The 112,998-nt window shown below is 45.3% G+C and overlaps 3 protein-coding genes across 4 annotated transcripts; 2 read left to right on the forward strand and 1 right to left on the reverse strand.

Annotated features, from left to right (window-relative positions):
* The first annotated feature begins 34,333 nt into the window (after positions 1–34,333).
* Positions 34,334–41,204, forward strand: CCL5 (C-C motif chemokine ligand 5). Its single transcript, XM_027518916.1, has 3 exons — positions 34,334–34,582; positions 36,089–36,200; positions 40,712–41,204. Exons 1-3 carry the CDS (start codon positions 34,507–34,509, stop codon positions 40,797–40,799), a joined length of 276 nt encoding a protein of 91 aa, XP_027374717.1. The 5' UTR covers positions 34,334–34,506; the 3' UTR covers positions 40,800–41,204.
* Positions 41,205–44,584: 3,380 nt separating this feature from the next.
* On the forward strand, positions 44,585–62,042 carry HEATR9 (HEAT repeat containing 9). Of its 2 annotated transcripts, none has more exons than XM_027519159.1 (15): positions 44,585–44,672; positions 45,833–45,882; positions 48,067–48,252; positions 48,428–48,442; positions 48,835–48,891; positions 49,091–49,147; positions 49,749–49,806; positions 50,182–50,312; positions 55,800–55,982; positions 56,354–56,446; positions 56,540–56,659; positions 59,487–59,560; positions 60,038–60,089; positions 60,525–60,611; positions 60,819–62,042. In XM_027519159.1, the coding sequence occupies exons 1-15, from the start codon at positions 44,585–44,587 to the stop codon at positions 61,185–61,187; spliced, it is 1,620 nt and encodes a 539-aa protein (XP_027374960.1). In that variant the 3' UTR covers positions 61,188–62,042. The 2 variants fall into 2 exon arrangements, with proteins under 2 accessions (XP_027374960.1, XP_027374959.1); XM_027519158.1 differs by lacking the exon at positions 48,428–48,442 and adding an exon at positions 48,497–48,623 and having other exon boundaries at positions 48,067–48,248.
* A 6,325-nt stretch (positions 62,043–68,367) lies between these two features.
* TAF15 (TATA-box binding protein associated factor 15) lies at positions 68,368–98,428 on the reverse strand. Its single transcript, XM_027519852.1, has 16 exons — positions 98,216–98,428; positions 91,205–91,244; positions 89,608–89,659; positions 89,441–89,525; positions 89,256–89,358; positions 86,939–87,132; positions 85,568–85,688; positions 77,199–77,233; positions 76,562–76,594; positions 75,164–75,273; positions 73,992–74,121; positions 71,755–71,847; positions 71,085–71,166; positions 70,880–70,968; positions 70,148–70,778; positions 68,368–68,697 (listed from the first exon to the last, which is right to left on the reverse strand). Exons 1-16 carry the CDS (start codon positions 98,220–98,222, stop codon positions 68,658–68,660), a joined length of 1,845 nt encoding a protein of 614 aa, XP_027375653.1. The 5' UTR covers positions 98,223–98,428; the 3' UTR covers positions 68,368–68,657.
* Between the last annotated feature and the right edge of the window lie 14,570 nt (positions 98,429–112,998).

Consider the following 112,998-nt stretch of genomic DNA (forward strand, 5'->3'; position numbering starts at 1 on the left):
ATGCTCCCTTGTCGTCCCTCCAGGCTGTGAGCTCCTACTTTTGGATCCAGGGATTTCTCTCCACAATTCCTGCAATCAAAGCTAACTGTGATCAAACATCCTCCAGGAGCTCACAGCCCAGGGATGACAGAACCACCGACAGATACAACATAGCCAGGCTGGACCTCTGCTTGCCGGAGCCAGAGTGAACACAGAGAGGTGGCAGGGCTTGGATTGACGCAGAAGCCAGACCACGATCGGTGTGCACAGCCAAGCAGGAGGTTTCAAAGTCCTTAGCCAGCACCAGGGTCATAATCAGGGAACTCGAGTTCAAAGGCCTGAAGGACAAGCTTCCTGAAAACAGGAAGCACAGGCGGGGCCGGGATTCCAGCAAGCTGGAATGGAAATGTCATCATGAGTCTTTTTTTTTTAATCTATCAAGAGTTCAGAGTTGAGATGTCAGTCCAAAAATCTAATTGAAAAATCTGTATACAAAGTCAAATTCTTATCCCGGCACATAATAATAAAACTTGTCAGAAACTCCCAGTGGTTCAGAACCAAAAGTAACTTATCTCAGGTGCAATCGACTGTTTTGTTGTTTTTGTTGGGGTTTTTTATTCGTTTTTTATTGAAGTATAATTGCTTTACAACATTATGTTAGTTTCTGCTGAACAATGAAGTGAATCAGCTGTATGGATACATATATCCCCTTCCTCTTGAGACTCCCTCCCACCCCAACCCCATCCCACCCTCTAGATCACCACAGAGCACCAAGCTGAGCTCCCTGCGTTACACAGGTTTCCACTAGCTAGCTATTTCATACATGGTCGTGTATTTATGTCAAACCTGAACTCCCAGTTCATCCCACCTTCCCTTTCCCCCTCTGTGTCCATCAGAGGGTTTTTCCTAATCTTTTCAAGGTAGATAAATGCCTGGCTTTTAACATAACACGCATGAACACAGAGGCACACACAGGAAAGACCTCCTCGTTCTGACCCATAGGTGTCTCCCAACCGTGATCAGCCTGATCAATCAAAGTGATTCATTCACATTACTGTATGCCTAGCCAGCTTATCAGAGAAGGCAATGGCACCCCTACTCCAGTACTCTTGCCTGGAAAATCCCATGGACGGAGGAGCCTGGTGGGCTGCAGTCCATGGGGTCGCTAGGAGTAGGACACAACTGAGAGACTTCACTTTCACTTTTCACTCTCATGCATTGGAGAAGGAAATGGCAAGCCACTCCGGTGTTCTTGCCTGGAGAATCCCAGGGACGGGGGAGCCTGGTGGGCTGCCGTCTCTGGGGTCGCACAGAGTCGGACACGACTGAAGTGACTTAGCAGCAGCAGCAGCCAGCTTATGTGACTGTCAGCCTTGTGGAACCAAGATGACTGGTAGCGGGTGGACAATAAGGCCTGGAATAGCGGGGTTTTCACTCATCTTTCAGAGAAAAGGGTAGAAAGGGGTGAAGGCCACACACAGCAACGTGAGGGGACCAGTGGGTGGGACAGGAAGGGAAAATAGGAAGGAAGCAGCCCTGGGCAGTACAAGGAGCATTCTACCTGGCATCTAGGAGCCTGGCCGGCACATCCCCTCTCATGGATCCCCTCTGCACCCCATCCCCACTGTGCACCATGAGAATTTAGACAAGATGACCAGATGTCCTGCGGCTAGCTCTGGCTGGCCTGTAAGAAATGCTATTTAGCCTTAGAGGCAACCTCCCAAGGCCAGCCAGAAGGGCAGGCACTTTCCCTCTGTAGGAAGAACACATGGGCATGCACCTGTGTTCAAGCAACCGCTGAGAGTCAGCAGCAGCCTGAATGAGGATCTGCGGGACACAGTGATGTGCTGGTTTAAAAGCTTTGTCTCGGGACTTCCCAGGTGATCCAGTAGCAAATTCTCCTCTCACAATGCAGGGGCCTGGGTGCGACCCCTGGTGGGGGTACTAGATCCCACACGCCACGACTAAAAGTCCGCAGGTCGAAATTTTAGATCCCCCAGGCCACAGATGCAGGGAGGTAAAAAGCTAAATTTAAAAAAATAAAAGCATTCTCCACACTCAGGCAAATCCAGGTTCAGATCCCAACTCTGTCTCTTAACTGTGATGCTAAAATGTCGCTATTCTGTTATCAGCTAGGACGAGAATCCCTCTCCTGGAGGGAAAAAATCATGTTTAGAAAATGTGTCTGCAACCTCAGTGAAGGCAAGAAATGCCCCCAGGACATGGACGTGTGTATGCATGTGTGTGTGTGCACGTGCACGCGTGTGTGTGAGCCGCTCAGTCATGTCCAACTCTTCGCGACCCCACGGAGCCCACCGGGCTCCTCTGTCCATGGAAATCTCCAGGCAAGAATAGACTGGGGTAAGATTTCAAGGGGAGGGATGAAATCACTCTGAGTAAGCCAAGAAAAGAGACCACTTGGTCTTTGAAAGCCAGAGATGGGACACAGGGCCCGCATCCCTGGACCGGAGACCAAAACCTGTGAAGTAAGTCATCAGGGATTCACAGAAGTCTTGTGGAAGCTTTGATCGTCTCTAGACTGGAGAACTGCAGAAGTGGAAAGACTTCCAGGCAGCTCTCAAGATCAGGGAGGTGACTCAATGTCTACTTTAGGTGGGTGGTGAGGAAAGGCATTACCGAGGAGGTGACATGCCCCTTGAGAGCTAAATGACCGGCGGGAATCAGCCACACAGGGAACCGGGGGAAGGAAACTTTGCAGGCAGGACTTCCGCAGTAGTCCAGCGGTTAACAACCCGCCCGCCAGTGCAGGGGACATGGGTTCGATCCCTGGTCCAGGAAGATCCCACGTGCCTCAGGGCAACTAAGCCGTGCTCAAAAGCAATGAAGAGTAGCCCTGGATCCCTATAACAAGAGAAAGCCCATGTGCAGCAACAAAGACCTAAAGAAAACACAAATAGATAAAACTTTTCAGGCAGAGGGCACAACCAGGGCAAAGCCCTAGGCTGGGGACAGTCCGGCTGGAGCACAGAGGTGAGGAGACCAGCACGAGCCGTGAGAAAGTCAAAGGCAGGGAGGGAGTGCTTTGTAAGCCCGGGCAAGGAGCATGCAGTTCATTTTAAGGGAGGTGGAAAGCCATCCAGGACATTTTTAAGCAGCTGAGGGAGAGCATCTAATTGACCTTTGAAAAATCACCTGCACAGACAGGGATTCCTGGGGGGCAAGGGAGACCCCCGCAGCAGTCCTGGCTCCAGGGGATGGTGACTTGGACCAGGAAGGAAGTGGTGGTGGCTGAGGAGATTAGGGACATCTCGGGGGACAGAATTGAAAAGACGTACTGAGAAAGATGGGCTTGAGCTGTTGGTGCAATTTATAGAAACGGGGATGTCTGGGAAAGAGTGAATTGAGGTGGGGGATCAAGAGTTCTGTTTGGCCTGTGTTTATTTTGAGGTGCTAATTAGGTGTCCATGAGGCCATGTGGAGAAGGAAGTTGGCTATGGGAGCTTGGAAGGCCAAGGAATGGTCAAGCTGGAGTATATAAAACCCTAGGGCCAGACAGAGTCAGCCGGGGAGAGTGTGGAACAGGTAATGAGTAATGGGCTCGGGGGCGTTCAAACATTTAGAGACCAGAGCGGGAGTGACATGTAGATGGGCTGGCACAGTGGCCAGGGAGATGGCAGGAAAACCCAGAGGGCGTGGTAACTGATAAGCCAAGAAAATCATTTAATCAAGAGAAAGTTATCAAATGTGCTCAGTGCTGCCAAGAGATAAAGGAAGAGCAGAGACGGGCTTCCCTGATGGTCCCGGAGCTAAGACTCCACACTCCCAACGCAGGCAGCCTGCGTTCGATCCCAGGTCAGGGAACTGGATCTCTCAGACTACAACTAAGACCTGGCATAGCCCAATAAATATTTTTTTTTTTAAAGAAGAATAGAGAAAAGCTCTTTGGAGTTGAACTTTGAAGGTCATGGGCTTCCCTGGTGACTCAGAGGGTAAAGAATCTGCCCGCAATGCAGGAGACCTGGGTTTGATCCCTGGGTGGGGAAGATCCCCTGGAGAAGCGGATGGCTACCCACTCCAGTATTCTTGCCTGGAGGATTCCATGGACAGAGGAGCCTGGCAGGCTACAGTCCAGGGGGTCGCAAAGAGTCAGAAACGACTGAGCGACTAACAGTTCCACGTTTTTCCTTTTGAAGGTCATCCGTGAGTCGATAAGTCTCAGTGGAAAATAGTGATAGAAGCCCAACCAAAGGGGTAGGGGGAGAACAGAGGTTGCGGAAGAGGGGCCCAGAACACTACAGAGGCAGCTCCAGTAAGAACTTTTCTATGAAGGGAAGCCAAACTTAGGTCAAGAGCAGAAGGTTCAAGGGAGGATTTTTAAAGATGTGAGCATCTGAAGCAGGTTTATATGTTGATGTGTGACGTAGTCAGCCTCTCGGAGATGCAGCTTTTCCTTGTTGTGAAATGACTGAAACACCAGCGATCACAGGTTACCAGGAGAGTCACACCAGTTAACATGTCAAGAGGACACAGCGCTAGGCCTGCCTCAGAGCTGGGATTCAGAGCTTGTGAGCTCCCCTCCCTGAGCGGGAAGGCACAAGGCCAGCCGGTTCTCGCTGGTGGGGCGAGAGGACAGCCCTCGGTTCCTACATTCCGATTATGACAGAGGAGGAGAAGCTGGTGGGTGGAAGGCAACCAGATTGTGAACGGCAGGATTGAGAAATTGCAGGGGCCCCGTTGTGTTCGCCCTAAACACACACTCGGGGCTTCCTCTTCTGTTGGCATTCTTCCCAGAAAGGAGCCTTCCACTCCAGACCCTACAATGGGGGTTTCTCGTCTGAACCACAGAACACGAGCAGCTTGAGTGGCTATTTGGTCAACTTTCCCAAGAGTGATGCCCAGGAGAGAGGCTCATCCTTTACCTCCAGTGCAGGTCTTTGAACCCAGCTCAAAGGGCTGCCTAGAGGGCGGGGACCACCTCTTCTAATTGACTCTGCTCCCACCGCCGGCCCCCCCACCCCCTGTGCCAGGGGAGGGGTTGGAGGTGTTTACTAAATGTCTATTCATGAAATTCACACTAAGGAGGGGGGCAAGGGGAGGGGAGGGAGTAACACTCGTGTTCAGAAGTCAGCGTGAGAGACCCCTTCTGATTGCCAGTCAGGGGGTCAGGGCAAGGATGTGTCACCATGGACATGGTATTTTAAATAAGGTTCCCAGAGGTTAAGGGTTTGCAGCCACTGAAAAGGGATTCTAGGCCGACTTGATCTTAGGAAAATTGGAGGGCAGCGCCACCCAGTGGTTAAAAATCACAGTGACTAGCTGCTGTGACGTATTTTCTTGGGCTCCAAAATCACTCTGGACAGTGACTGCAGCCACGAAATAAGACACTTGCTCCTTGGGGGAAAAGCCATGACAAACTTAGCGTATTAAAAGGTAGAGACATCACTTTACCAACAAAGGTCTGTATCACCAAAGCTATGGTTTCTCCAGTAGTCATGTATGGATATAAAAAGTTGGACCATCGAGAAGGCTAAGTGCCGAAGAACTAATACTTTTGAATTATGGTGTTGAAGAAGACTCTTGAGAGTCCCTTGGACTGCAAGGAGATCAAATCACACAATCCTAAAGGAAATCAACTCTGAATAGTCATTGGAAAAACTGATGCAGAAGCTGAAGCCCCAATATTTGGTCATCTGATGCAAAGAGCCAACTCATTAGAAAAGACCCTGATGCTGGGAAAGACTGAGGGCAAGAGAAGGGGGCAGCAGAGAATGAGATGGTTGGATGGCATCACTGACTCGATGGACATGAGTTTGAGCAAACTCTGGGATGTGGTAAAGGACAGAGAAGCCTGGAGTGCTGCAGTTCATGGGGTCACAAAGAGTTGGACACGACTTAGCAACTGAACTACAACAAGCCCCTGTGTATTCTTAAAGGGTTGTCACACGTGGCTGTGTCCAGGAAGACCCACCTGTGCGTTAGACCCGCTGCTCAGAGGCCCCTCATGTTGCCCACCTCTTCCAGATTTTTCTCTCCCCTTTTACAGGGAGCTGAGGCTTCTAGTTCATGTTGAGGCAGAACAGATAAAAGATCCTGCTCTCAGAGAACTTGCATTTTAGTGGGGAAAAAGTATCCAAATACACACAACGTCAAGCGGTGATAAGTTCTCTAAGAAGAATAAAGCACAGCAAAGGTGCTGGTAAGAGGCAGAAGACAGCGCCGTATGATTCGATAGGACCCCACCCCCCACCCAAAAGAACAGTTTAACATAAACTTGTCTCCCTAGAGAATCTTCGACTTCCAGCCTGGAGGACTGAGTATCTGACATATCCAACAAACTGATCCATCTGAAAACAGATGCTACAAACTCAGAAAATCTTTTTTTAAAAAACGCAGCTGTGAGCACGAGAGATTGTATAAAAAGAAGGTGGATTTTGGAGGGATGTTGAAAGTGGGAGCAAGCAACAAGCAGGCATGCAGTTCATAACGTTTGTGGCTTTGACCTGAAGTCAGCTGCAGTTGCTGCGGGGGATGCCACAGCGCTGGCTCAAACTCTGGTGAGAGAGTCTTTGGTCTTTCTGGTCAGATGAACCAGAGGAAGGAGCCTGAGACAAAAGTGAGGAGAACCCCAAAAAGAAAAAAGTCCGTGAAAGGGAATCCCAAACTCTTTATACAACCTTAGCCCACAGTTTTTAGCCCCGAGGGCATGGCAACCCACTCCAGTATTCTTGCCTGGAAAATCCCCATGGACAAAGGAGGCTGGTGGGTTACAGTCCATGGGGTTGCAAAGAGTCTGACACGAGTGAAGCAACTTAGTGTGCACACACCTGGACAGAACTTGCTTGAGGAAACCTGAAAGCTGCTCACAGCTGAAACTTCAAGAGCTGAACTAAGATCCTAGCCACCATCCTCTGCAGGCAGGAAGCTCACAGTTTGGTTTTGTTGTTATTGTAGTAGTTGTTGTTTTGATGGGAAGATGATTTAAATTTAGTGCGGAGCCCTTGCTTTTGTTTTTTTAAAGATGATCTGCATCGGCCAGTAAAACACTTCTGTTTTATATTATTCAGCCATGCTACTGCTAAGTCACTTCAGTTGTGTCCAACTCTGTGCGACCCCAGAGATGGCAGCCCACCAGACTCCCCCGTCCCTGGGATTCTCCAGGCAAGAACACTGGAGTGGGTTGCCATTTCCTTCTCCAATGCATGAAAGTGAAAAGTGAAAGTGAAGTCGCTCAGTCCTGTCCGACTCTTAGCGACCCCATGGACTACAGCCTACCAGTCTCCTCCATCCATGGGATTTTCCAGGCAAGAGTACTGGAGTGGGGTGCCATTGCCTTCTGCGTTATTCAGCCATAAAGAGGAACAAATGTGAGTCAGTTGAGCTGAAGTGAATGAAGCTAGGGCCTGTTATACAAAGTGAAGTAAGTTAGAATGTGTGAAAGTCGCTCAGTCGTGTCTGACTCTTTTCGACCCCATGGACTATACAGTCCACGGAATTCTCCAGGCCAGAATACTGGAGTGGGTAGCCTTTCCCTTCTCCAGGGGCTCTTCCCAACCCAGGGATTGAACCCAGGTCTCCCGCATTGCAGGTGGATTCTTTACCAGCTGAGCCACCAGGGAAGCCCAAGTTAGAAAGAGAAAAACAAATATCATATATTGTCGAATCTAGAAAAACAGTACTGATGAACCTGTTTGCAGGGCATGAATCAAATGCAAACATAGAAAAGACTTGTGGACATAGCCAGGGAAGGGGAGGGTGGGACAAATTGAGAGAGTAGCATTGAAGCATATACATTACTGTAGGTAAAGCAGAGAACTAACGGGAAGTTTCTGTATAAAACAGGGAGCTCAACACAGAGCTCTGTGACAACCTAGAGGGCTGGGACAGGGTGGAGGTGTGCGGAGGTTCTAGAGAGAAGGGACATATGTATACTTGTGGCTGGTTCACATTGTTGTATGGCAGAAACCAACACAACATTCTAAGGCAATTATCCTCCAATTAAAAATGTTTTAAATAATTTCTAAATGCTTCCATTTTAAATTTTGTTTTACTGTTTTTACTTTTTCCTCTTTTGTCCCTAATTCTCAAGTTGATACAGAAAATACATCTATCTCTTGGCTAAAATCAGCATTAGGATGATTTTTGACATTTATATTAAAAATATATTATTACAGAGAAAACTGGTTATACACTTTTTTCTGCTGATTTATCTACTTTGAAAATATCATTTTGTTTGATCCAAGACAGTAAAATGCAGAAATAAAGTTTAACACTATGTCTACTCAAAAAATTGAACAGATCTGGTAGCCATGGGTCAACACCCCACATAGTGATTGCCGCTTTTTGCATGAGGCTTGCATTCTCCAGCTGGCCTATTTCACTCTTTTAGATTACTGCCTGGACTCAATGGGCATTTGAGTTTGTGTGCCGTGTCCCTTGCTTTAATCCATCACATGTCCACAGCTAATGACTGAAGTTGAGTCTTTAACTCTCTCAAAGAGAGAGAGCTGTGTCCAGGCATTTCTGCATAATTTCTGACTATCCCGACTATTCTATATCTGCAGAAAAAGCAGAAATGAAAAGTGGAGGGCAAGAAACTCCTGATGACATTGTTTGAGCCTCTGGATCAAGCCAGACCTGAAGCTGGGAACTGCTTGCATTTTCCAGTTCCATGAACCATTATGTTTCCTTTTTGAGTAAGCTCATTTAAGCTAGATTTCTGCCACTTATGCCAAAAATTAGTACCTCCAAAAATTAGACCAGACCGGCCGCAGAGTGAATGTGGCCCCTCGTATTACCGAAAGGACAGAGATGTGGCTGCACTTGGAGGAGACACAAAAGCAGAGGTGGGAAAAGGCACTTTCTCCAAAACTAATTCTGGAGGGTTAACTTAGAAAGGGAAAAGGTTGTCTAGGAATTGGCAAGGCTGAGGCATTGCTCTGGCAAGTAGTGAGCTAGATTACACTGTAATGGGATAATCTGAGATGCAGTGAGATTGCGTGGGAGAAGAGGAACTTGCAGTCATGATGAGGAGCCTTGCCCTCCGCGAAGGTCATGTCCACTTGTCATGTCATCCTCCTAATTGGCACCTCAATTTAGAACCCAGAGATACTGCTTTCCCACGCTAGCACCTTTAGGAAACTAACACACCAGCTGGGGCTATCCATTCCCACCATCCTGAGAGATGGAAATTTTCGGAAAAGAGGAAGTGAGAGTATTATGGATTATGGGGAATTTCCTGGAGAGCCCAGGCTTGAAGTGGACACTTAAATGAGGGTTTCTAGAAACAGAAAGTCTTCAAGGGGCCTTCTGGCCCGTATCTGCCACAGTCCAGCTCTCATCCTGACCTCTGCAGACAAACTTCTCCCTCTGCAGTGTTGCCTGTCGGATATTAGTGGGGTGTGCCCTGCTCCTCAGTGGGGTCCAGAAACAGTCATCTACTCAGAAGCTCTCCAATGCCCCCAGAAGGCCATCCCAGCCTTTAGCTAAGGCCTCCTGGGGACAGGGGCCTCCCCGTGAAGGTCTGTCCTCCCGTCCAGCAGCCACAGCCTGCTTCCCCAGCTCAGTCCAGCCAGCCTTTTCCAAGTCCTTTCTGAATCAATCCAGCTTGCCCTGCTTTGCACGAGGCTAGGAACCAAGATGACCTCTGATCTTGGGCATCCTTGCATGAAACCAAGACTCCAGTTCGAGGTTCTCTGCCCTCAGGAGACCCGATTAAACTTGATGCAACCTGAACGCCACAGCCTTGTGGAAGTCCAGACCCCACCCCCAAGATTTCCTTCTATTCCTTTGGCCCGTTTTCTCCCTCTCCAACTGCCCTCCCCAGTGGGGAGTCCCACACAGGTTCAGCAGCAGGTATTGTCATACTGGATCTTCTCCTTGGCAAAACAGTTGCTCTCCCAGCTCAAGAAAGAAGGCAGGGCCAGTGTCTCCTTGGAAGGAGGAAGGCATAAAGTAGAGACAGCTGGAGAACCTGGAAATGCTGCCCCTTCTACTCTAAGAGTGGCAGAAGAGTAGAAGGCGGGACCTCAGGGTCAACAAGTGGAGAGCAGTTTGTCATACAGTTCTCCCTTCAGACCAGAGGTTGGGGGAAACCTGAATTCAGAGAAGCTTGTGTGCAGCCTTAGTCATTGTGGTACAATGGGACACACCACCAGCCAACCACTGATAGATGCAGTATGAATGGATTTCACAGACACGGTTTGGAGCGAAACAGTCAGACTCATGAGGGTAAATACTTTTGCCCATTTTTGTGAAATTCAAGAACAGTCAAAACAGTCATAGAGGGACTTCCTTGATGATTAAGTGGTTAAGACTTCACCTTCCAATGCAGGGGGTGCAGGTCTGATCCCTGGTAGGGGGACCTAAGATCCCACATGTCTCGAGGCCAGAAAACCAAAGCAGAAACAATGCTGTAACGAATTCAACAAAGACTTCTTAAAATGATCCACCCCAAAAAATCTTAAAAAAAAAAAAAAACAGTCATAGATATCAAATAGTAGTTACTTTTAGGGGATTCACTGCCAAAAAAAAAAAAAAAAATGTGAGGGAGGGAAATCCTGGTGGTCCAGTGGTTAGGACTCTGCACTTCCACTACCAGTGGCCAGGGTTCGATCCCTGTTCAAGGAATTAAGATTCCACAAGCCCTGTGGCGTGGTGAAAAAAGAGAGAGAGAGAACAAGAGAGAAACTTCTGAGGAGCTGAAAATGTTCTTTATCTGGGTTTGGGTGATGACTACACACGCATATCCATGTGCCAAAATTCATCAAGCTGTAAGATGTATACACTTAGCTGTATGCAAGCCACACCTCAATAATTCCTTTTAATTTTTTTATTTCATTCTTTGGCCATGCTGGGTCTCCGTCACTGCTCGGACTTTTCTCTAGCTGAGATGAGCAGGGGCCGCTCTCTCGTTGCAGTGCGCAGGCTTCTCGCTGCAGTGGCCTCTCTTGTTTCGCAGCACAGGCTATAACACGCATGGACTTCAGTAGCTGTGGTTCCCAGGCTCTGGGGCACAGGCTCAGGAGTTAGGGTGCACAGGCTTAGCTGCTCTGCAGCGTGTGGGATCTTCCCGAACCAGGGGCTGAACCTGTGTCTCCTGTACTGGCAGGCAGATTCCCCACCACTGAGCCACCAGGGAAGCTCCTCAATAATTTTTTTTAATAAGGAGCTGGGGGAACGGTAAAGCAGAGACAGCAGTTCTGTACTATGCTCTTGGGAACTACATATCTGCCAGGCACAGGGCAGCTGGGATTGCAGGGGGAGCTGACGTCACCAGACTGTCTGGCTCTACTCTACTGCTTCCTACCATATTCTATACTGTAATCTACATGGCATTTTTAAATGGGAAACTGGGAATGGGGAGGAGATGGGGAAATGCCCCTGGCTGTAGAGGGGCATGACCCTCTTAAGGACTAACCCAGGCTACTAAACCTAAAGTCACTTCAGTCGTGTCTGACTCTGTGTGACCCCAGAGACGGCAGCCTACCAGGCTCCACCGTCCCTGGGATTCTCCAAGCAAGAACACTGGAGTGGGTTGCCATTTCCTTCTCCAATGCATGAAAGTGACAAGTAAAAGAGAAGTCGCTCAGTCGTGTCCGACCCTCAGCGACCGCATGGACTGCAGCCTTCCAGGCTCCTCCATCCATGGGATTTTGCAGGCAAGAGTACTGGAGTGGGGTGCCATTGCCTTCTCCCACACACATGCAAATGCAGGAGACATCTCTCTAGGAGTGAACAGTGAGGAAGGGAGCGCTGTTGGAAAACAGACTGCCACATTTTACTCCCTGTTAGGATATTTAGTGATATTTTCCTATTTCTATCCCCTCTTCCCTTCCCTGAGTCAAGCAGCTAGTGTGCACCACACAGCTCCTGCAGCCCTCACAGGGGAGAGTTGATGCAGGGCAGAGAGCAAAATTGGGGGTCTCTGGCTTGTGTTCTAAAAGCCTATACCCTCTGCACAAAGAGGATTCAAAGTGCATTTCCTTCATGTCTTCACCAGAATTATTAAAGAGAGTGGATTTCTTCCAGGACAAAAAAAGAGAGTTCTGCTGAGAGTCTGGGGTTAGTAGGTGCAAACGATTACCTTTAGAATAGATAAACAGGGACTTCCCTGGTAGTCCAGTGGTTGAGATTTCCACTGCAGGGGGTGAGTGTTCAGTACCCTGTCAGGGAAAAGATCCCACATGCCCTGCAGCACAGCCAAAAAGAATAGGATAGATAAACAGCAAGGTCCTACTGGATAGCATAGGGAACTGTATCCAATCTCCTGGAATAAACCTTAAAGGAAAAGGGTATTTTTTAAATGTATGCATGTGTATAAAAGAGACACTTTGCTGTTCAGCAGAAATTAACACAACATTATAAATCAACTGCACCTCAATTTAAGAAAAAAAAGAAAAAAGAAAGATAATGAAACACTCATTTAGAAAAAAAAAGTGGGGGTGGAATTCTTTGCTGACCCGGTGGTTAGGATTCTGGGCTTTCATCACAAGGGCCCCCGGTTTGACCCCTGATCAGGGAACTAAGATCCCGCAAGCCATTTGGCATGGCCAAGAAAAGAAAGGGAGTCTTGGTTTGGGCTGGAGGGAGGCAGGTGCAACCTGGCATCCCAGCACCACTGCCGGGAAGCAGGTGTCAACACAGAGAAACAAGAGCATTGCTCACCACCGGGCTCTACAAAGATGAGGTCACAGCCTGCTGAAGAAGCTGCCCGACAGCACGCTCTGAGGGGAAACGAGGCCCACAGCAGGATGTACAGACATTTTCTAATTTTCCTTGTCGTGTCTTCTCAGACACACCCCTCATTTAAAAGTGGACATTTAATTTCAAAATACACGGGATTTTTAAGTATCGTTGATATTAATTTTCCACTTTGATATTAATTTCTCCTTTAAGGCTTTTCCTCTCTGCAATCACCCTCTGTGTTTCTTCAGTCTTTTAACTTTATTGAGGCTTTCAAAGGCTAAGTCCAAGATTTCTCTTGGTAAACATCACACTGCACTTGAAAACGTGGGTTATTTTCAGATATCTTTTGATACTGATTTCTAGCATAATTCCACAGTAATAAGAGGACAGACTCTATGATTTCTGTACCTTCAGGCCATGAAATTTTTGCATCTTGTATTATGTCCCTATATATGTTCCAGTGTCTCCTGGCTTATAGACTACGGAGACTTGAATAGAATTTGTGTCCTGTTATTGTGTGAAGATTGTATAAATCTTAACTATGTGAATTGGTTCATAGTGCTTCTCAGGTCTACCATATCCACCTTTCTATCTTTTCATTCTATGAATTTTTGAGAGTTTGACATTGAAGCTCCAACTTAAAAAGAAAACCGTAATTTATCTACTTTCAAAATAATTGTAATATATAGTAGAACTATATGTAACCTTGTTCTGTATTTTTCAAGTCTGCTGTAAATGTGTTATCAAATTTTCATAATTTAAACATAAAAATAAAGGAAGAAATTGTAATATATAGTGGAATTATGTGTAACCGTGCTCTGTATCTTCCAAGCCGCTGTAAATGTGTTATCATACTTTCATAATTTATAAAGGAAACAAAGAGAAGACCACAACAAGACGAGACACTCTGTGCCTCAGAGAAGCAGACCTCTCAGTTAGCTAGATGTTTATCTCAGGAAGAATTTGAATGAACTCGGATTCTCACCTCTTCCCATACACCGAACGTCACTAACGCCATTCACCAGAGATATCTGTTCTCTGTGACTAGCGGTACCCTTTCACCAAGCTGTCTGCCTGACTGCTCATAACCCTCAGCCGATAATCATACATACCCTGGCTTCCCCACCCCACACTTCTTTAGAGCAACTTCGCAGAGCGACTGGGAGGCTGGCTCCCAGGCTACAGTCCTCAGCCAGTCCCTGAATGAAACCTGAAGTCACAGCTCACACACTGTGTCTTTTTCTTTAGGCCAACACAGGGGAGACCCCAAAGAAGAAGGGCTGTGGAGAACATTCAGACAGACGGCCCAAGTCCTGGGGAAGGTCTCTGTGTCCTCAAGCGGACCCCAGACTATCGGAACACCATCACACCCGCCAGTCCACACTAACCCCAGGGAGGAGGGCTCAGCAGTAACTGGTGGTGACAGGTCACCATACAGGGCCCCAATGCCTGGAACACTCCCCCCAGAAAGGTGACATTAAAACTTCCAGCAACAGGGCAGGATAAAAATACATCTCAAACCAGGGTATAGTGGTAAAGTTCTCTTTCCTATAAACCTGAGTCTGTAACTTAGATTCCAGCCACAGCTCTAGGAGCTTCTGCATTACTTGAATTGGTTTTAATGATCTGCTTGTTTTCTTTGTGTTTTATTTGCATCATTTCCCTTCATTCCCGCATCATTTCCCTTCATTCCCTTCATTCTTGTTACCCTGTGTCTCCAGCATGGAAATCTACAAGGGAGGAGTCCTCTGGAGGTGCTCCCACCCTGGCTTCCCTGAGGCTTTGGTCTGCCCGCAGATGCCCTTGACCCTTCATCCTGAGGGTGGACCACAGTAGGACCCCTACCTGCCTCCCTCCTGGGCTCACAGAGCAGCCTGAGGCTCCCGGCTGTGTAACTGACAGGGTGCCTCCCCCACCTCCTTTCTTGCCTTACTACACAGCAGAGTTCCTGCCAGGATCACCATCCCGACCTCACTCCCCAGGGGAGAGAGGGAGAAGGAAGGGGCCCGAGCTCAGGAAACCCGCCAGTGTCTAGCCAGCGCTGGCCTCGCTCATTCTTGTCTGCTCAATCCTCCCAATCCTGCCTGGGAGCCTGAAATGGAAATTCTGAGTCATGAGCGTGCCTCCACTTCCCCTTTTCTAGCTGGAGTCCTCCTCAGCTCTTCCTAAGAAGCCTCCGTTCTCAAACCCATGTGTGACCCACAACCCTGTCACAGCCCAGCTCCAAGAAGCAAGGGGTGGGGCAGTAGGAAATGAAAAGGAAAATCACACTCAGAGACCATCTTGTTATGTGTCAGGCACCTTACAGTTCAGTTCAGTCGCTCAGTCGTGTCCGACTCTTTGTGACCCCAGGCCTCCCTGTCCATCATCAACTCCCGGAGTTTACTCAAACTCATGTCCATCGAGTTAGTGATGTCACCCAACCTTCTCATCCTCTGTCATCCCCTTTTCCTCCCACCCTCACTATTTCCCAGCATCAGGGTCTTTTCCAATGAGTCAGATCTTTGCATCAGGTGGCCAAAGTATTGGAGTTTCAGCTTCAGCATCAGTCCTTCCAATGAATATTCAGGACTGATTTCCTTTATGATTGACTGCTTTGATCTCCTTGCACTCCAAGAGACTCTCAAGAGTCTTCTCCAACACCACAGTTCAAAAGCATCAATTCTTCTGATGCTCAGTATCCTTTATGTCTCAAATATCTACCCTGCAGGGCAGGGATTTTAGCCAAAGGGCATACAAGAAAACCATGGAGAATTCAGAATTCAAGCAACTTGCTCCAACACACCCAGCTAGTCAGTGACCAAGCCAAAATTCAAATCTATGCCTGTCTGACGCCAAGGCTCCCAGAGGGACGGATCAATGCCTGATCCACCTTCCCTGTGGTCTCTATGGGCCATCGTCATAGCATCTACACGCCCAGCTCAATGTCCACACCTACTAGCTGAGGAAGGTCCTATGCCCCCGATCTTTCTCCATCTCCGCGGCCACAACAGAGAAATCTTTCTGGTCCAGCTCATCCTTTTAATCCAGGCCACAATTGGATTAAATGGACCATTGGCTGGCCCTCTATAGCAAGCCCCTGCCTCCTGCCTCAGGGCCCACCCCCAGCAAGATGGGAATGCTGGGGAATTCATCCTGAAGAGCCCTTGATCAATGATAGATCCACACTGGTGGGCAGATCACTCAGCTTCTCACTCCACACCATGTCCCAGAGGTCCCCAGGGGACTTTGAGTCCAAGGTGCCCATTATGATCATTTGTTGTTATTTAGTTGCTCAGTCATGTCCAACTCTGTGTGACCCCATGGATGGTAGCCCACCAGGCTCCTCTGTCCATGGGATTCTCCAGGCAAGAATACTGGAGTGGGTTGCCATTTCCTTCTCCAGGGGATCTTCCCAACTCAGGGATCAAACCCATAGTCTCTTGCCTTGGATGGCAGATTCTTTACCGCTGAGCTACCAGGGAAGCCCATTTACAATGGTGGTAATCTGTTCAGTAAAGAACCCTGCAGGAGCATTCTTACTTTTTATGCTCCATTTCTCTGTGTCCCTCCTAGAAATTCCTGGGATCACCTCCAAGGGAAGTTGCTGTTATTCAGTAGCCAAGTCATGTCTGACTCTTCCAAACCCCATGGACTGCAGCACGCCAGGCTTCCCTGTCCCTCATCACCTCCCAGAGTTTGCCTAAGCCCAGTGAAGCACTTGCACTCAAATCCATATCTTGTATTCTACTTCCAGGGGAGACCAACCTCAGAGACGTGTGTGAGAAAGAAAAGTCAAGGATGACAACTCCTAGGTTGTTGGCCTGAGTGGTAGAGCTTCATCATCTCAGCTGAAGCAGCTACTTATCCTGAGCACCTGCCTTATGCATTCAGCTGGGCCCATGACATGGAACATGCCAGTCAACTATCCCAGCCCCAATGTGTCCTGCACAGGATCAGCCCCACGTTACCAATAAGGAAACAGGCTCGATTAAGTTCACCCCTTTGCCCAGGGTCAAACAGCTATTAAGTGGTGAAACTGGCTTTCAAGGAGCTGAGGGAAGTAGCAAGTTCACACTGCTTTGGCAGGGGCCCAAAACCTGAGGTCCTGACGATCCCTAATTACCAGGAGCCAGATCCTCACTCCCAACAGGAAGGTTCCCCTTTCCTCACAATAGAAATTCTTTTTTTTTTATGATAAGCATTTGATGTTTAATGTAGGTATGCATTATGCCTTTTTTTTTCTCTTCTCATTTTTAATTCTTTTATTGGAGTATGCTGCTGCTGCTAAGTCGCTTCAGTCGTGTCCAACTCTGTGCGACCCCAGAGATGGCAGCCCACCAGGCTCCCCCGTCCCTGGGATTCTCCAGGCAAGAACACTGGAGTGGGTTGCCATTTCCTTCTCCAATGCATGAAAGTGAAAAGGGAAAGTGAAGTCGCTCAGTCATGTCCAACTCTTTGCGACCCCACGGACTACAGCCTACCAGGCTCCTCTGTCCATGGGATTTTCCAGGCAAGAGTACTGGAGTGGGGTGCCATTGCCTTCTCCCTATTGGAGTATAGATGCTTTACAGTGTTGAGTCATTTTCTGCTGTACAGCAAAGTGAATCAGCTGGACACATATATTCCCTCCCTCTTAAATGCCTCCCAGCGCCCCCATCTCACTCCTCCAGGTCATCAGCAGCGAGCTGAGCTCCCTGTGCTACACGGCAGCTTCCCACTTGCTATCTATTTCTCACATGGCAGTGTGTGTATGCCAGTCCTAATCTCTCAGTTCATCTCATCCTCTTCCCTCTGTGTCCATATGTCTGTTCTTCTGTTGAGATTCTGAATGGTGCTACCATTCACTTTTTCACTGATGGAAAAAGGAAGGCAAGAGAGAATGGAGAGACAGAGACCAAAAGTACAAAGGGGAGGCAAGAATAAACAAGATCATATCGGCTGGTCTGTAGTGAGTGCTTACAATGTGCTAAATCCTATTCAATCATTTATGTTATCTCAGAGAATCTTGCCAAAGCCGTAGGGGAAGAATTGTTTAACATTATTCCCTATTTAACAGGAGGGGGGAAAGGACGAGTTCAACAGAATAGTAAAGAGAAAATCCACCCACCTGACGTCCTGTGGCCTGGGTGTAGCCGCACTGCCCTGTGACTCAACCTCCATACTTTCCATTTCTCTTCTTTTCTTTCTTTCTAATTTTTTGACAAAACCATTCCATATCCTACTCTCTGAGCCTTTCCTACTTGGTCCCTGGGAAGGAAATTAAGCCACATAAAGAGGACTGAAGGGGACTTCCCTGGTAGTCCAATGGCTGAGACTCCACACTCCCAATGCAGGGGGCCCAGATTTAATCCCAGGTCAGGGAACTAGACCCCACGTGCCACAGCAAAGATCGAAGATTCCGTGTGCCCCAAGTAAGTCCTGGCACAGTCAAATAAAGAGTTTTGTTTTGTTTAAAAAAAAGGTGGGGGGTGGGGGACTGAAGCTACAAGTCACAGGACAGCTACATGACAGAAAAGGGAGGGTCCCTCGTGCTTTCAGCCGCACCAGCAGGGCTTTGCAGAGACAGATGCTCTGAGTATCTGCAGCACTGAGGCCAGAGAGCAGCCTATGTGTCTGCAACCCCAGGGGGTGGTTTTGTGGCTGGAAAGTGGTGCGCATCTGCGACAGTGGGGTAATCCTTCACCGTGCATCACGCGGCAGTGTCAAAAACGGACATGCCACCACTTAGCTACACCCCCAAAGACGGATGGATGTACTCTTTGTTCTGGGAACTGATCCCACACCGGTAGACCCATTCCCTCCAAGATGGACGATGGGAAACCCTTTCCAAGAGGGCCTGGGGATGCAGGGGGCACTGAAGCAACCTCGAGGCCCTGCTGCGGGTGGGGGGCGTGGCTCTCACCCTCCGGGTTCCTGCGGAGGTGTCATCTCACCTTGCTCTGAGCTCCAGAGACTCGCGGTCCGCTCACTGGGCGTGGTCGCCAGAGCCCCTGGTCCCTCACTTCCAGCCTCTGCCCCACCACGTGCTCCTGGACCTGAGTCTCAGCGTGTCCTCCTTCCTTTTTAAGCCACCCACCTGGCAGGTTCTGCTCTGGGGTCATCCGGGGCCCCACCAAAATATCCCCAAAACTGGTTCCCTCCGGCATCTCAGCGACTGCAAGCTGGCAGGAAGCTCAGCCCATCCGCATGCCCTCATAAGAACTGAAGGCTGGGGCTGGGTCCTGCCACCTCTCCCCTCCAGCTCCCAGCTTCCACTGAATTCTCTCTCCCTTCACAAGCAGGGCCCTCATCTCCCCAGAGTAACCCCTCTGCGAGTTATTGGGTGTGAACAGATGTTTACTGGAAATTTGGGCATATGATAGGTTCTGAATGTAGCACAGAATAATTTGGGTGAGAACCTAAAATTAGACATTAGGGACTTCCCTGGTGGTCCAGTGGCTAGGACTCTGTGCTCCCAATACAGGGTGTCTGATCCCAGTTCAATCCCTGGTCAGGAAACTAGATTCCATGTGCCACAACTAAGCGTTCATATGCTGCAGCTTGGAGTTTCATTGCAGCAACTACAGAGCCCATATGCTGCAATAAAGACTGAAGAGCCTGTGTGCTGTAACTAAGACTCAGCACAGCCAAATAAATTAATTAAAAATAAATAAAAAATAAAAGTAGATATTAGCCATAAAAATCCCTGCTTTAAAAATCCACTGGCCAGAGACTTCTCTGGTAGTCCACTGGTTAAGAATCTGCCTGCCAATATAAGGAACACGTGTTTGACCCCTGGTTCCAGAAGATGTCACATGCCACGGGCAGCTAAACACCACGGGGCAATTAAGCCCCAACTGCTGAAGCCCCCACACCGTAATGAGTGACCCCTGCTCACTGAAACTAGAGAAAGCCCGAGTGCAGCAATAAAGACCCAACACAGCCAAAAATAAATAGATAGCTAGATAGATAGATTAAAAAAAATTTTAATCCACTGGCCATTTCCTGACAGAAAAAAAATTAATCTCTTCCTGGCCTGACTTTCTTCCCAAAACCCGGGGCCCTTGGACATCTCCCCTCTACTCCCTCACAACCCCACACCAGCTCTCACACTGACCATGAAAAACTCTCAAACCTATTTCTTTCCTTTGCAGAAAAATTAGCCCTCTCTAGACAACAGAGGTAGGGAGAGATAAGGCAGGGAGTCTCCCCTTTTTTAATCAGATATGCCCATTATGCACCTTTTCCCCAAACCCAAAAGTAATTCCCTCCCTAAGAAGATTTTAGCCCTCATTTTAGACCAATCAGCTCAAGTTTAACCAGCTCTCCTGAGACAACATTTCTGTACTGCCTCATACATTTCTGTGAATCCTCACAGTGCAAAGTGGGCAGCATTATTATCCCCATTTCACAGACAAGGAAACTGAGGCTCAGCAAAGTTAAAGAACACAGCCAATGAGTGAATCAACATCCAGGCAAGAACTCAAACCCAGGCAGGCCTTACTCTAAACTCTGTGGCCTCCACCACTGGCCCCCCTTGGAGGAGTGGATGTTTTTGTAGCTGGGAGGAAAACCCCATTTTTAAAACAATTCCCAAGTGGCAGGAAAGGCCAGTGTGCTGCAGAGTCATGTGTGGAGCCAGGAGATAAGAACCCCATGCTGGGGTCATGGCAGCCTCACAGAGCAGGTTTCAGCACTCCTGTTTCTTCCTGAGTCAGGCTCTTCCTTGACCAGAGTCACCACGGCAAACACCAGGGCAAGTCCCATCCTGCAAACAGTCACCCTGGGGCCGACCACAGCATCTCCAGACGTCAGAGCTACAGAGAGGCGGCTGCAGACTTGAGGCTCTCCCAGACTACCTAATCACCATGCACCCTTGGCAGGCAGGCACTGTTCCCCCGTGGCTGCCAGGCACCATGCCCTTTCACCTCTACCCAGCAAGGGGCGAAGCCCAGGAGGCCATCAATTCCAACCACCACTGTTTCTTCCCTCCCTCGTGAGAAGAGGTCACCCTGACTTCAGTGACCATGTGCGCAGCTGCAGCTATTCACTGAGCGGCTGCTGTGTGCCAGGCACTGTATACAATGACCTCCTCTCGTCCTTCCAGTCCCAGGACTCAGTAGCAGTCAGCCCGTTTTACAGATGAGCAGACCATCTAGCAAGATGACGGCAGTTTCTTGAACTGTCACAACTTCAGCAGCAGAAGCTGGAATTTGAAACTAAGCTTGTGCAACTGCAAAGCCTGTGCAGTTTCCACTACGCAACACCTTCTCTCGGAGGAGATAGTAATCTCCCCCTCCTTTGCCAGGGTCCAGACATCAGTCTCCTTCTAGGGGAAAGCACAGAAGGCTGTGTTTTGGGGGTCAAAGCACGATTCTAAAAGCTGGTGGGATGAGGGGTTGGGTGAGAGACTGCAGCAAGGATGAGCCTCTGGGTGAGCCATCCCACCCCGGTGAGACCTGGGTCCCTCATTGGACTTAGAGATTAAAGAGACTCTAACACCGAGCCTGAAATGCCAAGGGACTCCCGGGCACTTCCTGCCAGATGACTCTTTATAAAGTGACAGAACATGCACATGATACTAAATTCTGAAGATACAAAAATAGTATCCCTCTGGTGGGGAGGAATAAATTGGGAGTTTAGGATTGACATATACACGCTATTACGTTTACAATAGATAATCAACAAGGACAGGGAACTCTGCTCTATATTCTGTAATAACCTAAATTGCAAACGATTTTGAAAAAGAACAGATACATGTATCTGTTTAACTGACTCACTTTGTTGAACACATGAAACAGAACATCGTTAATCAACTGTTGTTGTTCAGTCACTAAGTCGTGTCCTTCTCTTTGCAACTGCAGCACACTAGGCTTCCCTGTCCTTCACTCTCTCCTGGAGTCTGCTCAAACTCATGCCCATTGATGCCATCCAACCATCTCATCCTCTGTTGCCCCCTTCTCCTCCTGCCTTCAATCTGTCCCAGCATAAGAGTCTAACGAGTCAGCTCTTCGCATCAGGTGGCCAAAGTATTGGAGCTTCAGCATCAGTCCTTCCAGTGAATATTCAGGGCTGGTTTTGTTTAGAATGCTCTAGTTTGATCTTGCAGTCCAAGGGACTCTCAAGAGTCTTCTCCAACATCACAGTTCAAAAGCATCAATTCTTAGGCAGGCGCTCAGCCTTCTTTATGGTACAACTCTCACATCCATACATGACTGCTGGAAAAACCATCGCTTTGACTATACAGACATTTGTCAGCAAAATGGTACCCCAATATAAAATAAAAATTTTAAAAAGAAAAAAATCAACCAAGCTGGGTGAAGGAGTCATGTAAAAAAGGTAATTTTTTACCAGAAACTTAAAATAAATACTATAATAATTTTGAACGGTTGTATTGTTTAAAATGATACATGTTGGGGCTTCCCTGGCGCTCCAGTGGTTAATACTCGGCGCTTCCAATGCCAGGAGCCCAGGTTCAACCCCTGGTCAGGGAGTTAAGAGCCCACATGCTGTGCAGTGTGGCCAAAAAGTAAAAAATAATAACAATAATAATAAATTAAAAAAGAATGACTCATGTCAATTTTTCAAAATGTACTTTTGTCCTAAATAAACTCACATTTTTCCTTTGGGCTCTGCCATGCAGTATCTAGGGTCTTAGTTCCCCTACCATGGATTGAACCCCGTGCCCCCTGCATTAAGAGCTTGGAGTCTTAACCACTGGACTGCCAGGGAAGTCCCTAAACTCATGTTTTAAGTGTCTGAAAGATTAAAAAAAAAAAGCACTACCTCTTTTACCCCTACCCCCAGGCCTCCTTTGCATTGCCCTTTCTGATAGGAAGGGAAGGTAATTGATACCAGTTTCCCATGAGCCTTCAGAAGAGAACCTGTACATTTACAAGCATCGATGAGTTTTCTTTTTTCACACACATGCAGCAAACTTCAAAAACTACTCTGTTTCTTGTCTCTTGTATCTTAGAGATCATTTCATATCTGCACATAAAGAACCACATCATTCTTTTTAGTAGCTGCCTAAAATTTCATTATATGGAAGTACTGGATTAATCAGCCCCTTGCATGCTCAGGCCCTTCAGTTATTTTTGACTTTTTGCAAGCCTATGGACTGTAGCCCACCAGGCTCTTCTGTCCATGGAATTCTCCAGGCAAGAATACTGGAGTGGATTGCCATGCCCTCTTCCAGGGGATATTCTCCACCCAGAAATCAAACAAACATCTCTTGCAGCTCCTGCATTGCAGGCAGATTCTTTACCACTGAGTCATGGGGAAAGCCCCAGTCAGTCCCTTCCTGATGGACAGTGAGGCTGTCTGGAGCCTTCACTATTACAAACCATGACCATCTTGTATATATTAAGTTTGTGCACATGTGTGTATGAATGTAAGATAAATTCCTAGAAGTAGAATTGCTAGTGCTTATTAAATACAATATGTGCTTTTAAAATTCGAATGGGTTTTGCCAAGCAGCCCTCCAGAGAGGTGGAAGAGTGTGTAGACCATAAACAATGAAAGGCAGCGCAGAGAATGCTTTCCATATGAGGAATGACCATTAGCTGCAAGAGACAAGCTGGGGGCAGACAGGCAGGCCTGTGCCTGGCCAGACATTCATCCTAGGACAAGTGACAAAGATGAGGCAGGGGCACCAACAGGCAAGCCACCCATTTCACAGATGGCAAAACAGGCAATGGGAATTGACAAGCTTCACCCAGGGTCATGGCCTGGGTCCCTGTAAGCACGGGGCAATTTCCAGACAATATCTGTTTCACCTTCTGATCTCAGCTCCAATCTCTTGTGCTGACTTAGCAAAAACTTGGAGAACCAGCTCCTTTCTACTGTGAACTGAAAGTATCTGAGCCACCCACGTTGTTTAGGTTTTTCTGAGTCACTGTATTCCCCTCTACAAGAAACCAGGACCTGCTCACACACACACACACACACACACACACACACACACACACACTCACCCAGGGGCTGTTTCCAACCTGCATGGGGCCCACAGAGCCCTGACCATTCACAGCTCCAAGGTGAGTAGCAGTGATTATCCTGGACATTCATCCACCAGCCTAAAGAACCAAAAATCTCAACAGACCCTCTCCGGGGTGACCAGCTAGGTGGAGGGCAGTGAAGACTGGGAAGAAGTGAGAGGGACACGTGAGCCAGGAGTGTTCTCATCAGCCATTCTGGAGACAGAAGTAAGTATGGCAAAAACAGTTCTCCGTCTTTGCACTTGGAAAGTACCTCCCACCCACTAACTCACCCCCCCTTCACAGAAGTTCCCTGAGTTATACCGGGCAGGGATTCTTATATTCACAGTCCCCGTTTGAGAGATGTTAAAAAGGAACTATGACTTCCCTATTGCTGGAGAGGTAAAGAGACTAGAGGCAGAACCTAGGATTAAGAGGCTTAATCCTGGCCACATCCTGTTGTGCACTTGTGGTGAGCAATCTCCTGCAGTGCACGTCCACAAAAACCATCCCTTGTCTGCCCGCAGGCAAAACGAGTCACTCTGTCCCTGGAAACATTGCTAGAGGGCCTCCAGCGCGTGGATAGACATGAATTCCTCTCTCTGTGTAGTCGTCTTTGTTTCAGCGCCACAGATACATCCTTTGTATGAACACCCAAGAAGACTCTTGGGATATTTCTGACGGATGGGTTTGCACTCTAAGTGCCTGGTATGGCCTCTGGAACATGAAAGTGAAAGTGAAGTCGCTCAGTTGTGTCCGACTCTTTGCAATCCCATGGACTGTAGCCTACCAGGCTCCTCAGTCCATGGAGTTTTCCAGGCAAGAGTACTGGAGCAGGTTGCCATTTCCTTCTCCAGGGGATCTTCCCAGCCCAGGGATCGAAACCGGGTCTCCCGCATTGCGGGCAGACGCTTTACTGTCTGAGCCAGCGGTGCTGAATAAAAAATGTGTTTCTTCAGGGACTTCCCCGGTGATCCAGTAAGACTCCACTCTTCCAATGCAGAGGGCACAGATTCCATCCCTGGTCAGGGAACTAGGATCCTACATGCTACACAGACCAAAAAAAAAAAAAGGTTTTTTTACTGCGTTTCTTCTGCTGTATTTAAAATAGATAACCAACAATGACCTACTGCTGTAGCACAGGGAACTCGCTTAATGTTTTGTGGCAGCCTAGATGGGAGGGGAGTTTGAGGGAGAAGGGATACATGTTTATGTATGCCTAGTCCCTTCCCTGTTCACCAGAAACTATTACAACATTGTTAATCAGCTATACCCCAATACAAAATAAAAGGTTTTGGCTTTTTTTTTTTAAGTGTGTTTCTTGGATGGCCGAAGGATAGATAGGTAGATGGATAGATGAATGGGTGGACGGTTGGGTGGAGTATTGGTTTAATATGCTTCTGTGTTTGTTTTTTAAGTTCCTCACACAGCATCCATTCTCCCTTCCAAATATCATCTTGATATCCTTTTGTGGACTTATTTCTGCTCCAGGGTATACAGTCTCAGTGGTACTGCAAAGCCCAGAGTTCTGTCCTCTCCCAGCGAAGAAGCAAGCAAAGGACACCAGCTTGGCTGTTTACCCTCCCTCGCCTAGGACTATGAATCTTTAATAGATTGAGATGTGGATAGGAAAAAAATGGCTGGGGTGTGTTTATTTCAACAGTGGTACCCTGATGAGACTGTCCGGTAGTACTGCCGCCCAGATACCCTGGTGTCCCACTTGCCCTTTTTCCAAGTCAGGTTCTCCAATGCTCTATCCATTCTGTGAACTACTCAGCATTGCCCCCAGTACAATACCCTCCTGCTTAAGTTAGCCAGAGTTGTTTTCTACACTAAGAAACAAAGAATTTTATTTTTTATTATTTTAGTTGTTTTTGGCTGTGCTGGATCTTCACTGCGGTGAGGACTTTTTTTCTCTAGCTGCAGCAAGCGGGGGCTACCCTCAAGGTGCAGTGCACGGGCTTCTCATTGCGGTGGCTTCTCTTGTGGAGCACGGGCTCTAGGGCGCGCGGGCTTCAGTGGTTGTGGCACGTGGGCACAGTAGTTGTGGCACAAGGGCTTTGTTTTCACGCAGAGCATGGGATCTTCCTGGACCAGGGATCGAACCCGTGCTTCCTGCACTGGCAGGTGGATTCTTAACCACTGAGCCACCAGGGAAGCCTCAGAGAATTTTACATGTTACAGACATAGAAATGAATGGAAGGGTGGCGGGGATGTGGAGGAATGGAAGGAGTGGAAGAGGGAGTGAAGGGAAAGGATCGACCAGTACGGCCTACGCAAGGACTTCACGAGCTAAGTAATAAGGTGAGTCCCTTCCCTTGGACGGGAAGGAAGCAGAGATGATAAGATAACCCCTCAGCCTTACCTTCAGGAGAAGTAATGTGAATCAATTTTAGGAGCAATGGACACGTACCCCCAACTCTCCTCCAGGATACCACAAATCCTCTAGTTTTATATCTTTTAATCGAGAATAGCCTCAGAAACAATGTCAAACCTCCACTTCCTAGATGAGGAAACGGAGGGCCACAGAGGGCAGAGTTCTGCCAACATCTCACAAAGAGGTCTGGAGCTGAACTGGGGCCAGAGCCCAGATCTCCTAAATCCCTGTCCCCCCACCCCCCTTGTCACTGCCCAGAGCTGCCTCTGTCAGGAGTGACTCAGGTGCAGAATTTCCAAATCCCATTTTGAGAAAATTCCCCAAGGGGATTTCCTCGAGAATGCCTCAAGAAGTCCTAAGGTCCCTCTCTCTGTGGCCTGAATGCTCTGCGGCCGGGGGTGAGTGGGGGGCAGGTTGGAAAAGAAACAGGAGACTGCAGACCCCCAGCCCCAGGCCTGGCTGCGACAGGTAAGAGGTCGAGGGGCGTCTCAGAACCAGCTCTTAAAAGGGGGCAGAATCCAGGCCACAGCCACAGAGCCCTGTGAGATTCTGAAACTTGTGTTACTTCCTTTGTCAATCTGTCTGTGAAACTCTTTGAAAACGGGGTCTGTGTGCTGGCCTGCAGGGCCAACCAGGAAAGGGGAAGTGGGGACCAGGTCTCACCCAGCAGCCAGGCTCAGAGAGCGAGAAATCTAGGGCCTGAGTCTCTGAAATCTGCCACACAGAAGGCAGGAAAGGTCAAGGCAGGCCTGAGTCATTACCGTTTTTTTGTGTGCTTTCTGCCTAATAACGAAATAACACCTGAAATATCTAGCAATGCCTAATATATCCAGCACAGTGCCGAACAGCTAGTGGAAAATCACTGACAACTTCCCTCGCCTGCCCCATGTCTCCTGACGCTGAGCTGAGATGAATACCTCCCCTGAGCAGGGGTAGGGTGGGGGGCCGGGTACCATGAGGCAGGAAACTCTGGAGCCTGACATTTGGGAAAACAGAGAGAAGGCGTTGCTTTCTTTATGTGCTGGTGCCAGGATTGGTGATGGGCGGTCAACTGGTCGCCTCCTTTCATCCTCTGGGGTGTCCCAGGAGCTAGGAGTTTCTGCCCTGTTTCTAGAAAGGAAACTGAAGTGTAGACGAGTTAATAACTCCACCAAAGACACACAGAGAGTAAGTGATCTGTTTGATTTCAGCCCCAAGTTTGTCCTCGCCTTCGCCAGGCTTTCTCCCTAGAGTCTAGGGACAGTGGAAGGGGGCTCAGAAAGTGAGCACAGAGAAAGGGGAGCCTCCGACAAACACGCAGAGTAAAACAAAGAACAGACTCCCAAGTGTCAGGAGGAGGAGGCCCTGAAATTGCCCCATCCCCCATCCCCAGCAATTTTGGAAGAACTGATCCTTCTGCCCGGGCCTCGATGCCCCACCTCCAGGGCACCTTGCGGTGGGCTCCTCCAGTCCTGCCCCCCCAACCTGCCCCGAAGCGAAAGGGGTGAGCACACGAGCAAACACACCGCCTGTGGTCTTCAGCCGCAGTAAACAAGCAGAGCGCACAGCCCCTGTCCTGTGTGGTGAAGGTGCGAGCGGAGGGGAGGCTGAGAAGCTGCAGCCCTTCGACCTCACTGTGGTTGAACCTGGAGAATGGGTGTCATGTTCGGTGCCCTGACAGTGAAATGTACCAGGGGATGGGGAAGGGAAGGGCGGCCCAGAACAGGATGACAGGACGTGCAAACCGCAGCTGGGCCAAAAGGCGATACCATGCAGGGCCCCCTGGGCTCCTGAGCACAAGGCTTTCTGTGTCCCCCGTTTCTTTGATTAGAGGAAACTGCCTTCATTCAGCCTCCATGACCTTCCCTGAGTTCCACTGGGCAAATTCAGGCAGTTGTTAATTAGGGAAAGGAGAGGGTAAGAGACCAGAGAGAAACAGTCAAGAGCCCCCTTGGGGCAAGGTCCTGGTTCCCCATCAAGGGATACACACTGTATCTTTGAGCTGTTTTGCAGATACAGCAGCAGCAGATACTGAAACCCTCTGCAGGACGGAGAAGTATGGCCTGCTGCCGACCCCAGACCCATTGGACCTGAAGGTTGATGATGCTGACTGCTCCTTACCTCACCACCAACCCATCAGAAGAATGTCCAAGAGCTGATCATGCGCTCTTTCAAAAATTCCTATAAAACTTCTCACTATCTTCCCCAAGTGGTTTTGAAGGCATGAGCCTGCAATGACCCCATTTGCCTGGAAAAGTGATAAATCAATTCTTTTCTACTTCACGAAAAGCTCTGTCTCGGAGATTCAGAACCGGTATACAGAGAAGCTGAGCTTTTGGCATCAAAGGACAGGGCAGGATGGAGCAGGAAAACTCTTGAATAGGGGTTTGGATCCTGCTCCCACCTGGGCAAACTCCCCGCATCAGCTGGGAGGCCTCCCCTTCACCTTCACACAGCCGCCCCCTAGAGGCCTCCACCCTCACCAACTGAGCACGTACCCCAGGGGGCCCCAGCAGACACAGGGCGAGACAGCAGCGCACTGGCTTAAGCGGGAGATATTCACTCGTGTTAACGAGGGTGCAGAAGAAAAACACAGAGAGCAAATCTCCAATTTTTTGCCTTGCTGTTTGGTCGCTCAGTCGTGTCCAACTCTTTTGAGACCCCATAGACTGCAGCCTGCCAGGCTCCTCTGTCCAAGGAGTTTCCCAGGCAAGAATACTGGAGTGGGTTGCCATTCCCTTAACCAGGGGATCTTCCCGATTCAGAGATGGAACCTGTGTCTCCTGCCTTGGCAGGCGGACTGTTCACCACTGAGCCATCAGGGAAGCCCCGTCTCTAACTTGTGGATGGAGACAATTAAGGCTCATCCAGAGGAAATGACTTTGCTGCCAGCTTCTCTCAGGGCCCCTGACTGGGATTCTTACAGGATGGAGGGAATTTCCCTGCTCTGGACATTTTTTCTTTTTTCTTTTTTTTTAATATCCACCAGAAAAGCCAGAGCGGCTCCCCACACAGTCACGAGGGCGGGGAACTCCAGGTCAGAGCAAAGCTTCGGAATCCAGAGGAGATGGGGTTTCACTTTCTTTGCCTGCCTTTGGTTTCCTAACGTCACAGTGTTGGGTTGGGCAGGCGGCCAGTGTAACTAAAGAAAGAGAAAAGGAAAGATTGGGCCAGGAGGGCCGAGGAGAGGCCATACTCGGCTGGGGGCAGTGCGTCTGGTTTCCTTCAGGACAGAGAACCAGCTGTCTGAACTTGAGAGGCCCATCAAGGATCCTGCTGGGTCTATGAACCTCTTACATGCAAAATGTGTGCGTGTGTCTGGGTCGGTGTCCACGTGTTTGTGGAAAGTGTTCACAGCTTTCATCAGATTCTTAGCATAAATACCTCCCTTCGTCCCTCTGCGGGGCTCCGCCTCTCCGCCAGCGGCCCACCCTCGGCGGCCACCCCCCTCGTCCCCGCGATCGGGGGAGGCGCCCGTCCCGCCTAGACCGAGGGGCCAGGGTGGACGGCGCGGTCCGGACGGAAGGAGGGGCGTCTAGAGGGAAGGGGGCGCCCCTCGCGGGCCTCCTGGCCTCGGCGAGCCGCGCCTTCCTCTCCATACCTCGGTGGGCCTCGCCCGCGGGCTGGTACGGGCAAAGGGGAGGGGCAGGATGCGAACGAGAGGCCGGGGACATCGCAGTTCCCCTTGCGGGGGACGGGGGTGGAACACACGTGAGGTAGGGGGTCGACGCCTCGGTGCCCGTATCCTTCCCCATCCCCGGCGCCCGGGGTGGGGTGCGGACGCGGCGGGTCTCCGGGCAAAAAATAAAACAAAAAAAAGGATGCTGAAAGAGCTCGATTCCCCCAAAAAGGAAGCAACCAATCTCTCACCCTACAGATGAAGAAACTTAGTGCCAGAGAAAGTAAGCCGCTTGCTCCAAGCCAGGATTAATAACATAGCCGAGTTTTGAATGTGGGAGGCTACAGCGTCTTAATCAAGATGCTGTAAGAAGGTATCAAGAACAACCGAGCATTAATGTATTTATTTTTAATATTTTTATTATTAATTTATTTAGTTGGCTGCTCCAGGTCCTAGTTGTGGCAAGAAGGATCTTTAATTCCAGCCTGCCAACGCTTAGTTGGGGCATGTGGAATCTAGTTCCCTGACCAGGGATGGAACCCAGGCCCCCTCCTTGGAAGCACAGAGTCTTAGCCACTGCACCAGCAGGGAAGCCCCTAAACCAGCATTAATTTAGCATCAGTCATGTCCAAGACATTTGTTGGAACGCAGGGAAAGGATGCAATAAACAAATTGAAAAAAAAAGCATAAGACGTTTTTACTGTATCCAGGAAGTGAAAACAAGAGAAAAGATGACACCAAAAGGAGTCTGTTTTCCCTTGTTCTGGGTTGGCTCCCCCCGCCCCCCGCCACCCACAAACAGAAGCTCCAGAGGGCAGGCCTTTGACTGGCTCACTCCTGTCCCAAGAGAGGGTTGCCTGGCTCACAGCAATTATCAGTGACAGTCTGTGGAAGGAGCGGTGTTAGCTAAGCACACTGGCAGGACAGGGAAGGCAGAGGCATCTTCATGACGTTTGTACCTCCCCTGGTCGCTAAGCACATCTGCCATCATCACTTCCCTAGGTCCTCTCAACCACCGTGTGCTGGGTCAGCCGGGCAGGCAGTCCTGGTTTTCAGGAACATAAAATGCTGGGTGAGTCTTAATGATAGTTGCCATTCACTGGACACTCACCCTGCACCAGGTACCAAACTGTTCACACAGGTGTTTTGATTTCCTCCTGGAATCAGTACCTTTGAGCCACAGATACACTGACTCCATGAGTCCAGACTCTGATTTCGCATAGGAGAAAGGGCAGAAGTGAATTATAATTGGGTTCTTCTCTCTCCTCTGCAACCCCACAATCCACTGGAACAACCGAAAGGGAATAAAATATTCCTGACATGCCCACTGCTATTCCTGCTTAGCAACCAGCCCTGCAAACCACATCCCCATTTCCATGACCACTTATATACCGACAGGCACACACACACAGCAGAAAGGTTCACTTGGATTTAAAAACGGGGATGAATGTGGTCCATCTGTGGTTCCCACATCTCTGTCCTCAGCTCGTGTCCCAACTCAGCAGATTTGGCATCCGGGAAAGTACTTTCCTTTCTTCCTGAAAGAGGGAAGCTGAGATCGAGGAAAGGCAACAGAAATGGAGCTCATGTGGGAAACTGAGCCTTAGCAAAGGTTTCAGGATTTCTCCAGAAACAGTGCAGTGTGGTGGAAAGCTAGGAACCCAGACAAACTTGGGTTCCATGTTGAATTCTACCACTTTAGGCTATGTGACCTTAAGCAGGCCATTTAACCTCTCTAAGCCTCACTGACCCCTGCTTAAAATTAGTCTCTAATAAATTCAGGCTTCCCTGGTAGCTCAGCGGTAAAGAATCTACCTCCAGCTCAGGAGACACAGGTTCAATCCCTGGGTCGGGAAGACCCCTGGAGAAGGAAATGGCTTGGCAACTCATTCTAGTATTATTGCCTGGGACATCCCATGGTCAGAGGAGCCTATGGGCTACAGTCCACAGAGTCACAAAACAGGGGGACTCGACTTTAGTGACTAAACAGCTACAATAAAGTTCACTAATCCATATCAACGGTAGGAGTGGGGGGGTCTGGTTTAAATCAGTGAAGAACCTACAGTATAGAATATCCTTAAAGGGACTGTCATTTCCTTACTCTTAATAATAATATGATGATAATAGCTAATAACATTAGCTAATGTTATGAAGTACTTAATGGGAATTGTACTAAGACCCATACAAGCATGAGCACATTATGGGATCTTAATTGTCTCAACAGCTGTGGGAGGAGCCAGTATTATTATCCCTAATTTATAGATGAGGAAACTGAGACCAGGCAGATGAAGTAACTTGTAGGAAGCTACCTGGCTCATAAAGGAGAAAAACACCAAAGCACCTGCTCTTAACCACTAGGCCCCACAGCCTCCTATGTGTCTGGGGACTAAGGGGATTCTGTGAAGGGAGCAATTCAAACAGGCAGATCATTTTGTGTAGAAGGTTGGATGTTTCTTAAGTGCTTGCAACTTATTTCTTTAAATGACGTGGCCTATGCTTTCCAAAACTATGTTTTCTATTGCTAATTGATTAATAGGTCAGGTGGTAATAAGAGGATTCTTATAGGTTTAGAACAATAACACCTGGCACCTAGAGAGGATGAACAGCTTAACTTAATGTGGGTCAGTGGGAAGGGCTTGAGCATGGTCATCAGAAGTACTTGGGTTCATAAACTGGTGCCGTCACTAAAGAGAACACTATGGAGGTTCCTTATAAAACTGAAAATAGAGTTACCATACGATTCAGCAGTTCCACTCCTTGGCATATATCCAGAAAAGATGACAACTCTAATTTGAAAAGATACATGTACCCCAGTGTTCATAACCGCACCGTTTACTATAGCCAAGACAAGGAAGTAACCTAAATGTCCATGCTGCAGCTGCTGCTAAGTCGCTTCAGTCATGTCCGACTCTGTGCGACCCCATAGACGGCAGCCCACCAGGCTCCCCCGTCCCTGGGATTCTCCAGGCAAGAACATTGGAGCGGGTTGCCATTTCCTTCTCCAATGCATGGAAGTGAAAAGTGAAAGTGAAGTCACTCAGTCATGTCCAACTCTTAGTGACCCCATGGACTGCAGCCCACCAGGCTCCTCCGTCCATGGGATTTTCCAGGCAAGAGTACTGGAGTGGGGTGCCATTGCCTTCTCCGAAGTGTCCATAGACAGATGGATAAAGAAGATGTGGTACATATATGCAATGGAATATTGCTCAGCCGTAAAAGAAGAATGAATGCTATTCTGCTGGAATATGGATGGACTTAAAGATAATCATACTAAGTGAAGTAAGTCAGATATCTTAGATTATCATACTAAGTCAGAGAAAGACAAATATTATGTGATATAAATTATATGTGGAATCTAAAAAAAATGATACAAATTAACTTATTGACAAAACAGACTCACAGATATAGAAAACAAACTTATGGTTATCAAAGGGAAAGGGCAGAGGTAGGGATAAGTTAGGAGTTTGGAATTAGCAGATACACACTACTATATATAAAACAGAGAAACAACAACACTACAGTACGGTACAGGGAACTATGCTCAATAACTTACAATGACCTATAATGGAAAAGGATCTGAAAAAGAATATACAATGTGTGTGTGTGTGTGTGTGTGTGTGTGTGTGTGCTCAGTCCTGTCTGACTTCTTTGCGACCCCATGGACTGTAGCCCACCAGGCTCGTCTGCCCATGGGATTTCTCAGGCAAAAATACTGGAGTGGGAGTCATTTCCTCTTCCCAACCCAAGGGTCAAACCTGAGTCTTTTACATCCCCTGCATTGGCAGGCAGATTCTTTACCACTGTGCCGTCTGAGAAGCCGGTATGTATATACAGACAGATATAAATTTATCTATACATATATATTTGAATCAGTTTGCTGTACCCCTAAAATTAACACAATTTGTAAATCAACTATGGTTCATTTTTTAAGTCAGTCTGAAAAAAAAAATACTTGGGTTCAAGCCCCACTTCCTGCTGTGTGATCTGAGGACCTTAATGACCTCTTCTGAGGCTTAGTGTTCACTTCTATAAAAGGAGAATAATCACCATCCTGCCTCAAAGTCTTCAAAAGGAAGAAAAGAGACAAGTTCTCCCCATTCTGGGTGATTCAGTCCCCCTCAGCCGCCAAGTTACGTATGTGACAGTAGCTAGCAAGAAACCTCCTTGGTATAAGATCACATTTTTAAAATTACACTTTTTAGAATGTGTTTGCCTTTGTCACTGTCAACAGACTCTTTTAGATAACTCAGAAGTCAACTTCAACCCAGGCCAGACTGTCACTAATTCTGAATTACCCAAATAGGAATTGATGAACAGCGACTGTATCTAATGCTTTGAGACAGAAGGACCACCTCGGGTCTAATCCAGACCACCACTTGGGTTCAGTTTTGAGGATGCTCCAATGACACATCTCATCACCATGAGCAGTACTTCATGGACGGAGCACTGCACTGGGAACGAGGGCACCCGGGCTCCCATCTGGTCGTTCTGCCCCTCCTCCTGCCCCGGGAGAAGCAGCTTCCGGATCTCTGTGAGGACCAGGGAGCGCCCTGGCAGACAAAGCCCAGGCTGTGTGCGGTGGAAGAGATTTTCTGCCACGGAGGCTTGTGCTGGCTCTTGTCGAGGGCCAAGAGGGAAGTGATGAGCTCATTCTGGATGCGAAGGCCGTGAGAAGACAGAGAGAGACACACACACTCACTCACACACACACACACACACACACACACACACACACACTCCCATACACACATATATTTCCGGAGGCTATTTCAGTTTTCTTTTCCGTTTTGTGCAATTTCACTGATGATATCAGCAGCAGTGTGTGGCTGCTATTTGGAAACTCCCCGAGCGGGGGCGCCCCGTCCGCCAGCCTGCCTCCCTATAAAGGGCCGCCTGGCACCCTGTAAAGGGCCAGCCGGAGCTGCAGAGGATCAGCACGCGGATCGACCCAGCCTCTGCCCACAGCTACCATGAAGGTCTCTGCCACTGCCTTCGCTGTCCTCCTGATGGCGGCCGCCCTCTGCGCTCCTGCTTCTGCCTCCCCATGTAAGTTCAAGTCCACAGTCCCCAGGGCCAGCCCTTAAAGGACTCGCCCGGATCTCACCTTCTTTTCTTTCCTTTTTATATATTTTAAAAAAATATTTATTTTTATTTATTTATTTTGGCTGTGCTGGGTCTTCATTGCTGCATGGGCTCTTCTCCAGTTGCAGTAAGCATGGGGCTACTCTCTAGTTGCAGAGCTTTGCATTCCAGTGGCTTCTCTTGTTGCGGAGCGCAGGCTCTAGGGTGCCTGGGCTCAGTACTTGCGGCTCCTGGGCTCTAAAGCACAAACTCAGTAGTTGTGGTGCCCGGGTTTAGTTGCCCCATGGGTATGTGGGATCTTCCAAGACCAGGGGTTGAATATGTGTCTCTTGCATTAGCAGGGAGATTCGTTACCACTAAGGCACCAGGGAAGCCCTCGCCCTCTTTTCAACTGCAGCGTTTATACCATCTGACTCCTATGATTTATATTCTTCCACATTGCTTTACTCAGATGTCCAGTTGTCCAGGATAGATCTCTAAGCCACTGCATGGCAGGGACCCCTCTGATCAATTTGTCTGTGTCCTCAAGGTATACACCCCAAGCCCTGCAGGTGCTCACCGAATGTGGACTGGGGCTACTAACAGGCAAAGGCTGCTCGAGCTGACCTGCAAACACCACTAACTCATGTCTGTCATCACCAGCAGGGTTTCTAAGAAGGTTCTAAGTACTTGACTAAAATCCTCCTGGGACAGTCATACTTTCCCCATTTCATAGATTTAGAGAACAGATAACAAAATCTAATTAAATGTCCACTATGGATCAAGTATTGTGCTGATTGCCTTGCATATCTCATCTTACTCAATATTCTCATCTAATCTTTGAGTAGCTCTCTTTGACAGTCCAGAGAGGTTAAGTAACCTGTTCAGGGTCACGCAGCTAGGAAGTAAGAAAAGTAGTGTTCAAACCCAGTTCTTCTTGGCTCTGAAACACTACTACTCTGTTCAGAAATGGCAACTGACCCTTTCCGGGGGCATCCTGAAATCACTGACCAACAAAAAGTCCTCCTTCTCTCAGTAGCTTCAGTCAGAGGCTCCCACAATGCAGTATGCATCTTCAGGCCCCTCTTTGGTGTCCTGGCTGAGTCATGAAGTCTGAGTTTTAAAAAACCTCCCCACAACCCAACCTAGGTCTCAAAGAAACCAAGTTCCGAATCCACCGAGGATCCTAGGACGGCAAGAATAAGGGCGGAGGAACTAAGACCAGCCCAGAGGAGACCCAGCCTGCCCTGAGAGCCCAAGGCATGGGGTTGTGGTGTAGAAAGGAGGCGGCCAGCTGGCCTCAAGGGTTAGGTGAGAGAATCCCCACTCTGGCACTGTGTGTCCACGGCTAAGTGTCTTTACCTCTCTGAGCCTCAGTTTCAGCCAAAGGAGGAAAATAGTCTGCTGGAGATAAATCCTATAAAGCGCCCAGCGCAGTACCCACTGTGCACTGGCGATGGATCCAGGAGTCTCCTTCTTTCCTTCTCCCAGATGCCTCGGACACCACGCCCTGCTGCTTTGCCTATATCTCCCGCCCGCTGCCCCGCACCCACGTCCAGGAGTATTTCTACACCAGCAGCAAGTGCTCCATGGCAGCAGTTGTGTGAGTCGCAGCCCCGTGGAACCCTCGGGGTGGGGGGGTTGGAGGGAAAACTCCCACCCAGAATCAGTCTCCCCTGGCAGGAGCCCTCAGAGAGGGCATTCCCACCCACCCTCCAGCTGTTCAAATAGCTGTGTTCTGCCCTCTCTGGATTCAGATTCCCCAGCTATTGTGGAACAAGCTAGACAACGTGTTCCTGGAGGAGCCCCCCGATTCTGATAGGCTATGTTAGCTCTCTGATCTTTATGGATGTGACTGTTACTTGAACCTGGTCTGCAACATGCCTGGTTGGAGAAGATTGACTCATACATCCCTTTCCAGAAAAGGACCCCAGAGTCCCCCACATCCTGCCCCCAATCAAAGTCACCCACAACCTCAGAGGAACTAGACAGGGGAGGTCAGAGGTCAAGGCCCTAGTTGCAGCATGTTAAAAAGAAAAAAAAGTTATTGATTGATGAGGAAAAAATAATGAAATGAGATTCTCCTTTAAACGCGCAAGCTATGACATTTGGAAAAATTATAATTCTTGCTACCTAGGAAGTTCCTGCTGTGTGTCAAATGTCTTACATGCATTAGCTCTGCATTTATCATAGCATCCCTGACGGGTATGAAGAATTCTCTCCACGTTTCAGAGAGTGAAACTGAGACCCAGAGAGGTTCGGTGACTTGCTCAAGGTTGCGCAGTAAGTGAGAGAGGGAGCCTGTCTCTAGAGCCTCGTCTTTCTACACTAGTAAGATCATTAGCAGTAATTGCTTATGGAGTTTAAGACGACAGAGACTTAAAGAATGAAAACGGGGCAGTCGTGAAGTTTTCTGTATAATGAGGACTTTGTTGTTGTTGTTTGGGGTTTTTTTTTTTAATATTTACTCATTTGTTGGGCCGCACTGGGTCTTAGCTGCTGACCTGCAGAATCCTTTTAGTTGCAACATGCCAACTCTTAGTTGTGGCACGTGGGATCTAGTTCCCTAACTAAGGATGGAGCTGGGGCTCCTGCACTGGGAGCGTGGAGTCTTACCCACTGGACCACCCACGATGAAGTTTTTTAATCCAAAAATTCCTGCGGCACTGGCAGAGTTGTAGGATTCAGAGTTGTAGGTATTAAGAGTTGGCCTTTGGTCCTGATGAATTCTTCAAATTATTGCTATACTATATATTTGCTGTTTAGTACTACTAATTTTATTTCTGAAAGCAAGTATTTTTCGGACGGAAAAGCAAAACAGAAAAACCTTCTTTGAGCACCTACTATGGACAGGCAGAGAGGAGTAAACCACCACCCCTGCCCTTCCGGGACTCAGTTAGATGCTGCAATGACCAGGACATCCTACATGAGAACACAAGAGGAGAGAAGGAACACGCAGCGCCTCGGGGCGCAGCTAAGAGAGGGGATGTAGGGCAAGTCTGCGCTGCTTGACTTGGGATCGGACTGAGGGACGGGTGTATCGGGCAGCAGGGATGTTGCCAGAACTCTCTTTAGGTTTTTGTAGGGTCTCCGTGTAGAAAAGCACTGAGGGCCTCGAGGGTCAGCACAAAGAATCAAAAGTGTGAAGTGAGCTAGAACAGGGAAAGTCTAGACAAGAGGGGTCCAGTGGAGAGGCCGTCCACATGAGTGGTACTGAGGTTGAAGAGGACTTGAAGGGAAGGAGAGACAGGGGTGGGGAAACTTCCCAGGCAGAATCAGCAAGCCTGGGAGCTGATGTGAGGTCGGGAGCAAGGAAGAGAGAGGCCTTGAGGGTGACGCTGAGGTTTCAGCCCGCACCTGGAGAAGGGTGAAGCGTGGAGCCCCCTCAAGTCCCAAGGAAGAGCTGTTTTAAAAGGAAGGAATGGGACTTCCCTGGTGGTCCAGTGGTGAAGACTCTGTGCTTCCAATGCAGGGGGCCTGGGCTCCATCCTTGAGAGGGGAACTGAGATCCCAGCAAGGTGGGATGAATTAGATTAGGTTTGACATAAATATCCATGTGTAAAATAGAGAGCTAGGGGGAGCTGCTGTGTAGCCCAGGGAGCTCAGCTCGGTGCTCTGTGAGGACCTAGAGGGTGGGATGGTGGGGCGGGGAGAAGTCCAAGAGGGAGGGGATATATGTATACATATGATTCACTTGTAAAGCAATTATACTCCAATTAAAAAAGAAAAAGGAAAAGGACGAAGATGCCAGCACCATGAGCCTGTGGAAGTGCCAGCAGGGAGTGTGAGCTGAAGGGTTAGGAGCCGAGGAAACAGGGCTGGAGCTGGAGGTGTGACATTTTTTTAAGGGAGGAGGGGGTCTTCTGATGTCAGAGTGGCATTTCAACCATCTCGGCTGCTCCAGCCAGTCTGTCTTCCCTGGAACCCCAGCTCTTCCACTTAGTAGCTGTGTGAGCTCGGGCTCGTCACTTCACCTCTCTGAGCCTCAATTTCTTTGTCTGCAAAGTGGAAGAGAATAGAGGTATTTCCCTCCCTGGGTCAAAGTGAGAGTAATAAAAAGAAAAATGAAATTAGACTATCTCTTGGCACACAGGTAGGTGCCTGGTAGGTGTTAACTAATCATCTTTCTCCCCACAAATGTATCCTTAGATACATAGAAGTGAAACTTGATGAGCGAATGCAATTCATCCAATCACTAACTCTTTCGATAAACATTCATTAGGCACCCACGGTGTGCCACACCCAGGGCCAGAGACTTGAGGGAGCACATGGGAGGAAAGAGCAGCAATGCCGAGCACACTTGCTCCCCAGGAGGAGCAGGTGAAGGTGGAGGGTAGTCAGGCCAAGACAGGGTCCCCACGGAGGCTGGGGGCGCAGGGAGAGATGGCCTGGCAAGGGAGGCTGCCATCCAGTCTCACATTCATCAGGGAGGAGCAGGAGGCTGGGGCACCCTCCAGATGGTGGTTTCCTGGCCTTTAATTTCCTGGCCATAAGCCTTCGGGGCCGAGGAGAGAGGACAGTGAGCCGGCAGGATTTCCTGTATGACACCTGGCTGGCCCAGAGCAGGGTCTGCATCAGAAGCTCCCTCACCACCCCAAACAAGAAGACAACTCAGAACAGCCCTCTGCTCGATTTCTCTTCTCTGCACGCCGAGAAAGGGGGAGAAAGAGAAGTGATGGGGCGTTCAGAGCGCAGCTCAGAGAAGGCGAAGCAGCTCCCCTGAGAGCACATGCTCTCCATGACAGAGCAGGAAAAGGGGCCAAGAGATCTTCATCCTCATCAGACAACCCAAGCCTTCACTTTGTCTGAAAAAAATCCCAGAAAGACGCAGGAAAGCATCCTGCAGGAGAAGGCAAAGTAAGAGAGGTGCAGGGAGGCAGGGCGAGGTGGAGAGGAACCTGTGAATGAACTGGCGGCCCTGCCGGCCCCTTCCTGGCGCCTCAGTGGAAAAGAACCCGCCTGCCAAGCAGCAGATGCAGGTTCAATCCCTGGGTCTGGAAGATCCCCTGGAGGAGGGCATGGCAACCCACTCCAGTATTCTTGCCTGGAGAATCCCGTGGACAGAGGAGCCTGGTGGGCTACAGTCCGTGGGGTCGCAAAAGAGTCAGACACAACTTAGCTACTAAACAGTAATAACTCAAGAAGCACTGCTGGCCAGACCCGGGGCATCCCCCAGAGAGAACCAGGCTCCCAGCAAACTGGCAGGGCAGGCAGCTCGACGGAGCCCATGGTCCCCAGGCTGCGAGCCCTCCAACTGATACCATAAACACCTGTAGACTGGTCTCCACATCCTGGCCGGTTAATTGCTTTGACAAGTGTTCATATCTCAGGGCCCTCAACCTCTCCAAGCCACCACATCTACTACCAGAACCCCTGGTCTCATGTTGCTCTGATCCACCCTAAAACAGAGGCCCCACAGCACCCCAATAACAACACATATGTAGTATTTTCCAAAACTCATTCACTCACTTATCTCATCTGAGCTTCACAGCAATTGTGCAAAGTAGGGATTATTTCTCTCCATATTTTAGAGGTAAATGTAGACTCAGAGCCCCTAAGAGATTTGCCCAAGGTGATCTAACCAGTGAGTGGTGAACTCAAGACTCACTTGAGTCCTTCTTCCGTTCACCCACAGACGGGTTCCTTTGTGGAGTGGCTACGTGTGGCGGGCACTGTGTTACCTAAAACCACACTGGCGTGTTTGTTTTGCCACCTCGTCTCCCACTTAGTCAGCCGTGACTCAGTTCTGGAGGGTGCCTCTTTTTCTCTGCATCTTCAGCAGCCAGCACAGGTTCTGAAACAGGAAGTGCTGAGAAAGGCTAGTGGTTGACCCGCTCAACCCTGGGCTCCTTGAGCCCCGTATTCCCTGAGCTCTCCGGGGTACATGTGTTTGTACAGAGGCGTGGGGGTTACAGTGCACACATAGCTGCTTCTGGCTTGTAGCCCTTTGACCCAAAAGAAGAGAAAGCATCCTTTCCTTGAAAGCCACAAACACAATCGTGGAGCTCCGAAAATAACCCACCCGGTATCATTTCCTCCTGGCCTCAGTCCCCCTCATCCCCAAACCTGGCTGTCTCCACACTGACCAAGTCCCCCCCCTCTTCTCTCCCGCAGCTTTATCACCAGGAAGAACCGCCAGGTGTGCGCCAACCCAGAGAAGAAGTGGGTGCGAGAGTACATCAACGCTTTGGAGTTGAGCTAGGGTGGAGGACGCCTTGAACCTGAACTTGCGCCAACTTTGCTTCTCGCTCTTGTCCTAAGCAGCTTGGGAGGCTCCCCCGCAATGCCCTCCTCCCACCCTCTCCTGGGAAGGCACAGATTCCACCCCGCGCAGCAGCAGCTGCTGTGAAAGACCCTCAGTGCTCCTGGGGCTCTGCCCTTGTGCACAGGAGGTCTCTAAGCTCCGAGCTCCTGAGCCCCTGCCCACCCACCGCTCTGCAGTCAGAAAGGATGCCGGCGTCTCTGGAGGGGAAGGAGGGCAGGAGACTGGGCTCCTCTGGTCATGGCCCGTGACCAGAGCCCCCATCTCGGTCCCTCACTGGGGAGGGCTGGACTGGCAAATGAGAAGAAATCAGCTGTTCATTAAAATTCTCCAAGCGATTGCAAAGCTGACTCTTGGTTTGCTTTCCTCTCCAGAACCACCCCCTCCCTCGTGAGCCAAGCCTTGGATCCAGGGCTTGACCCGCTGGGTGTCCAGCCTGGATCTGGGGGCTGTGAGCAGAGCCGGGGGGGCAGGCTCTGTGAGAAGGCACGTGGGCAGGACAGGGCAGATAAAGTGACCAGTGGCTTTTCTACTCTGAGTGAAGACCACAGTCACTATCTCCCAGCCCCGGAGCCCCAAGAATTTCTGTCCCTCCCTGCCTCACCCGTCCCTGCTTCCCCAGACCATGGTTGGCCCTTCCGCCTACTCTGCTGGCTTCCACCCAAGCCCACCCGACCCCTTACCTGCAGTGGGTTTCTTTAAGCCCCTGGAATGGACTTTTATCCCATCCCTCCCAAATACCTCGGTTCTTTCACATAAAGAGAAGGGGGGATTTTGTGGTTTTCTGCAAGGGTACCAGCGCTTTGCAGGTGGGAGGATTCCAACTTTCCCATTGATGTGTTCCTTCCCGTGAACCTGTCTTAGCAAAATATATCTTCATAATTAGAGCAGGCGTTAACTGAGTGCTCACTCTCCACCAGGCACTGCCAGCCCCTTACATCCACCATCCTTCCTCCTCATAACCCTTTGGGACAGGTAGTATTACTAACCCTGTTTATAGTAGGGGAAAACCCTTGGCAGGAGATGGAAATAACTTGCCCAAGGCCCCAAAGCAAAAAAAAAAAAAAAGAGGGGGGTGGATAGGAGGAGGTACAATGAACATTTAGACCCACCAGGTCCAAGGTCCAGTGCCCAAGCTGATGTTTTTTTTCTCTTCCATCTTCAATCTGCAAAATTTCAAACCTACTGAAATTTGCAAGAATATACTTTCCATCTAGATTCAAATATTACTGTATCTATGTGCTTTATCTTTGCATATATGTGCATGTGTGACAAACATGTGTCATATGGATGGTTGGCATACACATTTTTTTCTGAAATAAATGTTGCAGATATCATTTCCCCCTTAACAGTTTGTGTACATCTCCTAGTAACAAGACATTCTACAGAACCACAGAATGAGTAGCATTTAACACTGGTATTAATTTCTCACCTACCATCCATGATCAAACCCTCACAACTGTTCAGTAATGCTCTTTATAGTCATTATTTTGTTTTAATCCAGGATCCAATTACTATTACATATTGAATTTAGCTAACATGTCCTTTAACAGACTTTGTCTTTAAGTATATTGTTATTTTCGTAGGAATTCAGATTGGATTTTTGTAGAATATTTTTTAGGGGGCTTTGTCTGTTTGCTTCTCCATAAGGAGATTCAGCTTGAATATTTTCGGCAGAAAGCCACAAGGTGACGCTGTCTTTCTCAATGCGGCCCATCAGGGCACGTGATGTCAGCTTACTGCAAGTGATGGCCCAGTCGGAGGACTTAGCGGCCGCGGTCTCTCAGAGCGAGCTGCCCACTGTGTGCCCACTGTGCCCACTCTGTGCCGAGCATTGGGGTACGGTATAGCAATCACTGCAAGCAATAAAAGGAATTCTCTGTGGTTCAAATGACACAGAACCTTCAACTGGAAGCAGTGGCTCAGCAAGCAGGACTCTACAGTCGGGGTGGCAATGCAAGCTGGTGGCAATGCAAGCTGCTGGTGGCAATGCAAGCTGATGTACAGCTGATAGACTTTGAGATAAAATCTGTAAGGGGTGACATTTCTCCTTATCAATGTTAATTGAGTGTCTATCCACATTTGCATTTTTATTATTGCTGTTCGTATAATTTTTTAATAGTTCAAGGGTTTCTTTTATTTTTTAATTTTTGGCAGCACCACACGGCATGTGGGATCTTAGTTTCCCAACCAGGGATCACATCTGTGTCCCCTGCAGAGCAAACATGGAAAATTTAAATGGAGGGCTTGTTCATGCTTCAGATTGCTGTCATTTGGGACTTCCCAGCGTTCAAGTCTGGATGCACGTTTTCAGTTCAAGTTGGTGATGTATATGCTATTACCTTTTCCTGTTGTTTTTATTTTTCTTTTAATGACTGCATATTGAAATTAAACCAAACAATTCTCTATTTAATTCTCTATTAAATATTGGAATTGCATATTGTGTGTTTGTATCAAGTGGTTTCTGTTAACAAAGCCTTCAAGCCTAAAACAAAAGTAAAACTTTTAGCAAAGCAGACCACCAGGGAAGTCCTCATATAGTTTTAAAAACTCACATTTTTTTTCTAAAATGAAATAAAATAAATGTGTTCGTGAACAACAACCCAAAGACTTCTATCTCTTGCTGCCAAAGAAGGAGGTATGTGTATGATTGGGAGAAGGGATAGTTAGGGAGTTTGGGATGGACATGTACACACTGCTATATTTAAAATGGATAATCAACAAGGACCTCCTGTATAGCACAGGGAACTCTGCTCAATGTTGTGTGGCAGCCTGGATGGCAGGGGAGTTTGGGGGAGAGGGATACATGTATATGTATGGCTGAGACACTTCACTGTTCACCTGAAACCATCACACCATTGTTTGTTTTTTAATTATATTTATTTTAATTGGAGGCTAATTACTTTACACTATTGTAGTGGTTTTTGCCATACATGGACATGAATCAGCCACGGGTGTACATGTGTTTCCCATCCTGAACCCCCCTCCCACCTCCCTCCCCATCCCATCCCTCAGGGTCGTCCCAGTGCACCAGCTCTGAGCACCCTGTCTCATGCATCGAACCTGGACTGGCGATCTATTTCACATATGATAATATACATGTTTCAATGCTATTCTCTCAAATCATCCTACCCTCGCCTTCTCCCACAGAGTCCAAAAGTCCGTTCTTTACATCTGTGTCTCTTTTGCTGTCTTGCAGATAGGGTCATCGTTACCATCTTTCTAAATTCCATATATATGCATTAATATACTATATTGGCATACCATTTTTTGTTAATCAGTTATACCCCAATACAAAATAAAAAGTTTTTGAAAATTTAAAAAACTTCAAAGGAGACAAAAAAATAACAAGGGATACGTGAGCTTGAGGCTCATTAAGTGCTTTGACTTTTTTTTCTAATTTATGCCTCACCACTGCCCCTTGAGCTCACCCGACAGGCATGGCTTTCCTCCTTTCAGATGAGGAAAGTGCACCTCCCAGAGGGAAAGCGACTGGCTCAAGCCACAGGCCAGTAGATGCCAGGGCTGGGGCTCCAGAGTAGAACCAGAGTGTTCCATGCACCTAGGTGATCTTTTCACTCAACACTCGGAGGCTTCTAGCTCTAGAAGCCCAGACACCTCACTAGTCCCTCTTGAGCCACAGACGACAGGTCTCCCCGAGCTCTGCCCCAACTCTCACAGAGGAGCAGTCCTTGTAGTCCCTGCCCGCCCCCCAGGAGAAGAGGATGGCCTACGAAAAATCAGTCAACATCTCTGACATCAACAGGGTGATGTTCAACTGCCCATGGCTGGAATATCCAGGAAGGATCAAAGGTGAGGTTAGAATGGACAAGAGTGGAGTCGGGGATAGGGACCTGAAAAGGAAAGCTCCCTGGCCCCCACTCCCAGGCAGGAGTCCGGGTGATGTCAGCAAATCTATGGGCAGAGTCAGGGCAGATCCTTGGGTACTTTCAAGGCTCTGTACACCCCTCAAGGTAAGTTTCCAGGGCCCTCTAAGGTGGGATGTCTCTGCGACTCCCCAGCTTCTGCTTCCTCACCTGCTCTGCACTCTCACAATGCCAAGGTTTCAAGGTGTTCCTCTTGCCCACTGTTCTTCTCATCTGTCTGGCTACTCTCCTACTTGCACTGAAGACTCGGCTTGTGGATAATCTCCTCTGAAAACCCTCCCTGCTCCTCCCCACCAGGTTAGGACCCCTCATCAAGACCACCTATGCCTTTATCCATCCTCACATTTATTTCCCTTTCTTAATCCCCAGAAAATGGTTCTATCTCACCAGTAGACCAGTGGTTCTGAAAATATGTTCCCAGGATCAGCAGCATCAGTATCTTGTTAGAAATGCAACTTCTCAGGATTTACCTGGCGATCCAGGGGTTGACTCTGTGCCACCAATGCAGAGGGCAGGGGTTCGATCTCTGGTCAGGGAACTAAGATCCCACATGCCACTCAGCATGGCCAAGACAAGCAAACAAAAAACAAGATCTCCAGTTTTTTCTAGTGCCACTCAAGTTTGAGAACCACCGACCATTTTTACATTAGAATCCTTTGGGAAGCTTTCTAAAATGCCTAGGTCCCTTCCTTGGACAATCTGATTCAATTAGTCTGATGCAGGACTGGGCCATGTTAAAAAATTCCCTCAAATAATTCTAATACGCAGCCAGGGATGAGAACCACTCTGCCAGACCAGTGTGTCTCCAATTTCAACATGCATAGGAATCTTACTCAAATAAAGATCCTGACTTAGTAGGCCTGAGAGATTCTGCATTTCTGAGAAGCTTCCAGGCTATGGCAATGCTGGTATTGCACAGACCAAGACACCAGAAATGTACGAGCCCCTTAAGGACAGGAATTATGGCTTCTTTACCTCCCCAGTGCCTGATATCGTGTTTGCTAAATGCTAATGCTCGATAAATGAATGCCCAGAAGGACAACTCTTCCACTCACCTTTGTCCGTGTGGTCTCCTTTGCACAACAGAACTCAGAAGAGCTGCAGCTCCTGTCCTACTTCCCTGGTCCTGTCACCAGGTAAGACCCCTGACTTCCGCCACCCTGGGAGCCTTGTTGGAGGAAGAAGGTCAGCAGACCATCCCTTCCCATTAAGACTAGTTCATAGAACCCTATGGGCTCCCTGGTGGCTCAGACGGTAAAGAATCCACCTGCCAATGCAGGAGACCTGGGTCCAATCCCTGGGTTGGGAAGATCCCCTGGAGAAAGGCATGGCTACCTCCTCCAGTATTGTTGCCTGGAGAATTCCATGGACAGGGGAGCACGGCGGGCTACAGTCCATGAGGCCGCAAGGAGTCGGACACGACTGAATGACTAACACAAACACATACTTAGAACTCTACTCTCACCCCTGGGAATGCCACTAACTCTGTGTGACCTTGGACAAGTGGCTTTCCCTCCCTGAACCGCAGGAGTAGCCTCTATCACAAGTCAACCTCTGTCCCGCTCCCTTTGTCGAGTGGCTATGAGATAACATCTGTAAGGCTTTGCCTGTGCAGGCAGTTGCTTAATAATGAGTTATTTTTGAATTTCAGATAAACAATGAATATTTTTCAACATGCCTATGTCCTAAATATTGCCTTCACTGCCTGGAATCAAAATTCAGTGGGACATCCTGGAGTGTTTTGTTTGTTTGTTCTTAATTGAAGTAGAGAAGTTTATTTATTTGGCTTCTCTGGGCCTTGGCTGTGGCATGTGGGATCTAGTTCCCTGACCAGGGATTGACCACCACCCACCACGGCCAGGTCCCCTGCAATGAAAGCTTGGAATCATAGCCACTGGGCCACCAGGGAAATCTCAATCCTGTTTTTTATTTGCTTGGTCCTTACAAAATCTGACAACCCTACTTAGAGTGAGTCAATGTCCCATTTTCTGAAGTCACGACAATCACCTGCGAACTCATTATGATGGCCTCTGTCACCCCACTGGGAACCACTAGCCCAAGCCCTTTTTCAGAGAGTTGTTGTAGAGACAGGAAGGCTTGAGAAGGGACAAGAATGAATCCTTGTCAAATCTTCAGAGAAAACCCCTGACCCCTCTAAAACCCTTGGCCACAAGCAGAGCTGCAGTTTCACAAGTGTCTAAGACAGATTATTTGAAGAAATCCTGTTTTTCCAATGAAACTATTAAGTTCCATGAGGACAGGAATGATAACTGTCTCCCCAGCACCGAGCACTTGGCACATAGTAGGTGCTCAATAAAAATCTGTCGAATGCCTGGGTGGATGAGCAGGAGCCCAAAATACCCCTCTCTTTACTCCACATGTCCCCTGTCCCTGGCCTTTTCATCTCCTTGCCCAGATGGCCTTTTTTTTTTCTTTTTGGTTGCACAAGGTCTTCAATGCTGCACATGGGCTTTCTCTAGTTATGGGAAGTGAGAGCTACTGTCCACTGTGGGCTTCTTACTGCGGTGGCTCCTCCTGTTGCAGTTCACGGGCTCTAGAGCGCAGGCTCTGTAGTTGTGGCAGACAGGCTTAGGTGCTCCTTGGTATGTGGGATCTGCCCGGACCAGGGATCAAGCCTGTGTCCCCTGCACTGGCAGGCAGATTCTTATCCACTGGACCACCAGGAAGTCCCCATATGACTTTCTCAAAGTCCCTTGAAATTCTAAACTAACTAAACTGTGGACAGTTGTCCCTTGGTATCCACAGGGGATACCAAATTCCACGGATACTCAAGTCTGTTGTATAAAATGGAGTGGTGTTTGCATGTAGCCTACATACATCCTCTCTAGATTATTTATAATACCTAATACAATGTAAATGGTATGTAAAGAGTTACCAGGTACATGGCAAATTCAAGTTTTGCTTTTGGGAACTTCTTAGAATTTTTTTCCCCCAAATATTTTGATCCCATGGTTGGTTGAATCCATGGATGTGGAACCTGTGGATACAGTGGGCCAACTGTACTCAGATCAACTTACAGACCAACAACGGTTTCCCAATCTTTATGTCATTAGTCCTTCACAACCACCTTGGGAGGGGTACAGAACAAGGATGATTAGCCCCATTTTGCAGATGAGAAGACTGAGACCTTGGTAGGGTAAAGTCACTTGCCCGAGTCACACAGTTGGTTAGGAGCTGGCTGTGTCTTCAGGACGAGAGGCTGAAGGGTATTTCCCTCGTCTATTCCCTTCTCACCATGGCCCTCTTGCTGGCTGAGAAATGTCCCCTGTGGCTGCTCTGCCATTCACACCCACCTCCAGGCACCAAAGGAAGAGTTTCCCCCAAGTCCGGAGTGCTGGAGAGAGCACCCGAGCAAGCCGAATGCCGTACCTTACTGCTACTACAAGAAGCCCGAGCTGTACACGCACTGGTATACCCTGTATGATCGCCGAAAGGAACGGGAGGCCCAGAAGACACTGCGGAAAATGAGAGATCACCCCAGGTGTGTTTTGTCCCTTCCTGTTCTCCACGCCCTCCCCATCTCCTAGGAAAGGACAGAAAGAGAAGAAAGGGGTGGAGTGGGGCTGGGGGGCTGGGGTGGGGCAAATCAGCCTACAGACCCCCGAGGAGACCCTGGGGTAGATGGAAGCTGATCTGAGCTGGGCTGAGGACCAGAGGCAGAGGAGAGTCCGTGAAGTAAGGAGGAAGGGAACGAGGGGACAAGGGCTACCTGTGTGATTTCTCCCACAGGTACCTCAAGGAGGGTACCCTCAGCCAAAAGCTCCGTCTCCCCATGAGCAAGCTGACTCGCAGGTCTCCGGTGGAGTCCAAGCCCTTAGACCCTGCTGGGGAGCCCCTAAAGTGGCAAAGGTTAAAGGTCAGGGGCCATGGCAGGGGCCGGGCAGAATGGGGAGACTCTGAGGATGCCTTTACCTCGGGCTCACACTATCCTTCCACCCTCAGAGCCTGCCGGCAAAATGGAGTGGGGGAGGAGAGTGGATTGGGTGAGCTCCTTCCACTTTGAAGGAAGCTTGGTAGAACTATATTTGTCCCTTTCTTCCCTTCCACTGGCTTCCCTGGATGGGCAGGAACTCACAGAAAGCCTGAAATCTCCCAGGGAGGATGAGCAGCTCTACGCAGCACAGGTGAGAAGTGGCAAGGGTGGAGGGGTGTGGTTACAGGCCAGTTAGGAGTTGGCTGAGCTGGTGAGGAGAAAGATGCTGGAGGTGGAGGGCAGGGAGGGAGTGATGTTCCAAGAACAACCTCCAGCAGTGTCCAGAAGGTGGCAGCTCGCGGCGGTGGTGTCCAAGCTCTCTCCCTTTTCCTCTCCCCCTGTTCCTGCAGGCTCTGGGGTGCCTGGGGGTCAGAGACAAGTTTGTCATGGATGCACTGTGTCAGGTGGTGAGTCTGGGGCTGCACAGAGTCCAGGAGAGGAGGACACAGGGCCCGCGGTCTGCAGAGCCTTGGGACCTGAGCACAGACAGGGCCCCCCAGGGTCAAGGACGATGGGTCAGATGCCGGAAGGAGGCAGCCGCCTTGTGCGACATATGCCCATCTCATGCCCTTGGCTTCTTTAAAGGGCAGCTTGATCTTAAAGGATGGGGAAGGGGGGATCTGAAGATCCCCTTTGTCTGACAGAGAAGTTGACTTTGGGGGTGGGGGTGGGCTGTGTTCTTACCCATAATCTCATTTAAATCTTCTGATACTAGAACTAGTTAGCAGGAGCTGTATTGTTCTAATGAGAAAATGAAAGCTCTGAGAGGCCAGGTGACCCGCCCTAGGCCTCATGGCTATCAGACACCAGATAGTGAGCTGAACAAAAGTCTTACTCCTAAGTTATGGTCCTTCCATCGCATCACCCTGCCTGTACCCATGTTTGAACATAAACAGGTCACTCGGTTTCCTCATCTGTAAAATGAAAAGTTAAGCTGAGCTGATCCTGAAAGCTCCTGATAGTCCACCACCTTAGGGCACGTTCCCACCCCCTACCCCCTTAAATCAGGCCCAAGCCGGTCCGGAGAAAGTGAAATATGAGGCCTGTCGAGCCCTGGCCATCCTGGGTGAGTGGGTCCTCCCCTGGGTGGGAGTAGGGGCAGGGGAGGAAGCAGGCAGTGTAGCCGCAATCCACCTTTAGGGAAGGACAGAAGACAGTGGACGGCGCCCCCACTGCAACCCAGTCATTGGCAGATCTGGGAGTGATCCGAGGGATTGTTGGGCAGAGCGAGGAAGGTGGGGTGAAGAGGGAGAAGAGGTGGGAGGGAGACAGAGAGCAGGCTCTGGGAACTTCGGTCACGCTCAGCCAGCTGCTCTGGTGTCCTGGGGGCACGGCCGACCGTGAGACCGAGGTTGTGAGGACGCAGAGGAGTCAGGTGGAATCTGGCAGAGAGGAGCCGCCCCGGAGGCTCCGCCCTGACCTGAGGCTCCTCCCTGTCCAGGATGCCTGAAAAAGCACGTGATCCAAACTCTCATCAAGAAGTTGAAGGGGCAAAATGAGGGGCAGAGGATGGATACTCTGATAGCACTTCGAACAGCTCTGAGTTCCTGGGCTACTGTCCCCAGAGATCAGGTGACTGTGGGGGAAGAGTCAGTCCCCGGGGCAAGTCGGACAGGTCATCAGTGGTGCTGGCTGGGGGTTAAGCTGGGGCGAGGGTACCTAGCTCCTAGCTCTGATAGCGGGGGACGATGTCCTTGTGGAGTCCCCTGTGGAATAGGTTGCCTGGACAGAATCACTGGCGTAGCTCCTGAACTGGTCATACCACCTCTGAAGAGCCAGCTTTCAGAGTTGTCATTTGTCCTGCTCTAAAATGGATATAGTAGTTATAGCATCGTTGAGAAGATTAAATGAGATAATATATGTAAAGCACCTACTTCAATGCCTAATTATTTTTTTATATATATTTATTTATTTGGCTGCACCAGGTCTTATTTGAGCCATGCAAACTCTTAGTTGTGGCACGTGGGATCTAGTTCCCCGTTCAGGGATCGAACCTGGACCCACTGCATCGGGAGTGTGGAGTCTTAGCCACTGGTCTCCATGGAAGTCCCAGTGCCTGTGCTCTTTCAGTGACCACGCCTCATTATTATTATCATCCTTAAAATAACCTGTTAAAGGAAAACCTCTGCCCAGAGGGGACAGGGACCAAGAAAGTCTGCTGACACTACTTGAGATTTTTCCCCTTTAGGGTCCTCTTATTTTGACCCCGTCACTGTTCCACATGAAATAGAATTCATTACATCCACTTATTCAACAAACATATTGAACAGCTATCATGGGCCAGACATCATCCTAGGCCCCTGGGATATGTCAGCAAACCAAAGCAGGCAGAGATCTCAGCTTTTGGTAGATCTTACATTCCAGTGGGGTGGGGGAAGGGGAGAGGGGAGACACGTGAAAGTGAAAGTCACTCAGTCGTGTCCGACTCTTTGTGACCCCATGGACTATACAGTCCATGGAATTCTCCAGGCCAGAATACTGGAGTGGGTAGCCTTTCCCTTCCCCAGGGGATCTTCCCAACCCAGGGATCGAACCTAGGTCTCCCTCATTGCTGGCAGATTCTTTACCAGCTGAGCCACAGGGGAAGCCCGGGGAGACACGTAATAACCAACAAATTTCATTATATAGTACGTTAGATACAGCAAGTGCAATGGAAGAATTATGTAGAGGGATGAGAATGATTAGGATGATCAGGGATGAGAGCGATCAGGAATGCTGAGTGCAGATGGAATGAGTTGCAATTTTAAACACGGAGGACAGGGGAGGCCTCATGCGGAAGTCGTCGTTTGAGCTCAAGCACGAAGGTGAGGGGTGAGCCTTGCAGATATCTGAGAGAAGGCATCCCCAGCAAAGGAAGAATCGAGGCAAAGTCCCGAAGGCAGGGGCAGGCTTGGTATGGGCAAGGAACAGCAAGGAGGCCATGTGACAGAAGTGGAGTGGGAACAGAGAAAGCAGGAGGAAATGAAGTCGGGTCAGAGGCGCTAACAGGAGACTGGCGCATATGTGGCCTTCTGGATGACTTTACGTACTTGAGCTTTTCTTCTGAGTGGAATAGGTTTTTGAACAAAGCAATGATGTGATCTAACTTATGTTTCAAAAGTTCACTCTGGGGGACTTCCCTGGTGGTCCAGTGGTTAAGACTCTGTGCTCCCAATGCAGGGGCCCTGGGTCCAATCCCTGGTTGATCCCTGGTCGGGGAACTAAGACCCCTTATGTGGCACAGTGGCCAAAAAAAAAAAAAAAAAAAAAAGGTTCACTCTGACTGCTATGTTGAAGAAAGATGGGCAGGGGATGAAAGGCAAAAGTGGAAGCAGAGAGACCAGTTGTGCTCAGTCACTTCAGTCGTGTCCGACTCTCTGCGACCCCATGGACCATGGCCCACCAGGCTCCTCTGTCCATGGGATTCTTCAGGCAAGAACACTGGAGTGGGTTGCCATTTCCTTCTCCAGCGATAAAGTATGAAGTGAGTGAAGGGAGTGAAGTGAAATCACTCAGTCGTGTCCGACTCTTTGCAACCCTATGGACTGTAACCTCCCAGGCTCCTCCATCCATGGGATTTTCCAGGCAAGAGTACTGGAGTGGGGTACCATTTCCTTCTCCAGAGAGACCAGTTAGGAGTTGTTAAAGCAATCCTCGTGAGACACAATGGTGGCTTGGACCACAGTGGTTGCAGTGGGGTTGGTAAGCAGTTTTAAGTTCTGAATATGTATATATGTATTAATATTTATTGGTTTGTTTTGGCGGTGTCGAGTCTTGGTTGCGGCATGCAGGATCTTGTAGTTGCGGTATGTGGGATCTAGTTCCCTGAACAGGGATCAAACCCAGGCCCCCTTCATTGGGAGTGTGGCGTCTCAGCCACTGGACCACAAGGGAAATCCCCTGCATATATTTTTAAAGTAAAACTCTGACAGGTTAAATGTGAGCTGTGAGAGAAAGTGAGGAAACAAGGAGGAAGCTGAGGCTTTTGACCTAGAAACGGAAAGGATGGAGTTGTCATCAACTAAGGAGGAGAATGAGTTTCCCTGATAGCTCAGTTGATAAAGAATCTACCTGCAATGCAGGAGACCCTGGTTCGATTCCTGGGTGGGGAAGATCACCTGGAGACAGGATAGGCTACCCACTCCAATATTCTCGGGATTCCTTTGAGGCTCAGCTGATAAAGAATCTGTCAGCAGTGTCAGAGACCTGGGTTCAGTCAAACCTGGGTTCAATCCCTGGGTTGGAAAGAAACCCTGGAGAAGGGAAAGGCTACCCACTCCAGTATTCTGGCCTGGAGAATTCCATGGACTGTATAGTCCATGGGGACAGGACTGAGCAACTTTCACTTCACTTCAAGATGGAGAAAGCTGCACATGCAACAGGCTTGGAGGTAATATCAGAAGTCCAGCTGTGGACAAGTTATGTTTGTGACGTCTTCTGGACATCCAAAGGAAACAAATAAGCAGCTGGATATACAACTTGGAGTTCAGAAGCCTGAACTAGTGGAAGAGATCTACAAGTTGCCAGCATATAGGTAGCATATCATGTCATTCAATAAGATGAGATCACTAAGAACCAAGAATCAAGACTTGGGGCACCCCAGTGTTAAGAGGTCAGAGATAAGAGGAAGAACCAGTAAATACTAAGAAGTAGCCAACAGGTAGGAAGACAACCAATAGAATGGTATACTGAAAATCAAGTAAAGAACATTTATGAAGGAAAAGGAGACAAATCAACCATATCAAACAATATAAGGACTGAGAATCCATACAATGGTTTTAACCATGTGGGGATCATTGATTATCTTAACAAGAACTATTCTGGTGGGGTGGTGAAAGTCTGAATGGAATAGGGTTAAGAGAAAATGGGAGGAAAGAAGGGCAAGATGGCAAGAATAGGCAACTGTCCAAGTTTTTCTGGATAGAGCTGTAGTCAGCAGCAGGGGTAAATTCTAGAAAGAGAAAAAATGGCAGCCTGTTTCAACGCTGAGGATTAATGATCCAGTCGTCAGGAAAATGATCGTTTTGAAGAGGGTGGGAAGAGTTGGGCAGCAATGTTCTTGAGAAGATGAGAAGGGATGAGAGCAAGCACGTAAGAGATTGGCTTTATCTTTTTTAATATTTTTATTTATTTGGCTGCACCAAGTCTTGGTTGTGGCATGTGGGATCTTTAGTCGCACGTGGACTCTTGGTGGCAGCATGTGGGCTCTAGTTTCCTGGCCAGAGATCGAACCTGGGCCCCCTACAATGGGAGTGTGCAATCCTAGCCACCAGATCCCCAGGAAAGTCCCCAAGACTGACGTTTTTAGATAGATGGTCATGGTCCACAGTAACGTGGAAAGGAAGGAATATGGGTGCAGGTGTTGAAAGTTGGACAGAAGTGGTGGTAAGTGTCTCTGGAACTTCTTTTCTAGTTGCTTTTATTTTGCTCAATACAGTACGAAGCAAGGTCATCAACTTAACAGAATAGAGAAAGAAGTGTTAGAGGGTCCAGAGGAAGGAATATGAATTAGGAAGGTGGGAAAGAGAACTGCCCAGGGAAAAGCAGTCTGACCATTAGGCATCATTAAGGGTCTACATAAGGTTTGTGTTCATATACTTCAAGCAAGATTAGTCATCGTAACTTTGATTTCCTCTGGGAAGTGCATGCATAGAGTTGGTGGAGAGTTTAGTACAATAAAGAGGGGCTAAAGGAGTTCAGGGACCATGGAATTGAAGCTGGGTAAAAAGGGAAGAAAGTGAGGAGGAGGGCAGAGTTGCTCAATGAATTGTTAGTCTTCATGCAGTCCAACTTTTTTAATAGAGTGATTTATTAGCATTAAATATACAAAAAAATTCACTTTCATTTTTATTTATAAGAATCTGAAAGTAAGGAATATAAAAGTTACAGATAAATTCTTTCACTAAGAAAAGTTTAAAAAATAAGCAACGGAGATAACACGATATGTCTAAGTGATAGATCTGACCATGTACTTTTATAAACCCTCACAATCCCCCGCATATACATCTATACTTACATAAAAGAACTCATCTTTTATGTAATAGCCAAGTAAAAACTCCCAATTCCTGTTTAGAAGAATTCAATTAACAACAGGAATAAATAAAAGCACTCTGACCACACTATACAAATGTAAGGAACTTTTATAGACAATTTACGATAGAAAAAATACATGAATAACTAACCCACATATATACTCACGTACAGGTAATGAAATAAGTTCAAAGTAAAGCTATTTAACATACTCCTTTTTAAAAAACTCATTGGCATATAGTTGCTTTACAAAGTTATGTAATGTTACAATGTTTTCACTGTACAGCAAAGTGAATCAGTCATTCGTACATATTGTTGCTATTTAGTCAACAAACTTGGACAAAACATGTCCAACTCTTTGGCAGCTCCATGGACTGCAGCCCACCAGGCTTCTCTGTCCGTTGGATTTTCCAGGCAAGAATACTGGAGTGGGTTGCCATTTCCCTTTCCAGGGGATCTTCCCCACCCAGGGACCGAACCCATGTATCCTGCACTGGCAGGCAAGTTCTTCACCACTGGGCCACCAGGGAAGCCCCGTACATACTTTTTTGGATTTCCTTCCCATTTAGGTCATCACACAGCACTGAGTAGAGTTCCCTATGCTATACAGTAGGTATAACAATAACTGCTGACATCAGAGGAGAACCAGAAAGACAGGAGGAGAGGGAGTCAGAGAAAAGCTGCAGTAACGGGTAACGATGAGTCCCTCTGTGGGAATTAACGGCTGACGTAGCACCAAGGACAAGGTTATGGGAGGAGAGGCGTCGGGTCAATGACCTGTGTATTTTTTTCAAATGTCAAGAGCTGAGACAGCAGAGGTATTAAAGAGAGTAACGCCAACCCATCCACAAGAAAAAGTCATAGAGAAGTGAAAGGCTGTGAGCTGGGAGCAAGTAGATGGGAGCAAGAAGGAGGGAAGTGGGTAAACTAAGCTCTTGATAGGAGATTCCTTCTAGGGAAGAGAGAGAAGGGGCTGGAAGCAGTCTTGAATTGCCCTCCTCACAAAGCCTGGCCAGAGACCTAGTCCAACCGGCCCGTCTCCCTCTCAAGAGGACTCAGGTGGAGGATGAAGAGAAGCTGGTGCTGGCGCTGCTGATGCTGATAAAGAAGTCAGGGAACAAGGCGGCGGCGGAGGCGGCCCTGTGCTTGGGGTTCCTGAGGCCCCACAGCAACGTGGCCCGAGAGTACTTGCTGCAGTGCCTGTGTCAAGGGCCGAAGACCCAGCAGATGAAGGTGTGAGGGGCGGGGGGCCGGGCTTCCCGGGGACCCCGGGGGAAACGGTGCTGACTCTGCTGGGCTCTGGGCCCTGTCATCCTCATCCCAGAGAAAAGGAGCTTCAGCAGGGAGCACCACAGGGTCCTCTGTGTGTTTGTGAATATGTATGTGGGTCACATGGGCATAAGTGGACACAGATCTGTGTATATTCCATTCATTCACGTATGGGCACATGTGCACACACGTGAACTTGCGCTGTCACTCATGAGGCCAAGGAGGAGGAGAAAGGACTCTGCCTGTTTCCTACAAGTTCTAGCCCTCAAGCGTGCTTGGCCATCCAAATGCCTCTTGGTCTGGTATACGCCACCCCGCCCTGCCCACCCCCACAGGCACTCACTGTGCTGGTCAAGATAATGGGTGTGCACTCAGCCACAGTTGTCAGGAGCATCCTGGACCAGCTGTCCTGTTCCAGCGTCCTGGAGGTAAGCTCTCAACTGCCTAGTACCCTTCCTGCTCCAGCACAAGGATGTGCTGGGGGATGAGGAAGGCGGTCTGTCCTTTGTGTCTGCCCTCAGCACCGTTTTGAAGCCACGCAGATGCTCAAGGCCATAGGGCTGGAATGGATCCAGGCACATGGTCTGGAAGAACTCACATTTGACCTACTCAGGAGAAAGACATATAATGAACCCTTCTTCGTAAGTGAGACCAACACTCCCAAGCCCAGGCAGCCCAAACCTGTCTCTTCACCTTTCTCTAAAGGACCCCCACCCTGCCTTGGCTCCCACCACACTGCCCCCCAAAGTTCAGTTCAGTTCAGTTCAGTTGCTCAGTTGTGTCCAACTTTTTGCAACCCAATGCACTGCAGCAAGCCAGGCTTCCCTGTCCATCACCAACTCCCGGAGCTTGCTCAAATTCATGTCCATCGAGTCAGTGATGCCATCCACCACCTCATCCTCTATCGTCCCCTTCTCCTCCTGCCTGCAATCTTTTCCAACATTAGGGTCTTTTCCAAGGAGTCACTTCTTCATATCAGGTGGCCAAAGTATTGGAGCTTCAGCTTCAGCATCAGTCCTTCCAATGAATATTCAGGACTGATTTCCTTTAGGATTGACTGGTTTGATCTCCTTGCAGTTCAAGGGACTCTCAAGAGTCTTCTCCAACACCACAGTTCAAAAGCATCAATTCTTCAGCACTCAGCTTTCTATATTGTCCAACTCTCACATTCATACATGACCACTGGAAAAACCATAGCTTTGACTATGTGACCCTTTGTCAGTGAAGTAATGTTTCTGCTTTTTAATATGCTGTCTAGGTTGGTCATAGCTTTTCTTCCAAGGAGCAATTATCTTTTGATTTTGTGACTGCAGTCACCATCTGCAGTGATTTTGGCACCCAAGAAAATGAAGTCCATCACTGTTCATTGTTTCCCCATCTATTTGCCATGAACTGATGGGACATGAACTGATGGGATGCCATGATCTTAGTTTTTTGAATGTTGAGTTTTAAGCCAGCTTTTTCACTCTCCTCTTTCACTTTCATCAAGAGGCTCTTCAGTTCCTCTTTGCTTTCTGTCATAAGGGTGGTGTCATCTGCATATCTGAGGTTATTGATATTTCTCCCACCAATCTTGATTCCAGCTTGTGCTTCATCCAGTCCAGCATTTCGCATGATGTACTCTGCATATAAATTAAATAAGCAAGGTAACAAAATACAGCCTTGCCATACTCCTTTCCCAATTTGGAACCAGTCCGTTGTTTCACGTCTGGTTCTAACTGTTGCTTCTTGACCTGAATACAGATTTCTTAGGAGGCAGGTCAGGTGGTCTGGTGTTGTCTAAGAATTTTCCACCAGTTTGTTGTGATCCACACAGTCAAAGGCTTTGGCATAGTCAGTGAAGCAGAAGTAAGTGTTTTTCTGGAATTCTTGCTTTTTCTATGATCCACCAGATGTTGGAAATTTGATCTCTGGTTCCTCTGCCTTTTCTAAATCCAGCCTGAACATCTGGAAGTTCTCGGTTCACATACTGTTGAACTTAGCTTGGAGAATTTTCAGCATTACTTTACTAGCATGTGAGATGAGTGCAATTGTGCAGTAGTTTGAACATTCTTTGGCATTGCCTTTCTTTGGGATTGGAATGAACCTTTTCCAGTCCTGTGGCCACTGCTGAGTTTTCCAAATTTGCTGGCATATTGAGTGCAGCACTTTAACATCATTATCTTTTGGGATTTGAAATCACTCAGCTGGAATTCCATCACCTATACTAACACTGTTAATAGTGATGCTTCCTAAGGCCCTCTTGACTTCACACTCCATGATGTCTGGCTCCAGACAACACCATCATGGTTCTCTGGGTCGTTCAGATCTTTTTTGTATGGTTCTTCTGTGTATGCATGCCCCCCAAAGCATGCATCACATTTCCCAGAACATAGCTCCTGTCTCCAAGCCGTCTGGCCTCTGTGTGGGCAGTCCTCTCAGTTTAAAGTGCCGTTATTCCTCCCTCCCCTGAAACGTGTAAAACTGCCTCTGCTTTCAGTCCCACTGGTAAGTAGCTGCTCTCTCCTACTGCCTATTAAAATACGATCACCCCTTCCAGACCAGCCCAGACAACACCTCCTATGGGAAGCTTTCCAATCACCACCAACAGAATCATCCTGCCTTCCTGTGCACTCCCTGGCTTTTACCTTTCTTAGAGCTTGCTACAAAGCCAGCCACAGCACTAAAGACATTTTTCTAAGCTGTGAATCAGATTGCAGCTCACCTCTGCAAAAAACTTGTTACTCCCCAAGCTCTCAGGAGGGCTTACATAGCCCTTCACCACCCAAGGCCTGCCTGACTCTTTACCCTCACCACACTCGTGCCAAGCCATGCACCAGCAGTGCTTAGGAGCAGCCTGTCCTGACTTATACCTGTGGTCCCAGTGTAATTGCTGTGTCCCACTCTGAAGACTCTGTATGGTCACCTAGCTAAACTGAACCATTTCCTGTTCCCTAACCTCTCTGTGCTCTCTCCTGCCTCCAGGCTTTTGTACCTGCTCTCCCTCTGCCCAGGGAAGTTGGCCCCCAGCCTCTTGGCCTGATTAACTCCTACTCATGCCTCAGGTTTCAGCTGCGGCATCACTTCCTCCAGGAAGTCTTCTTGGAACTCAGACTGAGCTAGGAGATCCTCCTGTTGTCCCTACATTTAGTTCAGGAGTCTGACTGCCTGTTCACTTGTGTTTCCCCCACCAGACCGTGAGCTCCCTGAGGCAAGGATCATCCACACAGCACAAAGTAAACTCTCAATGAAGGTTGATGGTCCAGTGGTTAAGACTTCACCTTCCAGTTCAGGGGTTGGGGTTCAATCCTTGGTCAGGGAGCTAGGATTCCACATGCCTTGTGGCCAAAAAGCCAATACGTGAAACAGAAACAATACTGTAACAAATTCAATAAAGGCTAAAAAATGGTCCACATGAAAAAAAAAAAAAAGTGGGAAGCACTTAAGAGCACACCCCTGAGTCCCTGTCCCACCTTAATCTCTCTTCAGGCTATAAGGCAGGCTGTTGCTGAAACTGTGGAAGAGCTCAAGATGAAGCCCATGATGTTGAACTTGGTGGAGGCGTGAGTGGTTCGGGCTGGGAGCTACCAGGGCCAAATCCTAGGCTGTGGGAAGGGGACAGAGGGTCAGTGAGAGCTGAGAACCTACTGCCTGGTCTCAGATCACACTGCCCAGGCCACTGGCCAGTCACTCTTTGACCTCTGGGCTTTTCTTCATCTGTAAAAAGGGGCTGGTAATACCTACCACTCAGAGTTGCTATTTAAAGCTCAAGTTAAGATGAGGACTTGGAAGGGATTTGTAACCGTAACGTTCTGGACAAATGTGAGTCCTGATCATCACTCAGAGCCCCTTGGAAAACTGTTGTACTGACCTTTCCCCTCCCAGTCCCTTTCCTGACCCAAGAAACAAGAAGGGGACGTTAATGAAATTAACATCACTCATCAGCTTTATGCCTGAGTCACTCTGGACTATAAGCAGCAGCCAGTCTTCCTCCCCTTCCCCTTAACTGGACCACAACACACTCACTCCCTTCTCTTCAGGCAGCTGATGAGCTCAAATGCCATAGCACGCCAGGAAGCAGTCATCTCTCTGGTAAGGCCAGCTCCGCAACTCTGACCAGATGTGTTGATGGCTGGGGGAGTGGGCAGTCCAGGAGAGCTATTGAGGGAAGAAAGGGCTGCAAAGTGTGGGGAGGGGGTTTGCCGGCTTTTTTATTTTAGACTTCCCACTGTACCAGGAGTTAAGGGAAAGCTTTTCTGCAGGACTGGAGCTGGGTATGAGAAGGGACAGGTGAAGGGTGTGAGGGGCATTGCTAAAATGTGACAGAAACTATCTTGACTCTTCCGGTGAAAAAAATTGTACCGGAACCCAATGCAGAGGCAGGCCCTCAAAGGTAAGGAAGCAGCTGGGAAGCCACATCTCCTGTCCAGGGAAAGGGTCATCACGAGGGCACTAGAATGGAAGAGAGCATAGACAGGGCATCTTCCTGGGCTGGCTACTGAGGTGCCCTCATCCTGCCTCTGCCAGAGCGTCCTGGGGATCCGCAGCCCACAGGTGTTCCACTTGGTCCTGGACATGCTGGATGTGGAGAAGAACGCGTCTGTGAAGAAGAGTGTAAGGCATCCCTGCCCTCCTCTTCCTCCAGCCTCTCCCACTCTCCTCACACAACATGCCCTCTGATGGAGGAGAGGGGAATAAGCCCTTAGACGTTGTCCCTCGACCTCATTTCCTGGGACTCAGAGTGACCTGTGGCCAGAACTCCCCTCCCCCCTCCCAGGGCTGGCCTGAAGGGAGCCAGCCACAGGGCTTGTTTCAATGCAGCTACAAGAAACATTAATTCTTTTGGCCTCCATCGATCCCTGGATCCAAAACAAGCTAAAGAACAAGGTTCTCTTTGTATGTGAGATGCCAAAGACCAGCATGAAGGTGGAGTTCACAAGGTTCCGGAAAGAGCCTGAGAACCCTGAAGAGACAAATATCCAAGACTTTAAACTTATAGAGCTGAACCCCTTGTTTCTTACAAAGTCCAGTGCCATGTTAGACCGACAGAAAAAGCTAAACCCCCAGAAAGGGTCTGATACCCCTGGCTTCCTACCCTCTTTCTCTATATCCCCCAAACACCAGTCACAGGAGCCCTGGGCACAAGGGATCAGAAAGCAGCTCCAGACCTTTACTGAGACCCCCAACTAGTCAGGTGTTTAGGTCGAGTCCCTGCTCTTTCCTTAAGGGTGCTTCTCAGGCTCGCCTGAGAAAATGATCAGTACTTATCTTCCATGAATAAATGAGCATCACTCTACCTACCATGATGGTTCCCTTCATCATGAGCTGCACTGAAACACATATCTTCTCACTCCTGGCTGGGCCTTCCTTGCTCTCAGCTGCACATCCTTTCCACGAGACAAACCTGCTCTGGATGGCCAGCCTGTCTACCTACATCAAGTCCTTTGTCTGCATCCAGAATGTGATGACAAAGCCAGAGCTGAGCCCCTGTCCAGAGGGGGCTGCTGAGGAGGAAAATGGGAGAAAATCCTGGAGAGCTTGGCTCTTGGGCCATTTCCTCTTACTAACTTGTCCCTCCCCAGCACCGCCCCCCATTTCCCTATTGGTGGTCAAGAGATAAATTAGACTTAATTAAGACCAACCATCCTCTCTGCTGTCTCTTCTCTCACACCTGCTTTCCAACTCCCTTAGGGTCATTCCCTCTGACAGACTCTATTTACTCTCTAAGAAGTGCCTTAGTGCCTCCCTCATTTTACGAAATGCTTCAGTTTTCCTTGGCCAATAGGACTGGTCACACCAATCCCAACAAGCTATGTCCTCCATTAAAAGGAAAAGCCGACTCTGGAGTCAGACAAATCTGAAATCAAGTCCCAGGGCCCATCACTCACTTGATCTTCTACTGTGGAGAAGTTACTGAACCATCCTTACCTACAAAATGAAGGGAATGCATACTACTTCTGAGGGCTCTTAGGATTACGTGCGTGTGTGCAAAGTTGCTTCAATCGTGTCCCACTCTTGGCGATCCTATGGACTGTAGCCTGCCAGGCTCCTCTGACTATGGGGATTCTCCAGGCAAAAATATTGGAGTGGGTTGCCATGCCCTCCTCCAGGGGATCTTCCCGACCTGAGGATTGAACCTGCATCTCTCACATCTCCTGGTGCCACCTGGGAAGTCAGAATAACACAGAACCTACTGGTGCCTGGTATTCCATAGAAGGCACTCAAGTGGAGATTTCTTTTCTCTATTCCTCTCTTCAGTGTTGCCCTGTGAGCCTGTGACCACCAGAGATTTAAAAAGCTCTGCTACCTTCATTTACCCCTCCGATCTTATTGTGCGGTCAATGAGAGGTCAAGTTCTTTCCATTGAGCTGCAGCTGCTGCTAAGTCGCTTCAGTCGTGTCCGACTCTGTGTGACCCCATAGATGGCAGCCCACCAGGCTCCACCGTCCCTGGGGTTCTCCAAGCAAGAACACTGGAGTGGGTTGCCCTTTCCTTCTCCAATGCATGAAAGTGAAAAGTGAAAGTGAAGTCACTCAGTCGTGTCCGACTCTTAGTGACCCCATGGACTGCAGCCTACCAGGCTCCTCCATCCATGGGATTTTCCAGGCAAGACTGCTGGAGCAGGAAAGGCCAAAGTGAAACAAATGTTCCCTTCTACTGCCCTACATACCAGGTTCTAGAGTAGTCCAGTTATTCTGAATCCAGCATGGTATATGTCACTGAGATTTATCTGCCCACCTGCCCTACCACTTATAAATTCATGCTTTGCTTTACAGAATTTTAAGTAAAAACCAAAGGAATGGTATCACTATTCTGGGGTATAAGCAACACTGCCTCTAATAGTGTGGCACAAAGGCCAAAGATGGAAAAATGATCTTTTCCTCTTTTGTCCACTCTACAGTTTTGCACCAGTGAGCATCCTAACCTAAATTTCCCTGGGCCTTAACAGTGGGTAGAAGTAAAAAGTAAAAGTGGGCTTCCCTGGTGGCTCAGACGGCAAAGAATCTGCCTGCAATGAAAGAGCCTGGGGTTTGATCCTTGGGTCAGGAAGATGCCCTGGAAAAAGGAATGGCTACCCACTCCAGTATTCTTGCCTGGAGAATTCCATGGACAGAGAAGCCTGGCAGGCTACAGTCCATGGGGTCACAAAGAGTTGGATACAACTGAGCAACTAACATTTTTACACTTTAATGGCCTGTGGGTACAAAATGAGTCCTTTACTGTATACTTTAGGCTCTCCACTCCTGCCAAGTTCTGCCCACAGATCTCCAACCCTTCCTCTTCCACACTTCTGGATCTCTCCAGGGCGGGGGGGGGGGGGGGGGGGGGGGGGGGGGGGGGGTACGGGGGTGGTCTCATTATTCAGCCAAATACCACAGGCTCTGCTCAGCAGGACCTCCATCCTAATTCCACCAGCCCTCACCAGATTTAAGACAGTACGAGCATAAAGGTCTGCATACAGCATCTACCATCTGGTAGACCATCAACATTCCAGTCTTCCCAGTACTAGAGCTACCTAGACCCAATGTTCTTAGAAACATGCTTAGTCCAAGCTGGGGCAACTTCTCTGAGGCCTGAACTGCCCACTCTTCTCAACCATCCGGATCTGCTGGGACTGATTTTCGACACCATCCAAAATGTAAGACCCCTCCTTTCTCCTCCCTTTCTAATGGGATCTCTAGATACCCCCACTAATGGGGCGGCAGGGGGGAATGGATTTATACTGTCTACCTCTTCAAACATTTCTCACCCCTCTGTGTTGTAAGTGAAATCTGGCTCTTGAACTGGCCTCTTCCTGAAACGGCAGATGTTGTTCCACCTCCTGCATTCCTTCCCAATGTCACGATCTCCTGTCATTGTTTCCCTAAGGGTCTTGGCTCAAACTAGCTCTCCCACCCTCTGCCCACTTCCTTATTTCCTCTCATTCACTGCCTGAATCTTAGTCTTGCTATCACCATCCCTATGGACAACCGTCTTGACACCTCAGCTCCTTGGTCCTTAAGCTCAGCTACAAAGGCTTTTCCCTTCCAGTTACTCCAGCTACCCATTTCTGTGGCCACATTTAGCCCTTGTCACTCCCAGGAATGGCTCCAACTCCAAAATACTCATGAACATCTGTAATACTTTCTGACCCGAATCTCCCATCTATCTAGCTCTTTTTAACCCCACTACCAGTCCTTTGAATCTCATCAGTAACCCTCCCTAAGCTCTTGACTTCCCTACACTGTTAGCCAGCCCCCTCTCACTATAATTTCTACTCAGCCCAGACCCCATCCAGCAACCACTCTCCTCACTAGCCTCATACTTCCACTAGCATCTCTCTCCCTGACTAATAAAACTCCCAACCCTGAATCAAATTGCCTCTGATCCTATAACCAGGTTGCTGATTATGGTGGAGAGAATTCACACATCCATAGACTGGCTCCCCCAAAATACTTGCCTCCTATCTTAACTGAGCCCTTATTGCTCTCTGGCAACTTTATGGTGATGAGTGACGATACTTTCCTATTTCCTACAAGTTATTTCAAGCGTTCTCTGTTCTTGTCACATTTCCTACAGTCTCTTCAAACTTTCTATCACATTACCTCCTCAACTCTCAGTAGACCGTTACAATTTCTCTTCAGGGAGGAAAAAAAGACATCAGATGAAAATTACCCCAAATACTTCCCATCTCTGTTGTAAGAATCCTTATACACAGTAGTTAAGAGCACAGGCATAAGGCCAGATACTCTAGTTAGTATCTGATCTCTGTAACTTAACTAGAGATGTGATACTGGGTAAGCTGCTTAACCTTTCAGAGCCTCTGTTCCTCAATGTATCCTCTGAAAGGCCCTTCCAGTAGCAATCAAAATCATTTACACCATTCACCTCTCCTGTGATTTCATATTCAAAGAGTATTTTTCCCTATACCTCTTTGCCTCACAGCATTGTTACAAGAATTAAATGAGTTAACACACACCAATTTCTTATTAAGAGCTTGGTACATAGTAAGCTCCCAACAAATGTTAGTCATCTGTTACTTTTATCAGCATCTGCACTTATTCTTACCTCCAATTACAATGCAAGAAGCACTCTCCTGAGGCAAAATCCTCCAGTGTGGCGATTCCTTCAAGGAATTTAAATACCAATTATCCCCACTTCCTTCCAAGTAGTGCATAAACATAATCAATTCCCATCCATCTTAATAAAGATAAAAACCCATACCCTGGTCATGTCGCCCCTTCTTACCTCATCCTATTTCTAACCACCCTTCATAACCAAAGTTTTTAAATCGTCGTTCACATCACCTGTCTCCATTTCTCTATTATTTAATTATAAATTATTTAAAGTTTAAATTATTTAATTATAAATAATTATTTATTACCCTTTGGGTTCAATTTTCTACCAAAACCACTTTTGCTAAGGCAGTGATTCTCAGAAATTCCTCCCCACCCTCCTGCCCCCACCAGCCAGGGGCATTTGGTAATGTCCAGAGACACATTTGGTTGTCACAACTGGGGACTGCTACTGGTGTCTTGTAGAGGGCAGGGAGGCAGCTAAACATCCTACCAAGTACAGGAGGGCCCCTCACAACAAAGAATTATCCAACCCAAAATGTGAGTAGCACCAAGGTTGAGAAATCCTGTGCAAAGATAATTTACAACTCCATGTTGCTATCAACAACGAATGCTTCCTATAGTGAAAGTCAAAGTCCGGCTCTTTGCGACCCCATGGACTACATACTCCAGGCCAGAAGTCCATGGAATTCTCCAGGCCAGAATACTAGAGTGGGTAGTAAGATTCTCCAGGGGATCTTCCCAACCCAGGAATCGAAGCCAGGTATGACTGAACCCAGGTTTCCGGCATTGCAGGCAGATTCTTTCCCAGCTGAGCCACAAGGGAAGCCCAATACTGGATTGGGTAGCCTATCCCTTCTCCAGGGGGATCTTCCCGACCCAGGAATCGAATCGGGGTCTCCTGCCTTGCAGGCGGATTCTTTACCAGCCGAGCTATCAGGAAAGCCCCTAGTCTTTATACAGCTTGGCCAACTCGAGCACTTGACATCAGTAGTTTTTCTCCTTGAAATCCACTCTTCCCCTGGGTTCCACAGACACCTCACTGGTCATTCAGTCTGCTTCCATATCTTCTATTATCTTTTAGATGTTGGTATTTCTCAAGGTTTCATCCTAGGCTCTTCTCTCTAGTCTCCAAAACCATCAGAATCAAATGCAGCTTTTGATTTTTAAATGTGCCAGGCCTCTTAGATTCCATTGTTTTGGATTGGAGCCCAGACATCTTTCGCCTTGTAAAAAAGTTTCTAGCTAATTCTAGCATTCACTGAGAATGGAAAAACCACTACTGTCTTGCTTTATCCATATCCACTTCATCCCTTTAATTACCATTTATACATTAATGACTCAAATCTGTAATAGATTCATTTAGTCAGTATTTATTGAGTACCTACCTATTCTGTGTCTGACACTGTTCTAGGTAATCGGGTAGAACAGTGATCAAAAGAAGAGGTTCCCTACTCTCCTGGAGCTTACATTCTAATGGAGAAAAATTAACCACAAAAAGATTTCACATAGTGCTAAGTACTATGATGACATTACAAGAGGTGATGTTAGTGTGACTGGAAGTATTGTACATAGGAAGGCCAGCAAAGACCTAGGAGGGAGGGTGGGATGTGACCCAACATTGTGGTGAGAAGCAGTCAGCCAGGTAAGCATGAGGAAAGAGAATCCGAGACAAACCATATACAGAAGCACGTTTGGTACCTTTAAGAACTAGGACTGCAGTGGTTAAGGAAGGCTAATATGGATAAATGTTCTATAATGAGGTGGCAGAGACAAAGGCCAGATCACACAGGGCTTTGTAAGCCAAGGTAAGGAATTTATAGCCTACATACAATAGGAGGTCACTGAAAGGACTTTAAAGAGACATGACATATAATACTGTTGGCTACTTTATGAAAAATGGTTTTTAGAGGTGCAAGACTGTAGGGGGAGGGAGCCTGCTGCTGCTGCTAAGTCGCTTCAGTCGTGTCCGACTCTGTGTGACCCCAGAGACGGCAGCCCACCAGGCTCCCCCGTCCCTGGGATTCTCTAGGCAAGAACACTGGAGTGGGCTGCCACTTCCTTCTCCAATGCATGAAAGTGAAAAGTGAAAGTGAAGTCGCTCAGTCCTGTCCGACTCTTCACAACCCCATGGACTGCAGCCTACCAGGCCCCTCCGTCCATGGGATTTGCCAGGAAAGAGTACTGGAGTGGGTTGCCATTGCCTTCACCGCCCACTACTTCTGACATCCAGCCAAATCTCGTCAAATTCCCCCCTTCATTTCTCAAATTTATTACCTCCTTGTCCAGTCACTATCTGAGCTCAGACCAGTATCATCTCTCACCTGGTGTACCACTCTGTCTCCAGTCCAACCTCTCTACAAGGCAGCCAGAATTTTCCGTTGATGCCACTCAGGTCAGGCCACTCCCCTGCTTAAAATGTTTTAATGACGCCTCCATATGGAGGCATGGGGAAAACGAAATGGAAGGACCTTATCATGGAGCTGGTTTACCTCTCCATCTTAACTTTTGCATGCCCATTCTTAAATTCCTTCTTCCAATTACAATCATACAGTTTTCAAGTAAATACCCTGTTCTTCATTCTGTTAACTCTTTGATTTATTCATGTCAGTTTTCTGCTGGAACATCATTTCCTCACCCCAGCCTCTTTACTTTAACCAATTTCCTAGTCTTCTTTCAATACTCATCAAGCCTTCCCAACCCCACCTGATCAGTTAAGTATCCTTTCAACCAGCCATCAAAGCACCTTGCATTTATTCTTACTGTGGCCCTTATCAAACTATACGCTATCTGTTTGCTTGATGAGCAGTATGTCCAGCATTGATGCAGTGCCTTATCCTTGGTAAGGATAGAATATTGTAAAGAATGTCAAATAACATGCTCTGTACATTGGTATCTTAACCCTGGCTTGTCAAACCCTAACTCTTCTACACAGCTCTTGTACCTCCATATTCCCAGCATCTAGAACACTCCCCTAAATAAATGATACTCAGCTGTCAACTAACTATATCAAAATTACCTGGTGATCTTAAAATAAGATTCCCAGCTCTACCTCCCCACATCCCACCAGTTTCTAATCCAGCAGACCTGGGATGAGGCCTAGGATATTTGGAATTTTTACAACCTCCTCGGGTGGTTCAGACACACAGTCATGCTTGGAAACTACTATTTTTAACGGAGTAGGAGATCAATAAATACTGTTGGAAGTAACATTTTAATTTCATGAAGTAGAATTCATTTCCTAATTCTTTAGGGTTCAAGTCTGCTGCAACTGCACCCTACGTGTGACCAAACAATGCACTAATGTACAAAAGTCCACAAAACAAGCATTCTTTATTGCAGTATTACAAAACACTTTCCATTTTGGCAATATTTTACAACGCACTTAGCTTCAAGAGTTGAGAAGGAGAAGGCTGGAACCTAAAGGGGGATATTTCAACTGACATTTCTAAAAGAAAAACTGTCCCCACCCTCCCACCCAAATAAAAATTCAAATGTCACTTAATTTCACTACCCAAGAAGAGGCCACGAGGAAAGCAGCAGGCAAACTCTGGCAATTTCTCTATGGATCTTGTCAGAGACAAAGGAACATTCAAAACAGTCATCAGTATGGTCGGTTGCGCTGATCATTTCTGTAGTCGTTTCTAGGAATGAAAAATAAAGAGCCAGACTAAATTCTAATTTTCTACCAAGAGGGAGCATCAGACCCTTCTTTAGGATGCTGTTGACTAGCATCTGCTTGACAAATTTCTATAAGGATGACAATATGCCTAGTGTATTTCTCTACTTCTAGAAGGTGCTTACTATATGTCTAATTTATCAGCTTTAAGACACACAAAGTTCCTAGAAGCTTTGCTGTGACTAATTCTCTTAAAAATTTTTTCATCTAGAATAAAGACTAAACCACTGTGGTATTTCAGGTTGGAGACCTTGCCATTCCAGCACTCTAAAGAGAGTAGATTACTGGAATAAGCAAGCAAACACATTCATGTAAGAATTCTGGATCTGCCACTTATTATATGATCTTGGAAAAGTTACCTAACATTTCTTATTCCATAAAATGGAAAGTACATCTACTCCTGGGGTTGACAGAGGGACTGGAACTCCAGTATACAAAGACAGTTACACACAATTTGCCACACACTAAGAAGTATTCAGTTGGAGAAGGAAATGGCAACCCACTCCAGTGTTCTTGCCTGGAGAATACCATGGACGGAGAAGCCTGGTAGGCTGCAGTCCATGGGGTCGCACAGAGTCGGACACGACCGAAGCGACTTGGCAGCAAGAAGTATTCAGTAGATGATCATTACTAATAGGTAACAATTATTCAGTGATTATCATGGCCAGCTGTAATATAATCTAATACAACTCCACAAAATAGGGCTAAATGCCATTAGCCCTATTTTACAGATGAGAATATAATGCTCTAAAGAGTTAAGTAACTTACTTTAAGTCACACAGCTAATAATAAGTGGTGGGGCCAGGATTTCAAAGAAGATAGTCTGTCTCCAAACTCTGTGCTCTTAACTCTATGCTATACTAATTCTGGCTGCCCTATACTGTTTCTGACATAGAGAAGCTTAGTACAGTAATTGAAATTATTTTGCATCACTGGTTACTCAACTCTTTATGCCTCTACACTTACACGTGCATCGCACACTCCCATCAGTACCACCAGTGATTTTTAATCTGGAAAAAGTGCAACAATCTCCAAAGAAACAGCTGCAAGGTAGCACATGTGACTGAAAAAGCACACCCCTATAAAAGGTATGCTTGCCCCTCAGATTAAGAATCCCTGATTTACACAGTTTCAAATCATCTCTCAATCTCGACTATCTTTAGCTTTAAGAATACACACACCTATCATACATTATTCAAATATAAAGATCTCAAGAATTTCCAAAACAAAATAAATTTTGGAAATTACTAAGTAGGGAACTAAATGGATCTTCTCCATCCTAACTGAAAGAGCTGACAATGGGAAATTCAAGTCATAAAAAACTGGACAAGAAGAAAATGTGATGAAAGGGGCTTAGATTCTAAAATCTAGGAGCAGTGAGGTAGAAACATTAGCGAATACATTCTAATACTCACCTTCCTCCCATTTTGCCTCCATAGCCACCTCGGTCTCCTCCATAGCCTCCACCTCGGTCTCCTCCGTAGCCGCCACCACTCCTGTCTCCTCCATAGCCTCCACTTCGGTCCCCACCGTAGCCTCCGCTACCACCACGGTCTCCTCCATAACCCCCCCCACTTCGGTCTCCTCCATAGCCTCCTCGGTCTCCACCATAGCCTCCTCGGTCTCCTCCATAGCCTCCTCGGTCTCCACCATAGCCTCCTCGGTCTCCTCCATAGCCTCCTCGGTCTCCTCCATAGCCTCCGCCTCGGTCTCCACCATAGCCGCCACTTCGGTCTCCACCATAACCGCCGCCACGGTCTCCACCATAGCCGCCACCTCGGTCTCCTCCATAGTTGCCTCCTCGGTCTCCTCCATAGCCCCCACCACGGTCCCCACCATAGCCACCTCCTCGGTCCCCACCATAACCACCCCCACTTCTGTCTCCACCATAGCCACCCCCACTTCTGTCTCCTCCGTAGCCACCACCACTTCTGTCTCCACCATAGCCACCCCCACTTCTGTCTGCACCGTAGCCACCTCGGTCTCCACCTCTGCCCCCACGGCCTCTGTAGCCCCTCTCTCCACCGTAGCCTCTTCCCCGGAAATCTGCAGGTGGAAATGAAAACCAGTAAGGCCAGCAGAATCATGGAAAGCCTCCTTAATGCTAGTCAGAAGATTAGAAGCAGATGCCATTAAGGCTGACCCACCTCCTCCTGAGGGACGAGAGTCCTCTGGTCTGGGCTCATTGCACTGATTGCAAGAATTCCTTCGAGCAAAGTTCATATTTCCACATGACCTAAGAAAGAAGGAAAATAAAATGCTCAACTGTTTCCAATGGATTCAGAACCCCCTCTTGCACCTTCCAAATCCAATCCCAACTCCTACATCCACCAAAATAAACGGGATACTTACGGATTAGGGCAAACCCAGTCCCCACTTTTGGGGTCTCCACCTCTCCCCTGAAAGCCTCCACGACCTCTATATCCTCCACGGCCTGGGGTAAATAAGGAGGAGGGAAGAATCAGTAGCAGGTATTAACAAAGCAGAGGAAAAGCATCAGATGAAAAAAACTACGTGTTCATCAATAACTGGGCTGCTCCCCCCAAATTAACCTCTTATGGCAGAACTCCATGATTCTTTGATTTGGGGTTTTACTTATTCAGTCAACACAGGAAATATGGAAGAAGCTCCAAGGTGCACATTATAGTTCAAATAATGCACTAAGAAACTTCATTTCTACAGTACCCTCCTCAGTTTGAGAATCTCAGTGATAAAGATAAGGTGAGAAGACATATTCCAAATTTAAGAAATTAAGACACAACAGAAATAAACAAGTTGGCAGTAACTGTATCAGGGAACTCACAAACAGGTCAGATTAACTACCAAATTAGGAATCAGTTAAATTGCCTCCTAATTTCCAACTGAAACAAACTGCATTATACAGCTTTCCAAAGGGATTTCTAGAACCTTTTTCCATCCTTTCTTAGTTGTTATAACACTTTATTTATCTTTCTGTATCTCACTTTAAGACAGAAAATCTAACCCTTTGTGTAATACCCAAGCCTGTGAACAAGAATCTTACCTCGTCGCCCACCTCCACTTCCACCTCCTCTCATGAATTCAGGTCTTCTGGTGGCAAAGGACACTTTAATGATATTGCCGTGGAATTCTTTTCCTTAAAAAAAAAAAAAAGTTTTGAAGAAATGCTACTCCACATTTCCACCTCTTAACAAAATATAAAACTGCCTCGGAAATTTTTAATTTCAGAGAAATAACTCACACGTTCTCACAGAAATTCAAACACAGTAGCGTTCAAGAGTCAAGGTACTAAAATATGACACAATCTACTGAATAGAACAAATTTGCCACTGGGAGACAGTCATTTCTTACTGAGCAAAAAAAAGCTCATGTCTAATCATTTTTACATGAAAGCCAATGAATGTAGTATGCTACCATTTCTTTCTTTAAGGGAATGAGTGTGTGTGTGTGTGTGCATGCATGCATATGCACACATATGCCTATTTATACACTGCCTATTGTTGCTTAACTCTCAGTAGGTGAAAAGGTAGAAAGGAAACTCAATTTTTACGATATACTGTTGGTACCATCTTAAGTAGTTATCTTTAAAAATAATGTGTGCATTTGTGAATTTATATGCATGTACATATGCACATATTCTGCTGTCCCAGGGCCTTGGAGACAAAAATTAGCCTTTTCACTTTATATATTAAACAAGAGAACAGACATATCAGAAAAAGGTGCCCAAGGATTCATAAAATAGTTATAAATCTAGGAGTCTTAGCCCCCTCAGCAAACTCTAATTGCTGTGACTGGCAACCTTCCACAGTGTCAAATGGTATAGCAAGCTCTTTGACATAGGAAACAAACCATGGATAAATATTTTAAAAGCTCTACAAAGACCTGGTAATTAAGATCTGAACTATGGAGTTTCTGTTAAGAGGCTCATTTGCCCTATGAGGGAAAGACACAGTAACTGTTTTAACCTATTATAAGCTAAATAGTTTTATGAGTCACAGAAACTATGAAACAGAGAAGTGAGGGAGGATGGACCTGGCTTTTCAAAGGCGAGAGGATAAGATGTGCTTAGAGCAAAAGATTCGGAGAAGGCAATGGCACCCCACTCCAGTACTCTTGCCTAGAAAAATCCCTCGGATGCAGGAGCCTGGTAGGCTGTAGTTCCATGGGGTCGCTAAGAGTCGGACACGACTGAGCGACTTCTCTTTCACTTTCATGCATTGGAGAAGGAAATGGCAACCCACTCCAGTGTTCTTGCCTGGAGAATCCCAGGGACAGGGGAGCCTGGTGGGCTTCCGTCTATGGGGTCACAGAGTTGGATACGACTGAAGCGACTTAGTAGCAGCAGCAGCAGCAGCAGAGCAAAAGATTAAAATGCAACTATGTATTGGAAGACACAGGTGCAATAATCTTGGAACTGGGAGAAACCACATGTGCCTATCAATCAGACACAATTTACTTCTTCAGAGACAGTGCAGCCCAACTGCCTGAATTTGAGCCCTAACTCTACACTTCTTCTGTGATCTTGGAAATTACTTATCTCTCTGCCTGAGTTTCATCATCTGTAAGATGGTAATAAAAGCAATAAAAAAAAAAACTAACAGGGTTACTGTGAAGATCTGAGTTAATGCACATAAAGTTCTTAGAACTGTGCCTAGCTCATAAACTACAGAAAGCATGCAGTGTTATTCTCCTACAATGGCAGGTGGGTTCTTCCCCACTAGTGCCACCTGGGAAGCCCCATTATAAGGTACAACAAAAACAATAAATGGTAAGACATCAAGGAAATAAAAGCATGAGACAAAACTACATTTGGAGTAGAATGATAAAACTATTTTTAAAATACATTTTAAAAAGCTGGAAGAAATACCAATAGTTTTCTCTATATAGACTATGGAAGCTTTACTCCTTTCTTCTACTTTTTAATATTTTCTTATTTTCAGGGGAAAAAAAGTCTTATTGTACAAGTCTTCTACTACATATTAACATTGTATTTGAAGGGAAATTAACCTAAATTTTAAAAGACTATAGTTAACCAGGCCAACCCTTCACATTTCTATGAGGGTGGCCTCAAGCACAAAGGATGACATTAGGAAATATTTTAGACAAAGAAACAGTTCATCTCACTTCTACAGGTACATAAGAATTCTGGCCTGTATTCTCAACAGGATATCTAAAAAAGTAAATATGAAGATAATCATTGTCTACCAGAACATATTTTGACTTCAAGACCAGAAAACATTTATCAAAACCACACACTGAAAGTATATGAATGAGGTATACCATCAAACCAGTCAATGGCTGCCTTAGCTGAAGGAGGGTCATCAAATGATACTGTTGCCTCCCCTTTTGGCTTTCCTGTGTCCTTGTCTGTGTATAGATTTATCATTGGTTTTCCAGTCTTTTTATTTGTCTGAGGAACGAACAAGCTGGTGTTAGTATTTTAAGAAAAAGTGATGAACCACACAGAAAATTAAAAACTTAATTTTTTTAAAGGAATTCACATATCCATACTATAAATACTACCAACTTAACATAAAAGTGGAGTTATCTGTAGGTTCTGAAAAGGAAAATCTAAAATACATTAAGTGAAAAGCAAACTATAAAAATGATACATGTCATACTGTTTTATCCATATATAATTTCCTCAAACCCACAAAGAAATAAACATAATGCTTCATATAAACATTTACCTTGTAAAACTAAAAAAAAAAAAAAAACCAAGAAGAACGTTCACCAAGCAAATAAATTACCAATAAGGCGTACACACTGGATTTGGCTGAGAAGGGAGTGGAAGACAAGAATTTTTACTTTTCAAAACTATGATAATTTTTTTAACATATTTCATGTGTTAATTTCTTAAGAAATGTCTGCTCTCCAAGAGGCGGAAAAAAAATTCAAGTAATTTCATAGACACCCAAAAAAACCTGATTTCAGGCAAATGCTAAAATCTACTAACACTGCTCTAAATGCCTCTTTCTAGTTGAAGATGAAAATTTATTAATGAAACAGTGCACAAGACGCTTAAGTACAATAAAGTTATGAAATAAAGCATTATTATATTGGGCAAATATATAGCAGACATTAAATACCAACATAAAAAGTTGTTAGTAATAACTTGGGTTTTCATATGTTGGTATTTCAGAATATAAAAATGTTCACACAATTTCATTTGGTTCTCACAATTTTAAGAGGTAGGCAGAGACTATGTTTAGAGTACTAAGATTGAAAACCAAAGCTGTGGAAGGCTGCGGAAAGGTAAACACAAAGCAAGGAATAAAATCTTTATGCATTTAGCAAATTCAGCAAAGGCCTACAGCCAGGGGTGAACACATGCATCAGGGAATTTTAAGAGACAAGTGATACTGGAGTGTGGACTTCTTACATTATCTATGTATCTTAACCAGAATGTTAATAATTATGAGATTTGCAACATAAGCCAACTTCTAACTCACCTTGATGATTCCTATTTGTTTAAAGAACTCTCCCACTTGATCTGTAGACACACCCTCCCCAAGTCCTTGTACAAAGATTGTGTTGTTATCTGAATTATCAGATTCTGAATCTAAAGGAAAAAAAATATATATGATTAATTTTATATACTGCTTAGGTTTAACTATATCCTGTTTAGTAACCAAGAACAGTAATTTATTGTCCAATATTCAACTATTTCTATGACCAAAAGGAAGAAGGACCAATACAGGAAACCTCTTATGATAAACATACAAAGTGGTCACAGTAATTGTTTGGTAGGTCAATTCTTACAACTAAACTTCATGAAAAGTGGCTCAAGTCCACACTTTGAAGATCTTATAAATCTTACTCTTCAAATTCAGATACAGGACTCAAGCTCAGGAAGAGATGAAGAAAGTCAGTATAAAGTAGCATTCCTTTCTTTGGAGGGCTTTAATTCTTTCTGGCTAATCAATACTTTTAAGGCTTTCTGGTAGAAATTCCCCGAATCTGACACTCTGGACTTCCAAGCAAGCCAGCAGAATTGCTCACTTCCCATTCACTGTAATAAGCTTTATATATACCAGAGGGTATAAATAAGAGACAAATGATACTGGAGTGTGGACTTCTTACGTAATCTATGTACCTTAACCAGAATATGTTAATACTCATGAGATAATTAGGGGCACCTTGACACACACCTTACCTTACTCACATACTTTTGGATTAGTACAACAAAGTAAGAAAGATGTACAAAAATTCAGTCCATCAAAAGATAATTCAGAAACTGACATCCACATAGAGTACTTTTGGATCTTAATAAAAACCAAGTTCTGATTTCAATATATATTAAAAAATTTTAACTCAAATTTTTAATAATATCTAAATCATAACTTCCAAAAGGCTCCAGGTAGCCATGAACCTCATTTGAAAATAAAAAGGCATGTGAAATTAGTGACCTCTGCGCAGAATAAGACAACTCTCTCATATATGATTTCAGGTTTCTTAGGCCCATTAAGCAGACTATTAATCCAACATATTTTCTTCAACACAGCTATTCTACTTCTAATTCCCCAATGATACGAATCCTCTTGTACCTGATTTGTAGTCACTAAATAAATAATGCTAATGAGCAATACAAAATCAAGTGTTTCTTCACAAAAGCAAGAGGAGGGAGCAGGGGAAAGCACAAAGAGTGATTTTCCTGAGCAAACTTTCCAAACCCCTTGAATTTTTCTTGCTGGAACATCTTTAAAAGGGAAGCTTCCTGGTTCTGGCAATACTATCAAGTCAAATCTTCCTCCTGTCCTAACTCTTCCAAACACACATATTCTTCCTTTGAAAAAATGGAAAACTAAGATTTCCTTAATGGCAAAGTCACAAACTATTATAAACCTTACCAGCATCTGGTCTGGGTCCATAATCCCTGTGACCTAAGGGAAAAGAAAAGAGAAAGAAAAAGAAAGCTATTTAAGGCGACTCATTAGAAATCATTTAAAACAGTAATAATAACCAAGGCATGAAAAGTCAATACTTTCAAAATCCTTGTAAGTAACCATCACAGATTTACAAAGTAAATATATAAACTAAGTTTTATTAAAAGTTTAAGAAATCAAGATGAATGTCAATATGCCCTTAAGCTTGTCCCAGACGGCACCAGCCACTTTGGCGTTATGCTAGTATCACTTTTGTTAAGCTCTGACTGTGAAGGCTGATTGGAAAACCCTAGTAATTTTAAAACACCATGTCAGCTACCTTTATTAAAAAACGTTATTGACAAAATCCAGTGACGGTCTCATTCATTGGTCACCACAGACTCTCATGCAAATTCACTGTGTAGAAACCCATTGGACTATTTGAGATCAACTTTGTCTTTTTAATATTTTGAGATAAATATGTATATAACGTTTTAAAGCACACAACACACACCAGCCTCAACAGAATAAGAAAGGGCTTAGACTACGTCTGCGGGATATTGGTGGCTTTTAGATTTATATAGCATTTCCACTGAAACATTTTGGGATACTCAGCACTTACCACCAAAATTTTTGAAGCCACCGCGGTCACCACCACTGCAGAGGAAAAATTGAAGAAATGATTTCTTCCTTAAGTCTCTAATGTGCTGAGCCCTGGGCTCAATCTACACTTAACTGTCTCAAGTAGAGTGCCCAGGAAACAGTAGCACCTCTAACTTTCCAGTAAATTTCATTTCATAGACTTCAAAATGTTGTTTTCACCTAAATGTTTTCCCAAGGATCTATTTCCACAAGGGTGCCTTTTCAAGAGCATTACAGAACATTATCTAATATACTCTTACTTTAAAATCTTCCCAACCCCAAGCCAAAGGGATACTATTCAAATCAACTTAAACTGAAGACACAACAGGAAGAATGCTAAACTAGAGCAAACGTTCTTTCCAAGGGGATATTTTTGTTAAATATGAGAAAAAGGAAAAGGCCTAGAAGAATAAAAAGCAAGGTTAAAATTTTGACAGAATGGGAGAGGAAAAAGCTCGAGCACTATGTTCTACTGTGATATCAAACAGTGGGTTTTATGAGATGAGAGGAAAAGCGAGGTACAAATACACACAAAAGTGAGACTGAATGAAAGCAGTCTTAAAAATTCAAATCATTCAGATACCTAGCAAAATGAGCTAGCAGAAAGTATAACTTTAAATTGGCATATGCTAGATCTCATCACAGAACTGCTGAAATTCAAGCCAACCCGTGCTCTGCACACCAATCAGGAGACTATGTCAGAGACAGAATGCTACACACTCCACAAGAAATGACTTTAACTGGCAATTTCCACTGCCATTAAGTCAATGCCCCTTGCGTGCATAGCTTTATATAAGAAATTCTCTTATCAAGGAACTCTTTAAATATTCATACATTAAAAGTTTGTTTCTCTTAACTGAACCATATTATCTTCTAAGATTCATGTGCTGATACGGACATAAAAATAATCAACAAGTTTTCAGATAGTGATACCTAATTTTCTACTACTACTCATCTTCTACTATAACCAAAGAAACTATTCCAATGTACTGCTGCTAAGTCGCTTCAGTCGTGTCCGACTCTGTGCGACCCCATAGACAGCAGCCCACCAGGCTCCCCCATCCCTGGGATTCTCCAGGCAAGAACACTGGAGTGGGTTGCCATTTCCTTCTCCAATGTACTAATGTCCCTTTAATAATAACTCTGCCATCAAGATGGGTTTTCTGAGCCATCCTGAGAAAAATCCTCTGAATAAATGAGAAAGAATTTTTTAAGTCTATTCTAACTACCTTGATGTTAAAAAAAAAAATTCCCTTGAAACTGGTATACAGTTATAGACACAAGATCTCAATTTGCTATTAATTTTTGTTTGATACCCAGGAAATCTAAAAAGGAGAATAAGCCTATTTCAAAGCTATGCAGACAAAGAGAAGCTCAGGTCTTTCAAGTACATAGTTTCCTGTTGAGTATCTAAGACCTCTCTTTCAGAACATTACCCAAGCCCTCCCGTCAACCCATACTTCTAAATGGCCTTTTTATCACTGCTTAACTCTTTAGGGAAAGGAAGCCAGAGTTCTGAGATTAAACTGCTAAAAATCTTATTAGAAACAAGATATCTCAGATTTCTTCAAAGATGAGCATATGATCATTAGAAATGATGATAAAAGAAGTAGTGAAAATATAAAGCCCATATTCCTATGTCAGGACATTAAAATACCCAAGATAAAGTTGTTGTTGTTGTTTTTAAATAGAAATTTTTCACAACTAAGTGCTGGAAGAGATACCACTGAATTATTTTGCTGTCACCTTAACCAAGAATCAAACTGTTCATATCTGGCTGCAATGGGGGGAAAATACACAATTTCATACATCATCTAGTTCCTGGAGTATCTATTCTGGCCAGCAATACAACTTTGAACAAATAAGAAGGGAAAAAAAAAAGGACATACTCCCTGTAAAATATAAAGGGATATAAAATAAATATCTGAATAGGTTTATAATCTCCTATTCCTCCATATAATAATATTTTAACTTAAGTCATCATTACCGAGCACTTTGAAAATTCAACAGCTGAACACTTCAAACACAGTATATTAAATAAGTACCAGTCTTCAAATTAAGAGACTCAGGATATATAGTCTTAACTATCACTAATCAATCTTGAAAACATAGACCAGTCAGTAATTCTCCCTTGGCTTCTGTTTCCTCTCTCACAAAATAAGGGTCTACACCAGGGATCCCCAACCAGTACCTCCTGTCAGATTAGCAGCAGCATTAGATTAGAAATAAAGTACACAATAAATGTAATGCACTTCAATCATCCCCAAACCATCCCTCTAATCCCCAGTCCACGGAAAATTGTCTTCCATGAAGTCAGTCCCTGGTACCAAAAAGGTTAGGGATTGCTGGTCTACATCCTTACTATCTGAAAGGTGGTCTATAGAATAGCAACAAAGGCAGAGCCTAGAAGTGTCTCAGAAAAGCAAGGACACCCAGACCTACTGAATCAGAATCTACATTTTAGTAAGATCCCCAAGGAGTTCGTATGTATATTACAGTGAGTGAAGCACTGGTCTAGATAATCTATGATTTTATGTGGGGCTTTCTTTCAATTTCCAGTATTTCAACACTTTTCTTTCCTTATTAAGCAAGTTCAATTAATTACAGTTCCTTACCAGGAAACATTGTATTAAATACAGTAAACAAACCTCAAATAGTACCACTACCAAATCAGTTAATGGAAGACAGGCCTTTGGTTATGAATCTTTCTGTCAAATCTACAATCAAGTTACAAGTCCCTTTTCTATAAACTAAGCTAAGGCCTCACTAGCAAATTAAGACACGAAGGCATATGAACATCTGAGTCAAGGTGTTTGCCACAACAAATTTTTTCTCTTCCCAGGAAAAGCAAAACTGTACACACAAAGAATTCCTGAAGAATGTTTTAAAGTAAAGAAGTAGAGGTATTTACTAGAGACATAATATAACCATACTCAAATGTATGACTGAGTGTCCCCTGCATAAGAAAATCAACTGTATATTCTTGACTCAACTACAGAAATGGTTGTCCCAGGTTCAAAATGACGAGAAGCCTACTCAAGGGTAGACTGAGTGTTCCTTCACTGTTACAGCATTACATACTCAGAGAAGACAATCAGATTTAATTTCAGGTGCTTGCCAAGAAAGAAAATGTTCTTCGACAGAATCTCTATTTCCAAAATTTAATTTTTAGAACTCCAAATATATCTATATTCAAGGACTAAAACTTCCAAAAGTTACAGGTGAATACAGGAATTTTTATTCTCAGAAAACTCAATACCCAGAGAGAAAAAGCAACGTAGCTAAAGTTGAAAAAGATTAGTTCTTAAAAAAACTATGTTTGATTTTTCATACCAGTAGTCCAGAATGTAATTTTTTGGATATGAAGACCAACATTCAGTTCAGTTTAGTTGCTCAGTTGTGTCCGACTCTTTGTGACCCCATGGACTGCAGCACACCAGACTAATATTAATTCCAAACATAAATGACTCAAGTGGATTTAGATCCCATTTCTCAACAGTAGCTCTATTTGTTCTTTTTTTTTAAGATCTTTTTGATGTGGACCATTTTAAAAATCTTTTTTGTTTCTGTTTTGTTTTGGCTTCTCAGTCACAAGGCATGTGGGATCTTTGCTCCCCAACCAGAGATGAACTTGTACCGCCTACATTGGAAGGAGAAGTCCTAACCACTGAACCACAGGGAAGTTTCAGTATTTATGTTCTATTTCCTCCCATTCCATATAGGTGTGGTAAAAAGGCTTTCTGGATTCAGTACTTATCAACATTTCAGAAGACCAAGAATCTATCATTCTAGAGCTGCACTGTCCAATACAGCATTTATTAGCTATATGCAGCTGTTTGTTGATCTTCTGAAATATGGAGAACCTAAACTGACATGTACTCTAAACGTAAAATACAAAATGGATTTCAAAGTCTTCGTATGAAAAAAAGAATGTGCAATATCTCAATTTCTATACTAATAATATATTTTTGATATATTAGAATAAAATTTATTATTAAAATTAACTTCACTTTTTTTTTTAATGTAGCTACTAAAAAATTTTAAATTACATCTGTAGCTCCCTGCTGACCCACATTATATTTCTATTGGGCAGCACTGTCTGGACTATCACTAGCACACATGCACATTTCCAAGCAAGCTATTCAAAAACTCTTTTAAGAACATTAAAAATTCAAGGTAACTTTTTGAGACTTGAGATGTTAAAGCCTAAAAAACTACTTAATGTGATGACATACTAATAATGGAAAATGATTATCTAGTTTTAGTAATTTTACAATGCATTCACTGCAATGATAAAGTTAAAAACACTGAGAAAAATTATGGCTTTAAGCTTCTAGTACACTAGAAGGTCAGTGGCATTTTATGTGGTTGGTGCAAAAATAATTGTGGTTTTGCATTGTTGAACTTTGCTATTTGATACTGTAATACTCACAAATAAATAAATGTGATTATGTTACACATCATTTTAATGCACATTTCTCACTTTTTTTTGCTAATTGACTTATTATTTGATGTCTATTTTACATTTATTTTAGACTAGGGAAATGATGTTAGGCAAAAGGCAAGTTCGGGCAATTTTCTTATTCAAAATGTGTCATAAAGCAGCAGAGACAACGCACGACATCAACAATGCATGTGGCCCAGGAATTGCTAATGAACACATTAGTGCAGAGGTGGTCAAGATATTTTGCAAAGGAAATGAGAGCCTTGAAGATGAGGAGTGTGTGGCTGGCTATCAGAAGTTGACAACGACCAACTGCGAGGATCATCGAAGCTGATCCTCTTACAACTACATGAGAAGTTGCTGAAGAACTCAATGTTGACCATTCTATGATTACTAGGCAGTTGAAGCAAACTGGAAAGGTGAAAAAGCTTGATAAGTGGATGCCTCATAAGCTGACCGCAAATCAAAAAAACCATTTTGAAGTGTCATCATCTCTTACACAACAACCATTTCTCAATGCAATTGTGAATTATGACAAACAGTGGATTTTAAATGACAACTGGTGACAACCAGTTCAGTAGATGGACTAAGAAATAGCTTCAAAGCACTTCCCAGGTCAAACTTGGACCAAAACAGGGCCATGGTCGCTATCTGGTAGCCTGCTGACCATCTGATCCACTGCAGCTTTCTGAATCCCAGCAAAACCGTTACATCTGAGAAGTATGCCCAGCAAATTGATTGCACCAAAAACTGCAATGCCTGCAGCTGGCACTGGTCAACAGAAAGGGCCCAACCACACATCACACAACCAACGCTTCAAACGTTGAATGAATTAGGCACAAAGTTTTGCCTTATTTGCCACATTCTCCTGACCTCCTGCCAATCAACTACCACTTCTTCAAGCATCTCGTCAACTTTTTGCAGGGAAAATGCTTCCATAACCAGTAGAAGGCAGAACATGCTTTCCAAGCCTTCATCGAATCCGGAAGCATGGATTTTTATGCTACAGGAATAAACAAACTTATCTGTCGTTGCCAAAAATGGTTGATTATAACAGCTTCTATTGTTGTCAAAAGATGTGTTTGAACCTGGTTATAATGATTTGAAATTCAGTTCAAAACCGCAATTACATTTGCACCAACTTAATAGATGACAATAAGAAATCTTTTTTGCTGCAAGTGCTTTTCCAAAGAAAAACATTGTTTCCTATAGTCTTCACATGTTTCTCTTTGGTAACTGGAAAGCTCACAGATCTCTTTGGTCCGAATTCTTTCTGCAGTCAACAACCTGAGTCTTAAGAATGTCCCATCCTTTACCACCCATCCCACCTTCACCAGCAAACTGTGCCCCTTCTTCTTTAATTATAAACCCAACTAATGTCAGATATTCTTCAAACAGCCCTGAAAGGATATTTTCAATCTTGCTATTTTTAAATAAGATGATTACAAACACAAATGGGAGTGTTAATGAAGACTAATGTAAGATGTTTGGGTATTTTGGTACCTAAATGTAAAACCAAGTACAGGAAAGCAAGCCCTGAAACTGGGCCTTTTTTTTTTTTTTTTTTAATACTTTACTCCTGTAAGTAAGCTAAAAAATCACATCCTGAACAAGATATTGTGACACATGAAAATTATATGAACTTCATATTTCAGTACCCATAAACTAAGTTTTATTGGAAGAAAACCATGTTTATTCATTTATATGTCTATAGCTGCTCTGGTGCTACAAGAGCAGAGCTGAGCAACTGCAACAGGAAACACGTGGCCTGCAAAGCCTAAATTACTTACTATGTGGCCTTTCACTAAAGTTTGCCAATCCAGTATAGAAAGTAAACATAAGCAACTACATAAATTTCTTAAAAAGGTCTTTTATGTACATTCCATTTACTAGTGGGGTGGGAAGGGGAGTAGAGGGGGAGGGAGGGAATGTATGTATATATATATATATAGATAGATAGCAACTGGGCAAAACCCCTCCCTACCCCCAAATTCTACCCTGACCTGAACCAGACATTTTGACCTAATATATATTGTGCTTGTCTATAAGATTTTGTTTGAAGGGCTTCTAAGGTTAAATAAAATTTTTAAAAATCAAAAATTTAGCTCATGATTCAATACCTGGGTCAAAAATTATACTGAAATATGTTGCCAAAGAGTTATCAAAGTGCTTAAAATACCAGGGTTGGTTAAGCTATGGATCTTTCCTCCTTTATCAGGAAAAGTCCTTCAACTCTTTGATTCTAAGATAAGTCATCTACCAAAGTTGAAAACATATTTTTAACGACTTCCCTACTCTCCTCCTTCTAAAAAGTGGGATTCTACTATTCTCAGACATAATTTAACAGGTAATCTATACATATAATTATAACCTCTTTATGAAAATTAAACTTATGATATACTATAAAACATATAGCATCCCAAGGCAGCTAATTATCTAAAACAGGGGTTCCCAACCTCCAGGATCTAATGCCTGATGATCTTAAGTGAAGCTGATGTAATAATAATAAAGTGCACAATAAATGTAAAACACTTGAATCATCCCAAAAGCATCCCCCTCCAATCCCACTGTGGAAAAATTGTCATCCACAAAACCAGTTCCTGGTGCCAAAGGTTGGGGACCACTGATCTAAAACATATTACCTGGAAAAGCACGTAACCTGTTATCCTGTCTGAGATGCTGTTTGAGGGGTGGAAGCTATGGATAGAGAGTAAGCACTGTATCCCTGTACACTGTTCACTTATATCCACATGATACACTATCCTCTTGGATAACGAAGAGGCATACAACAGAGTTGCTCTACCTTAATACATTGACTTTGGCTATTAATCAAAACTTTTAATGTTCAAGTCTTATAAATGTTTTTCAAATATGTTTAGACTTTAGATTTGTTAGATCAAAGCACTGCACACTAAACAGAAAAAGTCAGTGAGATAGAATCCCTGGCTCAGTTGAAAAATTAACAGTGCTATATGTAACTGATTCTCTCAGGTTACCTCAGGGAACAGATACTCAGTCCCTAAGAAGCAAAAGAGTACTGAGGTATTATTGCCAGTTAACATGCTGCTGACAATTTCAATTCCCAAAGAACACAAATTATCCTTCAAGCCTATATATTTTATACATGAAATTTGCAAGGTACAAATTTCACCTGAGGACAGTAAGTGCCAACTATTTTTTCATTCCTGTTTTTAGAGCAAAAGTGCTAAATTTACAGATATACTTGAAAGTAATTTTAAAACCAGCTTTCATAACATATGCCGTAAGTAAATACCAAAACCTGGTAAAACAATTAAAAAAAAAAGGAAAGCTGAATTAAAAAGTCATTCCTTTTCCACAGCTTAGTCTAGACAAAATACACAATGGTATGTGACATTGTACTAATTATTTCAGTAATTATTTACTTAAAAATAGGAACAGAACAGTTCAGTTACATACAATCTTTCTCTCCTCTGCCAACCTCAACTTTATACTCTGCTATTGCTTCCTAATATTTTCCCATCCCAAGGGGATTCAAGATTAAAGAACAGCCTCTCTATCTTCCAATCTAGAATTCTAAACTTACCTTTTATTTTCTACAGACTGAAACACTTGGATTTCCCAGAGTCATCTTTTAAATGAGTTTAGAGTCTATAGCTCTGGCATGAAAAATATTGTTAAGTGGTTTAACCACATTATAATAGAGGACTTTTCTCCACTGGTTTTAATACCACAAAAACTAACTGCTAAGAAAATCTATTTTGAGGTAATTTATGTGACATCTTAACACTGAAAATAAAATTTGAATTTCTGTCCTCTTGTCTAGAACATCTCTTTTTTAGGCATCTTAACGAAATCAGATGATGGAATCAAACCAGCTAAAAAAAAAAAAAAAAAAAAGTAGGCATCTGTACCTAAAAACTTACCTTGATCCTGTCATAGGACCTCTTCCATCCTTGTCATATCCCCCACGCCCTCTACCTCCTCCCTGTGACCCGCCATATCCTCTATTATCTTCTCCATACCTACTCACATCACGACGGTCATCTATAGAAAAGAAAATTAATACAAACATACATGAGTAACTTAAAATTTCTGACAAAGGCTTTCCACAACACAATCCTAAATGGCTCTTTAAATCACCTGTGACCTTCAGAAAATGGTACCTGTGCACAAAACTCAAATGCAAGTCACTGTAACACAATCTGGAATTAAATGTATGAGAATTATACCTGTGTCAAATCCCATTCTACCAAAGTTAGACAGCAAAACGGTGACATAGTTAACACATTTTGATGTGATGGTAACACGAAATAGTTTAAGTACATTAGGTACAGAACTCTAGTTAATTAAAAGAACACCCTAATCTTAAAAGCTACTTTTTTTCATGTCAAAAATATCTGAATGTAAATAAAACACAGATAAGGAATAACCAGATTTTCAAACTGAGAAACAGTAGTGAATATATGCACTGAATAAGGTATTTAGTGAATGAACTTTCTCTTTTACTCAGTTGCTAAGTCATTCATTCAACTAGTCAACAAATATTTATTAAGCAGGTATAAAAATGAGTAAGGCAGGACCTTTGCCCTTGAAGCATTCATTTTTATGGCTGGTCAGACTCTTAAATACCACAGTAAAGATAAAGTGGTGTGATGTTAGAGAAGGTTAATATAGGGTCATAATTTTCTCAAATCACATACAGCACCACCACCAAAAAAAGAACTGGTAGTGTGAACTTCCCTGTTGTGGTACACTGGTTAAGGTTCCGTGTTTCCACTGAGGGGGGAAAGGATTCAATCCCTGGTTAGAAACCTAAGATTCCACATGCCTCATGGTGTAGTCAAAAAATACAAAATTTTCAAATTAAAAAAAAAAAAAAAATGGCAGTAGCAGCACTGTCAACTGATCACTTTATTGAGACAACAAAGAAAATTTTTTAATTAGCCACCAAAAAAAAAAAAAAAAACACCACGTGACCATTTGGAGTCTCCAAGAAGTTCAGAAATATCAATCTAAGAAACTAACTTTGATGGATATGAGAAAGAACATATGTTCAAGGTCACTCCAAATTTTTACAGTTGAAATCTATAATTTGTATTGGGTCTTTCAAAACAAAGTTCAATATACAAACAATTCTCTGAAGGTTAAAAAAAAAATAAGAGTGGCGGATTCATGTTATGTATGGCAAAACCAATACAATATTATAAAGTAATCAGCCTCCAATTAAAATAAATAAATTTATATTAAAAAAAAAGAAAATACACCAAAAAAAAAAAGAGGTCAGCATATCTTACCTTGTGTGTGGTGGCTGTAATTTTCCCTTTGTGAATGGTAGGACTGCTGGTTTTGATTATAGGAATCATGCTGCTGATCATAATTTGACTGCTCATCATAAGAGCCTTGATGTTGATCATAGCCTGACTGCTGGTCATATGAATCTTGTTGACCATAGTCTGACTGGTCATATGAAGGTGCTCTTCCACCTTGGCTAAAACAGAGATCAACAACTTAAGTGACTTTACAGGACTGTTTACTGTAGTTAAGCCAACTGAGTGATTGCTATAAGACCTCAACCACATTTACTACTCTTTTCTGATGAGAATCATCTAGTTTTTGTATCTAGAGAATCTTATCACCAATGGAATGACTTTCAAACAATAATTCTACTATCACTGAAGAGGTGTCGCATTATGAGAAAAATCACACACTTTCGAAAACTATAGAGAAGAAAATCGTATTTAATATTTTGGGGACTACTTTCTTATCTTTAGAACCTTATCATTAGTATACTCTTCTAAGCATAATATACTCTTCTAAGCATAGTATACTCTTCTAATCATATCGGAGAAGGCAATGGCACCCCACTCCAGTACTCTTGCCTGGAAAATCCCATGGATGGAGGAGCCTGGTGGGCTGCAGTCCATGGGGTCGCTAAGAGTCAGACACAACGGAGCGACTTCACTTTCTCTTTTCACCTTCATGCATTGGAGAAGGAAATGGCAACCCACTCCAGTGTTCTTGCCTGGAGAATCCCAGGGACGGGAGCACCTGGTGGGCTGCCGTCTATGGTGTCGCACAGAGTCGGACACGACTGAAGCGACTTAGCAGCAGCAGCAAGCATGTCCAATAGTATAAAATATTGCTATTAGAAACTGGCAATTAAATCATTCAAATTTTTAGTCTGCTGAGTAGAAGGAGCTTGCTTTGTGATGCCACTTTTTAACTGAAAAGAAGTCTAAGTATCAAAGAAGACTGCTTTATTATCTCTGGCAATTAAAAAAAAGATTCTAAGCAGGTTCTGAACAATATGGTTATTAATTACCTGCTCTCAGGATGGGAGTATTCATTGGATTTGAGTTCTAATGTTTTGAGTTACTTTAAAAAAAAGGGGGGGGGGAGTGGGAACAAAAATGGCCTCCTATCTTAATAGTCACATCTTATTCTGCATCAAGTGATCAAAACATCTAATAAAGATCAGGATGTTCCCCAACTCCCTATCCAAAGCACATGACAACAATGGTCAAGAATCCTAGAATGTCCTTGAGAATGATTTAAACCAAATCTAACATTTCTCTTTGGTCCACACTTAGATGTCTCATTCCCAAAAATGTATCCTTATAAAAAGATTCTCCTTAAATTTAAAACTAACCAATAGGACTTGAAGAACCTGCTAAGGTAACATGCTTTTGGGATAGTATTCCCTACGCCTGTATTTCATTTCTACTTTTCAAAGCACTCTCCTATCTATTAAGACTGATAAATGTGATCTCATAAATCTTTTCCTAATTTCTTCCCCAATGCTTTTATTTAACTGAATTTCACTTATAATAATTTCTTTTGAATAATTTCTTTCCTGCAGAGATAAAAAAATACTAGTGACCTCAATTTCTATCTCACTTTTTAGCTGTGTAACTTGGAAGGCTATATAATCTTAACAACTTCTCTTTACTTTTGATAATTACTGGTACTATCTCATAGTGCATTCCCAATTACATTAGGGAATGCAAAAGCATTTCACAAATGGTAAAGCACAATAAAAAAAAAGTTGCTATTATTAAAATTAATAACAAGGACAGGCCCCTCAAATCCAAAAATTATTAAAAAAAAAAAAAAAAGACCTGTAAAATTGCTAATATTCACCTACCTATATTAACAATTAAAACATTTTTTAATGTATCTGAAATATGTGGATAGTTTTTGGCACTTTTTCTTTAATATTTTTGTCCCTGAAAAGGTAAGACATTAAAATGGTTAAAAAATAAAATCGAAATAAAAAGTAAACATTGGTAAGTACACACAGGCAGCTTTTTTATTTCATCTCAGGTATAAAGCAAAGGTCCATTTGCAAAGGATAAAGCAAAGGTCCATTAACATTTAAATCACGTGCATTCATTTAGAGCTGAACTAATTTTATAAGTAACACATGAAAAGAACAAAATATCAACTGACAATTTCCACATTCTTTATAACACAAAACTATGAAATTCATACTTCATCAATACTTTTCTGAAAAAAGTGTTTAAAGCAAGGACTTTTTGGTGAAAACTGTTTAACACCCAAAGTGTTCTTTTCACTTCCCAACACAACCTCAGCACTCTACTGTTTCCTTACCCTCCTGATGATTCCACGTTTTGCTGTCCCTGGTTATTGTAAGACTGCTGGCTGTATGAGCTCTGCTTTTGATTCTCATAACCACTGTAGGACTGTGAATAACCTAAAGATTGAATGGATACACATTTAGGAAAGGTTCTGATTTCTTAACTTCTAAAACAGTAAATTTAACAAATCAGTCCAACCTGATTGGCTTTGTCCATAACTGGAGTAGCCGCTATAGTTCTGTCCATATGAAGGCTCAGTAGTTTGTCCATAGCCAGAATAGCTCTGAAATTTAGATAAATACAAGTTTCATTGCATATTTAAGATTAAAACTATTTATAAAGAACTCAATTTATATTTAACCTACTTGTGGTGCTTGTCCATAACCTTGGTTGCTTTGATTTCCATAGGAAGAATAACTGTAAAAGAAAGACGTACTACTTGAAAGATACGTGCTAGAATTTAAAAGCTTAAAGAACTCTATCCTTGTTTTCAACTTTCAACTCAAATACAAGCTTTTTTCCTGAAAAACGGTCAATCTGCCTACCTCTTAGAGTCTAAATTGAAAGGTGGTAACCAAAGACTGTCAAAAGCATAAATGAAGTCGTTCCGAGACCTCTTGAATGTCAATCACCAGAAGTTTTGCTTTGACAATCTCCCACAAAAAAAACTTCACCACACCTAAGACCCAACGCTGCCCAAGATAAAAATAAATAAAAATACACTTATTGTGCCAAAAAAAAAAAAAAAACAACTTTACCACCAGAGCTAAAAAATCCCAAGAGAATTATGCTTGGGTAGGTGGGAGGCTGGGGATAGAAAGGAATGGTAGCAAGACCCATAAATATGTACAGCGAAAAAAAAAAAACAGACTCTAAGTTAGAGCTTCAATCAATTTAACTGTGCTTTAACAGATTAATTTCTTCCTACCATTTACCTTAACTTGCCTCTAAGATCCTAGAAGAGGCACAGTGTGGCACTAAATGTCCAGTTTTAGTGCCTCAGTAATAGAGGTATGTACATCTTCAGACCACTATCACAGAGTAAAAGTGTACTGTACCCTCAGTGGTACATCACAGCCTGGCATAGTTTTTGACTGAATGAAAACATGTAGCTTCCTCAGATCTGAACTTTCTTTAATGTTATTGTATATAAGCTTTAACAAGTCAGAAATAAACTTTCTGAATATATGCCAAAGGAAAATAAAAACATCTGCCAAATAAATTATTAGTTTAGAGCTATCAAGTACTAAAAGAATTTAACTTTATAAAATATATTTCATTGAATAAACATTTGCCAGTTGCCTACTACAAGGGTCTATCCTATAAGAATAAAAAAGTCAAATCAGTGTTGTTTTCATTAAGCTTAAAATTTGATGACAGATGATATCTGAGAAGCTCTCCTGAAAATCTCACACTGACCTGCAAAACATTTATAGTATGAGCTGAAGGCTGTATTTCTAGTAAGCAAGAGAATCCTACTACATGTGAATGTATTCACATAAAAACAGACTTTTTATTGTGAGCATGGCAAGGAGCCTTTTAAAAATACTAAACACTTCTATCATAGTACTTCAAGAAAATCCACTCCAGAAACATGTTAGCATATTGTATACATCCAAAAAATGTTTTTTCTAAGAAGCTGTTATAGTTCAACTGCTTAAATCCTTTTAATAATGATTTCTGCTGAAAACTTTCTTAAAGAAAACAATCTTTACAATACCTGTGAGATTTGTTTTAATCTCTAGGGGGCATCTATATTTACTGATTCAAACAGCCTTTTAAAAAAAGAAAAATATTTTATAGCACTTATGTACCTAGGCCAACTCTTTCCCCTCAACAAGCTAATATTTAACTCTTTAAGACGTCAAGATACCAAATCTCAAGAGGGACACCTGACTAAATATATCTTTTTTTCTCAGTTCTACTCATTCATGGTATTACTGAAACGTGCATATACTTTACCTTTGCTGTTCACCCCCAGACTGACCGTAACTTCCAGAATCTAAAACACATAAAAAGAATGTTTAATCTTATTTAAAAGTAGGCTTCCTGCAAAGGCTGACTTTAGCTCTTACAGATGAAATGTGATAAGAAAATATTATAAAAAGTAACTACAGAAAGGAAAACTAGAAGTTAAAAATATAGTGCAAGGAAAAATCTGTGTCAACAGTACTGGCTATTTACAGTAATATCTCTGAAAACAACCACTCTACAAATATGTCCTCATGTCACAAAAACCAAGTAAATAAATGAGAAACAATCAGTGAAAAACCCATCCTTTTAACAAAAACTCAAAAGCTCAAACTATACTATCTTTATATACAAAAAGACATCTGTTAAAACTAATCAGGATTAAAAAGAAAAGAAAATACACACTCTAAGAATATACACCATTCCCTTAGATTGGATTGAACTGCTCTGGCTGTCAGTAGAAACAATAAGATCTCTGAAGACTTGGTAAAAAGCTAAGTCAGCTGTTTAACCCCAACTTCATCAAAGTTTTCAGGGACTTGGCCAATTAGTATATATCCATTGGGATTCTCCTCAGATTCAAATGAATGACCTAACTTTATTAGTGATGAGTAAGAGAAGAATTGGGGCTTCCCATGTGGCACAGTGGTCAAGAATCCACCTGCCAATGCAAGAGTTGCGGGTTAGACCCCTGGGTGGGGAAGATCCCTTGGAGAATGCAATGGCAACCCACTCCAGTACTCTTCCCTGGGAAATCAAATGGACAGAGAAGCCTGGCGGGCTACAGTCCACAGCATCATCACAGGAGTTGGACATGACTTAGCTACTAGAAAAAAGAAGACCTGGGCTTCCCTGGTGGCTAACGGAGGTGGAAAAAAATTGCGCATCACTGCCCATAATACTCAGGTGGCGCTAGTGGTAAAGAACCTGCCTGCCAATGCAAGAGATGTTAAGAGACATGGGTTTGATCCCTAGCTCAGGAAGATCCCCTGGAGGAGGCATGGCAACCCACTCCAGTATTCTTGCCTGGAGAATTCAATGGACAGAGGAGCCTGGTGGGCTGCAGTCTACAGGGCTGTAAAGAGTTGAACATGACTGAAGTGACTTAGCATGCACAAGCCTGTAATAATAAAATGACTAGATGTGTAGCTAACAATCAAATAAGAAATATATGAAAAGAATATAGAATCTACCTGGATCATAAAAAGATTAGATGCATCTCAAAAACTAGATGTATCTAAAATACTAGATGCTTCTATCAAATGGCAAAGGAAATTAGTTTCAACCAATTCAGAAACTAAAAAGGATTACAGTGGAAGGACGGAGTGTACGAGTGAAACAAATATATAAACACTGGGGATATAAAGCTTTAAATTATATCCCAAGGCACTGATGTGGGTTCTCCCAGCAACAAAGTAGAGCCCAAGATCTTATTATACTTTGGCTCAGGCAAGAATTATAGAAGTACACAGCACACATGGTATACAACCCTAATCTATTAAGTGTTAGAGCTTGTAACCCAGTCACTTCTGCTCTCTGAAAGTTTAACTATGACTTCTTTAGCTGGCTGACTTTAAAACTCTAGAACACAGAAATAAGCATATTGACCAACAAGTCTATCCCTTAGTATACATGACTGAGAAAGTATAGATGATTTACATTCAGAGAAAATCAATTTATAAACTGTATGACAAAAAATAAATTCTAAGGCATTTCTAACAACTGCTCATTATTAAGTACTTGGCACTTGAGCCTTATATCTGGGCCCATGAATTATTCAGAAGTGCTTTTACCTCTAAGCGTACAGGGTTTTGTTACTCTTTGTGGTTCTAATTATATTCCATTGCAGCCAGAAAAAGGTATTTTCTCTATTCTGGGTATTTGTCAGGATTTTGCTTTTCCCCTTGGTAAATACTTTCACGTTCATAAATGCCCCCTATGTGCTTGAAAAGAACTGCATTTTCTAAATGTTCAAAGAATTCTGTAAGATGCTTGTTAATTCTATCATTCCTATTCCTACTGTTTCATCTACCTGATCTATTAATTACTCAGAGAAGAATGTTTAAACTTAAAATTCCCTGTCTGACTCTGTATTTGTCAACTTCTTCTCTTTTTTTTTGCTTCTACATTTTGAGGCTATACTGTCAGGCACAGAAAGGTACATATTTACACCCTCCTGGTGAATTTCCTTTTAACATTACATGAAGACTATCACTAATAATGTCCAAACTTTCTTTTGACTGGTAACTAAGCAATCTTCCTTTTGGTTGATGTTTGCCTGATTAGTCTTTCCTATCTCTGTATTTCTTAACAGTTCTTATTCTGACGCTTTAGTGATCTTCCCCGGTGGCTCAGATGGTAAAGAATCTGCCTACAGTGCAGAAGCTCATGGTTCGATCCCTGGGTTGGAAAGATCCCCTGGAGAAGGGAATGCTTACCCACTCCAGTATTCTTGCCTGCATAACCCCCTGGACAGAGGAGTCTGGCCGGCTAGTCCACAGGGTCAAGTCACACATCACTGAGTGACTAACATTTTCACTTTTTGTATCATTTTTGAAAGCATAAATCTAGATCAATTTTTCCCAATGTGGAAAATCTCTCAATTGATGTTTTCATATTTTCACTACTGTTACTTTTTATTTATTACTACTAGCCTATACTGGACTCTCTACTTACCAGGGTCTTTTTTCCCCCAACTCCTCAACTTCCTTCTACTGGATTTTCCTCTCTTTCCCCCTCTACTGCTTTAGATGCTCAAATTCTGTTCTTGTAATAAGTTACAGCAGCAATAAGTTACCATTCATTAAAGATTATGTTCAATTTTAACATACATTTTTGGCAAAGTTCAAAATGATCTTCAACCTCCACTAGAATATAAGAATTTTAATGTTAAAATGCCAATTACAGCCTTCATCTATTATTTTGCTTCCACATTTTTTCCCGTATCATTTGCTTCCACTGTAAAAACTCTATAAATGTAATCATTTTAATCTTCAAGATTCCATACAGTCAATACTTTTTATCTACTGCATTTATTTCCTCTATATTTTTTGCATCCTACCCCTCCCTTCTGGATTTCTTTTATGCGTTCCTTCAGTAAAGGCCTGAAAGTGGTACTGTCTTTTATTTGGATAAAAAATTCAAGGTCATACATTATTTTTCCTCTAAACTTCAAAGATCACTTCATTATTTAGCGGCTTCTTAAAACTTTTAAGAAATCTACCAATCTTACCATTTCCCTATTTCTTCTGATAGGTCTGTTACTGGTATTTCATAAATCCGTAGTCTCACATTTATGTACCTGGGTATGAACTGACTTTTATGTCTCATGTTTGAGACTACTGCTTCTTGATCCATCAATTTTGGAAAATGCTCAACTATCAATTACCATTTTCTCCTTCTCAAACTCAGATGTATGTCAGAGCTTCCCAATCTACTTTCCATGTTTTTTTTTTTAAACTTTCTGACTGCACTCCAGACCATGTGGGATCTTACCCAACAAGGGATCAAACCCACACCCTCTGCATTGGAAGCACCAAGTCTTAACCACGGGACCACCAGGGACAGTCCCTCCCATGTTTCTTAATCTCTCACTCTTCGTTTTAACCTTCTGAACTGAATCCTGGGTAATTATTAAACCCCATCTATTTTCTACCTCCCTAGTTATTTCTTCTGGCTAGGTCTATCTGCGATTCAACTTAGCCACTTTCTCCACCTCTACAAGTTACACTTGGTTCTTTTCAAATCTATGTTAAATTTTTTTTAAAGTCTTGGTCTTAGGGCTGATTCCTTTTTAAGTTTTTAATAATTTTAAACCTATAATACGCTTGCCCAAACCATCTAATTTGGGGTTCAAATGCCATTTGTCACTCTCATTTTGGTGAGCTGTTTCCCAGAATTCTGCAATGTATTACTGTGAACTGCAAGGTTTTCCCATAAAATTCCTAGTGACCCACGCTCTGAAATTTCCTCAGAAAAGGTTTTCATTTGTTTCTACTAAGAACCCCAAGGTTATTATTGCCAGTCTAGAACCAACTTTTACATTAAATTTCTTGGCTTAAGATTTCCTGGACCTCATAACTAGTCTAAATATACACTGAACTATAAAGCCCAGGTCCCAGGTTACAAATTCTTCGAAAAAGACTCAAGGCCCAGGTTTGTTATCTCCTATGCTGATACAAAGGTTTTTTTCTAGTTCATTCTTTCACTGAAGATACAGTCTTTTAAACATCCAGGTTTTATGCAAGAGTCTCAGTTCCCACTACAAGGCTCTAAAGGTCTGAATATTTCATCTCCTGTGCTTAGTTACTTGAGCAATAAACTCCAACTCTCTGAATACTGTGACCTACACCCGCCTCTTCAGGGAACAGCAAGTTAGCTCTATGCCTACCATGCTGGCTTCTACTTCACTTCTGGCAGCAGAAGCCCGCCCTTTGTTTTATGTTAAGCTCCCGCATTTTTAGTTATTTGTAGACAGAATATTTGCAAGTTATCTTAGTCTGCCATACTGCCAAAAAGTATCTTGACTTTGTAGCTTTTATATGTATAAGTGATATCAGATTTGACTTGTAACTACAAAGCTGTCAACTAATATTTATCTGAGAGTCTGACTCACAATATTTACAATTCTGACTTAATTGTTGATTACGTACACACTTTATTTTACTAGATTTGTAAATCTGTCTTGTCAGGCACCTAGAGTGGTTGAGTCAATTTAATAAATTTTTAAGTACAGTTTGGAATGTTTAACGGATTTACATAAACTGAATGTTATTAGTTGTTTAGGAGGGAGTCTGCTGTTAAATTTATTAACTTAAACATTCAAGAATAAGTGAAAAACATCATTCCTATTTTATACCAAGTCAAAAGTATTATTTTAATACCCAAATTACAAAATGTACAAATATTATCTAACACTAAGTAGAACTTAATTCTAAATTTAGTTGACTTAATGTAGAAACAAGCAAATTATTAAATAGTTCTTTTTGACATGAAAGTCAATTTCAATATTAAAAACACTCAAATTACAAAACAACAAGGATGTGTACTGTCTTGGTGATTTTGAAGATCAGTAATAATGCATTAACCAGCTCACACACTATTATGACATACTGAAAATCATGGATTTTGCAAACAGTATACCTCTAAAATTTAATTTTCCATAAAAGCTACCCAGTCCTACAAAAATAAGCCACTGTTTTAAACCAATAATCACATTAAAAATAAGACAGGTCAGTAGTTCCTAATGAGAACTATATGCACTGAAATGGTAAATTTCTCCATGAAGGTAGGAGAATCATTTTTAAATCATAGAGAGGTTTCACACCCTCCTTAGAGTGTGTTTACATGTACTTCTGTGGAACTTTACTGAACTTCATTCCAAATTATGCACCTAATTAAATGTATCCCAACATCTACTTTGGGGTAAGAAATTACTTCTCACTTGAGCAAGAATTAAAGAGGTTAATTCTGTGCAATTAATACCCTCTTACATCAGGTAAATGCCCCTTTCCCCAAAAGATCTGACTTAACATCCATGTTAATCTAAGGAATGTTCTTCATTCCCAGGTCCAACCATTCTTGCTAACATGGTCTCCTTTTAGCCCGCTGCTTTCTTTTTGTCACACATTTCCACCCTTCTGCAAAACTGGATTACTTGGAGAAAAGGGATTGGTTTTTTTTTTTTTTTTTTTTACTATCAACAGGTTCTCCCTTGGGAAAAAAAATGTAAAACACTCTGCCAGCAGTCATTTTCATCCCAATCACATGGCTTTCGGGTACGTGTTCTGCTTTTCCACCTCAATAGTAGTATCTAACTCTTGTGACGGTTTCTAGTTAAGTGGAAAGCTGAGTCTGTCTTTCTGTCTTTGCAGCCTGTGATGTACCCAACGACAGAGGACCCTGTGCGGCACCTAAGAGTGCTAAATCAAGGGCAGATCTGGGTTGGAGGGAGAATAGATATATGTGTATCTATGGCTGAGTCCCTTTGCTGTTCACCTGAAACTACCACAACATTGCTAATCGGCTATACGCCAATACAAAATAAAAAGTTTAAAGTCTGAATTAAAAAAAAAAAAGAGCAGATCCACCTCCCAGACTATATATTCTGCTTTAGCAGGATCTAAATGGGCTGTCCTGATGAGACCAAGGCCTGTCTCCTCCACACAACGAGTCGGGGGGCTGGGGCGCGGAGGCGGGGGGTCCCTGTATAATTTTAAGTGTATCATTTATCATTTGGTGGAAGACTGCGTTTCCTTTCGTTTGTATGCTTCAACGTAAATGCAACAAGCATCTACACGAGCCCATTAATAACAGACAAAGCTCACTTTCAAGCTCGTGAGGAGACAACTTTAGAGGGTCTGAAAAGATGACAGAGGAGGGTGAACTGGAAGCTGAATTAGATGCAAACACCCCCAACTCGAATCCGGGAGGCTACTACATGAATGACGACATGTAGGATTTCGTGTCAGGCAACATCCTTTTAAAAAGGGCTCCCAGAGCATCAAGGCCCGCACCTGATGAATGGGTGAGTCAGGAAGGCCCAGCTCCACTTCACGGATGGGGAAACTGAGGGACGAGACGGCGAGACGACTGGCCTGAGGCCTCGCTGAAAGATCTGAGGCGAAGCGGAGAACCACAAGCACCGATTCTCTCCGGCTGATGCTCTAATCACGGGCTCCCCCCGCCCCTACGATGGCGTAGCGGCCTCCGCCCCCACCCCGATTCACACACCCGCCCCCGGGAGCGGCACGTCGCCTCAGCTTCCAAGGGCTGGGTCAAGAGACTGGGGGCTCGAGACGCTCCCGCCGAGACTTGCAGACGGAGAGCGTTGGGAGCGTGCGTCCCTTCAGTCCAACATGGCGGCGGCCGCGGCCGCCCCCCCACCCCAGCCTCCCTCAGGGCCGGAGGCTTCCCTCGGGGCCCTCCGGTGGGCGGGAAAATGGCCCAACCCCGCCGGGCCCCTTCTCGCCGCTGCCGCTGCTCGCTGAAGAAGTCACCTACCCGACATGACTAACGGCCGCGGCGCGAAGCCCCCACAGCCCGCAGAAAACAAGGTATACGAGCGCCAGGCGGCACGGCGGCCGGAGCTGTACTGAGGGCGGCGCGGCGCGCGGGGCTCGACTGCGGGGCCTCGGCAGCCAATCAGAGGACAGTGGGCGGTACGACAGCGCCGCGACTCGAGGGGTGACTCTGTGCTAGGACCGCCCTCCGAACTCGGAGGACTTCAGAATCCCTTCTCGTTCCCCCCTCCGTGGACGGTACCATTATTGAGAGGGAATGGAGGAGAGGAAGTATCAACGCCGTGATCGGGACGGGGGCGGAAGCTGAGCCTACCCGGTCCGTCCTGATTATAGTCCTGTTTCTCACTTGATCTGATAGAATTCGAGGTTAGGAAGTGAAAGAGAAGAGGCCTTATAAACATAGGTTATATGGTTAGAAAAGGCCTTTCGTTCTATCAGATTTCTAATGGTATGCCCTAGTTCAGTAGATTTGGGCTGCGCACTGCTTGAACCACCTGGGGGCGTTGGAAGTTGCTCCCAGACGGAAAGTCCTGACGGACCAAGTCGCTTCCCCGTTAACTACCTTGTCGAGGAACAGACTACGAGGTGATACTGGAACAAACGTCTGCCTTAAAATAACACACAAGGGACTTTTCTGGCGGTCCAGTGGTTAGGACTCCGCGCTTCCAATGCAGGGGGCGCGAGTTTGATGCCTAGTGTGGGAGCTAAGATCCCATGTGACATGCTGCGAGGCCAAAAGATTGGGGGGGGGAGGGGGCGGGGCGCGGAATTCACACACAAACTGAACCCTGAGGATGTGTCAGGGTGAGGAATCGAGCTTTAGTTTTCAATTCTAGGATAATAGCTAATTCGAATTGTCAGGCACCTTCCATCATCTCATTTAATTCTCACAATCGACTAATGAAATACTGTGCCCACCTTACAGACAAGAAGGCAAAATTCGCTTGCCCTGAGTCGCACAACTGATAAATGGCCAATGTGGAATTGGGATCCCGGTTACCAGACACCACTGCCCGTGGGTCTGACCATTCTGTTGTACAGGATAGAGAGGGCTCGCGGGGGCTCGAGCTCTCCAGAGTGAAATGAGGCTGTGAAAGCTCAGAGAGCACACAAGGACACCTTCTCCAAAGGCGACGTGATATCTGAGCCAAACTATAGATGATGACTAGAAGCCAATCACTTCTCTAGAAGGGAAAAGTGCTTTTCACTAGCTATGAAGCAAATGATTCAATATGTTTGAAGATTACCGGCAAGGGGAGTGTGGTAGGAGATGAAGCCAGAAGAGTAGAGGGGTAAAGAGCTGAGATCTTGTAAAGTTCATTAAAGTTTGCTCTTTATCTTGAAGGTAGTGGGTACCTCCTGCCAGATGATTTTAAAGGAAGATCAGATTTGCATTTTCAGGCTGCAATAGGAAGAATGTATGGAGATGCTGCTGCTGCTGCTAAGTCGCTTCAGTCGTGTCCGACTCTGTGCGACCCCATAGACAGCAGCCCACCAGGCTCCCCCGTCCCTAGGATTCTCCAGGCAAGAACACTGGAGTGGGTTCCTTCTCCAATGCCTGAAAGTGAAAAGTGAGAGTGAAGTCGCTCAGTCGTGTCCGACTCTTAGCGACCCCATGGACTGCAGCCTACCAGGCTCCTCCATCCATGGGATTTTCCAGGCAAGAGTACTGGAATAGGGTGCCATTGCCTTCTCCGGTATGGAGATGAGAGGTGCCTAAAAGCAGAGAAACCAATTGGGTGACCAATGGAATAGTTCTGGTGAGGGATCATAGTGGCCTGGACTTAGGTTTTAACTATGGGGATGGAGGTGAGTGAAAAGATCCCTGACATACATAGGTAGTTGAACTGGCAAGATTTGGTGACCAGTTTGAGTGGGGAAAAAAGCGAGAAGTCCTGGGTAAATTCCACACTTAACAGGTGGATAGGTAGTCATTCACTGTGATAGGAAACAGAAGGAGGAGCACGTTGGTCTGGAGGTGGAGTGATATGTTCAGAATTACTCCCTTCAGGGCTCTCTTGCCTTCTGAGATGGCCCACAGTCTGTTTGTGGAATGTGTTTCTTTCTAAATAAATCCACTTCTTTATACAAATATCACTTTGTATCCAAATTATTTCCCAACAAAGCAAGAACCTCAGATTCATCAGGAAACATATGGACAAAACCAGGCGGGAGAATTCAGGGCTAATTTTCAAGTTCAAGTTCCTCATGCTTATCACCTTGGCCTGTGCTGCCATGACTTCATCTTCATCATTAGATGACTGAAGGTCATTGGAAGTGGGGCAATGTCACAGTGCAAGTGAATAGTGCCTTTTTCACTGGCATCTATGGCATATGGAACTTGTATGTCTTTGCTCTGATGTTATTGTATGTGCCATTCCATAAGAACTATGGGAAGACCAGTCCAATGATTCAAGCACTCTCAGGCACTAAAGGGTCATCTTGATTGGGATCACACAAGAGAACAGATGGACAAAAGTACTTGTGAAATAGTGTTAGAGACCACTGTGACCATAGACTCAAGAAAAATGCTCCCATTACTGTTAATATTTGGATGATAAATTCTTGTTGTAAAGGGGGAAAAAAAAGAATTATTGCCTTCAGGTAAGAAAAGGAGGCAAGACGTCATCTTTATTCATTATACTAGCAGTAAATGTGAGCTCAGCTCTGGATGTGGAGGGCCACAGAGCTCTATGCTGCTGCTGCTGCTGCTCCCCGGTCCCTGGGATTCTCCAGGCAAAAACACTGGAGTGGGTTGCCATTTCCTTCTCCAATGCATGAAAGTGAAAAGTGAAAATGAAGTCGCTCAGTCGTGCCTGACTCTTAGCAACCCCATGGACTGCAGCCCACCAGGCTCCTGTGTCCATGGGATTTTCCAGGCAAGAGTAGTGGAGTGGGGTGCCATTAGACAGGTCCAAATAAGCAAGGTTGAAGGAAAAAAAATTCTTGTCTTTGAAAGACTTTTTCTTAATGTGGACCATTTTCAAAGTATTGAATTGTTACACCATTGTCTCTATTTTATGTTTTGGTCTTTTAGCCACGAGGTATGTGGGATCTTAGCTCCCCAACCAGGGATCGAACCTGCACCCCTTACAACAGAAGGCGAAGTCTTAACCACTGGACCACCATGGAAGTCCCAGGAGTAAAAATTCTTTCATGACTAAAAATGATGTAGCCATTCAGTTTATAGATCGAGGAAGATAACCTGGAGGAGAAGTCAGGGAGGAGAGAATTGGGTTATTGCTGGTGGGGAAAGCAGAGGACAGGACTTCTAGGTTTTTCTTCCTCTTTTCAAATTTTTTTAGAATTGAAGTATTTTAAGATATGGATAGGGCTTCCCTGGTGGCTCAGTGATAAAGAATCCAGCTGCCAATGCTGGAGCCACGGGTTCAACCCCTGGTCCAGGAAGATCCCACATGTTGAGGAGCAACAAAGCCTGTGAGCCACAACTACTGAGCCTCTGCTCTAGAGCTGGGGAGCCACTTCTACTGAGCTCACGTGCCACAACTACTGAAGCCCGAGTGCCCTAGAGCCTGTGCTCTGAAACAAGAGAAGCCACCGCAACGTGAAACCCACACATCTCAACCAGAGAGTAGCCCCTGCGGGCCTCAACTAGAGAAAAGCTCGCAAGCAACAAAGACCCAGCACAGCCAAAAATTAATCAATTAAAATTATTTTTTAAGTCTAATTTAAGAAAAGAGAGATGGATATACAAAAACTTGCTCATCATGGACCCCTTCATTTGTACCATGATCCATGCATGATTGCATTCATGCATTCTTCTCTCAGCTGCCATCTCCTGAGGTCTACTAGGTGTCAGGCCCTAGAAGGCCTAGAGATAGAGAAACAGGAAGCAGGGCAACTCCTGTCCTCCAGGAACTGCTTTCTCAGAAGAGGAACAGCAAAACCTGTGATTCCGATCAACTACTGAATGTCTTAGAATCGGAGGGTGCAGAGGGTGTTCTGAACACAGAGGAAGAGCACCTAGCCCACGTGAAGGGTAGAGGGGTGATGAAAGAAGGCTTCCTGCAAGAGATGCTTTCTAAACTGAGCTTTGAAGAAAAAACAGGAATTAACTGGGGGCTGTATATCAGGAACTGGCAGAAAGGACTATTATTTGCAAACACCAGGGAAGAGCAAAGTTCTGGGAATTCTAAGTGATTCAGTCTGGCTGGTCTGCAGAGTTGCAGGGGTGGGGAATGGTGATAAGTGAAAGAAGTGGGCAGAAGTTACATTCTGAAGATTCTGTGTGCCTTGTGGAGGAGTTTGGATGTTAAATTTAAAACAATGGGGAATTTCTGAGAAATCTAATCAAAGGAGTGACATTTAATTTTTTATATATATCCATTATCTCATTTAATCTGGACAGCCCTGTGAAATAGACATGCTGTTACGCACATTTTGTAGACTGAACACTGAAGCTTGGGAAAGTGAAATTCATTACCATGTTCACACAGTCAATGAAGAACAGAAGCAGAACTCACGACCAGGCCTTTGGGCCAAACTCTTCGTACAGTGTCTGTGGTCAGAGAACTCTGTGAAACAGAACTCCTCCCAGCTCCACATTGTTCTGGGGCTTCTTTCCAGGGGTTCTTCTCTAATGCCAACAGACTCAAGATCGACTCCTGTACCCTCCTGCCTTCCAGGCTTTTGCCTGAGGATGATTATCTGCAACAAACTTTAATCCTCACTCTGTGTATCTCCCGGCAGATTCTTCGTATATTTAGGGGGCTTCTCAGGTGGCACGAGTGGTAAAGAACCTGCCTGTCAATGCAGAAGATATAAGAGATGTTGTTTTGACTCCTGGGTCTGGAAGATCCCCTGGAGGAAGGCATGGCACCCACTTCAGACACACGACTGAAGTGACTAGCATGCACACTGTGCTTAGGGAAGACAGCAGGTGCTTTTCACACATCAGCATTTAGCAGAATGTATCTGGGAAGGTCTTAGTACTGGGTCTGTTTCTGCCTGATCCATTCCTCGGGTCCTCGTTTGGGGAGTTGAATACTGCAGGCTGGTTTCAATTTCAGAGTTTCCTTTAGGTAGTAGCTTCCAGTTAGAATGGTTAGTGACCATCTAGGTGGGAAATTAGGTAGTAGAAAAAAGGGAGGATAGAACTTCCCTGGTAGTCCAGTGGCTAAGACTCCTTTCTGAGGGCTCTTTCTCCTCCCTCATCCCCTCCTTTCTCTGCCTGCCACAGAGGGTGTCTCTCCAGAGACCCAGTTTCCCTCGATGACCCTGGCTCCTGGGCTCCTTCCCTTCATCCCTCCAGCATATGGCTGGTAGAGTCTTCTTGTTATTGGTCGTTTCTAAGTTGCCTCCACCCAGTCTGGCTTCCTAACCCTTCCAGCACTGGAATAGAATGGCACCCCACTCCAGTACTTTTGCCTAGAAAATCCCATGGATGGAGGAGCCTGGTAGGCTGCAGTCCATGGGGTTGCGAAGAGTTGGACACGACTGAGCAACTTCACTTTCACTTTTCACTTTCATGCATTGGAGAAGGAAATGGCAACCCACTCCAGTGTTCTTGCCTGGAGAATCCCAGGGACGGGGGAGCCTGGTGGGCTGCTGTCTATGGGGTCGCACAGAGTCGAACACGACTGAAGCGACTTAGCAGCAGTAGCAGCAGCAGGACCCTGCAAGGACTGTGATTTTACTCAAGATGAGAAGGGAAGCCAGTAGAGGGAGCCATTTAGCAGAGTGTTAACAGGATCTGACCTGTTTTACCAGTATTACTCCGGCTCCTATCTGGAGAACAGACTAGTGGGCAAGAGAGGAAGCAGGGAGAGGTTATTACTCCCACCAGAGTAAAAACCAGACGACAGGGATCCTTTGCCACTTTCGAAATCCTGTGGAACTCAACTGTACCACAGTTCAAGGCTTGCCTACCTGCTTAGAGGCCAACTTGTTCGTCCTTAGGTTGCATTGTTCATCTCTGAACACCCCCGGCGCCTCGTACAACACCTGAAACAGTAAACACCCAAAAAAAATGTGTGTGTGTGTGTGAGAAAGAGAGAGAGAGAGAGTGAGAGAGGGAGAACTTGTATTGAATGAATAAATAAAAGGCAAAAAAAAAAAAAAAGTGGCATGGTTTGTCTACAAACTCCCGAATCTCAAAAACCATATCTACCTACAATTAAAATAAATTTATATTTTAAAAAAACACACGGCATAAAATGAACCATGTTAAAAAAAAAAAAAAAAACACGTCTAGGACTTTCCTACTTCCCCACGGAGCACAGAGTAAGTGCTCAGTGAGTATTCGTTGAAGACTCGAGGCCTGCTCTGTGCCAGGTGTCATCATCACCCACCGCCCACCCCTCGGAGGGGTCCCTGGAGCCCCAGACCTCCAACCTTCCTCGAGAGCAAAACTCCCTCCCACAAAGATTAGGCTGACACTCCAGAGCAGAGCCTGGAGGTGGGTGTGTTTCTTGTGAGTGACTGGCTGCCCTGTCCTTTGGACAGAGGCAGGCCCTTCCTGTTTGGGGTGGAAAGGAACCAGACACTTTCCTGTTAGCAGGTCTTTTAAGCAAAGCCACAGATGCCAAACAGGTCCTGACCCCACCTTTCAGGCCAGATGCCTCGAGGTTAGACGGCCTTTATGTGGAAGGGAAGTGGGGCACATGGCCAGATTGGCCAGGCTTTTATTGTGTTCCTGGCAAGTCCCCTGGGCCCTGCTGTGAGTAAAAAACAAACCAGAAGAGTGAACCATGATGACGGTTAGAGCTGACGGTACGACTCTGAGCCAGAAAGCATTTGGGAGGGAATGTTCACGTGATTGTCCTGCAGCAGGACAGGCTTGTGTATACCTAGTGGCTATGACAGCATCTGAGTGTGAAACCCGTGTGAAGAACACATGCATGTCCACTTACGTCCGTACAGCCAACCCCCACCACTTGATAAAATCGAACAGCTATTAATTGTCTAGTTGGGCTTCCCTGGTGGTTCAGACAGTAAAGAATCCTCCTGCAACACAGGAGACCTGGGTTGGATCCCTGGGTTGGGAAGATCCCCTGGAGGAGGGCATGGCAACTCACTCCAGTATTCTTGCCTGAAGAATCCCCATGGACAGAGGAGCCTGGCAGGCTACAGTCCATCGGGTTGCAAAGAGTCAGACATGACTGAGCAACTAAGCACAGGACAGCACAGAAAAGGCAGGAATTATTATTGACACCCCCCCCCCCCGCCTTTTTTTAAATTTTGGCTTTACCGGGTCTTCTTTGCAACACACTAGCTCTCTAGTTGTGATTGCAGCACACAGGCTTAGTAGCCCAGCAACATGTGGGATCTTAGTTCCCCACCCGACCAGAAATCAAACTTGTGTGCCCTGCATTGGAAGGTGGATTCTTAACCACTGGACCACCAGGGAAGTCCCCTATTGTCCCATTTTTAAATGGCAGACACTCAGAGATTGGTTAATTTGCAAAGGTCAACAGAGTGTGAAAAAAGGCAAGATAGATTCAAACCCAGGTCTGTGTTGCACAAAATTTCTTGCTTCTTCTAGTCCCTTAGGAGCATGGCATGTGTGCGTATGTACAGGGAATTAGAAAGGCAGGTATGCTCTTGAATGTGATGAGACCACATCCATCTGTGTTGTAAAGAGGAAATTTCTCTTCCAGAGAAAGAACGGGTTGCTAGAAAGTCAGGGCTTCTAAAATTGACTCTCAGCTTAAAATGCACAGAGGTCAATAAAGAGTCTAAATTATCACAGTTAAAGTCCTCACAACTCTGGGAAATGCATCCTCTTCAGTTCTCCTGAGCTAATCTCACATCCTCATTATTCCTCTGATTATACCTATTATTGTGGGTTTTGGAGGTCGATCACTCCATTAGCACTTTTCTCCGGAGCCCAGAATTCCTTCTGATAATATCTGTATTGTGTTCTGCACACTTCCTGGGGAGGAGGAAGGGGCAGAGACAGAGCTGACTGTTTCTCGTATTATGAAAAGAGAAACTGAGGCCCAGAGGGGCCTCTTCCGGGTCCACATATCCTGACTGATTCAAGGGGTCCTGATCCGGAAGAGGACTCCATGGCCAGCTGCTGCCTCCTGACAGGGAGGAAGGAATGGCCAGACGGCCCCAGCATGGGTTCCTCAGAAGTCCTGTCTACTCTGGGAGGGCTAGGAGGCACTGTGAACCTGAAATGAGCCCCGGTCCAGGAAGGGGGGAAGTAGCTCTCTTTGAAGAGGATCTATGGAAAGGACTAGCTGGGTCAGGAACCTGCTCAACCAAGATGGGGAGGGAGGGAATGAGAGAGCCAGAATCTGGGAAAAACTAGAGCGGTTTTCCTCCTTTTTTTTTTTTTTTTTTAATATTTATTTGGTTGTGTGGATCTTAGTTGTGACACAAGGGATCTTCCTGAAGTCACGGGGGATCTTTCATTGTGGTGCCTGGATTCTCTAGTTACGGTGCGCCGGCTCAGTAGCTTCGGTGCACGGGTGTAGTTGCCATGAGGCATGTGGGATCTTAGTTCCTCCCCTGCTTTGCAAGGCAGATTCTTAACTACTGGATCACCAGGGAAGTTTCTCTGTTTTCCTGTTAAACATTGGATCCTAGTATATATTTAGTGATCCAGTAGGTCTGGAGTAGGGCTCAGGAATCTGAGTTTTTAACAAGTGTCTCCAGATGATTTAATGCAGGTGTTCAAGAACTCTATTTTAAAAAACCAACATCTACAATTGACTTTAATGTATATACCTAAGTTTTTTTTCTTTGGTGGGGGGGCCACTTGGCAAGTAGGATCTTAGTTCCCTGACCCGAGATCAAACCGTGCCCTTTGAAATGAAACTAACTACTGGACTGCTAGGGAATTCCCAAGAATTCCGTTTTATAAATTTGAACTTGAAGCAGGATAATATAGTGTTTAGGGCCGAAGATCTGGAGCTATACTCTCCAGATTTGAACCCTGGCTCCATTGTTAGATTTGTGATTGTGGACAAGTGATATAATCTCTCTGTGTCTCACCTTCCTCATCTGTAAAATAAAAATGCTTGTGTGAGTAGCTATCTCATAAGGCAGCTGAAAAGATACAATAAGATGATTTATGTAAGGCACATAGCACATACATGGTACATGTTAATTTCTCAGCAAGCATGAGCCATTATTATTTGTTCCAAATACTCCTTCCCACCTCCACCCCCACTCCCACCAGAGGAAGAAATAATGATATCGAATAAATAAATGGACTTGTCTCCAGAGTATTATTTTGGATGTAGGTGATTTTGGTTCATGCTTTAGGGATTCCTGCTCCAAAGCCACTCTCCTGCCATCACTCTTTTGATACCCTTGCTGTGGATACTCTCTTTCCGATAAACTGCCCTGCCTTTCTCATTTCCCTTTCCCCCTCAGTCTCCTTCTCACATGGCAAACCGCCCGCCTTCACAGCATCCAAAGTGTCCTCAAGATGTGTCCTGGAAAGTAAAAATATTCAGCAAGTTCATTGTGGAGGTGCATAGGCCCCTGGATTCCTGAAGATCATAGAATTTGGTGCTCTGCGATCTATGAGTAGGCTTCAGAGGCAGATGGGGAACTGAGCTTCCTGCTACCCAGGTACTAACCATGGCAACACACTGTCTTTCTAGGAAACAGACATATCCCGCCCAAAGGCATGGTTGAAGCCCAGGGTGGATGTGGGGGTGGGGGTGAGAGGAAGCTTCTGCACAAACTCTTGCAGACACTGCCAAGTCTGATGGCATCTCCAAGTGACCAGAAGCAGAAGTGGAGTGGGGAGAGGTGAGGATGAGATGAAATAATCCAACCAAGGACACCAAGGGAGAGATTTCCCTGGTGATCCAGTGGCTAAGACTCCATGCTCCCAATGCAGGGGGCCCATGTTCAATCCCTGGTCGGGGGAATTAGATCCACATGCCACAACTAGAGTTCAAATGCCACATCTAAAGATCCTACATGCCACAACGAAGATAGATCCCACATGCGGCAACTAAGACCTGGCACAGCCAGATAAGTAAAAATATTAATTTTTAAAAAAAAGATACAAAGGGAAAGCAGAGGAAGTCAACTCCAAATGCAGAAATGGTGCCAGTGTTCAGGTCTCTGGACCAAGGCTAAGCTGGGATGCAGAGAAAGCAGGGTCAGCTCTCCGTGTGGCTGAGCCTGTCTCCTTCCAGACCTTCAGACTCCAGAGAACTGCTGCTCCCTGCCTTCCCCTCTCCTGCCAGCACAGCGGAATGGAGAACCCCAGGGATGTGCTGGAGGAAGGGATGGCAAATATTCTGCCTAGAGAAAGAATTGGCAAACCTGGTGTTGATTCCAGCTTGGCCCTTGGTGTCCTTATCAACTGGTGCTCCTCAGAGCTTCCTGCACCAAAGCAAAGCCACATCTGGTCTATCAAAGTCCATCTGTTGGTCAAGGACACCATATGCCATGTCATAACTGCAACCTTCTGACACTGCCTCCCACACACACTCTAGGATTGTGTGTGGGAGATAAAATAGAGGATAAAATAGAGGATGCCCAGTTAAACCTGAATTTCAGATAAATGACTAATACTTTTCCCCACTCCAGTACTCTTGCCTGGAAAATCCCATGGATGGAGGAGCCTGGTGGGCTGCAGTCCATGGGGTCGAGAAGAGTCAGACACAACAGAGCGACTTCACTTTCACTTTTCACTTTCATGCATTGGAGAAGGAAATGGCAGCCCACTCAAGTGTTCTTGCCTGGAGAATCCCAGGGACGGGGGAGCCTGGCGGGCTGCCGTCTATGGGGTCGCACAGAGTCAGACACAACTGAAGCGACTTAGCAGCAGCAGTAGCAGCAGCAGTATAAATATGTCCCAAATATTGCATTGACACATCATTGTGGTTTTTGTTTAGTCACTTAGTCCTGTCCAACACTTTTGTGACCCCATGTACTCTAGCCCGCCAAGCTCCTCTGTCCATAGCATTTCCCAGGCAAGAATACTGAAGCAGGTTGCCATTTTCTTCTCCAGGGGATCTTCCTGACTCACGGATTGAAACCACATCTCCTACATTGTAGGCGGTTTCTTTACCAATGAGCCACTGGGGAAGAGCTCAAATATCGTGTATTAACATATATATATATATGTGTGTGTGTGTGTGTGTGTGTCTATGAGATCTAGAACAATGGTACTGATGAATCCATTTTCAGGGCAGCAATGAAGATGCAGACATAGAAAAAAGACTTGTGGACATAGTGGAGGAAGGTGAGGGTGAGATGAACAGAGAGTAGCATGGAAACATATACATTACCATATGTAAAACAGGTAGCCAGTGGGAATTTGTTATATGACTGAGGGAGCTCAAATCGGTGCTCTGTGACAACCCAGAGGAATAGGATGGGATGGGAAGTGGGAGGGAGGTTCAAGAGGGAGGGGACATATATATACCTATGGCCGATTCATATTAATGTATGGCAGAAACCAACACAATATTGTAAAGCAATTATCCTTCTATTAAAAATAAATATTTTAAAAAAGAAACAAAAAATGACTTGTTAATCTGATACTCAAGCTACCCTTCTAGATTTAACAACCCTTCTAAATTCTGAACCCTTCAGAATCTTCCTCCCCCAGGTTCACCCCAGGACTTGGCCTGAATCTGTTCTCTGTTCTTTCATTAGCAGAGGACATTGGCTTCAGGCTGCCTGCTCTCTGAGGGTAAGACCCAGGCCTTTGTCCACCATCTCCATTCCAGGTAGGTATGCTCCTTACAGAAGTGCACAAGGGTACCGGCCAAGAGTGAGCAAAGAAATCCATCCTCAACTCTTTGCCTCACAGGGCCGTCTCACGGAACTGTGAGCCACTGAAGGGAGCTTTTTTCTTACTGATCTACCCAGAGGAACTCTTGCTTCTAATTGGTTCGCCCAGTTTCAGTGCCCCTTCTTCATTGGCTGGTTGGGAGGTGGGCGGGGCCAATTTCCAAAGAGTCCGCCCACAAGAACTCCCGTTTCTAAGTCTGCTGCTAAGTCGCTTCAGTCATGTCCGACTCTGTGCGACCCGATAGATGGCAGCCCACCAGGCTCCGCCGTCCGTGGGATTCTCCAGGCAAGAACACTGGAGTGGGTGGCCATTTCCTCCTCCAATACATGAAAGTGAAAAGTGAAAGTCGCTCAGTCGTGTCTGACTCTTAGCGACCCCATGGACTGCAGCCTACCAGGCTCCTCCATCCATGGGATTCTCCAGGCAAGAGTACTGGAGTGGGCTGCCATCGCCCTCTCCGTTTCTAAGTCTACTGAAGGAAATTCAAGAATCCTTCCATCCAAGTGGCCTCTTTTTCTAAATTCAACGTGTTAGTTGCTCAGTCATGTCCGACTCTTTGTAATTGCCTGGACCCTGAAAGTGAAAGAAGAGAGTGAAAAAGTTGGCTTAAAGCTCAACATTCAGAAAACGAAGATCATGGCATCTGGCATCTGGTCCCATCACTTCATGGGAAATATATGGAAAAACAGTGGAAACAGTGTCAGACTTTATTTTTGGGGGCTCCAAAATCACTGCAGATGGTGACTGCAGCCATGAAATTAAAAGACGCTTTCTCCTTGGAAGGGAAGTTATGACCAACCTAGATAGCATATTCAAAAGCAGAGACATTACTTTGCCAACAAAGGTCCATCTAGTCAAGGCTATGGTTTTTCCTGTGGTCATGTATGGATGTGAGAGTTGGACTGTGAAGAAAGATGAATGCCAAAGAATTGATGCTTTTGAACTGTGGTGTTGGAGAAGACTCTTGAGAGTCCCTTGGACTGCAAGGAGATCCAACCAGTCCATTCTGAAGGACATCAGCCCTCGGATTTCTTTGGAAGGAATGATGCTAAAGCTGAAACTCCAGTATTTTGGCCACCTCATGTGAACAGTTGACTCATTGGAAAAGTCTCTGATGCTGGGAGGGATTGGGGGCAGGAGGAGAAGGGGACGACAGAGGATGAGATGGCTGGATGGCATCACCGACTCGATGGACATGAGTTTGAGTGAACTCCGGGAGTTGGTGATGGACAGGGAGGCCTGGTGTGCTGTGATTCATGGGGTTGCAAAGAGTCGGACACGACTGAGAGACTGAACTGAACTGAGCTGAGCTTGCCAGACTCCTCTGCCCATGGAATTCTCCAAGCAAGAATTTTTACTGGAGTGGGTAGCCATTCCCTTCACGGGATCTTCTCAACCCAGGGATCAAACCTGAGTCTCCTGCATTGCAAGCAGATTCTTTACCGTCTGAGCCACCAGGGAATTCCCACCCCTTCCCACCCCACCACCTCTTTCTAAACGATACAAAAATATCCTGTGTGCTGAGTCCCTAAACCTTAGGATAAGAACACTTGAGTTACATTTGCTTAGATCTTAAGAGATTCCAAATTACCTTTACACACATTAACTCATCTAAACCCCACATCAACCCTCCAGTGGTATAATTGTGCCATTTGCTTTTTCAGTTCAGTTCAGTCGCTCAGTCATGTCTGACTCTTTGCGACCCCATGGGCTGCAACAGGCCAGGCTTCCCTGTCCTTCACCAACTCCCGGGGCTTGCTCAAAATCATGTCCATCCAGTCAGTGATGCCATCCAACCATCTCATCCTCTGTCGTCTCCTTCTCCTCCTGCCTTCAATCTTTCCCAGCATCAGGATCTTTTCCAGTAGGTCAGTTCTTCGCATCAGGTGGCCAAAGTATTGGAGCTTCAGTCCTTCCAATGAATATTCAGGACTGATTTCCTTTAGGATTGACTGGTTTGATCTCCTTGCAGTCCAAAGGACTCCCAAGAGTCTTTTCCAACACCACAGTTCAAACGCATTAATTCTTCTGCCCTCAGCCTTCTTTATGGTTCAACTCTCACATCCATACATGACTACTGGAAAAACCATAGCTTTGACTAGACTTTTTTCTTTTCAGTTCAGTTCAGTTCAGTTCAGTCGCTCAGTCATGTCCGACTCATTGCGACCCCATGAATCACAGCACACCAGGCCTCCCTGTCCATCACCAACTCCCGGAGTTCACTCAGACTCAAGTCCATCGAGTCGGTGATGCCATCCAACCATCTCATCCTCTGTCGTCCCCTTCTCCTCCTGCCCCCAATCCCTCCCAGCATCAGTCTTTTCCAATGAGTCAACTCTTCCCATGAGGTGGCCAAAGTACTGGAGTTTACAGGTTAGCAAACTGAACCTGGAAGAGAGATAGTAACCTGTCCGCAGTCACTAAGGCAGATAATAAAACCAGTTTACTTTGGCTTACTACGAGTTTGACTAAACTTTTCATGTAAATCATTTCTCAACCCTTACTGAGATTGTGTGGGATATATTCAGCAAGGCACTTTACACATTTTCTCGATCTTCAGGCGACTTTGCAAACTAAATATCATTCACTCTCATCTTACTAAGGAGAAAACGGACCTCTGCAGTCACAAAGTCGTAAGCTGCAGCCTCCCATTTACAAAACGTGGACTTCATGATGCCAGGTACGCTGCTCCGTTATCTACAGGCATTGTCCTCTCATTAAATGCTCCTTATTATCACATGACGTCGCTATTCTTATTATCTTCATTTACTGGTGAGAAAAAAATATATTCAGAGAGGGCGAGTGACTTGCCCAAGACCACACAGCGAGCTGGTGGTGGCTGAGGCAGGATTCCCATCTGGAGCTCAAATTCAAGTCTTAAACTCCGGAGTTGGTGATGGACAGGGAGGCCTGGGGTGCTGCAGTCCACGGGGTCACAAAGAGTCGGACACGACTGAGCGACTGAACCGAACTGATCCCAGCCCAGGGCTCCTTCTCTCATACTCCAGGGCCTCCGTCCCCGTCGG

This window comes from Bos indicus x Bos taurus, chromosome 19 (genome assembly GCF_003369695.1).
Source record: "Bos indicus x Bos taurus breed Angus x Brahman F1 hybrid chromosome 19, Bos_hybrid_MaternalHap_v2.0, whole genome shotgun sequence".
Lineage (NCBI taxonomy): Eukaryota > Metazoa > Chordata > Mammalia > Artiodactyla > Bovidae > Bos > Bos indicus x Bos taurus.

Excerpts from the sequence above, each read along its gene's own strand:
- CCL5 (XM_027518916.1), top strand. The coding sequence starts at position 34,507 with ATGAAGGTCTCTGCCACTGCCTTCGCTGTCCTCCTGATGGCGGCCGCC. Across the intron at positions 34,583-36,088 it reads TCCTGCTTCTGCCTCCCCAT|ATGCCTCGGACACCACGCCC; the intron begins GTAAGTTCAAGT and ends TCCTTCTCCCAG. Across the intron at positions 36,201-40,711 it reads TGCTCCATGGCAGCAGTTGT|CTTTATCACCAGGAAGAACC; the intron begins GTGAGTCGCAGC and ends TCTCTCCCGCAG.
- HEATR9 (XM_027519158.1), top strand. The coding sequence starts at position 44,585 with ATGGCCTACGAAAAATCAGTCAACATCTCTGACATCAACAGGGTGATG. Across the intron at positions 48,892-49,090 it reads AGCAGCTCTACGCAGCACAG|GCTCTGGGGTGCCTGGGGGT; the intron begins GTGAGAAGTGGC and ends CTGTTCCTGCAG. Across the intron at positions 50,313-55,799 it reads CTACTGTCCCCAGAGATCAG|AGGACTCAGGTGGAGGATGA; the intron begins GTGACTGTGGGG and ends CTCCCTCTCAAG.
- TAF15 (XM_027519852.1), bottom strand. Across the intron at positions 89,660-91,204 it reads TCTGGGGGTGAACAGCAAAG|TTATTCTTCCTATGGAAATC; the intron begins GTAAAGTATATG and ends TTTCTTTTACAG. Across the intron at positions 74,122-75,163 it reads AACAAATAGGAATCATCAAG|ACAAATAAAAAGACTGGAAA; the intron begins GTGAGTTAGAAG and ends TTCGTTCCTCAG.